This window comes from Phyllobates terribilis, unplaced genomic scaffold (assembly GCF_046119375.1).
Source record: "Phyllobates terribilis strain yellow unplaced genomic scaffold, ASM4611937v1 Scaffold_4__5_contigs__length_816908805, whole genome shotgun sequence".
Classification (NCBI taxonomy): domain Eukaryota; kingdom Metazoa; phylum Chordata; class Amphibia; order Anura; family Dendrobatidae; genus Phyllobates; species Phyllobates terribilis.
In genome coordinates, this window is record NW_027362764.1 from 399,914,276 (window position 1) to 400,058,454 (window position 144,179).

Genomic DNA, 144,179 nt, shown 5'->3' on the forward strand with positions numbered 1-144,179 from the left:
ATGCCTTTTTGGTTAAGTTCCTTGAAGGGTCTAGTCTCCAAAATGGTGTCACATGTGGGGGGGGGGGGGTTTCACTGTTTAGCCAAATCAGGGGCTCTCCTAACGCAACATGGCGTCCACTGATTATACCAGCAAATTTTGAATTCAAAAAGTCAAATGGCGCTCCTTCCCTTCTGAACCCTACCGTGCGCCCAAACAGTGGTTTTCCCCCATATATTGGGTGTCAGCGTGCTCAGGAGAAATTGCACACTATATTTTGGGGTCCATTTTTATCTGTTACCCTTGTGAAAATAAAAAAAATTGGGTCTAAATTTAAATTTTTTGTGAAATAAAGTTAGATGTTAATTTTTTTTTCTTCCTCATCGCTTCAGTTCCTGTGAAGCACCTGAAGGGTTAATAAACTTCTTGAATGTGGTTTTGAGCACCTTGTGGGGTGCAGTTTTTAGAATGGTGTCACTTTGGGGTATTTTCTGTCATAAAGGCCCCTCAAAGTCATTTCAAATGTGATGTGTTCCCCAAAAAAATGGTTTTGTAAATTTTGTTGGAAAAATTAGAAGTCGCTGGTCAACTTTTAACCCTTATAACTTCCTAGCAAAAAAAAAAAAAATTTCAAAAATTGTGTTGATATAGTTAATAACATTTCCCACATGTCTATTTTGTGTGATATATCTCTCCGATTTAAGGGCATAAAAATTTTAAGTTTGAAAATTGCTAAATTTTCGCCAAATTTCCATTTTTTTTTTCACAAATAAACAAAAGTCATATTGAAGAAATTGTATCACTATCATGAAGTACAATAGGTCATGAAAAAAATCTCAGAATCAGTGGGATCCGCTGAAGTGTTCCAGAGTTAGGCTGTGTGCCCACTATGCGTTCAAGTGTTTTTGATGCGGAATTTCTGCAGCGTAAACGCTTGGTAATCCGTGCCCCCTGGTCCCCAATGAAAATCTGCATGTTCTGTGCCCATATTGCAGAAAAATCCGCAGCATGTCCATTATTTGTGTGTTTCTGCATGCGGATTTGAGGTCCCAATTGCATCTGAAAAATGCAAGTCAAATCCGCATGTAAAAACGCGTGTAAAATCCGCAAGTGTTTTTGACTGCCAAGAACATGCAGAAGTGCTGCAGAAATTTTCTGCTTCATTTCTGCATCGTGGGCACATAGCCTTATTACCTCATAAAGTGACAGTGGTCAGAATTAAAAAAATAAGGCCCAGTGATTAACCTACAAAGTGCTCAGTCCTTAATGGGTTAAGTGTTTTCCTCTGAAATGCGGCAGCGGTTCCGTCATACCTACCTGGCTGGGATCATACAGCGGATGCCCACGGATCTGGCAGATGGTATCCTCTATCAGGTTCACTTCAAGGTGCAAAATAATAAGACTATTAGGAATAACTACAGAATAAAGACTTTATTTGGACAGAACAGTAAATTATGTAAAACTTCTACACAAAACACTTCTGGTTTATTTCTTCCCATAGAGTTAATAAAGGTTTGTTACTAGGTCACCCGAAATGAGGCCACTAAGGAAAAAATATAGGAGTATTGCCAAAAAAAGTCACACTACAGGAGTGGGAAGACCAGCCTGACATAAAGCAAAGCTGTCTGTGACCCCGGGAAGGGATAGTTACCCCAGAGGGTCGGCGGAGCGGGTGACTGCAGCTCCCCTGCACAGCCACCACCGGAGCCATGGACAACACACGCGGCCTCTCCTGACAACCACATCAGCTGTTCTCCCCTTTTCCAACCTTTGACATCTGAAAGTTGTCACCTCTCTGCTTCTACGGGCACCTGCCCACAACTGTACCAGCTACACGGCGACACTGGGTGGAGCACGAAGCGGCCTTATGTACGGCAGAGGGTGCTGAGGTAACAGCACCGTCCAGCACGGCGGCACTGTCACTGAGCACAAGCCGCGCCTCTACCCACAAACCCGCGCCAAAACCGATCACGTGGGGCAAGGTGCGGGCGTGGAGGTGACGCAGCCGTTGCTCCTCAGCGGCTATTGGCTGCGCGCGGCAGGGAAGTGTTTTGCTGAAAGACTCACTACTTCCGGGACATGCCGAACTCCCTGCGACACCGCGGCGCAACATGGTTCTGTATCGGCTGAAGCGGTACAGCTGGCTGGTGAGTGTGTGCAGCGGTCACTACCTGCCCCTCCTGCACAGGCGGTGGTCTCTGCTGGGCGCCCACTCTGTGCCGTCACCACGTTGTGCTGTTGTTTACACTGTGCGGGGCAGACACTCCCAGTGTTTCTAGTGGCTGCAATCATCTGCTGTCCGATCGCGTGCTGCTGTGTGGGGCGAGGGGCTATGGTACTAATGGGCTCAGTGCTGCTGTGTGGGGCGAGGGGCTATGGTACTGATGGGGCTCAGTGCTGCTGTGTGGGGCGGGGGGCTATGGTACTGATGGGGCTCAGTGCTGCTGTGTGGGGCGGGGGGCTATGGTACTGATGGGGCTCAGTGCTGCTGTGTGGGGCGAGGGGCTATGGTACTGATGGGGCTCAGTGCTGCTGTGTGGGGCGAGGGGCTATGGTACTGATGGGGCTCAGTGCTGCTGTGTGGGGCGAGGGGCTATGGTACTGATGGGGCTCAGTGCTGCTGTGTGGGGCGGGGGGCTATGGTACTGATGGGGCTCAGTGCTGCTGTGTGGGGTGAGGGGCTATGGTACTGATGGGGCTCAGTGCTGCTGTGTGGGGCGGGGGGGCTATGGTACTGATGGGGCTCAGTGCTGCTGTGTGGGGTGAGGGGCTATGGTACTGATGGGGCTCAGTGCTGCTGTGTGGGGCGAGGGGCTATGGTACTGATGGGGCTCAGTGCTGCTGTGTGGGGCGGGGGGCTATGGTACTGATGGGGCTCAGTGCTGCTGTGTGGGGCGAGGGGCTATGGTACTAATGGGCTCAGTGCTGCTGTGTGGGGCGAGGGGCTATGGTACTGATGGGGCTCAGTGCTGCTGTGTGGGGCGGGGGGCTATGGTACTGATGGGGCTCAGTGCTGCTGTGTGGGGCGGGGGGCTATGGTACTGATGGGGCTCAGTGCTGCTGTGTGGGGCGGGGGGCTATGGTACTGATGGGGCTCTGCTGCTGTGTGGGGCGAGGGGCTATGGTACTGATGGGGCTCAGTGCTGCTGTGTGGGGCGGGGGGCTATGGTACTGATGGGGCTCAGTGCTGCTGTGTGGGGCGGGGGGCTATGGTACTGATGGGGCTCAGTGCTGCTGTGTGGGGCGAGGGGCTATGGTACTGATGGGGCTCAGTGCTGCTGTATGGGGCGAGGGGCTATGGTACTGATGGGGCTCAGTGCTGCTGTGTGGGGCGGGGGGCTATGGTACTGATGGGGCTCAGTGCTGCTGTGTGGGGCGGGGGGCTATGGTACTGATGGGGCTCAGTGCTGCTGTGTGGGGCGGGGGGCTATGGTACTGATGGGGCTCAGTGCTGCTGTGTGGGGCGGGGGGCTATGGTACTGATGGGGCTCAGTGCTGCTGTGTGGGGCGGGGGGCTATGGTACTGATGGGGCTCAGTGCTGCTGTGTGGGGCGGGGGGCTATGGTACTGATGGGGCTCAGTGCTGCTGTGTGGGGCGGGGGGCTATGGTACTGATGGGGCTCAGTGCTGCTGTGTGGGGCGGGGGGCTATGGTACTGATGGGGCTCAGTGCTGCTGTGTGGGGCGGGGGGCTATGGTACTGATGGGGCTCAGTGCTGCTGTGTGGGGCGAGGGGCTATGGTACTGATGGGGCTCAGTGCTGCTGTGTGGGGCGGGGGGCTATGGTACTGATGGGGCTCAGTGCTGCTGTGTGGGGCGGGGGGCTATGGTACTGATGGGGCTCAGTGCTGCTGTGTGGGGCGGGGGGCTATGGTACTGATGGGGCTCAGTGCTGCTGTGTGGGGCGGGGGGCTATGGTACTGATGGGGCTCAGTGCTGCTGTGTGGGGCGGGGGGCTATGGTACTGATGGGGCTCAGTGCTGCTGTGTGGGGCGGGGGGCTATGGTACTGATGGGGCTCGGTGCTGCTGTGTGGGTCTTGGGGGCTATGGTACTGATGGGGCTTGGTACTGGTGTGTGTGGCGGGGGGCTATGCTACTGATGGGGCTCAGTGCTGCTGTGTGGGGCGGGGGGCTATGGTACTGATGAGGCTCAGTGCTGCTGTGTGACAGCAGGGGACAGTGATGAGGGCAGCGTTCAGCACCCGGCGCTTGGGAACAGTTCTAACTGTACCGTTGATTCCCAGGTGCCGGTACGTGTGCTCTTGATGCGGCACACGGTTGCCAAACGTATGGGACACTGATATCTCCGGTACTGCTTTTTCTTGTACCGGAAATATCAGGACGTGTGAAACCGGCCTTACTCTGGACTCTGTCTGGCTTCTGTTTAGCGGTGTCCTTTTTTTCAGAGGTTCACAAAACTATGGACGGCGGCACTTTTATGCACGCCTAATAAAGACGGACACCGTGGGATCACAAGCCAGACTGTGTCCACGGTGCCTCCATTTGCCTCATTACAGGGAATCTTCCGCCGGGTGTTTCGTCTGAATCACTTATTTCAGAGATTGACACGGAAAGCACAGAATAGATGTGAGCTGAGCCATACTGTGATCTTTGGGAGGCAGAATGCACAAATCAGCAGCAGGTGAAGAATTGGTTTTATTTATTTTTTTACGCTGTTCCTCATGCGGTATAAGTGATCAGACGACTTTATTCTTCGGGTCAGTGTGATTACAGCGATACCAGATTTATATCGGGTTTTTATGATTGACAGCTGTCACACACTAAAAGACACTTTTTTTTTGAAAAATCTAGTTTTTGCATCGCCATATTTTGAAGGCTAGAATTTTTCCATATTTTTCTGACAGTCATGTGACGGCTTGTATTTTGCGGGATGAGTTGACGTTTTTATTGGTACCATTTCGGGCACATGACATTGATCGCTTTCTATTCCAACTTTTGGGAGGCAGAATGAACAAAAAACAACAATTCAGGAATTGTTTTTTTTTTATGCTGTTCTGCGTGTGGTAAAATTGATAAGTTAGCTTTATTCTTCGGGTCAGTATGTTTACAGCGATGCCATATTTCTATAATTTTTTTATGTTTTGGCGCTTTTACACAATAAAAACTACTTTTATAGAAAATATAATTTATTTTTGCATCCCTTTATTCTGAGAGCTCTAACTTTATTTTTATGCCGATGGAACTGTGTGGCGGCTTGTTTTTTTCGGAACAAGATGACGTTTTCAGCGGTACCATTTTTATTTACATGCGTATTTTTGATTGCGTTTTATTCTACTTTTTTTTTCAGCGGTATGATGATAAAGCACAAATTTTTAGGCTGAGTGCCCACGTTGCGGAACTGAAGCATATTTTTTACTCTTCTCCCTGGCGGGAAAATCGCATGCGGATTTTACATGCGGTTTTCCCGCCAGGTAGAAGCGTTTGTGAGGCGTCTTTGCAGCGTCTTTGCATTCATTTCCGCATGCGGGTTATCAGGCACTTCTCAAAGTGATTTTAGCATCACTTGGAAAAGTGCTTGACAACTTGTTCACACTATATAAATCCATGCAACCGGCATATATAGTGTGACCAAGTAATAGTTAAAAAAAAAAAATCAGAATGGTAAAAAATAAAAAAATAAAGTTTATACTCACTTTCCGATGCATTCTCTGCCCCGTCCGGAGTCTTGAGCGGCTCACGCTGTTGTGTGCCGGACCTGCGGTGACGTCATTGAGTCATGTGATGGGTCACATGACTCAATGACGTGGCAGATCCTTCACACAACAGCGCGACGGCGGGAAGACATCAGAAGATAAGTATAAACTTTATTTTTTCTTTTTTTTTTTACAGGTTCTTTGGTACCCAGGTCTGGATGAGAGTCTCCTCTCCTCCAGACTTGGGTACCATCCGCACATTGATTCCGCTGCGCTTCCGCAAAATTAATGAACATGCTGTGGATTTTTGACCGCAGCTTATACACTGCGGAAAAATCCGCAGCATGGGCATTGACATTGCGGAATGCCATTGGGGACCATGGGGTGCGGATATACATGCGTTTTACAAGCGTTTACGCTGCTGAAATTCCGCAGCATATACGCTTGTAATACGCAACGTGGGCACGCAGCCTGATTTATCTTTTTACCGTGTTCACTAAAGGGGTTAACTAGTGGGACAGTTTTATAGGTCAGGTCGTTCTGGACGCGGTGATATCAAATATGTGTACTTTTTTTTTTTTCTTCATAATATTTACTTATGGGAGATATGTATACATAGACTATATGAGCAATTACATGTATTTGGGAAAGACTATGTAGAAGGAAGGATGAGAAAAGACAATATGCAGGTTAATTCAAACTGAGAATGATTGAAAGGGAGACAAAATAAGTAGAGAGGGTAACAAAAGAAGGAAGGGGGGGGGGGGGGAGTCGGTTTCTCATCCTGAAATCTTATTTTTATTTTTCACGATGACCGGTCAGAACTGTAGAGAACCATAGTAAAATAATCCAATAGGTATGGTTTGTTTTAATATTATGAATGTTAAATAATGAAGACTAATGTGGTAGTCCCTAGTCCACCAGGTGGTCAATTCCGAAGGTTCTCTGACCGCAATCCATGGCACCCAGGTGTTATATATCTTGTCTGAGTTCCTGGTACTTTGGTCTATTAATTGTTCCATTCTGAGAATGTTGTTAAGTTCGGATACAAATTCAGGGCGAGAAGGGGAGTTTGGCTATGTGCCCATGATGCAGAAATTCTCAGGATTTTTCTTGAGCGTTTCTGCATCTCCCTGGCAGAAAAAACGCATGCAGATTGTACATGCGGATTGTACATGTGTTTTTCCTGCCAGGGACAAGCGGAAGTGAAGCGTTCTTCACATGCATTTCGCATGCGGGTTGTCAAGCGCTTTCCAAGTTATTTTAGCATCACTTGGAAAGTGCTTGACAACTTGGTTACTATATAAATCCATGCAAACGGCCCCCGGTGTCCTTATCTTGGCTTGCCAGCAGCTTGCGGTAGATTAAAGGACCTGCCGACGTCAACGGTCGCATGACCCTTCACATGACCAAATGACGTCACCGCAGGTCCTTTAATCTACCGCGAGCTGCCGGCAAACCGAGAGAAGGACACCGGGGGCCATCAGAAGGTAAGTATAATATTTATTTTTTATTTTATTCCTTTTTTTTTTTTTTTTACACGGTCTATGGTACACGGGTCCGGAGGAGAGTCTCCTCTTCTCCAAACCAGTGTACCATCCGCACATTGAAACGCCTGTTATCCGCATGTACAGATCCAGTGATGTGGATTCCATGCGTTCCAATGCAAGTCAATGGCGGCGAAAACGCCTCGCTTCCGCAAAATAATTGGTAGTGCTGCAGATTTTTCTGCAATGATAATCCGCAGCGGAAATTTCCACAGCATGTGCACAGCACATGTGGATTATCATTGGGGAACATGGATGGCAGACCTTCTACCAAGCGTTTTTTAAGTGTTTCTGCAGCGGAATTGCCTCTGCAGAAACGCTTAAAAAACGCATAGTGGGCACACAGCCTTAGTCTGTTTCCAGTAACAGGGGATTCGATTCCTGATAGGATTACGGAGACATTTTCTCACTGCTTTCTTAAATCTGGAGATGGAAATGTCACATAAAGATAGTAAGGCTAATTCCATAGTGGGTTGAATCTTATATAGAGACAACTTGTTATATAGATCAAATATTGCCAACCATAGACTTTTGATTGGTGGGCATGACCACCATGTGTGAGTACGAACCCCTTTCCTCCCAACATCTCCAACAAGTGTTTGGAGTTGTAGGAAACATAGAATGAATAGTGGAGGGACTTCTGTACCACTGTGATAGTACTAGCTTGTAGCTTCTCTCTTGAGACACTGAGCAGAGCGAGGATCTGAATATGAATAGGAGAATTTTAGAGCGGTCCTCGGGTGAAAGGGGTTTTCCCAATTCGTTCTCCCATTTTGAAAAGCATAAAGGGGGTTCATGCGAAGTCATTTGACTCTCCTGGTATGTCTTGTATAATAGTGAGATGGTATGGTCTGGCAGGCTCCTCATCAGGCACTGAGATTCAAAAGAGGTGAGTGGCCTAAAAATATTGGCATGTTTGGATATTGTGTTGATAAAACTTTTGAGTTGTTCATAGAAGAGAACCATGTACCTACTGGGGGTTCGATTCCAGAGAATATATCTTGTAATGTTTTCCTTTTGGAACGATCTATGTAGTCATAAGTAATAGGATATTTGTTTTTATGTTTGTTAAGAAAGATTGTTCTATTTATACCTGCAGGGAAGGCTGGGTTGTTGGAAATTGGTGTTAATGGACCTGGTATAGATGACATGTGAAGTGCTCTGTTGCCAAATCTAATAAACAGGACCTGATTCCTAGTGAGAAAGAGGAGTGTACCACTATGATCGTCTGCATTTCTTACTGACCACAAAGTCGCCAGAGGGTTATAAAGAGTGAGAGCCACTTCCAAGTCAACCCATTTTTTGCTATTTTTATGATGAAATAGGTCTAGAGTACAGGTTCCTAGCGAGGCATAATTATAGAGAGAAATCTGGAAGACCCAACCCCCTCAACTCGTTTAGATCTGCTTAATAGAAAATAAGATGTAAGTGGGCGTTTGTTGGACCAAATTAATCTTATTGCCTTTTTGAGTCTGGAGAAAAAGGATGCTTTAAGAAAGAGGGGATTGTTTGGAAGAAATATAAGAGGTGCGGTAAAAGGTCCATTTTAATTGCATTAATCCTTCCAAGCTAAGATGGTTGTAATTTATTCCATTTCTCCAGATCAAGTTCTGTCTTGTGTAAAGCAGTCTTAAAGTTGGCATCATATAATTGTGATGTTTTTGCGGTTAATTTTATGCCTAAGTAAGTGAGGAAGTCAGAGCGCCATTTAAACGGAAAAGAGGAGCACAACTGGGATGCCAAAGTTGGTTGTAGCGTTATATTCATTATCTCAGATTTATGAGAGTTTATCTTGAAGTTACTTAGGGAGCCGAATTTGTGCAATTCCGATATAATATTGGGTAAGCTAGCAATGGGGGATGTGACATACAAGAGTATGTCACCTGCGAAGAGCACTAATTTGTGTTCCTCTGACTGGATCCTCACTCCCTTTATCAATGGATAGTTGCGTATTGCAACTGCTAAATGTTCCATAGTTAGCACATACAGTAAAGGCGACAAGGGACAGCCCTGTCTTGTGCCATTACGAATACGGAACGGGCATGAGAGGGATCCATTCACTTTAAACTGGGCGGTTGGGGGGGGGGGGGCCATAAAGCGCCGCAATTCTCCTCAGCATGTTTTCTCTTAGTCCAATGCCTTCGAGCGTCTGGAACATGAATTACCAATGTACCCTGTCAAACGCTTTTTCATCGTCAATTGACAGGACCCACATGGGGTCACCCTTTCTTTCCGCCTTGTCTATCAATGATATAGTTCTTATGGTGTTATCCCTTGCTTCGCGTCAGGGTATAAAGCCTACCTGGTCCTGGTTTATCAAATTCGGCAGGAGGCACCCCATTCTCCTCTATATCATTTTTTGCGTAAATTTTGATATTTATTAGGGAAATGGGGCAGTAATTGCTACACAAAGATGTCTTTTCCTGGCTTGGGGATTACAGTTATGTCAGCAATTAAAGCTTGTGGCGGGAAGGAGCCTCCTAATTAGTCAGAGAACTGTTTGTAAAAACCGGCAGTGTAGCCATCTGGACCGGGACTCTTTCCTAGCTTTAATTCTTTAACTACTGAGGTGACCTCCTCTAGGGTAAAATCTTTTTCCTGGTCTGTTAATGTTTCCTCAGACACTACAGGTAATTTGTTTAGTTGTAAATATGATTTGATTTTATCTTGGAGTGAATGTGTGGGAAGATCTTTAAAGTGTCCAGCTATGTTATATAGAGATTGGTAATAATCGTTAAATCCTAAAAGTATGTCTTTGGTGCTATGGACCTTCTTCCCCTTGGTGTTTTTTATAAATGGAATAAAGGTATGTGGGTTACGTGGATGTAAGGCTTTCGCCAATAATTTGCCACTTTTGTTACCTAGTTGATAGAAACTGCTTCTGACATGCTCTCTCAAGCAACGTGTTTTCTGGTCTAAGATAGTGAGTAGTTTTTGTCTGGTGGTGGATAGTTGCGCTAATATGAGTGGTGACATGTCTTGTTTATGTTTCATCTCAAGTTTCTTTTTTTAAGGCGTCTGCCCTGTGATATGAAAACCCCTCTTAGAACACTTTTCAGAGCCTCCCATTTAATTGAAGGAGATTTACTGTCCACATCATGATCCGCCATGAAGTTTTCAATGGTTTACTTCACCTCTGAATTATAGATAGGATCCTGTAATAAATTTTTGTTTAAGTGCCACGCGAAGCTGGATTTCGTATGTGAATCCAGTTGTATCGAGAAGTAGATAGGTGCATGATCGGACCACAATATGGACCCCACCTCCGCCTCCACTCGGGAGTCCAAGAGACTATGTGAGATTAAAAAGTAAACAATTCTGCTGTATGTCGAATGTACCTGTGAATAAAAGCTATAGTCTTTCGTGTTGGGATGAAGAGCCCTTCAGACATCCACCAATCTCAGACCATGCATCTTTCTTTACCTGGTGTATAGAGGATGAAGGGTATGAGGACTTACCAGAGGAGACCTCTATTGTGGGATTCATTGGGTGGTTGAAATCACTTCCAAGTATTATCAGAGAGGAACCTGCAAACGCTTCAAGAAGTTTCTTGCATTCTGATCCAAATTTCTGCTGACCCTGGTTTGGGAAGTATACATTAGCAATAATAAATTTACGTGACATCCATTCTATTCGCAAGAAGATGTATCTCCCTGCTCTGTCTATAACAGAATCAAGGACTTCTGGCATGAAAGATTTATGAAAAGCAATTGAGACTCCTTTAGGTTTGGAGTTAGAATTTGAGCTATGGAACCATCTAGGATGATAGTATGACAAACAGTTCGGAATTGCCCCAGTCTTGAAGTGTGTCTCTTGAAGCATTAGTATAGACACACATTGTTTATGATTCGAGTATATGACCTGTTTCCTTTTTTATGGGATGTTTAGCCCCTTGACATTAAAGGAGCAAAATTTTATTATCTATATTGTTAGTGGTGTTCTAAAATTTGATTATATGGATGTGATAACCAAACCCAGGAAGAGATCAAATAGGAATTTGATTGAATGAGAGATAAGGAACATAGATGAGGGAGAAAAAAAAGGGAAGATGAGAGAGAGAGAGAATATAGGAAAGTGTGGCTTGTGAACACCAAGTGTTATGAGCCATGATGCAATAGTTTGGTAGTATTCACTACCTTTTGCACCAGGGAGGGTGAGAGAAAGCCGAGGACGAGTCGTCGTTCCCAATCTGCTCCCCCACAACCTAGATAACATAAATCTGAAGTAAACTCAAAATAACGGTCATCTTAGCTTGACTATAAACATTTCAACTAACATTTCAAAATGGAATCTTAGAAAGTGTCACGTTAAGAAAAACATTGGTAAGATAGTATCTAAAAGATATTTTGACATACAGTACAGACAAAAAGTTTGGACACACCTCATTTAAAGATTTTTCTGTATTTTCATTACTATGAAAATTGTACATTCACACTGAAGGCATCAAAACTGAATTAACACAAGTGGAGTTATATACTTTACAAAAAAGTGTGAAACAACTGAAAATATGTCTTATATTCTAGGTTCTTCAAAGTAGCCACCTTTTGCTGTGATGACTGCTTTGCACACTCTTGGCATTCTCTTGATGAGCTTCAAGAGGTAGTCACCGGAAATGGTCTTCCAACAATCATGAAGGAGTTACCAGCGATGCTTAGCACTTGTTGGCCCTTTTGCCTTCACTCTGCGGTCCAGCTCACCCCAAACCATCTCGATTGGGTTCAGGTCTGGTGACTGAAGGCCAGGTCATCTGGTGTAGCACCCCATCACTCTCCTCCTTGGTCAAATAGCCCTTACACAGCCTGAAGGTGTGTTTGGGGTCATTGTCCTGTTGAAAAATAAATGATGGTCCAACTAAATGCAAATCGGATGGAATAGCATGCCACTGCAAGATGTTGTTGTAGCCATGCTGGTTCAGTATGCCTTCAATTTTGAATAAATCCCCAACAATGTCACCAGTAAAGCACCCCCACACCATCACACCTCCTCCTCCATGCTTCACGGTGGGAACCAGCATGTAGAGTCCATCCGTTCACCTTTTCTGCGTCACACAAAGACACGGTGGTTGGAACCAAAGATCTCAAATTTGGACTCATCACTGGTCTAATGTCCATTCCTTGTGTTCTTTAGCCCAAACAAGTCTCTTCTGCTTGTTGCCTGTCCTTAGCAGTGGTTTCCTATCAGCTAATTTACCATGAATGCCTGCTGCACAAAGTCTCCTCTTAACAGTTGTTGAAGAGATGTGTCTGCTGCTAGAACTCTGTGTGGCATTGACCTGGTCTCTAATCTGAGCTGCTGTTAATGTGCGATTTCTGAGGCTGGTGACTCGGATAAACTTATCCTCAGAAGCAGAGGTGACTCTTGGTCTTCCTTTCCTGGGGCGGTCCTCATGTGAGCCAGTTTCTTTGTAGCGCTTGATGGTTTTTGCAACTGCACTTGGGGACACTTTCAAAGTTTGCCCAATTTTTCAGACTGACTGACCTTCATTTCTTAAAGTAATGATGGCCACTCGTTTTTCTTTACTTAGCTGCTTTTTTCTTGCCTAATACAAATTCTAACAGTCTATTTAGTAGGACTATCAGCTGTGTATCCACCAGACTTCTGCACAAAACAACTGATGGTCCCAACCCCATTTATAAGGCAAGAAATCCCACTTATTAAACCTGACAGGGCACACCTGTGAAGTGAAAACCATTTCCGGTGACTACCTCTTGAAGCTCATCAAGAGAATGCCAAGAGTGTGCAAAGCAGTCATCAAAGCAAAAGGTGGCTACTTTGAAGAACCTAGAATATAAGACATATTTTCAGTTGTTTCACACTTTTTTGTTAAGTATATAATTCCACATGTGTTAATTCATAATTTTGATGCCTTCAGTGTGAATGTACAATTTTCATAGTCATGAAAATACGGAAATTTCTTTAAATGAGAAGGTGTGTCCAAACTTTTGGTCTGTACTGTATATAGACTCTTATTTTTAGTATATAAACAGATAAGTGTTTAGACTTAACTGGCGCTATGTAAACTCCACATAGCAACACATGAGCATTCCTTAAAAAAGAAAATACAGATATGAGATTACAAAAGAAGGTATATCTCCTCAGGTGACATTGGAGGGGGATCCATGCCTGTTTTGCTTTTTGGTGTGTTGGACATTCTGCCACCTTGGAGGGATATCTGGAAGTTGGGGAATCTGCGGCCATTCAGGAGGGTGAATTAGTGGCAGTTCAAAATTTCCCAGAAAGTTTGCCAAATCGCCGAGATTGCGGAATACTGTTGTTTTCCCTCCTTTAAAGGCAATCAGTTGGAATGGGAATCCCCATTTGTATGCAATGTCTTTTTCTTTAAGAAGCGATAATAAAGGTCTTAACGCTCTTCTAAGCTGTAGTATGCGTCTGGATAAATCCGAGAGCAGCATCATCTGGGATCCAGAGAAATTATAGAGCCTTTTTGTCTTGCTGCAAACATAATGGCTTTATAGTAATGGACTCTACATATAACATCTCTGGGACATGACTCTGATGATGGTTTGGGGCCCAGGGTTCTGTGGATGCGGTCATATTCGATTGACCTAGCTTCTTCATCGCCTAATATGTCCAGGAACAGTTTTTGTACTGTGAGATCTAGTTCAGATGGGCTTATGGATTCTGGAAGACCGCGTATTCTGATGTTTAGTCTGTTGCGATTTTCTAAATCTTCCATTCCTGTAGCTATTTTCTCCAGTTTCAAAGTATGACTAGTAATGATGTCTCTGAGTTTGTAGCTCTTGTAGTATATCCTCCGGGGTCTTCTCCACCTCCTCTACCCGTGAAGTGAATTCTGTCTTTAGGGTATGAAGTTCTTTTTTGTATGAGTTCTCTAGTCTGTGGGCTAATTCTTCTAAGTCTTTTTTGGTAGGTAAAGCTTTAACCAGTTCAGGACCGCCCACTGTACATAAACTTCGGCGCTGCCTGGGCTCTGTGCAGCGCCGACGTTTAAAAACGGTGGGTGGTCCCGCAGCGCTCAGGACCCCCAGGGTCCTGCTAGCGCTGCGGTACCGGTTCAGAGCGATAGCTCTGACATGTGGCATCATGGGGACCTGATTGGATCAGGTCCCCATGATGTTAACCTGTTCCTATCTTCTAGATGCCGCGATCCATAGCGATCGCGGCATTTAAAAGATAGGGACAGCCGGTGGTCGGCGATCGGGACCCCCCACATACCTGTCAGCGGCGGGGATCCCGGTGCTGTGACCTCTGACATCATCGAGACCTGATTGGCTCAGGTCTCGATGATGTCAGCGTCACACCAGCCAATCAGAGAGATCACCAGGGAAGTTTGTTTTAGCAATAAACTTTCCCGGGCGATCTGCCTGATAAATGCAGTTTCTCCTCCGATCTCAGTGAGAGAGCAGAGGAGAAACAGTGTGACAAGAGCTGTCAGCCTTGCCACTGAAAGTTAAAAAAAAAAAAATAAAATAAAAAAGAAAGTAAGAGTTAGGGTTCGTGAGTCTGTCAGATCAGTCAGTCAGTCAGTCCTGTCAGATCAGTCAGTCAGTCCTGTCAGATCAGTCAGTCGGTCCTGTCAGATCAGTCAGTCGGTCCTGTCAGATCAGTCAGTCGGTCCTGTCAGATCAGTCCGGTCCGTTCAGTCCAGTCAAAAAATATAAAAATAAAATGGCCCGTCAGACTTATACCGCAGAGGAGGTGTATGCCCTGCTGTGTTCTGACACTGATGACAGCGCAATCTCAGATGGAGATATGGATTTTGAGGGCTTTAGTAGCGGCGACACTGAGAGCCCAGAAATGAGCAGTGATTCTGTTCCATCCTCAAGCCCAAGGACCAGTACAGCAATAGGGGCAAATAGCGCTACTGGAGAAACGTCTCCAAATCAGGGAACACTGCCCAGTACAAGCGCTGTCCCTGCTACTAGTGAATTGGCGCACGCCAGTGTACAAGGGGCGTTGCCACATGATCTAGCATTTCCCAGATGGGAGGCTTCAGATTCGGCTGCTCCATTCAGCCCTGATTTCAACGCCATTCCTGGTATAAATGTGGAGGTGGAAGATTTTGGACCAATTCATTTTTTTAATTTGTTTTTTACAGACAGCTTGCTAGAGCATATTGTCGTGCAAACAAATTTATACGCATCCCAATTCATAAGCCAGAATCCCCGATCTTACTATGCTAGGGCAAATTTATGGACACCAACTAATGTCCCAGAAATAAAAAATTTTAGGACTTACATTTGCCATGGGGCTTGTTAAAAAACCGAGCATTCGATCCTACTGGTCCAACCACCCTGTTCAAGCCACCCCTATGTTTTCAGTCATTCTGCCAAGGACCCGTTATGAAATGCTCATGCGGTTTTGGCATTTTAACGACAATAGTCAATGCCTACCCAGAAATGCCCCAGAACATGACAGGTTATATAAAATTAGACCCATCATTGAAAATTTGTCAGAAAAATTCTTAAGCTTCTACACCCCAACACAAAATATTTCTATAGACGAGTCCCTTGTAAAATTCAAAGGAAGACTGCACCTCAAGCAATTTATCCCATCTAAAAGGGCAAGGTTTGGAATAAAGCTCTATAAAATGTGCGAAAGTTCAACCGGATACACATCCGCTTTTCGCATATATGAGGGGAAAGATAGCCAACTAAACCCACCAGGATGCCCTACTTATCTGGGGACATCTGGAAAAATTGTTTGGGAGCTGATAAGTCCATTTTTTCAAAAAGGCTACAATCTATATGTGGACAATTATTACACCAGCATACCCCTATTTAAAAGTCTGGTTGAACACAACATCGAGGCTTGTGGGACCATCCGTAAAAACCGTCAGGGGTTTCCACAACCATTGGTCAACCAAAAGTTTCAAAAGGGGCAGTCAGGGGCTGTACGCAACGGAGAGCTGCTTGCCCTGAAATATAGGGATAAGAGGGATATTTTTGTCCTCAGCTCGATCCACACAGATGCCACAAGGGCCACTGTAGAACTAGGATCCACCACTCCGAAGCAAAAACCTGTGTCAGTCATTGACTACAACAAACACATGGGGGGTGTGGACCTTGCAGACCAGGTTCTACAGCCATACCAGGTATCAAGAAAGTCCTATACCTGGTATAAAAAGTTGGTTATTTATTTGTTTCAGGTGGCCACATACAATTCTTTTGTGTTGTACAAAAAAGCAGGAAATTCAGATCCTTTTCTTGATTATCAAGAAAAGGTAATTGAAAATCTTGTCTTTCAAAGTGTTAGCCCCACTCATCCATTAGAATCTGAGGATGTGAAAAGACTCACTGAGCGACATTTTATTGCACTTATTCCAGCAACGGAAACGAGAAGGAACCCCCAGAAAAGATGTCGTGTATGTACTAAGAGAGGAATGAGGCGTGATACCCGCTACTATTGCCCACAATGCCCATCATTGCCAGCCTTATGCGTCACTGACTGCTTTAAAATCTTCCACACAGAACCACGTTTTTAAACTGTAAAAATGTATCCCAATTTGTCATTCAAACATTTGGTTCATTTAGTGAATGACACATTCGAGTAGAGCTCACTTTTCCAGGGGGGGTTCTCCAGAATCTAAACCTTCCATTGCGTGCTTGTTTCTGGAAATCATCCATTGAGTTAAATGGTCACTAAACCCATAGATGAATTCCCAGAGGGGTTTCATTTCCAAAATGGGGTCACTTCAGGGGGGATTCTTTAGCTCTGGTACTCTGAAAAGTGCCAGAACAGCATAATCCCCCCTGAAGTGACCCCATTATAGAAATGACACCTCTGTGGGAATTCATCTATTGGTTTAGTGACCATTTACCTATCTACTTATTTTCCCACCACTAGATTAATTTATACAGAGGAGTAGATTGTAAAATTCGGTCACTTGTTGTGGGTTTCCTCTGTTTAGGCACCTCAGGGGCTCTCCAAATGCAACATGGCGTCCGCTATCCATTCCAGTCAAATTTCCATTCCAAAAGTCAAATGGCGCTCCTTACCTTCCAAGCCATGCCGTGCGCCAAAACAGTGGCTTTGCACCACATATGGGGTATCAGCGTGCTCAGGAGAAATTGCACAACACATTTTGGGGTCCATTTTTTCTGGCTGCCCTTGTGAAAATTAAAAATTTGAGGCTAAAGTAGCAGTTTTGTGTTAAAAATGTGTTTTTTTATTTTCACACTTCAACATTATAAAATTCTGTGAAGCCCCTGGGGGTTCAAGGTGCTCACCACACATCTAGATAAGTTCCTTGAGGGGTCTAGTTTCCAAAATGGGGTCACTTGTTGGGAGTTTCCTCTGTTTAGGCACCTCAGGGGCTCTCCAAATGCAACATGGCGTCCACTATCCATTCCAGTCAAATTTCCATTCCAAAAGTCAAATGGCGCTCCTTACCTCCCAAGCCATGCCGTGCGCCCAAACAGTGGCTTTGCACCACATATGGGGTATCAGCGTGCTCAGGAGAAATTGCACAACACATTTTGGGGTCCATTTTTTCTGGCTGCCCTTGTGAAAATTAAAAATTTGAGGTTAAAGTAGCAGTTTTGTGAAAAAAAGTTAAATGTTCATTGTTTTCTTCCACATTCCAAAAATTCCTGTGAAGCACCTGAAGGGTTAATAAACTTCTTGAATGTGGTTTTGAGCACCTTGAGGGGTGCAGTTTTTAGAATAGTATCACTTTTGGGTATTTTCTGTCATAAAGGCTGCTCAAAGTCACTTCAAATAAGATGTGGTCCCTAAAAAAATGTTTTTGTAAATTTTGTTGTAAAAATGAGAAATCGCTGGTCAACTTTTAACCCTTATAGCTTCCTAACAAAAAAAAATTTTGGTTCCAAAATTGTGCTGATGTGAAGTAGACATGTGGGCAATGTTATTTATTAACTATTTTATGTGACATGTCTCTCTGATAAAAGGGCATGAAAATTCAAAGTTTGAAAATTGCAAAATTTTCAAAATTTTCGCCAAATTTCCGACTTTTTCACAATCAAACGCAAGTGATATCAAAGAAATTTTACCACTATCATGAAGTACAATATGTCACAAAAAAACAATCTCAGAATCAGGGGGATCCGTTGAAGCGTTCCAGAGTAATTACCTCATAAAGTGACAGTGGTCAGAATTGAAAAAATTGGCCCGGTCACGAAGGCAAAAACAGGCTCTGGCGCGAAGTGGTTAATATACTTGCTAAGTTAATTTATATTCATGTCGTCTGCAACTTTGTTGTCCCCTTCACAATCATCCGTTAATTTTAGAGGGGAGCAGTGAGAAGTCAGTAATCCCGTGATGATGAGCTTTGTTTCTGTGTCTTGGATGTCATTTTAGATCTCGTATTTCTGTTTTGGGTGTTTGAGCTCAAATAGCGGTCCATGTCATCAGGAATGCACTCTGGGTCTGTGATCTGCTTAGCCTTCTGGGTTTGCCCATATGAGCCATTGGTCTTTTTAATTGCTTATAAACGATTGTGGGGGAGCATGTAGGACTGAGCAACTATTCCATTTGCTCTACTCCTCCATCAATAAGCGCCCCCCCCCCCCCTCGATTTAGGTTTTTTTTGGTCTCTGTTAGGGACGTGGCCAGTGACCGTGCAGGGTCTAGGTAAACTGTTCTCCTTCTTTTAGGGATTACAGTAGATTCTTTTATCTCTCTTCTTTTCAGTTATATTAACTGTCTGTTTACTGTGTGATGTAAAAGTTCTTTGTTCAGCAGTGAAGAGTGGAGGGGGGGGGGTCTTTGGTAAATCAGGTGTTTTAGATCAAGTTGTAAATGCTGACTGTATTCTTTTTATAATGTCTTTTTGTTTTGATTTGTTTTATTTACTCTTGATTTATTTGTGGGTGTATGTATAAAGAAATATCTAAGCCCCTGCTGTTTCTTCTTCATCCCAAGATGGCGATTTTGGCCAGATTGGTGCTCCCCCACTCACCGGACCCTGTCCGCTCCGCTCCTGGGTCTCTTCTTGGGTCTCGTCTGTCTGCGCCACCTCCTCAGCCCTTCTCCCCTTCGGCGGTGAGAGGGGACTGGAGCAGTGATGGTGCCCGCTCTCCACCTTTTATTTATTTTTTTTATAAATATCTTTACAGCTTTTTTTTTTTTTTACTTCGTCCCACTATGTGACTTTCACTTTCTGCAGTCTGCTATACCTCATAACTGTCAGTGCTGCAGACACAAGTTAGTTTGATCATGCGCAGTGCATGATCAAACTAACTTGCTGGTGACTGTGGTCATGACATCGCGGGGTCTCTGATCCAAGAACTGAGGGGCTTCTGTCCCTCTGCTCGCTCACTAAATGCGGCGATCGCAGCATTTAGGGGGTTAAAGTGTTGGGAGCAATGCAAGCACCTCTCCTGGCTCCGAGTGCCGGGTGTCAGCTGTCAGAATCAGCTGACACGTGGAGGCTGGGTTAAGTTCCCACAATAAGCTTATGGTGAGTTTTTGATGTTGCAGATTCTCTGCACCATTACTGCACCCATTAAGTAAAATAGGTTATTTATATTTTTTCGAAAATATGCAGCGTACCAAAACCCACCAAAAGCTCATTGTGGGAATGTAGCCTTACACATACATGTAACACTTTCTAGTGATGTCTGTTTTTTTTCTTATATATATTAGCACTCTGACCCATAGAGTAGAATGGATTTATTCACACATCCATGAAAATCACGACGAATCTGACAAGGAGATCTGTGTGATTCAGAGCATGTCCTATTCTGATCGTATTTTGCAGATCAGATTCGGCCATTAAAGTCTATGGGGATCCGTATAAAATGGATGAAATACAGAAGACATGGTACTCTCTACTTCAGTGTTCCTCCCAAGTTTAATCTGCTTTTAACTTATCAATTGCTAAGAATCAATGGATAAAGAAAGTTCAGATATTCTGCCTGTTTTAGTGGGAAAAAAATAAATGGATGAGACCAGAGGAAGAAAAACCAGTCTGTTTCTGTTGGATGCTAACACTCACATGGGTTTGTGAATACAGCCTTAGGGCTCTTTCACACATCTGTTTTTCCAGTACATGTGGTGACAGTTTTCACATGTACTGGAGACACTGACACACGTAGACCCATTCAAATGAATGGGTCTGTGCATATGTCTGTGTGTTTCCACGGACCGTGTGTCCATGGGCACAACATGCTGACATGTCAGTTTTTTTTCGGATGAACGGTCCGCAAAATGTCCCACACAGATGACATCCGTGTGACACGTACCGGCGCCTGGGAATCAGCGGTACACTTAGTGCTGTTCCCAAGTGCAGGGTGCTGAACACTACACTCATCATGGTTCCCTGCCGGCGCTGCGATCAGCACCAGCAGGGACAATGGTGAGGGTAGTAGTGTCTTCTCACGCAGTTTCTCTGTGTAAACATAAGAATAAAATAATAAAATCCTTATACTCCAGATATGTTCCCCTCTGCCCCTCTTTAATCCTCTGACCGCTGACGCCGGGGAGAATGAGCCACCCCGGAGCTGCGCTCAGTGAGTGATTGGTCACAGCTCCTGAGCTCAGCTCCGGGGCCCGATCGCTAGAGTGGCTCATTCTCCCCCGCGTTAGTGGTCAGAGGATTACAGTGGGGTACACTTAGGACCGGTGAGTATATGGTTTTTATTATTTTATTCTTATTTTACACAGAGCCACTGCAGGAGCAGACTACTACTACCCTCATAATTGCCCCTGCTGGTGCTGATCGCAGCGCTGTCAAGAACCATGATGAGGGCAGTGTTCAGCACCCGATGCTTGGGAACAGCGCTAACTGTAATGCTGATTCCCAGGCGCTGATGCGTGTGATCCTGATGCGCCACACGTGTGACACACACGGAACACATATCTCGTACCGTTTTTGCCGGTACTGGAAATATAATATACTTATACTTATTGAGACATGGGCTGGAAGATCCATTTGTAAAAGAATTCTATTTCTAATTAAACACTTCTGGAGGATATTTCTTTTTTTCTTTTGCGGTTCTCTTATTCTTCATAGAGATGTATGAGTAAATTGCACACAGGGCATTACCAGTTAGTGTATCACTGCAGCTATCTGTGCAAGGACACATCCTTTTGACTATGGAATTTTAAGATCCTCCCTTTCAAATTTAGTAAATGGCAACCATAAGCACAAGTAAATTGCTCGCACAACCAGATGTAACGAAAAATTATCACAAAATTGTATTGGATCACTACAAAATACCTTGAAAAACGCATTACCTTTGTGCATTTTAAAATTGCTTTTTGAAGTGAAAAACTCCAGTCATATAAGCCCCACATAATAACAATATGCAGAGAACATGCCCCAGTGAGTGAAATACCAGGTTAGGCTATGTTCTCCCATTGCGTTTTTGCTGCTTTTTTTTTCTGCAGGCTAAACCTGATCTCTTGGCAGTAAAGAAGCTGCTTACAAAAAACAGTTTTTGCTGCGTTTTTCTGGTCTCTTGTGCTTGCTGATAAAGTTTAGTGCCCAAGAAAACATGATGTAACTTCCTTGGGTTTCTGCACCAAAAACGCTGCAAAAGCTGATACCTGATTTTTTGCACTTACTCATTGCTTTCTATGCTTTCATTGCAAAAAAATGCAGCAGTTTTCCAATTCAATCAGGACAAAAAAAACAGTGTGCATGAGATTTCTGAAATCTCATAGCCTTTGCTGGTACTGTAAAATGCAGCTTAAAATTTGGGTGCAAAAACGCAACGTGTGAACATAGCCTAGGGGCTCATTCAGATGTCAGGTGTTTTTTTTCATGCAAACTATGCCGTGTTTTTCATGGATAGCAGTCGTTCCTTTGACAGTCTTTAGGGTAGTTCATATGTCCGACTTCTTTGTTAAACTGTGAGGTCTACTAAAAAATGCACAAAGACTTGTCTGATATAAGGCCACGTTCACACGTTGAGCTTTTGGTCAGTATTTTACATCAGTATTTGTAAGCTAAAACCAGGAGTGGAACAATCGGAGGAAAAGTATAATACAGGGTGGGCCATTTATATGGATACACCTAAATTAAATGGGAATGGTTGGTGATATCAACTTCCTGTTTGTGGCCCATTAGTATATGGGAGGGGGGAAACTTTTCCAGATGGGTGGTGACCATGGTGGCCATGGACAGGTTACTGGGTGGGGCTGGCGAAGACCCAGCGGTCATGGTCCACATTGGCACCAATGACAAAGTGAGTGGTAGATGGAGGGTCCTTAAAAATGATTTCAGGGATCTAGGTAGGAAGCTTAGGGCAAGGACCTCCAAGGTAGTTTTCTCAGAAATACTACCAATCCCGCGAGCCACACAGGAGCGTCAACGGGAGGTTAGGGAGGTGAATAAGTGGCTAAAGAGTTGGTGCAAGGCAGAAGGGTTTGGGTTCATGGAGAACTGGGCCGACTTCGCTGTCGGCTACAGGCTCTACCGTAGGGACGGGCTGCACCTCAATGGGGAGGGTGCAGCGGTGCTGGGGAAGAAGATGGCTAATAGGTTGGAGGAGTTTTTAAACTAGAGACGGGGGGGGGGGGGGAACCAAGGAAATAGGTGGGATGTGAGGCAAGCAAGGGGGAAGGGGAGAAGTGAATATAATGAGGGTGGAGAGGGGGGTGGGGATAGTACAGTTAGATCGTTAGAGAAGAATAGGATGCTAAATAACCCCAAAGTTTTATCTTGCATGCTGACCAACGCAAGAAGCCTGACCAATAAGGCGGATGAGCTGCAGGCGCTTATATCGGAGGAGAGGTATGACATCGTAGGTATAACAGAGACTTGGCTAGACGATAGCTACGACTGGGCGGTAAATTTAACAGATTATAGTTTATTTAGAAGGGACCGGAAACAGGGGAAGGGCGGAGGAGTCTGCTTATATGTAAAGTCACGTCTAAAACCCAGACTAAGGGAAGATATAGAAGAGGGGGTCGAGTCCATGTGGGTAGAGATAGAGGGGGCAAAAAATAATAAAATATTACTGGGGGTCTGCTATAAGCCACCCAATATAACAGAGGAGAATGAGAAACTGCTATTAGGACAAATGGACAAAGTAGCAAAACATAATGAGGTGATTGTAATGGGGGACTTCAACTACCCGGATATTGACTGGGAAACAGAAACCTGTAGATCGCAGAAAGGAAAAATGTTCTTGACAAATATCAAGGATAATTATCTCTCCCAACTAGTGCAGGAACCAACGAGAGGGAAGGCAGTGTTGGGCTTAATATTGACTAATAGGCCTGATAGAATAACTGAGGTACAGATAGGGGGGCACCTAGGTAATAGCGATCATAATATTATCAATTTCAAAATGCCCTTCAGTAGGGTTATCAATAAGGGAACAGCTAAAACATTAAACTTTAGGAGGGCGAAGTTTGATCAGCTGAAAGAAAACCTTCTTCTTATAGACTGGGACAAAGTTCTTAATCAAGGAAATACGAATAGTAAATGGGAAACCTTCAAAAGAATTCTGAATACTCAGTGCGAGAGGTATATACCGTATGGGAATAAAAGGGCCAGAAATAAGAGGAAACCAATATGGTTGAACAAGAACGTAAAAGGGGCGTTAAATAGCAAAAAAGAGGCATTCAAGAGATTAAAACAGGAAAACAGTAAGGAGGCACTAATGTGTTACAAGGAAAAAATGAGAACCTGCAAAAAACAAATAAAAATAGCAAAGGAGGAAACAGAGAGACGTATTGCTAGGGAAAGTAGATCAAATCCCAAACTGTTCTTTACGTATATAAATAGTAAAAGGATTAAATCGAATAATATTGGACCGATAAAAAGTGATGAAGGCAAAATCATAGAGAAAGATGAGGATAAAGCTAATCTATTAAATAAATTTTTTTCGTCAACTTTCACAAAGGAAAAAGAACTAACAGGCGAAATGAGAAGTGACAAGCTTAATCCTCCACTAAGTATGACAAATCTAACCCAAGCTGGGGTACAGAAACGCCTTAGTAACATTAAAATAAACAAATCACCAGGACCTGATGGCATACACCCACGGGTACTAAGGGAACTAAGTAATGTGATAGACAGACCGTTATATCTTATATTTAAGGACTCCGTTGAGACTGGGTCTGTACCACTTGATTGGCGACAGGCGAATGTAGTGCCAATATTCAAAAAGGGAGCAAAAAGTAACACCGGAAACTATCGGCCGGTGAGTCTGACGTCCATTGTGGGCAAAATTTTTGAAGGCTTTATTAATGAGGCAATCATGGAGCATCTTGACGCTAATAATCTATTAACCCCGAACCAACATGGATTCATGAGGAATCGCTCCTGCCAAACAAACCTGATTGACTTCTACGAGGAGGTTAGCTCTCGAGTAGATCAGGGGGAACCAGTAGATGTCGTGTATCTCGACTTCTCAAATGCGTTCGATAGCGTGCCACATAATAGGTTGGTATACAAAATGAGAATGATGGGGCTGGGGGAAAATGTCTGCAAGTGGGTAGCTAACTGGCTAAAGGATAGAAGGCAGAGGGTGGTTATAAATGGAATATACTCAGATTGGGTAAGCGTCACTAGTGGGGTACCACAGGGGTCTGTACTAGGCCCAATGTTATTTAATATCTTTATTAACGACATAGTCAACGGGATAAATAGTAAAATATCAATATTTGCAGATGACACAAAGTTATGTAAAACAATTAATACAAAAGAGGACAGTGCAGACCTACAGAGGGATTTGGATAAGCTGGGTAGGTGGAGCATTAAATGGCAAATGAGGTTTAACGAGGAGAAATGTAAGGTCATACATATGGGAAGGAAAAATGGAAGTCACCAGTACTCACTGAATGGGAAATCATTGGGGAATTCAGAGATGGAGAAGGACTTGGGCATCTTGATTGATAGCAAACTAAATTGGAGTGCCCAAAGTCAGGCCGCTGCTGTAAGGGCAAACAGGGTAATGGGATGTATCAGAAGAGGTATAGCTGCAAAGGATGAGAACATTGTTCTTCCACTGTACAAAGCACTGGTCAGACCACACTTGGAATACTGTGCTCAGTTATGGGCCCCAATATATAGAAAGGATATAAATGAGCTTGAAAAGGTACAAAGGAGGGCAACAAAATTAATAAGGGGAATGGAGGGACTGCAATACCCAGAGAGGTTGGCAAAACTAGGACTATTCAGCCTGGAAAAGAGAAGGTTGAGGGGGGACATAATAAATGTGTACAAATATGTTAGGGGACAGTATAGAGACCTTGCCCGGGATTTGTTCAAAAGGAGGGATATTACGGTAACAAGAGGGCATTCACTAAGACTGGAAGAGAAAAGGTTTCAGCACCAGCATAGGAAGGGGTTCTTTACGGTAAGAGCAGTGAGAATATGGAATTCACTGAGTGAGGAGACGGTAATGTCGGATTCACTAAACCAGTTCAAGCGGGGACTGGATGCTTTTCTAGATACCAGGCAGATTTCAGCATATACTTAAAAATAGAATAAAATAGTAGGTTGATACAGGGATTTATTCTGACTGCTGGTTTCAGAGTCGGGAGGGAATTTTTCCTCAGGTGAAGATTGGCTAAATCATTTGGGGTTTTTGCCCTCCTCTGGATCAACTTTAGCAATTACAGAACTAACAGGTCGAACTTAATGGACGCAAGTCTTTATTCGGCTTTACTAACTATGTAACTATGTAATTTTGAAGTCGACCATTTTGAATCCAACTTTATTTTTTTCAATGGGAAGAGGGTCATGTGACACATCAAACTTATTGAGAATTTCATAAGAAAAACAATGGTGTGCTTGGTTTTAACGTAACTTTATTCTTTCATGAGTTTTTTACAAGTTTATGACCACTTATAAAATGTGTTCAAAGTGCTGCCCATTGTGTTGTATTGTCAATGCAACCCTCTTCTCCCACTCTTGACACACTGATAATAACACCACAGAAGAAATGCTAGCACAGGCTTCCAGTATCCGTTGTTTCAGATGCTGCACAACAGTTTAAGATGGCACTGGTCTCTGCTGTTACAGGCAAATGAGCCTCCTGAGCCCACTACATACTTGCATACATGGGGTTACAATTTCTTTGTACTATCTAGGATTATTTCTTGCAGTAATAAATGGAAAAGGGTAATTTTTTTTCCTTTTGTATCCATTCCCCAACATGTAATAAAGGAGATTTTTAGCCATGGAATGAGTTCCACAGCTTTTTCCTTTTTAACTTGAAATGCAGCTGAAATCAGTGTGATTGCTCCTAACCGCGCAGGATTGCTGTTATTGCCCCTAATACTGCTCAGCGTATGACAGCAAGGTTCAGCCGCAATATAAAAATCATGCCTGGCAAGTTTGCCACAGTCATTTCAGCCACAAGATGTGACCACAGTTGTAGTAGTAGATGACTTACATCTAACACTTGGGTGTGTTTTTCAGATATAATCTCTGTATTCTCCACGGATCTTGGTGGTCTGTTATCCTCATCATGATGCCCGGAGAGACCCACTCAAAAACGGCTGGCATTGCTTCAGAGGCAGCAGGGTCCTGTCAGAACTGTACAACTTTGCAACAGGTATCTCATACTTATCCAGTGCTCGTCAGTATTATTTTCTGGAAAGGGTAACAGGTTTGGGCCTTTACGCCCATGGCAAAATTATTTCTTTTTTTTTTAATGAACGCCTATGACACACTTACTGATTAAAATGGCGCAGATATTATTTATTTTTTGCAGCTCTGATTTAAGGGATATTCCTATTTTAGTAAGTATTGGTGTATTGCTGACACTGTACATCCCATTTTCTCTCTTTTCTTCACGTATATAAAATTGCCATCAACTTCTCGTACTACCTCGTAGAAGAGTGTGCTCTTCTATACTCTGAGACAACACCCCTGAAGATTTATCCACAATCCGCAATGATTAATTTAGCACTTATGACCATCTTGTACCTTTCCCTGCTCGCCACTTGCATTCAATTCCGGCTGCGTCTGCCTATCCAGACACTACAAATGCAAAAGAGAGCACTTCAGATTAGGGGTGAACAAATTACCATATACTCCTGGCCTATACTAAGCCCCCCAGCATTGGCAAAGAGAGATGTCTGTCGGAGACCTGCATTAAACCAGAGGAGGAGTCCTGAGGAAATAATTTGCATATTCCCACTGCATTTTGGGTTAAGTGACGAGTCTCCGCGAGCTCAAAGAACACTGGATTTTGGCCGTTGGAGCTGAAAGGAGGACATCGGTAAACCGCGCGCCGGAATTTTGGAGCATTTTTCACTGTTTTCATAACACATTAACAATAAGAACATGGAAGAGTCCAGGAGCCATTTGGTGAGCTGCATATCCTGCTACATGTTCACAGACATGCCAGTGGAAAAGCCAAACTTCACATGCCAGAAATGCAAGCTTGTGTCCCTGTTGGAGGAAAAGTTGCGAAATCTAGAAGAGAGGTTAACTACCTTGAAAATCATTAAGGAAGGTGAAGAGTTCTTAGACAGAGCAGAATTATCTCATGATACAGAAAGAGAAGAAATTCGAACTGCACCTGACGAAACAGAGGAATGGAAGCATGTGACCCACAGAAGCAGGAGGATCGAGAGGCAGTCAGCACCCATACTGCTCAGGAACCAGTACCAGGCTCTCACGCAGGAGAACCACGAAGAAATACAAGATAAGACTTTGCCCACAATGAATAACCTTGTAAACCCTCAGAATCCTCCTGGATGGAGAAAGAAAAAACGGAGAGTGGTGGTCATGGGGGATTCCCTGTTGAGAGGAACAGAGGCCGCTATCTGCAGACCAGACATAACCTCAAGAGAAATGTGCTGTCTTCCAGGTGCAAAAATTAAAGATGTGTCTGACAGGATATCAAGACTCTTCAGACCTACAGATCACTACCCATTCCTGCTAATACATGTCGGGACAAATGACACCGCAAGAAAGGACCTGGAAATCATCTGCAGTGACTTTGAAAACTTAGGCAAGAAAGTGAAAGAATTGGGAGCGCAGGTGGTCTTCTCATCCATCCTCCCAGTGGATGGCCATGGAACAATGAGGTGCGATAAGATTTTACAGGTGAACAACTGGCTACATCGATGGTGCCGTCAACAAGGATTTGGATTTCTGGATCACGGAATGAATTACCTATATGATGGACTACTTGCTAGAGATGGGGTGCACCTTACGAAGACTGGAAAATGTGTATTTGGAAGTCGCCTTGCTACACTCATCAGGAGAGCTTTAAACTAGAACAATGTGGGATGGGAAGCAAAAGGCTAGAAAAATCTATACAGCTGACAAATACTATTGGGATCTCTGCTATTGGAAGTGGAAAGGAAGAACAAAGACAAAAAAATCTAAATAATAAAAATATGGGAGGAAGAGAAACCAATCACAAACGAAAATGGTTTTATACAAATGCACAAAGCACGGGCAACCAACAAGGATAATTGGAACTACTAACGCAGGAAAAGAAATATTATGTCATTGGAATCACTGAAACTTGGTGGGACGATACACATGATTGGAATACAAGGCTAAAAGGATACAACTTATTTGCAAGAAACAGACTTGATAAACGAGGAGGAGGTGTCGCTTTGTATGTTAGAAAATTTTATATCTGCACAGAGATTGAAGCAGAGAATGGGAGTTCTGTGGAAACTGGGTAAGAATACAAGAAGAGAACAGAAAGAACACCATTGTAGGCATTTACTACAGGCCACCTGGGCAAGCTGAAGATATGGATGAACTCTTTATGTATCAAATGACAAAGTTCTCCAAAAAATATGACGTAGTGGTCATGGGAGATTTCAACTATCCAGACATTTGCTGGGAATCTCTCTCAAATAAAACTAACAGGTCAAGCAAATTCTTATCCTCTCTTGCTGATAACTTTATCTTCCAAAAGGTAGGGGAGAAAACAATGGGATCTGCTACTTTGGATCTAATCCTTATAAACAAGGAGGAAATGGTTGAGGAGGTAAAAGTGGCTGGGACCCTAGGAGGCAGCGATCATGCTATTATAGAATTTTGGATAACTAGAGGAGGAAGACATGTGAAGACTCAAACTTCAAGGTTAGATTTCAGAAAGGCAGATTTTAAGCAACTCAGAAAGAGAATAATAGGGATCCAATGGTTGGATGTCCTTAAGGACAAAAATGTCCAGGAAGGATGGGAAATTTTTAAAAATGAGATTCTCAAAGCACAATCGTTAGCAATCCCGAAAAGTAGGAAGAATGGGAAGCATTTAAGGAAACAGGATGGATGAGCACAGAACTTAAACACATGCTAAAAAGAAAGAAAGAAATGTTTATCAAATGGAAAGAGGGAGGCATATCTAAAGATTATAATGCAGTCTGCAGAACCTGCAGGGCATGTATCAGGTTAGCTAAAGCTGACAATGAATTAAGGCTTGCAAGAGATGTCAAAAGCAATAAAAAAAGGATTTTGGGGGTATGTCAAAAGTCAAAGATGCTATAGGATTTTTACAGGATGAAAATGGTGAAATGGTAAGAAAGGATGTTGAGAAGGCCGAACTTTTTAATTCCTATTTTGCATCAGTTTTCTCTCAGAAAGAAAATGTAATATCAACTGATCTTCACTGTCCTATTAAAGGAATAGAGGAATCCAGGTGATCTGTAAACAGACTGTGAGGGAATATTTAGCTAACATAAATGAGTTCAAGTCTCCAGGTCCAGATGAATTACACCCCAGAGTACTAGAGTACTGAAGGAGATCGTAGAAGAAATTTTAGAGCCACTCTCCATAATCTTTGAAAATTCTTGGAGAACAGAAGACTGGAGAAGAGCAAATGTTGTTCCTATCTTCAAAAAGGGGAAGAAGGTGGACCCAGGGAACTATAGGCCGGTGACAACATATAAACCTATAAAGATACCACTTTGAAAAGTGAGATCAGTCCCAAATTTCATAATAAACCCAAGAGCAAAGAATTCCCAAATCTATATAACTCAATAGATAATAATATATCTTCATTATTAAGAGCAAGCAGGAATTCAAAAAAACTGTGGGGTCAGTTTTATGAAAAAGTATTACATTTTATTCGATATAATATAAATATACAGCACAAAAGATAATGTAAAAAGGTTTGAAATGAGAAGATACTGTGACAACACTATGGAGAGGATGATGGAATATCTACCATAGTGAAAGAAATAGAGAAACACACTGGGTCCCCAATCATATAAACAAGGTATCCTAATAGTTATATTGGACCAAGGAATACACTGGAATATTATTATTATTAGTTGGATATATGTCCCCAATCTGTCAGAAAATAAGTGCAGCCCGATCCTGTCCTGTCCTATCTCTAATATGTCCCAATTAATGACTAAGAGAATCTGAAAGGAAGCTCACTCTGCTCCATCTATTATCATGACACAAGGTAATTCCTATCCTTTCAGATGCTCAAAAAAAGAGTTGTAAAAAAAAACACAAAAAATAAACTACAATTATTTGAATGTAAGCAAAGTGTTTTTTTTTTTTAGACGTTTCAAAGCTTGCTCTTCACATGTGTTGAGCTGCAGGGTCTAAATATTGCAGGTCCAACTAGAACTCCTTGCGGGATGGACAGGGTGCATATGTTACAGGACATGAAGCGGGACTGTTAATGGGACTACCTGCAACAGCAACATTGCATAAATGGATATCGGATATGATAAAATAGATATTCAGCACGTTTAGTGAAGTTTTCAATGAGAACCAAAAGGTCACTAACGGTACCCAATATATAGACACTGCATGGAACTGGTTTAGGGTTTACGAAGGCCAGCCCGAAAATTAATCCAGCCAAAGTCAAATAGTAGTCCTTTCTAGCCCTCCAGTGTACTCAATTAGCTTCTTATTTCCACATTTATGGCATCCATGTATCAGAGAGAACCTGCTTAACAACTTATCACGTGTGTGTCTCTGGTGGTACAAGCTGGGCAATGAATTGACATATGTTCCTAAACAGTGTCCCTTCTCTAGGGCTACTAGTATTATTTCATCTCCGAGCCTCTACGACTGTGGGCTCATGCTGTATAAATCACCAATAGTTTCCAAAACTATTTCAATTGTATGGGGTTTCCTCTCTTCTGGTAGCTCAGGAGTTAGCCATGTATTTCTACTTTCCCTTGGAAACAATGCCTGTCCTTTCTGTGTTCCATATTGACCATGGAGTGTGCTATTGCAGCTTACCTACATTGAAGCCATTGTCACTCAGCTGCAATACCACACACAACCTACCGACAGGTGTGGAGCTCTTATATTATACTTGACATCTCATTTGCATTTAGTAGTTTTAATTTGTAATTTGGCAAAATTCAGTTGAAACTTAACAATGTTAATCCGCTTACAAGTTATGGTAGAAATGCATGGGGCTGTGATTTCATAATTCTCACCATGATTGTACATCTGTTTTCATCTATTTTAACTCTTCTAATTACAGAGTCTGAATGAGTGTGTTGCAGCTTTGATTGGACTGAAGCAAAAAATCATAGACTCTGAGTAAGTGTATTAACTGCATTCACGAATGTGTATTTGTTGTCTCATACCCTTTTGTTGGCTTAATATGCCAGTAAATTACTCCAGTCTAGTACAGGAGATGACCAGCTATTTGTTCCAAATTTCATAAAATCGCATAACTCATTTGTCTCCTTTTACCTGACAGTCTGCGAATAAATTTAGGTTAGGCTTGGTTCACACTAACATTTACTATTTAATTTGATGATCTGATTTTTTTTCTGTAGAAAAATACGCAAAAACTGATGAAAAGCCTCAATGGCAAACAGATATTTACATGTAAATCTATGCAGAAAAAAATAAACAAATTAAAACACAGATTACAGCGCACTTTTCATGAGCACAAAAGCGCTGCTAGATGAACGCATATCTGTTTAAAAAAAAATTATTTCTACCACTCATTGACTTTAATAAGGTTAATAACTGATAGGTTACATTCCATTTTTCTACTTCTAAAACAGAGGAGAAAATTAAATATAGAATGCTAGTGTGAAGCCCGCTTTAGGCCAAGTTCCCAAAATGGGTTTTTGGTGAGTTTTTTTGGTTCTGCGTAAACAAACGAAGCGTCTTACAGTTTGAGAAAAGTGAATGGGATTTTTAGAAATCTGTGATGTTTTGTTTTTTTTGTCATGCAGCATAAACTGATCTTCAGTTCGTGTTTGATATCCTCACAATGCCAACTTCTCTTGTGGGTATGCTGAGTTTTATGTACGGATTTTCCCCATAGAATTACATTAAATCCGCAAATGCATTTTAAGTGTGTTTCTGCAGCGGTGAAGCACTGAAAACACATGTAACCCGCATATGACTGCATCAAATACCAGGAAGAATCACAAGCAAAGCAGGTCAATTTAAAACACGACATTAAAAACACACTGAAAAAAATGCAATTGACCTAATTTTCTAATGGTGCAGAAAATCTGCAGCATCAAAAACTCCCCAAATAATCATGGGAATGTAGCCTTAATAATGTGAAATGTAAAATGTACAGTAATTCGCAGCTTTAAAAGCATAAACTTGGGTCAATACAGGTCCGTAGTCCATGAAAAATGCGTCTTGTTCATTGATGACCATTTTACTCAGCAAATGCACAATCCTGATCTAAACACAGCATTAACTGTATCAGAATTTAAGTTTCAGTGGAATGAGATTGTTGTATTTTTGCCTTCAATAATAACGTTTTATCTGTTTTCCAGCCAGCTACTGGCCGAATACCAGCAGAAGTGTGATGATATCCTTTCTTCTCATATATATTTGTTGTACCTAATGTTGCTGATTATAGAAAAGCCTTATATGATAGCACTACATGTATATTGTTAACTTCTTTCAGGGATGCCCACTATATACAGTACAGACCAAAAGTTTGGACACACCTCATTTAAAGATTTTTCTGTATTTTCATGACTATAAAAATTGTACATTCACACTGAAGGCATCAAAACTATGAATTAACACATGTGGAATTATATACTTAACAAAAAAGTGTGAAACAACTGAAAATATGTCTTATATTCTAGGTTCTTCAAAGTAGCCACCTTTTGCTTTGATGACTGCTTTGCACACTCTTGCCATTCTCTTGATGAACTTCAAGAGGTAGTCGCCAGGAATGGTCTTCCAACAATCTTGAAGGAGTTCCTAGAGATGCTTAGCACTTGTTGGCCCTTTTGCCTTCACTCTGCGGTCCAGCTCACCCCAAACCATCTCGATTGGGTTCAGGTCTGGTGACTGTGGAGGCCAGGTCATCTGGCGTAGCACCCCATCACTCTCCGTCTTGGTCAAATAGCCCTTACACAGCCCGGAGGTGTGTTTGGGGTCATTGTCCTGTTGACAAATAAATGATCGTCCAACTAAACGCAAACCGGATGAAATAGCATGCCGCTGCAAGATGCTGTGGTAGCCATGCTGGTTCAGTATGCCTTCAATTTTGAATAAATCCCCAACAGTGTCACCAGCAAAGCACCCCCACACCATCACACCTCCTCCTCCATGCTTCACGGTGGGAACCAGGCATGTAGAGTCCATCCGTTCACCTTTTCTGCATCGCACAAAGACACGGTGGTTGGAACCAAAGATCTCAAATTTGGACTCGTCATACCAAAGCACAGATTTCCACTGGTCTGATGTCCATTCCTTGTGTTCTTTAGCCAAACAAGTCTCTTCTGCTTGTTGCCTGTCCTTAGCAGTGGTTTCCTAGCAGCTATTTTACCATGAAGGCCAGCTGCACAAAGTCTCCTCTTAACAGTTTTTGAAGAGATGTGTCTGCTGCTAGAACTCTGTGTGGCATTGACCTGGTCTATAATCTGAGCTGCTGTTAACCTGTGATTTCTGAGGCTGGTGACTCGGATAAACTTATCCTCAGAAGCAGATGTGACTCTTGGTCTTCCTTTCCTGGGGTGGTCCTCATGTGATCCAGTTTCTTTGTAGCGCTTGATGGTTTTTGCAACTGCACTTGGGGACACTTTCAAAGTTTTCCCAATTTTTCGGACTGACTGATCTTCATTTCTTAAAGTAATGATGGCCACTCGTTTTTCTTTACTTAGCTGCTTTTTTCTTGCCATAATACAAAATCTAACAGTCTATTCAGTAGGACTATCAGCTATGTATCCACCAGACTTCTGCACAACACAACTGATGGTCCCAACCCCATTTATAAGCCAAGAAATCCCACTTATTAAACCTGACAGGGCACACCTGTGAAGTGAAAACCATTTCCGGTGACTACCTCTTGAAGCTCATCAAGAGAATGCCAAGAGTGTGCAAAGCAGTCATCAAAGCAAAAGGTGGCTACTTTGAAGAACCTAGAATATGACATATTTTCAGTTGTTTCACACTTTTTTGTTAAGTATATAATTCCACATGTGTTAATTCATAGTTTTGATGCCTTCAGTGTGAATGTACAATTTTCATAGTCATGAAAATACAGAAAAATCTTTAAATGAGAAGGTGTGTCCAAACTTTTGGTCTGTACTGTATACTTTTGGAAAAAAAATATTCATCAGTGTAAGCGCTCATGCAGACGTCCGTGAAGCTCTGTCCGAGCACGAACCACAATGCACACACAATCCATGGGTCTCCTAACCCGAGCTCCTAAGCGTCATAGGCATATATGAGGCTGTCATGTTCGGATCAGGAGACCCACAAACAGTCCATGGATTGCGGTCAATGTTTGGACAAAGCTTCACAGATTTCTGCATGGGCCCTTGTTGAGGGCTGAAATTCAAATCTGTTGCCTTTCCGTTATACTTCTTATTAGGCCGATCTGCTCCCCTGTGAATCTGAATCAGATGTTCTGTAGCAGTATCTAAGTGATGTAATATAACTCACATCTGTTGTCAAATAGAACACATCATCGTGGTTTCCCCTTATATGTAAAAGCATCTGAGGAAACAGGCCTCGAACCATTAGTGAACCTTAAAGGGGTATTCCCATGTCCAAGATCCTTTCCCAATATGTAGCAGGTGTAATAATACATATTGGAGCATATACCTTGAATTAGAAATGTAGTATAGTTTTTCTGATTCTCTTTGCCTCTTTCCTCATATACAGGCATTACAGAATCTTAGGTATCCATGGTTACGTCCACTGATATAGTGACAGCTAGTTGCTACTGGTTGTAACCATGGATACCTAAGGTTCTGTATTGCCTGCACATGAGGAAAGAGACAGAGCGAATCAGAAAAACGATACTACATTTCTAATTGAAGGTATATGCTAATATTATTACACCTACTACATATTGGATAGGATCTTGGACATGGAAATACACCTTAATTAGTGTAATGTACCACCCGGTTATTTTATACAAGTTCACCTGACGTTTCATCTAGTGAGACGAGCTATTGGAGATGAGGATCTGTTCATCATTTTGGAAATTTGAAAACACTGCTAGGTCAAAAGACTTAACAAAAAATGTCTGTGCATTCTTGATTAGAAGTCCATAGCTGCTGTAACTACTTACTTAAATCCAGCTGCAAGAGAGAAGAGTGTGTGAAAACTCAGGAGCACTACTGACTAATAGAAGAATTCTACCGCATATAATAGAAGAAATATACAGCCGCACCATGATTGAACATGAAGGGGGAATTAATCCAGACTAGCATTTCCGACACCAGACTTGATCATTATCCTGTTGGAGTTAGAGGCTCCAAATTCATTGAGAGGTGCCCGCATTTGATGAAAATCTAGTGCATCTATACACTGTGCACCCTAATCAGAAGTGTACTAGCTGGAGTAGATCACTGCTATATTTTCCGTCACTTTCTGGCATATATTATAGTGAATCAAACAGGGTGCGTGGCCAACTGGCTCCGCACATGATCACTAGAATTTAATGTCAGAAAGCTTATCATTTTAAGTAGAAAAGTATTAGGTCAGCGCAGAAACAACAAAAGTAAAAACATTTATTCACCAGTTTTCTGACGTAAAAGAAATGGTGAATGTCCCCTGTAGAGTGCGAAGTAAAGCCGTGTTCTTGTTACTTGACATCCATCGACCGCGTCCAGTAAAAAATACACCACAAAGATGTAACAGCATGTTGTACTTATGTTGCTTTCCCTTTGTAGATTTAAACTATTTTATGCCTTGTTGATTTGGTGCTATGTTATTTTTAAATATCTGTCTTAGTGGTTTCCTTAGCTAGAGTATACATCTTCAATATGCTGAAAGGTAATCACTTTTCTTTATTTACTTGCAAAATATGTGGAATCCATCGTGTATACTACTATTTCCAATAAGAACAAAACTGTACCTCTTCCTTTCTTTTGAGACTATGGGGCCGATTTCATCAAAGCTTTTACACTACAAAAGTGGTGTAAAAGCTTTGAAAAGTCAATTTTTTTTGCACAATGTGGAGTTGAGCAAGAATGTTGTGACTTTTGCCATTTTCATGCTACTTTGGATCATCTATGCCAAAATGAGAGGAGCCAGGGAGGGAACGTGGCTATGCCTCCCATTGAATCCATCAAATCTGGCACAGTGCACTGGGGCACACACACTAACTAGAGGCATCAAAATCATTAATGAATTTGGCGCTGTGTACTCTATGAAGACTAGCATAGTGTGAGCATATGCTATGCCAGTATTGATGAATTGGCCCCTATATCTATTAAAAAAATGCACAATAATTTTAGCTATAAAATAAAGTGTTTAACAACTGTCATGTGCAAGTGCAGCAGTTCCTGCCCCAAGTACTATAGCTCCTTGAACATTTATTCATTATTTGTTTATCATAATTAGAGGGGTTGGCCAGTGAAATAAGTAATCACCTATCCATAGATTAGGTGATCAGTTATTGAGCACTGGGTGTCTGACCACTGGAACTCCCACCGATTGGCAGGTGGGGCACTTTTATCCTCCCTAGAAAGGAGATGTAGTATGCATGATTGACCTCAGCTCCATTCATTCCCTGAGTGGCCACCAAGTGATGCGATGTGCTTCTTCCGGATGCGCCATAGAGAATAAATTATTCAGCGGTCTCTCATGCACTGCCGCTCCATTTACACAGGGATAAAAGTGCCCCATTCTTCCAATCAATGGGGGGTTTCGTCTTTCAGACCCCCACCGATAAATGTTATCACCTATCAGATCAATAAGTGATGACCAGAAGTACTAAAAACAATTATGTCTAGGATCAAGAGTGTCAGCACTCAAAAAAGGAGGGGTGCTATGAAGGAAGCAGATACTGTTCAGATGAATATGACCTTCAGCACTCGTAAAGATACAAAAATTGATGCATAAAGTGAAAATTTTTATTCACAGCCGACAAAAAAGTAAACAGATCAAATCCAACGTTTCGGCATATTATTGCCTGTGTCAAGGTTATCTGTATCAATACATAACAGAAGGTATAATGACACAGTCTGAAAAAACAAAAAATGCTTGTATATAATTACATACATATGTGTATAAGCGCATATACAATCTAACATAGACGGTCATAAAATACATCCATAAAAAATCAAATAGAAAAAAGAAACATTCGCGGGTGTGAATAAAAATTTTCACTTTATGCATCAATTTTTGTATCTTTATGAGTGCTGAAGTTTATATTTAACTAAAAACAATTGTTTTGTCTGCCATTTAGTTTCTAACATTCCATCATGTGTAATTTTAAACTGAAAGCTGACTATTGTCATGGTGACTTACAGTATTTTATCCATAGATTCATGGATTGCTTCAATTTCTCTCCCTTGGTTTGCTGTCACATTTTTTTTTTCAATTTACAAATTTGATAAATGTACATGGTTGTAAACTTATATAATATTTTAGGGAGAATGGAACCCTTAGATGTCAACTGGAGCAAATGTTGCAGAAAGTATCTCCCCAGGAACACCACGAAGAACAACTAATATCTCTGAAAGCTGAACTGGAAGAGAAGACCGTATGTAATGTTCTACTGTCATTTACTCTATCTAACCTTATTACATCTACTTGACGTATATATCTGTCATGAACACTTGTCACTTTGTGCTCCATGACTGATATACACATCCTGCTGATTGCACAACTTCTGTACTGGCTCCTGTAACTGTAAGGCTATGTGCCCACGTAGCAGATTTGATGCAGAGCGTTTTTGCGTCTCTCTGGCAGAAAAAAACGCATGCAGATTTACATGCTTTTTTTCTGCCGGAGAGAAGTGTTTTTTCAGTGTTTCCGCATGCGTTTTTTCAAGCACTTTTCTAAGCGATTTTGAGCATCACTTGGAAAAGTGCTTGACAAGTTGATCACACAATATAAATCCATGCAACCGGCATGGATTTATAATGTGTGAACAACTTAGATGCTTTAAATGCAGCATCTATAGTAAAAAAAAAAGAATTAAAACGTTAAAAATAAAAAAAAAAAAACAGCCCTGTATATTCACCTCTCCGATGGTCTCCAGTCTGCTCCCGGCCGCGTCCTCTCTCTCCTTGCCGTCCCGCAGTGTACCATCAGGACCTGCGGTGACGTCATTTAGTCAGCTGATGGTCACGCGACCATCACCTGACCGCCGACTTCAGCGATCGCTTGACCATCAGGTGACTAAATGACGTCACCGCAGGTCCTGACAGTACACTGCGGGACGCCAAGGCGAGAGGACGTGGCCGGGAGCAGACTGTAGGAGACCGGAGAGCAGACCGGGGGCTGCCGGAGAGGTGAATATACAGGTTTTGTTTATTTTTAACTTTTTTATTTCTTTTTTTCACCGCGTGGTAGCCGGGATGAAGAGGAGTTGTAGTCTCCTCTTCATCCCGGGTACCACACGCACCGCGATTACGCTGCAAATTCGCGGCCATTGAATTTAATTGAAACGCAGCAAATCCACATATACCTGCGGGTTTGCTGCGTTTCAATATTCCTCAATGGCTGCGAATTTGCAGCGTAATCGCGGTAGAAATGGTCATGCTGCGTTTTGCAACGCCATGCGAATTCGGCGCGCAAATTAGCGCATCATGTGCACAGTACATCCGAATTCACATTGCTTTGCATGGCAGACTGTTTTACAAGCGTTTTCACGGCCGTAAAAACGCCGCAAAAACGCTACGTGGGCACATAGCCTTAGGATTGACGTTCTCACCTATCCTAGTAGTTTAACCCTTTCATATGCTGTGTCAGCTTCACATGAGGCGTTTGACGGAGAGAAATAACTCCCTCTGTCAGCCCATCAGCACCCCTGCAGAGGGATCGAGGAGTGCTGCTTTATTGGTCTGGCAACCAAAGGCTTGCTAAAGGCCTTAGGCTGTAGTGTATAGCACCCAGATCCCACTAGGCGCGGGGCCTGATATGTTAGCTGCCCTTCAAGCACTGATGGAATACTGTAATACACAGCACTACAAAATGCTAAAGTAGTAGTGTGTATTACTAAAAGAATCATAAGATCACACGTTCAAATCCCCTGATGTTAATATTGAAAAAAATATATGTTCAGGAAAAAGAAAACTAAAACTACCCTGCAGTTTTCCAGTAATAAATGGTTTAATCTGGGGACAAAATAAATGTAGCTTAAAAACATCACATTTTTTATTACCCAGTCTGTAAAGACATGTACTATAGCATCATTTATTCTCCAACACCGCAAAAAAAAGAAAATGAAAAAAAAAACTCTTGAATTTCTGTTATTGTTACCCCCCCCTTAAAATAAATAGTGATCACATATTTGTACATAGCATTTATTGGTACCATTATGACAAGCCCTCATAATTTAGCAGATGTCCCCCTCCCCCTCCCTCCCTGCAATGTTGTGGTTTTAATGCACCCATACTCTGCTTGTTAACGTTTGTGGAGATGGTATTGCAATTTCTGTACAGCAGCCAGGCACCTTTTCTAACATCAATTAATCTGCAGATTAAATCTATATTTGGAGGTTAATAGTGTTATCTGACATGATAGGTTTCCTGTAAGTTTCTGTTTTTATGGGAAAATTAATTATATATATATTATGTGGTTCTTTTTTAGAGACTAGTAAAACATAAACAGTATATAATTATCTCTACCTAGCTGGATATTAAACAGTGTTTAAATAAAACAAAAAAAAAGTATTAAAGCCTTTTGGCTAACCTTTTTATAGGGCTGGAAGTTGTGTGCCACTCTTCTAAAGATGTCAAGGTTATCCCAAGCTGTTGTCAGAGAGATAAAAATATGATTCTATGTATGATTCCCATAAGGACGTTAATGCAGTTTTTCAGATTCCTGAAATGAAAGATCTGTTTTATCTATTCTGATATTTTATATGTGCACTATGACAAAATTCTTCATGTTGTGATTTTCTATTGCAGTCTAGTCTCAAGATCTACCAGCAAACTCAAATGGAGTACATGAAAGTGAAGGAAGAGTGTGAGAAGATTGATGTTGCGTATGTATATCTCACTGTTTAGTGTGTCGACACAGTAATGTAGGCCGAGAAGAAGAAAGATGGATAGAACAATGTAATGCATGGCATGTAAAAAATAGACTTTCGTTACCCCAGGAAAAGTAAATGACTATTGGGTACACTGGTCCTTGCATGTAGAGATGAAAAAGATAAAAGTTTTTTTTATTTTTTTATTATCAATTGAAAGGAGTGAAGGGCTTGGAAAGACTTATTTGAACACTTTTCTTGATTCTTTTTTGTAAGATTGAAGGGGTAGGCAGACACAACACATGCGGGGATTGCATGTTTGTAAGGCTATCCCCGCATGTGTTGCGTCTGTCTTCTGCCGGAAAACATGCAGTCGCAGGAAGGCAAACACATTAGACGAGCACGCCGTAGATACTCGAAGACCGATCATGTTCAGTCAAGTTGTTATCCGAGCACGTTCGCTCAACACTAATTAGCAGCATGATTCATAGGTCATGTATGGTCAAAGGAGAGGAATTCATGAAGTGACAGTGCACACTAACCTAGTGTAAAAGAATGGCAGCAAAAGGACTCCGCAGAATCCCACTGCTGCCACCAATGTGAAGAAATGGCAGCAGAGAGACCCCGCTGAATCCCTCTGATGCCACCAATGTGATGAAATGGCAGCAGAGAGACCCCGCAGAATCCCACCACTGCCACAACTTGTGATGAATCCACACCCCGCCTGACGTCACTATTACGTCAGACGGATCACATGATACAGATCTGCCCTTTGCACCAACGTGACGTTCCGCAACCCCTCGAGGACGCGTAAGGTCAGATTGGTACAGTTCTACAAAGACACCCCCTGTCCACACGGGTACAGGAAGGCACCAGCGAGGTGAGAAGAGGTGGCCCACTCAGTCACTGACGTGGCGCCACATTCGCTCACACCCCTGACAGGCTGAGAGGCTCCTTCACTAGCTCCAGTGAAGCAGAACCTTGTCGGCTTGGGAGAGCTGCCACCAGTGTCTATTAGGTATAATGGGATTTATTGGGCTAGAAACCATCCCAGTAGCGTGTTCGTTGTGCAGCTAAAACTCCCAAAAACTAAAATGGGCTATACCTCCTTAATGGACGGTTCTAGGGAGCCGGTTCTGGTGTCATCGGATGCAGCCGGGCCCCTGCTACACGTGGATACCAAGCACAGGGGCCCTAGGGGCTCCCGTAAGGTTGTGCCGTGTATCTCCCTTTCCCTACGCGCTGGACTTTGATGAAAGCTAGGGTGCAATTCCTCATTCTTTTGGGATCTCAAAAATCTAGGTTATGAATACCTGGGACATATAGTATTCCCATGACTCTGTGTTGAATTATAATATCTGACACAAAGGACCGCATGGCTTGGGGTCCGCAGGGGGTCGTCCTATGCAGCTCACAGCTGCTGTGAGGTATGTCACTCTTTGCCTCTCGGCCCCCTCCCTTGCAGGAGTGTCAAATTACACTGTACATTGAAGCTGTAACTAATCCCCCGCCAAACAGGGCACAATGTGTGACATGGGATTATCTTGAATATTCTTCACACCTAGACAAAACGTATAAAAGCCACGTTTTAACATAGTTAATAAAATGGTGGATTAGCATCCTAATGCTCAGGCTACTATGCGTTATGATCAGAAAAATGAATTGCAGAGATTTTTTTTGGGAGGAGTGTAAAATAAAGAGCTCCCTGGAAACACTAAGCTACGTGGTTCTTGGATCTCTCATTCACTTCTTTTGTGGGAGTTGCTCAAACAGCATAGTACAGCAGCTTTTTGTAGTTTTTAACTATTTTTTTCCATCACAACAACCACAAGTAGTAGTGATCCGCGTCAGAGAAATGTTCATGTCCCAGAGACTATCCTGTTGTCATAAATGGCTTGGAGGTGAATACTTCTTAAAGGGCTAGGTTAATGGTGTCTCAGGGTCTTGCCATATGCTTTCATAAGTAAAGCCCACCCAATACAAGTAATTTTTCTATGCCTGGCATTATCAGCTGCCTTTTAACTTAACTATGTGAACTTTCTATAGGAAAAAGAAACTGGAAGCAAAGTTAAAGAAAATGGAAGGTAAAGTAACCTTTTTAATTTATAGGATGTAATGCGGTCTGTAAAAAGTGTGTGTGGATAGATAGGGAGATATTATATTATATTAGATGCAAATATATATTGGATATAGATATCTATCTGATAGATCTATCTATCTGTGTGTGTATATGTGGGATTTGCATACTTCCGGCCACATTCTAGACTTGTCCTTCCTCGCTGAATTCAGTTGTATAAGGCAAGGCCACGCACGTCTAGCCGACATGTCACCACATGTATCCAAATTGCTGCAGATTTGATGAAACCCAAACCTGGACAACATCATTAATGTTTATTCTCTATCACCAAAACATTAGTAGTTGTGTTTTTTTTCTCTTATCCTTCATTGTTTTGAGTCATAAAAATAGCAGCAAACATAGTTAAAATAGAAAAAATACACAGTATTAACCTCTTAGATCCCACACTGCTCAAACGGTACATACTGATGGTCCCCTGCTGGAATATGCTTACATGCTGATTGCATTGAAAATCCCCAGCCTCATTAATGATTGGCAGCAGGGCTCAGATGTATATAAAAGCTTCATACTTACAGCTGTTGTTGGCACTGTTCTGAATTATCACAAGAAGTGCAGCACACTACACTGATTCGATACATGTTAAACATTTTTTATGTTTATTATACATCATACAGTACTAAATTCTTTACAACCCTTAATAACATTGTTATTCAACCAGTAATTTGTGTATGCTATCTATTGGGGCAAGGCATTCTATAGTTTGTCTGCTCTAACTGTAAAGAACCTTTTTTCCATATTGATGTCTACATCACTTTCCCCACACACGCAATTAATTAATTAACTTTTTACAGTTTCTGGTTAGAATATTACCTCTAAGTTGTCCTTTTTTCCAACCTAAACAAACTTGGAGTTTTCACACCTTCTACTAAATATAATATAGTCGCCCTCATTTGATCACTCTACAGCTTTTTATACTTTTGAATACCTAATCCCATGTTTAAGTGGTCTTACAAAAGGGACAATATTGCATTGATATCACTGTTTTAAATTGTTCTTTATATACATCTTGAAATCTAATTTGCTTCTGAAGCAGCTTCTTGACATTGAGAATTGCTTCAGTGCTTACTATGTATGTGGAATACCCAAAATATTATTCTCCTATTACTGATTTTATTCCAATTAAAAGTAATGTCATCATGTTTTTATCACCTATTCTAAGAACATTAGGCTGTGTGCCCACAATGCGTTTTTTAAGCGGCAATTCCGCTACAGAAACAATTAAAAAACGCTTGGTAGAAGGCCTGCTGTGTTCCCCAATGATAATCCGCATGTGCTGTGCACATGCTGCGGAAATTTCCGCTGCTGATTATCATTGCGGAAAAAAACGCAGCACTACCAATTATTTTGCGGTAGTGCTGCATTTTCGCCGCCATTGACTTGCATTGGATTACGCATCACTGCATCTGTACATGCGGAATCCACGTGTTTCAATGTGCGGATGGTACCCGGTTGTAGAGAAGAGGAGACTCTCCTCCGGACCCGGGTACCATAGTACCTGTAAAAAAAAAAAAAAAAGAATAAAATAAAAAGTAAATATGATACTTACCTTCTGATGGCCCCCTGTGCGCTTGTCCTCCCTTTCCGGCAGATCTCAGTGTACCGCAAGCTGCCGGCAAGCCAGGACGGATCGAATCAAGACACCGGGGGCCATCGGAAGTGAAGTATATATTTATTTTTTATTTTTTACCATTCTTTCGGTTACAGTATATAAATCCATGCCGGTTGCATGGATTTATATAGTGTGACCAAGTTGTCAAGCACTTTCCAAGTGATGCTAAAATCGCCTGGAAAGCGCTTGTCAACCCGCATGTGGAAATGCATGTGAAGAACGCTTCACTTCCGCATGTCCCTGGCAGGAAAACGCATGTACAGTCCGCATGTACAATCCACATGTACAATCCGCATGTACAATCCGCATGCGTTTTTTCTGCCAGGGAGATGCAGAAACACTCAGGAAAAAATCCGTAGCATTTCTGCATCGTGGGCACATACCCTTATAATGCAAAGATAGAGACCCTGATTCCAGTGGTGTCACTTACTGGGCAGCTTGCTGTAATTTTGATAAATCTGCTGATAAAAACAATGTTTTTATCACTAGGCCACTAGTAAAGCTGCTGCCAGGCAGTCCTCCATATTCGTGAACTCTGTATAACCCCACAGCCACCACTGATTGTGCTTTGGCAGCTTGCTGTGCACTTTGACAGCTTTCTGCCTATCAGTGGTGTGAGCGGGGTTATACAGAGATCAGCATTCAGACAACTGCAGCAGAGAAATCAGGTATATTATCAAACCTGCAGCAAACAGCCCAGTAAGTGACACATCGCTGGAATCGGTGTCTCTGCCCCCACATTGTCCTGCTCTCAGAGAGTGTAGCAAAAATCTGTTTTTTCCTTCAGTGAATAAGTAATAATGTTACTGCCCAAAGGTGCATTACTTTACATTGATCAACATTAAAATGTAACTGCCTTGCTGCCAGCCATCTGTCTTTATACAATAGTTTAAACAAGCATCTTACAAAGCTTTGCATCATTAGCAAAATTGGATACTTTACTTTTAAGACTGATTCTTGTGGTACCTGCACTACTGATTTTTCGATGTTATGAGCATGTACCGTTTACAGTTGTTGACCACAATGCATACATTGTCCCACAGATTATGCTGTAAGGTAGAGTCCAGTAATGTATACATACATTATTGCAATTGGTATCGGCTCTGTTATTATAATTGCACAAGGCTCCGTTTAGACATGCTAACTCACTGCGTTGATTCAGTTTTCTTCCCTTAGTGGCAATCTTGTGCTGCAGACATTTGTATAAGTGTTCTTTGTATTAATCAGAGTTGAACACCCATTTATAATAGGAATATTGAGTGAATACTATAAACTGAACCAAAAAAAATACACTAATTTGTCATCTTAGTTTCAAAAGACCTTTATTAACGTTTTAACATTGTTTTTAACATTAAAACATCAACATAAAGGAAAGTCAAAATGTTAAGCCCGAGTAATGGGGACTTGTAATGAAGGAGGGGGGAGGTAAAAACGTAAGAGAAAAGGGAAAAAAAAGGGAAGGGTATAAAATATATTGGTGTGCATCCAGTGCATCTTATTTTAGAAATCCAATTCAAAAAGTAGTAGTAACATGTAATACATTGGGTATATTATGATACACTAGATACGAACTTCTGAGACCTAGAGGTCCTTTAATGTAGCACAACGGGCAATCTTTTAACATTATAGTTTACAGGTTAGGGTGATAAGACAGAACATGATTTAGCATAGGAGCAGAATGAAGGTCTATCTACTGGACCCAAATGCTATAGAAGAGCTCAAAGGTGTCTCATCTAGTAGCTTTAATACTCTCGTATAACAGCAGTGTGTCAATTTTTTCTTTTAACCGAATTAATGGATTAAACTGACTTGTTCCATCTTAAGGCTATATGGATCCGTGCAGCCATAGTGATAAAGTTAAGTTAACACCTTACTGACCGCCAGTATGACTTAAAATTGACCTGTGCGATAAGAGACTAGCATCCTCTGACTGGTCACAATCCAGCAGCTATCAGCTGTACACTACAGTGTTAGAGAATATGTACATGGCGAAATAATGGCTATATTAGAAGGCAGTAGACCAATTAACCACAAAAGTCCTGAAATTCAATATGGAGTTAGGAAAGATGTTTCTAGGTTTATCCGTCTAGGTGTACCTATTTGGAAAAAATCAGATAGTTGAGCTAATTTTGCTGCCCTAAAATACAAGGCGAAATTAGGGAGTGAAATTCCCCCTTTCCGCCTATGAAGGAACATTGTCCGTTGTGAAATTCGAGGTCGTTTGTCTTGCCATATAAATCTCAATTGTTGAGTGGATGTCGGCAAATATCTTATTAGGAATCATTCTAGGTAAAGATCTGAATAAGTATAGAAAACATGGTAAAGTGTCCATCTTTATAGAATGCATACGTCCTAGTCAAGATAGGAATAGAGTAGACCATTTAGTGAAATCACTCTTAAATTTTTGGATTCGCTCCTTAACCCCTTTCCTGACATGGGGCGTACTAATATGTATCTGTGCCCTGGGCCTTTTGGGCCAGATACTTATTAGTACACACTGGCGATTTAGCCCACACACCAGCTGTGCGAGCGTGATCACCGCCGGGCGTCAGCTGATTCTCGCCGCTGACACCCGGTGCTATGTGCTTGGAGCAGTCCTGCAACGCTCCCAGCACATTAACGCCCGAAATGCTGCGATCAAAGTCCGTCCGCTGTCACTGCCGGGTCCCAGTGGTGGTCATGATGACATCCTGGTCACCATGCAGCAGGAAGTTACTTTGATCATGCGCAGTGCACAATCAAAGTAACTTCTGACTGTGCAGCGCTGTCAGGCTGTATAGCATAGAGATGCTGCTGCATTCCTGTGCTATACAGGCGATCAGACTACAAAAAGTCAAAGTCTCATAGTGGGACAAAGTGTAAAAGTTCAAAAAGTGTCAGAAAGTGGAAAAAAAAATATGTAAAAATATAAAAAAATTAAACACATAATCCCCCAAAAAATAAAACATATTGTACCCATAAATAAATATTCTGAAAAAAAAACAAACAATAAAAGTACACATATTTGGTATCGGCGCGTCCGGAACGACCTGACCTATAAAACTTTCCCACTAGTTAACCCTTTTAGTCAACACGGGGAAAAAAATCAAAAAATAAAAAACGAAGCAAAAAACGATGCTTTATCCTCATACCGCCAAGCAAAAAATGGAATAAAACGCGATCAAAAAGACGAACATAAATAAAAAATGGTACCACTGAAAACGTCATCTTTCCCGCATAAAACAAGCCGCCATACAGCTACATCAGCCGAAAAATAAAAGTTATAGCTCTCAGAATAAAGTGATGCAAAAAAAAAATATTTTTTCTATAAAATTGCTTTTATTATGCAAAAGCACCAAAACATAAAAAAACTATATAAATGTGGTACTGCTGTAAACGTACTGACCCAAAGAATAAAGATGCCTTATCAATTTTACCACACGCAGAACGGCATAAAAAAAAGCCCATAAAGCAATTCCTGAATTGTTGTTTTTTGTTTATTCTGCCTCCCAAAAATCAGAATAGAAAGTGATCAAAAGATGTCACGTGCCTGAAAATGGTGCCAATAAAAACGTCAACTTGTCCCGCAAAAAACAAGCCGTCACATGACTGTCGGCTGAAATATGGAAAAATTATAGCTCTCAAAATATGGCAATTCAAAAACTAGTCTTTGCTAAAAAAAAATAAATAAATAAATAAAAAGTGTCTTTTAGTGTGTGACAGCTGTCAATCATAAACCTTGTATATGAATCTGGCATCGCTGTAATCGCACCAACCCGAAGAATAAAGTCCTCTAATCACTTATACCGCACGAGGAAAGGCGTGAAAAAATAAACGCTAGGGTCGGGGTTGTGTTGGGGTTGGTATTTTTTGAAAAGTAAAGAAAAAAAAATGATGACGATATGGCAACTAATGCTGAGCGCAAGTGCACGCTACTTGAGTTTGCATCGGGTGCTCTGGTATGCACCGAGTATTGCGGGTGCTCAAGTGACATGCTTGAGTCTACGCCCCATATGTTTCGCGGCTGTTATACAGTAAAAAAAAAACTTGCGGGGATTGCCTGCCATGCTCAAGCGATCCCTGCATGTTTTTTTTTTTTTTTTGGGGGGTGTCTACAGGGCTGTGGAGTCGGAGTCGGTGCCCATTTTGGTGGAGTCGGTATAAAATGGACCGACTCCTAAAATATATAATAAATTGGGTACAGTAGTTCAATGCAGTTTGTGGGGAATATTTTTTCATAAGAATTTGGGAAAGTTATGAAATGTCCTATAAAGACTTTTAGCTGAGATGAATCTGTGCTACAGTAAATTTATCACGTAAACATGAGGCATGTATGAGGGAGTCGGTGTCATAGAAATTGATGAGTCGGAGGTTTGTCGCAGCCCTGGGTGTCTAATAACCGTGATAAATGCGGGGCAGGGACTCGAGCATCCTCGGTACATGGTGCATACCTGAGTACCCGATGCTAACTCAAGTAGCGAGCACTTGCGCTCAAGACTAATGACAACTTATTCAATATGATGACCTAATGTTATCAAATTCTGTGTCGTTTCTCTGAGTTCAAAATGTTCACTATACAACTTGATAAAATCCTTGAGGGGTGTTGTTTCCAAAATGGGGTCACTTATGGGGGGTTTCCACTGTTTAGGTGCATCAGGGGCTCCCCAAACACGACATGGCGTCCGCTCTCGATTCCAGACAGTTTTGCGTTCAAAAAGTCACACCGTGCTCCTTCCCTTCTGAGCCCTGCCGAGTGCCCAGACAGTGTATTTTCCCCACATATGGGGGTACCTGCATACTCAGGAGAAATTGCACAACAGTTTTGTGGTTCATTTTCTCCTCTTACCCTTGTGAAAATAAAAAATTTGGGGCTGAAAGATCATTTTTGTGGAAAAAGTTTGATCCCATTTGTCACGGCTCTACGTTATAAACTTCTGTGAAGCACCTGGGGGTTCAGGGTGTTCACCACACATCTAGATAAGTTCCTTGAGGGGTCTAGTTTCCAAAATGGTGTTAGTTGTGGGCGGTTTCCACTGTTCAGGCACATTAGGGGCTCCCCAACCGCGACACGGCGTCCGCTATTTATTCAAGCAAATTTTACATTCAAAAAGTCAAATGGCACTCCTTCCCTTCCGAACCCTGTCATGCGCCCAAACAGTGCTTTTCTCCCAAGTATGGGGTATCTGCTTACTCAGGAGAAATTGCACAACAATTTGCATGGTGCAATTTCTCCTGTTACCCTTATGAAAATGCAAAATTGGGGGTTGAAACACAATTTTGTGGGAAAATGTGAAAATTTTATTTTTACGGCTCAATGTTGTAAACTTCTGTGAAGCACCTGGGGGTTCAAGGTGCTCACCACATATCTAGATAAGTTCCCTGAGGGGTCTAGTTTCCAAAATAGTGTCACTTTTGGGGAGTTTCCACTCTTTAGGCACATCGGGGGCTCCCCAAACGCAACATGGCGTCTGCTATTTATTCAAGCAAATTTTACATTCAAAAAGTCAAATGGCACTCCTTCCCTTCCGAACCCTGTCATGCGCCCAAACAGTGCTTTTCTCCCAAGTATGGGGTATCTGCTTACTCAGGAGAAATTGCACAACAATTTGCATGGTGCAATTTCTCCTGTTACCCTTATGAAAATGCAAAATTGGGGGTTGAAACACAATTTTGTGGGAAAATGTGAAAATTTTATTTTTACGGCTCAATGTTGTAAACTTCTGTGAAGCACCTGGGGGTTCAAGGTGCTCACCACATATCTAGATAAGTTCCCTGAGGGGTCTAGTTTCCAAAATAGTGTCACTTTTGGGGAGTTTCCACTCTTTAGGCACATCAGGGGCTCCCCAAACGCAACATGGCGTCTGCTAATTATTCAAGCAAATTTTACATTCAAAATGTCAAATGGCGCTCCTTCCCTTCCAAACCCTGTCGTGTGCCCAAACAGTGTTTTTTCCCCACATATGGGGTATCTGCGTGCTCAGGAGAAATTGCACAACAAATTTTAGGGTCCATTTTTTCCTGTTACCATTGCGAAAATAAAAAAAATTGGGTCTAAAGTAACATTTTTGTGAAAAAAAATAAATGTTCATTTTTTTTTCTTCCACATTCCAAAAATTCCTGTGAAGCACCTGAAGGGTTAATAAACTTCTTGAATGTGGTTTTGAGCACCTTGAGGGGTGCAGTTTTTAGAATGGTGTCACTTTTGGATATTTTCTGTCATATAGGCCCCTCAAAGTCACTTAAAATGTGATGTGGTCCCTAAAAAAAGGTTTTGTAAATTTTGTTGGAAAAATGAGAAATCGCTGGTCAACTTTTAACCCTTATAACTTCCTAACAAAAAAAAAAATTAGTTCCAAAATTGTTCTGATGTAAAGTAGACATGTGGGAAATGTTATTTATTAACTATTTTGTGTGACATATCTCTCTGATTTAAGGGCATAAAAATTTAAATTTTGAAAATTGACAAAGTTTCAAAATTTTTGCCAAGTTTCTGATTTTTTTTCACAAGTAAACTCAAGTGATATCGAAGAAATTTTACCACTATCATGAAGTACTATATGTCACGAAAAACAATCTTAGAATCAGTGGGATCAGTTGAAGGGTTCCAGAGTTTTACCTCCATAAAGTGACAGTGGTCAGAATTGTAAAAATTGGCCTGGTCATTAGCGTGCAAACCACCTTCGGGGATAAAGGGGTTAAAGAACTTTATTACTGAGGTTATTTCTTCATCAGTTATGTAATTTGTCATCTTATTCTATTTTAGAGGCCGCTGCAAAACATGATAAAGATTATAAGCAACTAAAAATGGAAAAAAGAGTTATTGGAAAGGAACTAAAGAATATACAGGTAAGTGTAGCTTGCTTTCGGCATTAGTTTACTGGTTTTGAAGTCTGGTGTATACACAACTTTTGTTAAATGCCATTTTTAATGTTGTGTTCACAGAAAAAAGTTGATGAATTCCAAAGTCAGAAGAGCAAGAAAGGTAGGGCTTACTAAACTTGTGTCTATAAAAAAAGAAAATCGAAAGAAAAATCTTACTACTTTTGCAAATTCTTCCCTTGCTCTTTTTTTTTTTTTCTTAGTGGTCATGAAAAATGCACAGACTCAAGTTGCAAGAGAGAAGCCTTATGTGAAGATAGACAAAGGTATGTAATTGATCAAAAAAGAGCCGGCTATATAATGTGAAATTGTGTCTAAATTTCAGACTGACGCCAAATGGATTACTATTCCTGTAATGTATTTGCTAGTTCTGTATATGCAAACCCTCTGCTTTCATCCCGCACTAATTAGTCATTGATGTAGAATTGTTGCTATATGTGTCAAATGAACAAATATTTATTACTTGGAACAGTGACACTCTCCATTTCATTATCTGAAGTCTTCTCTCGGGTCACACAGTAATTTGTTGTGCTCTGGTGTTTTTCAAACAGAAAAATATGTACATTAATCTAAGCATTTTGATGGTATTTTTCCTCAATTGTGTTTAGCATGCTCTGACAGTGGGGTCGATTTTCTGATTTTACTCTGTAGATTTCACAAAAACTTTGGTATAAAGCTTGTAAAGGGTTGCTTGGCATACTGCATACAACCTAAAATTGGAAGGAAAAGTAAGATTTTTAGTATCTTAAAATCCTTTTTGTTCTGTTTCTAGAGAAAATTAAGTATTTACTGGAGGAAATCTGGGGATGTATAGAGTCTTCAGCAGAAAATGGTGATTGTAATCTTCTGATGCTTGGTAAGGAATAAAAACTGCCTTTATAAACAACAACTAATACTAAGGGAATTACAGTTTTTATGGCTTCAATACTTCTATATGAATTGAAGCATAGTTGCAAATGGTCTTAACTTAAAATATATCCTTTTTGTAAGGGATGGAAGGAATGGCGTAATTCATGACTGCTGGATCAGGCTCTATAATGGCTTTGTTGTCTATTTGAATGCCTTCATTTGGCTGTGGATAAAAGGAGTCTTTCAGCACGAAATACCTGTTCTATCCAAGCACAGTCACTTAGTGCACCCTTGGTGTATCCAATCAGTTACGTGCAACTTTTTACCTACTTATTTTCCAACTGTCACCCCCCCCCTTCTCTTTTAATGCCAGATCTGTCAATAAAGGAAGAAGGGCCAGGAGATGGCTACACAGCAAGTGGGTTGGATAGTGAAGCGAGCTGTTAAACCAAGGGTGCACAGAGCGCCTGTGCTTTGTTTGAACAGTCTTTTTCTTTTACTGATAAACTGCTTTTAACCTCCACTCAGTCAGGTTTTTGCTGGAAAACTGCAGAATCTGCTATACTTCAGCTTTATTCAATATATGCTAATATATTATAGAGTCTTAGTGCAATTGTGACCTGTAAGTTTTATTAAAACTTCTTACTTTTTATGTAAAATGCTTTTATACATATATTATTTTTTCTCTTCTAAAGGAAATTTAAACAACTATCAACTGACAGTACCTAAAATAAAGATCAGAGAAAGTAAGTGTATATTTAGCTGTGTGGATGTAATGGTGCCATATTCCCCCTGTTGCTGTCTTCATTATTTATCTAGTTTTCATGGGTACAAAAAAAAAATATTCGTCAAACTGTTAAGGACCGTCTGTGGTGACACCGTGGAGATCACACAGTATCCCACCGCTGCCGCTAATTTGTCAGGATTTCCTCAGGGATCCGTGTTCACACGAACCCGACTACTCACTACTTATCTATCGGCAAGCGAGCTGAAAGCGTATGGCATCACACCTCCGGATTCCAATGCAAGGAATATGTGTATACACCCCAGTACAGTTACTGCCAGCTTCACGATAGCCCAATTAATATTATTCGCTGCCACCACCAGCCGAGTTTGAACTAGAATACAGGCCTGGCCGGACGCCTGCTTTCTGGTAGCATATATGGCTTCGGGGGAGGGAACGATTACAGGACAAAAAAAACAGAACTATTAAATTTTATATTTAATCCAAAAGGGAGGCAGTGTTCTGAAAAATATACAAGGGTTTCCAAAGGGAACATTTACAGTACAGAGTATACAGTTACACGAATAAAATAGGATTAAAGAAGAAACTTACTATAAGATCGCTGAGACGATTCAGTATAGGTGGAGGGGATGCACTCCAGATTTGACCGATATTGAACGTGATCCTTTGCTATAATAAATATATACTCCCGGCAATGAATACTACTTCCCCTTCGACTGCGTCCTTAATGCCGAAGGGGAGACCGGCCCACACACCCCCTGGGATGACATCACATGGGCTGGGTTCTAGCCTTCATATTTTTATTATAATATCTGGCTTTTGCGATAACTTTTATCGCCGGTTGGTCGCAGAAGTTCGAAAGTGGTACCATATTTTCAATTATGATTTTACCCTTCTTTAGAGACCACACACAATATAGTTGCGATCTGTTATTTTGGTACTGCTGCGCCACAGCTCCACGGAGGGGCTTACTGCTACGGGAAAGTAAGCATATTGCTTCTTAGCTGACCTTGTCACTAAAAATATGGGCCCCATTATTATCGGACGTATGTAACTTTAGTTATTCCATATTTCGTGTCAGCTCCAGCCCGTCTGCAGACCTCTGTTAAATTCCCTTTGACGTCCTGGGATTACAACCTTCTCAGCTAGATGTAAATTTGTCACAAGCCTGTGTTAATTGGGTTTGGTAGCACCTTTTGGGCTAGCATTTGCTTAGAAGGCACTTCTGATGTGTGCATTAATTTGCATAGACGCCACTGGCCAAGTGTCAGATCTTCTCTTTTGTCAATTACTATAGGGGAGGAGGGAAGAGGGGTCTGGGAGAGAGACTTCTTAATATCTTCTTAATATTTTTCTGACACAAACTATGTCTGTGTTTATTGCCTTAACTCAAGCATTTGTGGCTCATTCAGATGTCAGTAATTTTCTCGTATGAAAGTTAATCCAAGTTTCATCAGTGTTTTCAAATAGTTCAAGAGATTGGTCAGTGTTTCAGTCTTTACCATCAGTGTTTGGACTTAAAAAAAAAAAAAAAGCTAATGGAGATTTTTCAAGCTTCTCCTATCAAACAGTCTGAAAAACTGATGGCATATGTGTACTGTCCGATTTTTATCATGGACCCACAGACTTACATTGGCGAGTTTGATTAGACACTCGGATCAATATCAGACAAGTTTCCATTCTTTTGTGCAGACCTTTCAGTCCGAGGAAAGAATCAGACATGAACTACCTAATACACTTTTATAGGTATGACTGCTATCTGTGAAAAACACGGATACCATTCGTACAAGGAAAACTGGTATGTGAATGAGCTCTTAGCCGTGAGCAGTGTTATTGTTCAGATGTTCTGCCTTTGGATGGAAACATTAGTGTTTCCATTAACTGTAACTGAATCTGTACAAGAAAGTTGAATTACTGTTATACACTTTACACAAACCGGGAAAACCCATTAGAAGCGAATTGTTATTAATTTTAACCCCTTAACCGTCGCTGAATTTCCTTTAACAGTGGTCATTAGGGGACTTACTCCTCAGCGTTGCTTTTTTATGGCACCCCAATAGCAGAAGTGCCACAGGTTTTCCATGTATATGACAGCTGATACCCTGCTGTATCAATTCCCGCTTCAGGGCTGTTTAACCCCTAGTTTCTGCTGTCAGTCATGACGGCGGTATATAGATGGTTAAGCCGCACAGTGAATGGCTTAAAAAAATAAGTAAATGGAATTGTTTGGTATTTTTTAGTTATCTGAAAAATCTGAATAAAAATCGATTAAAAAATGTTGTGTACTCAAAAATAGTACCAATAAAAACTTCAACTCGTCCCACAAAAAATAAGCTCTTTTAAAAGCGCTATTAGCCAAAAACTATAAAAGTTATAGCCCTCATAATATGATAACAAAAAACTATTTTTTAGGGGATGTGCATAAATTAAGTATTTTGCTCCATTTATATATGCAATTATATTGTACTTGTCAATTGGTGTCCAAGTACCCAGTAGAGTGGGGTGTATTGCCCCGAATATATAAATCACAGAAACAGATCACCATGTACACTTTCGTAGTTGCAAGATAACCGAGAAGCACAAACTGGGCACAATTTATGGGCACTAAGATGGCATATCTGCAATTTTCCAGAAAAAAAGATGCATGGAGTAGATTTTGCAGAGTGGAAACACCTGCGGGGCCAAAATACTCACTGCACCCATAAATGAATTAATTGAGAGGTGTAATTACCAAAATGTGCTCCATGTTGGCGGGTTTATCTGCTTTCTGGGACCCTATGGCTTTTGCAAATGCCAAATTGCACTCCTTTCTTCAAAGCGCTGCTGTGTGGTCACACGGTAATTTCCAATGACATCTGGGTTATCTCTGCAATTGGGGGTAGGGAAAGTTTTCTGGTCCATGTTCACTCATTACCCTTGTGAAAATGAAAAATTTGCAGCCAGTATAATATTTTAGTGATGTATTTGTTTTATTTCTACTTCCCAAGTTATAAAATTCTGTGAAGCATTTGTGATTTCAAAATACTTCATATACCCCTAATTGAATTCCTTGAGTAGTGACGTTTCCAAAATGGTTTTAGTTGAACGTTTTTTTTGTTGTTTTTGCTCATCTGGCACCTCAAGAGCTCTGCAAATAGCGCCCACAAGCTACTCCAACAAAATCTGCGTTCTTAAAGCCAAGTAGAGTTCCTTCCCATCCGATCCTTGCCTTGTTCTCAAACCGTAGTGTACAACCTCATATTGCCAGTCAGTAAAAATTGTTGGTGTCTATTTTTTTCCTATACCCGTGTGAATTAAAAATTTGAGGCTAAAGCAACATTTTTACTTTTCATACAGAGAAAAGCCTTATATTTTTTATTTTTACCGTCCAAATTTCTTAAATTCTGTGGTGCATCTGAAGTTAAATGTTTACCACACACCTAGATGTACATTGCAGGGTTTAGTTTCCTAAATGGTTCACTGAGGGGTTTACTTCATTTTTGCTCCTCAGAGACTTTCAAATGCAAAATGGTGTCATAATTTGTGTTCCAAAACACACAAATAGCACTCTTTCCTTTCCGATACCCCAATTGTTGTCACATGGCAGGGATCTCATTTATTCGAAATTGATTAACAAATTATGGGGTCCATTTTCTCCTATTATCTTGTGAAAATGACACATTTTGGGCTAAAACAACATTCTGTAAATGGTCTTCACACCCCTAGATCAATTCCACGAGGTGTCTAGTTTTCAAAATGGGGTTACTTGTGGGTATTTCCTGATGATTTGGCAGTTTTGGGCCTCCGCAAATGGGACATGGTGTTCGCAGTCTATTCCAGCCATACTTATACTCCAAAAATCAAATGGTTCTCCTACCCTTCCCAGCGCTGCCATACGCCCAAACAGCAGTTTTTGACCACACTTGGGATATTGCCATGTTTAAGAAATTGCATAATTGTGGAATTTATTTTCTCCTATTACTCCGTGTGAAAATGAAAAATTGTATTGCTAAAGCAACATTTTTATCTTGAAAAAATTTAATTTTTTTTAATGGGCAGCCCGGTGGCTCAGTGGTTGGCACTGGCTCCTTGCAGCTCTGGGGTCCTGGTTCAAAGTCCACCAAGGTCAACATCTGCAATCTGCAAGGAGTTTGTAGGTTCTCCCCTTGTTGGCGTGGGTTTCCTCCCACACTCCAAAGACAAACTGATTAGGGAACTTAGATTGTGAGCCCCAATGGGGACAGTGATGATGACATATGTAAAGCACTGTGGTATATGATGATGCAATATAAGCATGATAAGTAAATATATGAATAAATGTCACTTATAATTCCTGTATAGCACGTTAAATTTTGAGGGGTGCAGTTTTTAAAATGCTATCACTTTTTTGGGTTTTTTTCAATATATAGGCCTCTCAGTCTCTTCAAAACGGAATAGGTCTGTTAAAAATAGTATTTGTAAATTTCCTTGAGGCTATGTGCCCACGATGCAGAAATGCTCAGGATTTTTTCCTGAGCGTTTCTGCATCTCCCTGGCAGAAAAAACGCATGCGGATTGTACATGCGGATTGTACATGCGTTTTTCTGCCAGGGACATGTGGAAATGGAGCGGTTACCCACTGACATTTCCACATGTTGATTGACAAGCGCTTTCCAAGCGATTAGCATCACTTGGAAAGTGCTTGTGACAACTAGGTCACACTATATAAATCCATGCAAACAGCATGGATTTATATAGTGTGACCCGAGAGAGTGGTAAAAATAAATGTATACTTACCCTCCGGTGGCCCCCGGTGTCCCTGCTCACTCCGTTCTCCCTTGCCGGCAACAGTGAATTGAAAGACCCGTCACATGACTCTGACGTCAGCGCAGGTCCTTCAACTCACTGCGAAGTGCCGAGAACCAAGCAGAAGCGGTGCGCGGGCCGACACAAGGTAAGTATACATTTATTTTTTATTTTATTCTTTTTTTACAGATTTTTTAATGGTACTTGGGTGTGGAGGAGACTCTCCTCTCATCTACACCTGGGTACCATCCGCACATTAGAACGCTTGAATTACGCATCTACATATACAGTGATGCGTAATCTATGCGGTCTAATGCAAGTCAATGGCGGCGAAGACGCAGCACTTCCGCAAAATAATTGGTAGTGCTGCGTTTTTTTCCGCAATGATAATCCGCAGCGGAAATTTCCGCAGCATGTGCACAGCACATGCGGATTATCATTGGGGAACATTGCTGCCCTTCTACCATGCATTTTTAATGCGTTTCCGCAGCTGCAAAAACGCGGCGGAAACGCATTAAAAATGCATCGTGTGCACACAGCCTGAAACGTGAAAAATTGGTGCTGAGTTTTAACCCTTCCGACATCCTAACGAAATAAAAGGACATTTGAAAATTTATGCTGATGTAATGTAGATATGTGAAATTTTATTTATTAAAAATGAGAATCTGTCACTAGGTTTTTGCTACCCAATCTGACAGGAGCATGATGTAGGGGCAGAGACCCTTTTTCAAATGATGTCACTTACTGGGCTGAATGCTGTCATTTTCATAAAATCACAGCATTATTTGCTGCAGATCTACCAATTCTCTTGATGCTTCGCTCTGTATAAGTCTGCTTATACCTCTGATTGTCAGATTTCTTTGTATTCTATTCATAGTCAGAAAGCTGCCAATCCGTGGCGAGGACAGAGTTATACAGAGCTAATGAACATAGTGCACTGTATGGCAGCAGGTTTACTAGTCCTCTAGTGATTTTATCAAAACTAAGCTAAGCAGACCAGTAACTGAACACATCAGTGAAATCCGGGTCCCTGCCCGTACAGTATGCTGCACTTAGATTAGGTAGCAAACACTTACTGACAGATTCCGATTAACTATTTTGTGTTGTATCCCCTCTGGGCTAAGGATACAAGCACTCATAGTTTGAAATTTGCTAATTTTTCAAAACTGCTCTCAAATTTCAGATACTTGAATTAAAAAATAAAAAGAGAGAAACCTGTTGACCTAAATTTGCCACTAACATAAAATGCAATGTACCACAAAAAATAATCTCAAAATCCTTGATATATGTTGAAGCCTTCCAAAGTTATCACATAAGGTGACACTGGCCAAATCTGAAAAATGGCTCCCTAAGAAACGGGATAATTGAATTTGCTTTAATTGTTTTCATTGCAGACAAAAGAGGAAGAAAAAATAGTTCTGAGTGCAAGCCGCCTACTAGACACAACAGTTTTGAAATCAGTCGGACATGTAACCCTCTCGCAGAACTAGATACAATGCAAGAAGCCATAAACTTGTCTGAGCCAAATAATTCACCTTTGGCTGAATCCACTGTGATAGAATTCAGTGAAGTCAATGTTTGTAATATGGATGAAACTCTTAATGTCTTTGACTCCAATGATCTTAACGACAGTAGCTCTGTAAATTGTCATTTTGAAAGTGATACGGATGATATATCTGAAGTACAGCATTGGGCTAAACCTCTCCCAAATCTTCTATCGCCTATACAGTGTTCCCCGTTAACAATACAGGTAGGCTTGAATTATATTATTTTTAGTTTTTCGACATTTGCTTCTGTGAACTGGGGTTTAATTTCAGTAAACCGTTATATCTTAAAGTTCCACTGCAGTGTTTTCTTTTCAGTGCTGGAGTGGTGCCACTATTCTAAGTTCCTTGACCCTTATTATACTCATCAGCAACTGTCTTCTGCTCTTCCCGGTGCCGCTCCGGTCCTGATCTTGTGACCGCAACTTCTGATTGACTGAAATTCAGAGGGAACGGTCTCAAATTCTCAGTGAAAGTCTATAAGAGCCTCATTCGTTTTAAAACTGCTTGTCAAAAATATTTTTAAAATTACTCAGACTGATATAAAGAATCAGGAAGACAATGGGAAAAGAATCAATACTCTTACTATCTGCTATATACACTGCTCAAAAAAATAAAGGGAACACTTAAATAACACATCCTAGATCTGAATGAATGAAATATTCTCATTGAATACTTTGTTCTGTACAAAGTTGAATTTTCTGATAGCAAAATCACACAAAAATCATCAATGGAAATCAAATTTATTAACCAATGAAGGCCTGGATTTGGAGTCACCTCCAAAATTAAAGTGGAAAAACACACTACAGGCTGATCCAACTTTGATGTGATGTCCTTTAAACAAGTCAAAATGAGGCTCAGTATTGTGTGTGGCCTCCACGTGTCTGTATGACCTCCCTACAACGCCTGGGCATGCTCCTGATGAGGTTGCGGATGATCTCCTGTGGGATCTCCTCCCAGACCTGGACTAAAGCATCCGCCAACTCCTGGACAGTCTGTGGTGCAACGTGACGTTGGTGGATGGAGCGAGACATGATGTCCCAGATGTGCTCAATCGGATTCAGGTCTGGGGAACGGGCGGGCCAGTCCATAGCTTCAATGCCTTCATCTTGCAGGAACTGCTGACACACTCCAGCCACATGAGGTCTGGCATTGTCCTGCATTAGGAGGAACCCAGGGCCAACCGCACCAGCATATGGTCTCACAAGGGGTCTGAGGATCTCATCTCGGTACCTACTGGCAGTTAGGCTACCTCTGGCGAGCACATGGAGGGCTGTGCGGCCCTCCAAAGAAATGCCACCCCACACCATTACTGACCCACTGCCAAACCAATCATGCTGAAGGATGTTGCAGGCAACTGATCGCTCTCCACGGCGTCTCCAGACTCTGTCACTTCTGTCACATGTGCTCAGTGTGAACCTGCTTTCATCTGTGAAGAGCACAGAATAGACAATAGATGGAAATTATTGGCAATTATCAAGACACCCTCAATAAAGGAGTGGTTCTGCATGTGGGGACCACAGAACACATCTCAGTACCAATGCTTCTGGCTGATGTTTTGGTCACTTTTGAATTTTGGTTGTGCTTTCACACTCGTGGTAGCATGAGACGGACTCTACAACCCACAGAAGTTGCTCAGGTAGTGCAGCTCATCCAGGATGGCACATCAATGCGAGCCGTGGAAAGAAGGTTTGCTGTGTCTGTCAGTGTAGTGTCCAGAGTATGCAGGCGCTACCAGGAGACAGGCCAGTACACCAGAAGACGTGGAGGGGGCCGTAGGAGGGCAACAACCCAGCAGCAGGACCGCTACCTCCGCCTTTGTGCAAGGAGGAACAGGAGGAGCACTGCCAGAGCCCTGCAAAATGATCTCCAGCATGCTACAAATGTGCATGTGTCTGCACAAACGGTTAGAAACTGACTCCATGAGGGTGGTATGAGGGCCTGACGTCCACAGATGGGGGTTGTGCTCACAGCCCAACACCGTGCAGGACGCTTGCCATTTGCTACAGACCACCAGGATTGGCAAAGTCGCCACTGGCGCCCTGCGCTCTACACAGATGAAAGCAGGTTCACACTGAGCACATGGGACAGACGTGACAGAGTCTGGAGACACCGTGTAGAGCCATCTGCTGCCTGCAACATCCTTCAGCATTACCGGTTTGGCAGTGGGTCAGTAATGGTGTGGGGTGGCATTTCTTTGGAGGGCCGCACAGCCCTCCTTGTGCTCGCCAGAGGTAGCCTGACTGCCATTAGGTACCGAGATGAGATCCTCAGACCCCTTGTGAGACCATATGCTGGTGCAGTTGGCCCTGGGTTCCTTCTAATGCAGGACAATGCCAGACCTCCATGTGGCTGGAGTGTGTCAGCAATTCCTGCAAGATAAAGGCATTGAAGCTATGGACTGGCCCGCCCGTTCCCCAGACCAGAATCCGATTTGAGCACATCTGGGACATCATGTCTCGCTCCATCCATCCACGTTGCACCACAGACTGTCCAGGAGTTGGCGGATTCTTTAGTCCAGGTCTGGGAGGAGATCCCACAGGAGACCATCCGCAACCTCATCAGGAGCATGCCCAGGCGTTGTAGGGAGGTCATACAGGCACGTGGAGGCCACACACAATACTGAGCCTCATTTTGACTTGTTTTAAGGACATTACATCAAAGTTGGATCAGCCTGTAGTGTGTTTTTCCACTTTAATTTTGGGGATGACTCCAAATCCAGGCCTCCATTGGTTAATAAATTTGATTTTTGTGTGATTTTGCTGTCAGCACATTCAACTTTGTACAGAACAAAATATTCAATGAGAATATTTCATTCATTCAGATCTAGGATATGTTATTTGAGTTTTCCCTTTATTTTTTTGAGCAGTGTATATTTATATATAATATTTGAAACCAGAAGTTTACATACACTATATAAAAAGACACATATTCATGTTTTTCTCAATATCTGATATGAAATCAGGATAAACCTTTCCCGTTTTAGGTCAGTTAGGATTACCATAATTTTTAATATATGCCAAATGACAGAATAATGAGAGAGAATGTTTTAAGGCATTTTTATTACTTACTGCAAAGCCAAAAGTTTACATACATTTCATTAGTATTTGGGACCATTGCCCTTAAACTCTGACTTGGGTCAAACATTTGGGATATCCTTCCACAAGCTTCTCACAATAGTTGGTCGGAATTTGGGCCCATTCCTCCTGATAAAACTGGTGCAACTGATTCAGGTTTGTAGGTCGCCTTGCTCGCATCTGCCTCTTCAGCTTTGCCCATAAATAGGATTGAGATCAGCGCTTTGTGATGGCCACTCCAAAACATTGACTTTGTTATCCTTTTTCAAACAAACTACTAAATTTTTCAAATTTAAGCACAGAGACCATGATGGGGAGTGAAGTGGTAGGAAAGTTTAAGGAAGAGAAAATCAGGGTATTTTCCAACTTTGCTTTATTAAAGAACGACACAGGGAGAGGAAGGTCAGTGGGTCAAGGGGATAAGGATAATGGTAATATAGTATGAAAACATAGCAAATTAAATTAACTTATCTTAATTGTAACCTTATATAAGTATGATTAGTGGTTTATCTTCACAACTCTCAAATCTAAAGTAATTTTGTAATAATCAGAGGATCAACATAACAGTTTCAAGATGTAGAAATGTAAACCGTAGCACAGCCGGTAAGGTGCTCCAGTAGGGTCCAACACCAGTAGATATATCTCAGCCGAGGACTTTGCCTCATTCTTCAAGCTGAAGATTGATACCTCAGACAAAGCTTTTGCCTAAAGTCCCCACAGCCCCTTCTCATATCTAGTCAATCCTCCTCCTCCAAAACCTGCTTTTCCGCCATTACAGAAGATCAATTTTCCTCCTTACTCTCCAAGTCTCACCTCACCACCTGTGAACTTGACCCTATCCCATCTCGCCTCATCCCTAAACTTACTACAGTCTTCATCCCAACTCTAACCCACCTCTTCAACCTGTCTCTAACGACTTGTGTCTTCCTCTCATGCTTCAAATGTGCCTCAATCACATCCATCCTCAAAAAACCCTCCCTTGACCCATCCTCTCTGCCTAGCTATCACCCTATATCACTTCTCCTCTATGCCTCAAAACTACTGGAACAACACGTCCATTTTGAACTGTCCTCCCACCTCTCCTCCTGCTCTCTTTGACCGCTTACAATCTGGCTTCCGAACGCACCATTCTACTAAAACTGCCCTGACTAAAGTCACCAACGACTTACTAACTGCCAAATCCAAGCGACACTATTCTGTCCTTCTCCTGTCATCTGTCTTCGACACAGTGGACCATTCCCTCTTATTACCGATTCTCTTATCTCTTGGCATCAAAGACTCGGCCCTTTCTTGGATCTCCTCATACTTAACAGACAGGACCTTCAGTGTTTCTCACTCACACACCACCTCCTTACCTCGCCCCCTATCTGTCGGTGTCCCACAAAGTTGAGTCCTAGGACCTCTGCCCTTCTCAATCTACACCCTCAGCCTGGGACAGCTCATAGAGTCCCACGGCTTTCAGTGTCATCTCTATGCTGACGACACACAGATTTACCTCTCTGGACCTGATATTACCTCCTTACTAACTAGAATCCTACAATGTTTGTCCGCTATCTCATCCTTCTTCTCTGCTAGATTTCTAAAACTTAACATGGATTAAACTGAATTCATCATCTTTCCCCCATCTCACTCAGCCCCCCATCCATCAAACTCAATGGCTGTCCGCTTTCCCCAGTCCCACAAGCTCGCTGCCTTGGGGTATCCCTGGACTTTAACCTCTCTTTCAAACCACATATCCAAGCCCTTTCCATTTCCTGCCGACTCCAACTCAAAAGTATCACCCAGATCTGCACATTCATCAGCAAAAACTGTGCAAAAACATTAGTGCATGCCCTCATCATCTCCCGCCTCGACTACTGCAACCTCCTGCTCTGTGGCCTCCCTTCCAACACTCTCGCACCCCTCCAATCTATCCTAAACTCTGCTGCCTGACTAATCCACCTGTCCCCCCACTATTCCCCGGCCTCTCCTCTCAGTCAATCCCTTCACTGGCTCCCTATTTCCCAGAGACTCCAGTTCTAAACCCTAACTATGGCATACAAAGACATCCACAACCTGTCTCCTCCATACATCTGTGACCTAGTCTCCCGGTACATACCCACACGCAACCTACGATCCTCGCAAGATCTCCTTCCCTACTCCCCTCTTATCTCCTCTTCCCACAATCGCATACAAGATTTCTCTCGTGCTTTCCCCCCTACTCTGGAACTCTCTACCCCAACATATCAGACTCTCGCCTACCGTGGAAACCTTCAAAAGGAACCTGAAGTCCCACCTCTTCCGACAAGCCTACAACCTGCAGTAACCATCGCTCCACCACACCGCTGCACGACCAGCTCTACCTTCACCTACTGTATCCTCACCCATCTCTTGTAGACTGTGAGCCCTCGCGGGCAGGCTTCTCTCTCCTTCTGTACCAGTTTGCCATTGCGTTTTTGTTCAAGATTTTTGTTATTGTTTTTGCTTTGTATACCCCTTTTTTCACTTGTAAAGCGCCATGGAATAAATGTCGCTATAATAAATAATAAGTAAAACTGGGCACTCAGAAGGGATGAATTTCATAAATTTTAATAGCAGCTTATACACAACAAAATGGTAGATATTTCGGTTGAAAACGACCTTCCTCAGTATGTGCTGTGATGCAGAATAACAAACACTACAGATATTAGATCAAATACAAATAATAAAAAATAACATAGAACAAAATATACCAAAAGTCTACTTTATATAGGGAAGAGAGGACAACATGTACAAGGAGTTTGTATGTTCTCACCGTGTTTGCGTGGGTTTCCTCCTGTTATGTTCTGCTACCAGAGCTAAGGAAAGAGAGGAAATCTGTCCCTACGATAGAACTCAGCTGAATCCCTACGATGTAACAGGGAACCTGATCCTGCGATCAGACCTGCTAAAGTCCTAAGCTAGTCTGTACGGAGACCTATAGATGTGGGGAAGGAATCCCTACAAGTACTAAGGACTGGGAGGAAAATGGGACACCTCCTAACAGAAATAGTAGCAGACAGACAAACAAACAAAATATATAGAACACTGAGGTCCGTAGACCAAGCAAACTAACAGAGTTAGATACAGAGCACAGGCTAGCTAGAAAGTAGTTATACAATGAAGTCCAGCAAAGCCAGAAGGGCGGAGCAGGATTAAATAGGCCAACAAGGTCATGAGACCAGCAAAGGAAAAAAAACCTAAGAGCAAGGTTCTAACACCTCCCACACTCCAAAGACATACTGATAGGGAACTTAGATTGTGAGCCCCAATGGGGACAGTGCCCATAATGTCTGTAAATTGCTGTGGAATTAATGGCGCTATATAACTGAGTAAAATAAATAACGCATTGAAATCTGTCAGCATTAGGAAACTCAAATAGAAAAGGTAGAGGCTGGAACTACCAGACTGCGTGAGGGGATTTCAGTGCATGATCTTCCCTATATTATTTAGACTTTTGGTATATTTTTTTCTATGTCTTTATATTATTTGTATTTGATCTAATATCTGTAGTATTCGTTATTTTGTATCACAGTACATACTGAGGAAGGTCTATTTCGACCGAAACCATTTTGTTGTGTTTAAACTGCTATTAAAATTGATGAAGTTCATCCCTTCTGAGTGCCCAGTTTTACTTCATGTAAAATTTATCCAAGGCTTCCATCTTTTATAATACTGTTCATAATGATTATTCAAGATAAGATAGCATGACTTCTTTCATACAAGTTATACAAAGTTATCTATAACATCATTAATAGCAGGGATAGATGTTTCTTTCCATAATGTCGCTATAGCTTTTTTAGCAACCAAAAAAATATGAATGATTATTGGTTTGTAAATCGGATTAATGTCATCTAGGTCTAGAGAAAGTAAAGTCATGTGAGGTAACAAGATTATATTCTGCTGAGTATTCTGGTTAACTAATTTAGAAATTTCTCTCCAAAACTGGTGTAATTTTGGGCAACCCCAAAACATGTGTAATAGGTCTCCTTTAAGGCCACAACCCTTCTAACAATTTTTATGGGAAGGCTTTGGCCAGTTTTGAGTGGGTAAAATACCACCTTGAAATAATCTTATAAAAGGACTCCTGCAGGGACGCACATATATTAGATGAGTGTGTTGATTTGAGAGACAATTGCCATTGCTCTGGAGTAAAAGGTGATCATGAAGGAGAATTTTTCAAATTCTTGATTTAAAAAATCATAAATATTTCTTGATTTCCATCTTTCTTATCCTCAAGCCACTTTGTTACCATTTTGGCAGTGTGCTTCAGGTCATTGTCCACTTGGAAGACCCATTTCTGCCCAAGCTTTAACTTCCTGGCTGATGTCTTGAGATGTTGCTTTAGTATTGCCACATAATCTTCTTTTCTCATGATGCCATCTATTTTATGAAGTGCACCAGTCCCTTCTGCAGCTAAACAACCCCACAACATGATGCTGCCACCCCGTGTTTCACAGTTGGGATGGTGTTCTTAGGCTTTCAAGCTTCTCCCTTTTTCCTCCAAACGTAACGATGGTCATTATGCCCAAAAAGGTCAATTTTAGTTTCATCAGACCACAGGGTATGTCTCCAAAAATTAAGGTCTTTGTTCCTGTGTGCATTTGCAAACATTAATCTGGCATTTTTATGTTTCTTTTGGAGTAATGGCTTCTTCCTGGCTGAGTGGCCTTTCAGGCTATGTTGATACAGTACTCGTTTCACTGTGGATATTGGCACAACCTTACCAGCTTCCGCCATAATCTTCAAAAGGTCATTTGCTTTTGTTCTTGGGTTGATATGCGCATGTCGGACCAAACCACGTTCATCTCTGGGACACAGAACTTGTCTCCTTTCTGAGCGGTATGATGGCTGGACATTCCCATCTTGTTTGTACTTGCATATAATTCTTTGTACAGATGAACGAGGCACCTTCAGGTATCTTGAAATTGTAGCCAAGGATGAGCCAGACTTGTGCAAGTCCACAATTCTCTTTCTGAAATCTTGGCTGATTTCTTTAGACTTTCCCATGATGTGACACAAAGAAGTAGTGTGTTTCAGGTGTGCATTAAAATACATCCACAGGTGTGTCTCTAATTAACTCAGACTGTCAGAAGCTTCCAAAGACATGACATCATCATAGGGGCAGTCCAGAATTGTTTAAAGGCATAGTAATCTTGGTGTATGTAAACATTTGACTTTAAATCTCTCTCTCTCTCTTTCTTTCTCTTTCTCTCTCTCTCTCATTATGGTAATCCTAATTGACCTAACACAGTAGAGTTTTATTCTGATTTCAGATCAGATATTGAGAAAAACATACATATGTGTCTTTTTATATGTATGTACTTTTTATACTTTATATGTACTTTTTATATGTATGTAAACTTCTGGTTTCAACTGTACATACACTTATATTTCTTTGAAAGAGCGTATTCCCTTTCAGAAAATCCCGGTCACTGGATGCAATTTGTTTTTAAGTCATACTTAATGTGATGTCCCCACCACTGAGTCTCTGCTGCTGGGACAGATATATGCTGAAGAGCTGACCTCACATTGATAGCACGACAGTCACTGAGATCACTGGCTCTGCCCATGTACATAGTGTTGTGCTTAGAGTGGCTGAGCTCTGCAACCAATATGAGATGCCAAGAGCAGGGGCTGACACTCAGCCTGTGACTTTCCCTACATTGGAATTCAGTAAGATATGATAGTCTTCTATTCTGAATGCACTATTTTTTTATTAAAATATAAAAAATATATTGAAGAAACCTTTTAAATATTTTTATTTTTTTCGTTACAGAATGTATTTGGAGAATTCTCAGACACAAGTGATGCAGAGAGCACTAGTGAAGTGGATCAGATCAGTGTTGCTTCTTCACAAAACATGGAAAATATACTTAATAGGACTGATAAAAGCAGTACTTTGAACGAAGAGGTTGATCACCCTTTGTTAGCTCCAGTTAATTTTACAGTTAAGAGCAAAGCGAGTTCTAATGACTGTCCAGACCTAACCATGGAGGTAGAAATAAGCAAGCTTGACCTTGCCCAGAATATTCAATTATTACCTTTGCAAGAGACACAGCCAGTGATTGAAAATCCCATCCATATGGAATGTGAAGAAAGATCTAATCCTCTTGAAAACAGCACATCATGCTTAAAAGAAGCTCTGACCAACACTTCAAAGAGTTCTGAACCCAAATTTAAAAACGATGAGTTTTGTAAAGGATCCTCAGCTGAACCTGAAACTATAGCTATGTCTCTGGATGCAGATAATGTGAATAAAGAGGCTTTGTGTCACATGGAAAGAGAGATAATGCCATTCGATAATGGAGCTTACAATTCTGCAGTGAGCAGTGGTCCTTCAGTAAATTTAACAAAGCCAGATGGCACTGTAGGTAAAATTAAGTTTGATAACCTAAATGATGATAATGATGACTCATTTAGATGCTTGAATGCTAGCAAAAGTCACATAATTGAAGATCCACTTGTCCATCACGAGATAAACACAGACGCGGATATGTCCATGCCGGTGGGAAAGTCTGTTGTTACAATTGTAAACTGTGACCAAAAAACTGTGGTACGGATGCAGTCTGAAAATTGTTCAGAAAATGACAATTCAAGCTCTTCAACGGATTTGCATATTAAACCAAATATTTCAGATGATAGCAGCCCATTTGCGAAGGATGCTAACTGGCAAAAATATTATAATAATTCTGTAGGTCTTGATTTGTCTAAATGTGGTGAAAAGAATTTAGACAAAAAATTAAACTTTATACCTACTGTTAATCTGAATAAATGCCCTGAAGAACCTTGTACTTTAAGGACTGAAAAAACAAACTCAGATTCTGTTTCAAAGCAGCCATTGGAAAGTAGCCAACAAAGTGATCCATTGAAGCAAACATCTCCTACGCTTAGTAGCCATAATCGGCTGTCAACCGTTTCAAATGGAGCACAAGAAATAGATTGTGAAAATATCAAGGAGTCTTCAATATATCAGAAATCTGGAGACATGGATATAAACCATGAAACTCCTCATGATGCAAATGTTACAGTCAAACAAAATATGGCAATATCATTGAACAAATGTGATTCCATTACTGTTACCGCCTTGGAGTCACAGTGTAAAACTGTAGAGAAGAAAGATGATGATCTGGAAAATGGCTCATGTCCAAAAGAAAAGGTATTGGAACATAAACCTGAGAAACAAAATTTTTGTGATCTTGGGGTGGACAAAATGGTCAGTACATCTAAAAGTCATACTGATGATGATCGATCTGAAAGAAATTCACCACAAACTGTTGATCACCCTTCCACTGCAGGTTACTCAAATGTGCCCCAGGCTTCATCATTGCACCAAGAATCTGACATACAGCTGCAGTCCTCACTCGTAGACACTTGTGATAAAGACTCTGTCTATTTTCCAAACCTGGGAAATAGTGAAAATCGATCATCTTCGCCTACAACTCTACATCCGAGCGAGAAGTGCTCTCCATGTATTGATATGGACAGCCCTAGTCATCAAAATTCGAAACTCCCTTCTGCTGTCAGTTTCAGTCATGTTAACATAACAGAAGATCCTGAACATAAAAATGACAGAAACATAATTAAAACCCAATTTGAAGAAGTAAGTCGCAGTATAAAATCAAGCCTCGACTTGAATTCCACCATTCCAGAACAGAAAAACCCAATTGTTTGTCCACTTTCTAAAACTGGCCTTGTTCCTGTAAAAGTCAAATCGCAACCTAAAATTTTGCCTGTTCTTCCACTGGAAGAGTTCCAGCACTTTCATTTATTTTCAAAATCAACGGACTCTCTTGAAAAATTAGAAAAAAATACTGTTGACTTATGTGATAGCTATCTAGATAGTAGTGAAAGTGAGTATGAGTTTCCCGTTCGTAAGGTGAACTTTACACGGCCAACCTTTAACAATCCAATTGTTCAAAATGAATCATTTACAATGGCATCTGATGTCACTAAAACTTATGATGAACAACATAAACCACCTACATTAGCCCAGAATGAAGGACACAGTGCTACAGTAGTTAAACATCTGAATGGATCTGATGAGTCTAAAGTGGAGAATGACGTGTTCAGAGAACCTGAACATTCAGTCCTGCGCTCTCTAAATACAGAATCGAAGAGTGGTGCGAATAGTGACGGAAATGTAGAATGTTCCCCAGATGAAAAATCTAAGATTATTACTTCTAGGCAGGATCCAGTAACACTGAATGAGGTTTCTGGTCATATTCAATTTCATGATGCTGGAAAAAACACTAGAAATAATGCTGAAACTGGAGGCCGAAGAATTCTTCCTGGTAAAAATCTAATTTGGAATTTCAGTAGACCTGATGACAAATTCCGACCGAAGACCAATTTTGGGAAAGTATCTGCCAATTTGGAAAGTTCAGTCGTTAGAGGTGGTGCAGGTACTGAAAAAGCAAAAGAACATGATCCTTCCAACAAACTCAAATCGTCCAACTTTCAAGCTGCAAGAAAAGAAATTCCTCCAAATAAGCAATCTCAAGGGAGTACAGTATTATTGAACGCACAGATAGGGCAAACTATTTTAGCAAATGCTGACACCTCTACCAACAGGGGTCGTTCACCAGAAACCATTATTAATGAATTAAGATCTGAAATGGGTCCACCACTCCCTCCCCTCCTTGGTCCATTGTTGTCAACTCCCCCAAGAAGCATGCGTACTCTCTCACCCATTATGTCGTCTTCAAGTCGTTCTTCCTTGCCATCTCCCCTTGAGGAGTTGGTTTCTCCTTTACCTGGAGCACCATTTCCACCTTTAATGTCACCGCTAAGTGATGAACGTAAACGAAAGTCTCCTCTATTTAATACTCCATCTCCTGCTGAGAAAGCAAACCGTAGAATACTGTCTTCTCCTTTGCAGTTCTGTGCTGCCACTCCAAAACATGCTGTTCCTGTGCCAGGAAGATTGCCTCTTTATGCAAATGGAACCTCTGCATGTAATGTTCAAGAAAATTCTGTGAAAATTCTTGATACCATGTACCCAGAATTGTCTGCACGGGCCAGGACTTTAAACATATTAAAAGGTAATGTTCAGTTGAATAGAGGTTTGCCTAGAGATGGGCATAACATGCCTGTTAGCAAGATCACGGGTTTTAAGTCCATTACATCTACTTCAACAGTATTCATAAAAACCGGGAGCAATTCAAAACCAAGCAACAAAGAGAAACTGAATACTTTAGAAACACAAAGCTGCACTTCTGTAAATAAGAGAGCGATAGAGTCTTTCCAGATGCCTAAAAGTGCCAAAAGACTAAGGCTAGATAGCGAATCTCCAGTTGTTGAAAGTGTCAAAGACTGTTTCACAATGCCTGGAGAGAAAGCTGATGAATCTTGTCAAAACTTTAGTTACTGTGAGCCCATTCATGATATTGGGAAAGACAGTAGTGTTGATGAAGACATTATAAATAATGCTCTTAAAAAAATAGAAGAATTGTGTTTTGACCTTCTGCCTGTAATAAGAAGCCATGTTCACGTTGGGACGGTTCCCAGTGTTCCGGTAATGAGAAATGAGGAGAAAGAAGTGATTTACGAATTCAGCAACTTAAAAAAGGTAAGTCTTGCAACTGTGTCATGCAGGGACAGACTGGGTCTGAAATTCAGCACCGGCATTGCAAAGCACACAGGCCCATGCTGTCGCCTCCCCAGATTGGGGTCTCTTACTAATATTACCCTGCCTGGAGGAAATCAAGATTTACTAGAAGACCTATAGTTCCAATAATACCGCTATAAGATTTAACAAAAATACCACAATAATAAAATTGCAATATAATAGACAAGTACCACCCGTCCATACCAGCATTTACAGTAGTGATATCCCCATACCGATCATTAACCAAAACCCTTGTACTAGGACTGATACTGTCACCATACACTGGCAATATAATAGTAATATCTGTTTTACACCAGTACTCTGAGTACCGTATGTGGGTATACTGCATAGGTTCTCACAAATGTCATTCTGCACAATGCCTTGACCACTTCTTCCATCCATAACTCGTTCTTGCAAAATGAAACCTAGCGATATCTTTGGCTTATTGCTTTTCCAGCACCACCTCACATTCCCCACCTTTACAAAACTATGTAGTGCTATGACCAGTGCCCTAAACTGTAATAATGTCTCCTCTGTGCACTGTACAGTAATAGTAGCTTCTCTCTGCGCCCCACACAATAGTAGTGCAATCTCTCTTCCCCTACACCGTAAAGATGCTCCCTTTTGCCTCCTTCGTTATACAGCACCCTATAAAAGTAATGTCCCCATGTGCCTCATGTAATAATAATCCCCCTTGACCCCTTATAATATTAATAACCACATTACTCCTTATAATACAAACACCCCTGTGCTTTCTTAAAACAATAATAATGCTTCTTATGCTTCCCCTGTAATAACTACCCCCCCCCAGTGTGTCTCCTTATAATGATTACCCCTAGTGCCTCTTTATTGTAATAATGACTCTGAGCAGGGGTGCACAGAGCAAAAATCACGACACATAGCATTGTTATCCTTTCCCAATATGTAGTAGGTTTAATAATATTAGCAAGTACCTCCAATTAGAAATGTAGTATCTTTCTTCTGATTTGTCTGTCACTTACCCCATGTGCAGGGCATTACAGTAGTTTATGTATCCATCGTTATGACCACTAACAACTATCACTATATGAGTGGTTGTAACCATGGATACCTAAGTTACTGTAGTGCCCTGCACATGTGGTAAGCAACATAGCGAATCAGAAGAATGGTACCATGTTTCTAATTTGATGTATTTGCTAATTTTATTATTACACATACTACATATTGAGATAGGATCTTGGAGATGGGAAGGCCCCTTTTAAGATCCTAATTTTGATAATGTGTCCGAGTTAACACTTTGTATCTGCTTTTTTTTAATCTGTATTGTGTTTTCTTATTAACAGTAATGTTTCTGATTATTTTTTATTTATTTATTAGGATTTAGCTGACTCCTTTTTACATGTTCTTTTAAAAAAAATTAACACCGGAAAGAAGTCATTGAAACGTGCATATCTTCAGGCTCTATGCAGAGTATATGTGGGTTTGTGTCGTCAGCTTGGAGACATTGAAAGAGCACGAATTCTTTGCTATAGCATAATTAAAGAAGGTAGGTTCTATTTTATAACTTGTAAATTGTGGTGGTGTTGTGTTGCTTGCTATAAATCTATTTCTTCACTAGAAAGTGGTTGGGAGCTTGCCTTTCTGAGGCAGTTGACAGCTTTTCTATTTTGCAGCCTATATGGCACTTAGTGGAAAGAGACAGCCACAGTGTCACTGAGTCTTTTGGACCCACAGTTCACATGATCGGCAGTTGCCCCCCATAATAACAGACTCCGATCATCTCGGCTAGTAACTAATTTCACCACAAGGGCTGATTTTGTTATTTATTTGGGACTTGTATCTTTAGTTGAATATTGGAAAAATGATAGTGTGTGTGTGTGTATAATTTGTTCTAAACTTATATGGGATGAAGTGTAGTGTTTAGTACGAAAAAAAAAATATTATATTGTTTACATTTACTTAGGTGGAAAAATTATACATGACTTATTTTTAATGTTTATTTGTAAATGTAATGTATTTTTTTTCTACTGCTAGTTAACTTAAACATTGGATTGTACAATACAGTAATGGCATGGCAGGGCTGCTTATAATTATTAGGCTAAGTGCACATGATGCAGAAATGCTGGATATTTTTTCCGCTTCTCCCTGGCAGGAAAAACGCTTGCGGATTTTACATGCATTTTTCCTGCCAGGTAGAAGCGTTTGTCAAGCGTTTTTGCATGTGGGTTATCAAGCGCTTTTCCAAGCGATTTTAGCATCACTTGGAAAAGTGCTTGACAACTTGGTCACACTATATAAATCCATGCAATCAGCATGGATTTATATAGCGTGACCAAGTAATAGTTAAGAAAAAAGAATAAGAATGGTAAAAAATAAAGATTATACTCGCCTTCCGATGGCCCCCGGTGTTTTCTCCGCTGCGTCCGGTCTGTTGTATCGGTCGCGGTGGTGTTTAAGGACCTGCGGTGACGTCATTGAGTCATGTGACAGGTCACGCGCCGACGTCAGCGGTCGCGTGACCTGTCACATGACTAAATGACGTCATGGCAGGTCCTTCACACCACCGCGACCCATACAACAGACCAGACGCTTCGCTGAGGAGGCCGGGAGCCATCGGAAGGTAAATATAATCTTTATTTTAAATTATTTTTTTAACAGGTTCTATGGTACCTGGGTCTGGAGGAGAGTCTCCTCTTCTCCAGACCCGGGTACCATCCACATATTGAACCGTGTGATATCCGCATGTGCAGATGCAGTGATGTGGATGTCACGAGGTCCAATGCAAGTCAAAGGTGGCGATAACGCTGCCTGTCCGCAAAATTAATGGACATGCTGCTTATTTTTCCGCAATGATCCACAGCGGAAATTTCCGCCGCATGTGCACAGCACATGCGGATTATCATTGGGGACCATGGGGCGCATATTGCCAAGCGATTTTTCGTTGCGGAAATCCCGCCGCAAAAATGCATAGTGGGCACCCAGCCTTAGGGTGACAGACTAGGGGCCTTCATAAAGTCTTTGGCTTCTGTGACAGTCCATTGACAATCCACAATCTTTGTGGGGTGACAAAGGGAATACCCTTCCTTTGTTTAACTGCATAAATGCTGCAGTTTCTATTGATCACAGTATCTAAGGTGTTAAACAAGGGTTGAGGTCAGCATCTCTGATTGAGAAGTCGACCCCTGCTGTGTAATATGTAGCTTCTGAGCCAGCAGCATACCATTCCCATTACCTTAGTTTTTTCCTCTCTACATTCTAGCAGCCATATCTTTGATTTTTTTCAGTGACGTGTTGTATAAAGTCTTTTCATGCAGAAGAAACATTATTTTTCAGCAATGTTTGTGGGTACTTAAAAATTACTGTGTAATTCATGACAATACTTTTTTTGATGCCACTATAGAAAAGTTATTTTTGTTCTCCTGTTTTTTGTTTTTTTTTGTGCTGCTTACATTTTACAATAACCAGCTAATTTTTTCAGGTTTTTACAGTGGTATAGCTAGCCAACATGGGTGGGGTTTTTTTTTCATTATGTAATAAAATGTATTTTATTGGGAGCTTTTGTTACCAGCCTCTGTCCTGTCATTAGTATCAGGGTTGATCTGTCTGCTTGGGCCTAGCAGCTCCTCTGTACCTAGCAGACCCCACATGTTGCAGATTATTCTATTCTCTACATGGCGTTCATTCTTTTTTCCCTTTCTATTTTAGATTTTCCAGATCCCGATAAACTGCTCCTATTTATTATTAGTTCATGGAGTGATATATTGTCCCTGCACGGAGTGGTCAGTAAAGCAATTCAGGCAGTCCTTAAAATCTTGGCAAAAGAAGATGTTTGTTCTTGTCTGAGTGCTTACCTGAATTGGGAAAAGGTAATTAAAAGGGTTTTCCAACACCTGAATGCAATTTTCATTTTTATTTGTAAGTAATTCTGTGGTGGATTGTAATGAAAAAGGCCTCCACAATGTGTATTTTTGTTATTCTACCTTCGCCAGCTCCAGTTTCTTGGTACCTGCTCCTTTTTCAGTTCAGGCAGCTTCCTGGGCTGTTTTCTAACTGCACTCCTCATGCCCACAGCCAGTGCCGCCCTGCCTATGCTCCTGTACTCCTCTGTGCCCCCTACTCTGCCAGGATTCTGCTCTTGCACTGCTCCACGTAGCCACTACTTCAGTGCTGGAATATCACTGTGGTACCTCTCCTATCCTCGAGTACTGTAGTACTGTTCATCACACCTGTCCAATGTGCACGGTCTCCAAGTTGCTATATTTCACCTGTCTGTTTCTTAGAAAGCGTACTTTCCCCAGCTTCAACCTTTACATCTCTTCTATTCTCCCCTCAGTATGATTTTCCTGATATATACAGTACAGACCAAAAGTTTGGACACACCTTCTCATTTAAAGATTTTTCTGTATTTTCATGACTATGAAAATTGTACATTCACACTGTAGGCATCAAAACTATGAATTAACACATGTGGAATTATATACTTAACAAAAAAGTGTGAAACAACTGAAAATATGTCTTATATTCTAGGGTCTTCAAAGTAGCCACCTTTTGCTTTGATGACTGCTTTGCACACTCTTGGCATTCTCTTGATGAGCTTCAAGAGGTAGTCACCGGAAATGGTTTTCCAGCAATCTTGAACCTGAACCCAATCGAGATGGTTTGGGGTGAGCTGGACCGCAGAGTGAAGGCAAAAGGGCCAACAAGTGCTAAGCATCTCTGGGAACTCCTTCAAGATTGTTGGAAGACCATTTCCGGTGACTACCTTTTGAAGCTCATCAAGAGAATGCCAAGAGTGTGCAAAGCAGTCATCAAAGCAAAAGGTGGCTACTTTGAAGAACCTAGAATATAAGACCTATTTTCAGTTGTTTCACACTTTTTTGTTAAGTATATAATTCCACATGTGTTAATTCATAGTTTTGATGCCTTCAGTGTGAATGTACAATTTTCACAGTCATGAAAATACAGAAAAATCTTTAAATGAGGTGTGTCCAAACTTTTGGTCTGTACATACATACATACATACATACATACATACATACATACATACATACATACATACATACATACATACATACATACATACATACACACACACTCACTCTCACTCTCACTCACTCACTCACTCACTCACTCACTCTCACTCTCACTCACTCACTCACTCACTCACTCACTCACTCACTCTCTCACTCTCTCACTCTCTCACTCACTCTCACTCTCTCACTCACTCACACACTCACACACTCTCACTCTTGTTCGTACCCCTCGTTTAATAAAAGAAAAACCTACAATGGTCACATAAATAACTTGAATCTGACAAAAGTAGTAACAAATTAAAAATCTTTGAAATGAAAATATATATATATATAATATACAGTGGGGAAAAAAGTATTTAGTCAGCCTCCAATTATGCAAGTTCTCCCACTTATAAAGATGAGAGAGGCCTGTAATTGACATCATAGTTAGACCTCAGCTATGAGATACAAAATGAGAAAACAAATCCTGAAAAATCACATTGTCTGATTTGGAAAGGAATTCTTTTTAAGTGGGAGAACTTGCACAATTGGTGGCTAACTAAATATTTTTTTCCCCCACTGTGTGTGTGTGTGATTGTATATATGTGTATGTGTATATATATATATATATATATATATATATATATATATATATATATATATATATATATATATATATATATATATATATATATATATATATATATATATATATATATATATAATATTATGCATTTATATTTAGACACACTCATATCTGAGAAATATTCCCAGTTATATCAAGTAAAATAAATTTACAATTTCACTTTTTGTACATCTAGATGGGTATAAAAAGATAACTTTTTTTTTTGTGTATCCATATGGATATACTGTATGTCTATGGGATGTTTAAATGGATGACTCAAATACAAGACATAAATGCTCACATATATACAAAAGATTTCCATGTTGGAGCATACTCCATAATACAATCGCTATATTTATAATTCTACTGCGTGGAAGAGGGAATACGTGCTGGCTTCCTTGGTGGCGCCTCTTCTGGTTTGCAGGCCTGATGCTACATCACATTCGTCACGCCGCAATGATGACATTGCTCCAGGCTATATATAAAAATTTTGGCAGACTTCTGTACCTGCTTTGCACTTGTGTCCCCAGATCTGGTTAGTATCACAAATAGTTACAATGGGACATTTTGCACTATAAATACAGTTGGTAAGGTGAGACTGAAATGGCTGTGCATTCTTAACACTTTCTTTGACTTGGATATATCTCATACATCTTTTCAGGGAGGCACATTGGTCTTGTTTTAAATCTCGCAATCTTGTTTTTAAAACAAGACTATCTTGAGATGGGTGTCAACAGTACATCAAGCCAAATGCAAGTGTTAGCTTGTCTACTTTAAACAATTATGTAAGGCATACAGGAACACTCATTTTACAGCTATCTAATTCCTGTGTTGTATAGAATGTTACCTTTCCAGCTTCTGACACTGCAAAGGTGGCCAGTAACCTAGACAATGAACAGTAAACTATAAAATTAAAAATCCCTCCATTCCTGAACAGAGAATTTTTCATAAAGCTGTAAATTTCAAGGTTACTTGTCTTTACAAGCATTTTACAATTTTACGCATTTAACAACATAACACAATCCCTTTTTCATTCATTTTGTCAAACAATTTGAACATTGCGTAGAAGACGCATTGTCAGCCATTAAAAGGTCAAGAAAGGACGATCGTAAAAACTGGAAGTCCCGCAACTTGTTTTTTTTTTGTTTTTTTGCAGTGTCCACCTATGAACACAAGCGTCCTTCTGAGCAGTGTTCTTATGGCAATTCAGCTTTATCCTGATGTCAAATTTAATCAGAGTGAGAAGTATGGAGAGGATTTGACAGACAGTGTCTGGGAATATGTGTTCACTGTTGATCTTTTGTGCAGCTACCATAAATGGCTTTGGACCCATGAAAATGTAATAAGGTACAAAAGCTTCTCTCTCTCATAATACTGTTTCATGGCTTGTATGCACAGGATGAATTAAAGAAGTTGTCCTCTACTCGGACAACCTTTTCTCATACCCCACGCTTGGCCCCGATAAAATAAAAAATGCTTATTCTCGCCTCCCGTGCCGACGCTGTTCCAGCAGTGTTGGCACTCACGTTCCCGGGGCTCTCGTGCGGTTATGACACGAGAGCCCTGCGCCTGATCAGCACTGGCGTTACTATCCCCACCTTAATACGAATTGAACATGAAGAGGAATTCAGGGCTGTGGCTGCTCTTTCACTCTTTTATTAGGGTCAAACATTTAGATCAAAAAGGGGTTGTCCTAGTAGTGGACAACCCATTTACATATTGGTGCTTGAAGGCTGTTTAGGGATAAGAACTTTCTCAAGGCAGAGTATATGTTGGTGTGTATAAACTCACTTTTCCTTGTATCACTGGTATCTATTAGCCTTTTTTCAATGAAACCTAATGTAAAGAATATAGCTTCTGAAGAAAGATTCATCTTGCGTATCAGAAAGGTTTATAAATTAAATTTAATAAGCCCCAAAACTGTTAATCTAAATTAACTATTGGTTGGGTTACGTTATCCTGTGGTTGAGGCTGGAGGCCCATGCTACCGGGTCACTTATTTGACAGTTCATGATGTCCGTCCTTCAATCTCTATTAGCACAGTGACCACTGCACACATGCTGACTGTTATGCCAGTGATTTCTTAAATTGAGAAGAGTGCTGTGATGCCAGTCTTCTGAGCTGTCGCTCAGCATAACAGTTCAAGCCAAAAGCTGCACAGCAGAGATGAAGAAAATTAAAAAGGCCTAATTTTTAGTATATATTATTAATTGGTAAGTCACTTTCCATGTCAGTGATTTGGGCATTTGCAAATTTGGTAATTGTAAAGTAGTTAAAGGGCTTGTCCCACAAAATAAGCTCATTTTAACCTATTCGCGACATATGACGTAACTGAACGTCATTATCGGGAAGGGGTTCCCACATTTTGACGTACAGTTGCGGCATGACTATCAGCTGTGCCTGCACAGTCGCCACCAGGAGCTCAGCTTAAGTGATAGCCGAGCTCCGGCTGTCACAGCCAGAGGCGGCGCCCACACTGTCCCAGGCTATTCAATCCACTAAATGCTGAAATCCGTAGGAATCACAGCATTTAGAAGGAGAGGGAGGGGGATCACTCTCCCAACTGATCGGCACCACCGCAACGTAATTGCAAGCTGCCAATGGCAGTCATGTCAACCGGAGGTCAAGTGATGACCACTGGGTCTGCCAGCTACGGTGGCCTGTTAGACCATGCCTGAAGTATGTCTAAAAGGCATTTTGTCAGTGTAACTACGACCGCTATAATGAATTGCAATACATGCGTTACAACAGTTCTCAAAGTAGTAAAAGTTGACGTCCTATAGAGGAACGACATTTAAAAAAAAAAAGTTAATGTGAAGGCACTGGGTCTTCCGTGGGCGTTAACGCCACTCAGACAACACAGGGTGAGGTTGAAACAGCGTGGCAATACTTTATTGAACCACAAAGCGGACAATAAACACACAGAACAGTCCCAGCAAGTACCCAAGATGGTACAACATTACACAGTCTCACCCTTCCGCCCACCTGGGATAGAACAGCTGCGACTTTGGGACTTCCAGGGCCAACTACCTCAACCAGTGGCCTCCCGCTTCTGGCGGGCCCCCACAGAGAGAAGATAGCAGCAAGCTTAGGAAATTAGCAGTCCATCGAGGTACAAGGCCAGGAGACCCGAGAGTCCCCATCCTGGCCGCTCCGAGAGTTTCCATGTGGCCAGATGACCGTCTGGTCCCTATCTGGCTTCTCTGAATGTCTCCATGGGTTCCAGGTGACTGGTGGGTCCCTCCTGGCAACCCCAAACAACATATCCATGGGGTCAGGTGACTTCATCGTCCCAACCTGGTCTCCCCAAAAGTATCTATGGTTCCTCTGATGGTTAAGATCTGTATCTTTCCAGTCAGGGCCGATACCCTTAGTCCGGAATCATGTAGAATCCAAATCTGTGTCTTTGTATGGAGCCGCCATGCAATCCATCTACTTTCCTCAAGGATGTCTCTCATTCTCTTTGTAAAGTCTTTCTGACTCTCTGTCCAAGTCTGACTGCTACAGAAGCACATGTCCCTTAAAAATAGTTACAGTTGTCTGTGCAAGTACACATTCACAGGTAAAGGGGTTAGGGAGGGCATTACTCACAGGACTCAGCAACCATTGTTTGAGCTAATCTATTGACATAGTTGGTATCACAGGGGCTATTGTAAATGAACTTTCAGCTGACTTAGTATAATATGTAATTAGCTTAGTAACAAACAACATTGTTCACCTAGCCAAGAGGAGACAGCAATCAGGGTTGTACAAATATCGGTCTGTCCTTTAAAAATACACAAACGTATACAAGTTAATTTAAACACAAAAGTGTATTTCTCTTGGAGTAACAAATCTAATCGTCTGGCTAATTAAGATTATAGGCTGTATCGTCACAGTCAATTTTTTAATAAAAATGTAGCACACTAACAAAAAATCGTCCAAAAAATATTATGCCAATAAATACGCATATTTATGTGAAATCAAAATTAAATGAAAAAAGTACACATTTGGTATCGCCCCGTCCATAACAACCTGATTTATTAAACTGTCTCATTATTTAACCCTTTCAGTTAACATTGTAAAAAAAAGTCTCAAATAGTTTTTTTTATAGAACTATTATTACAACTATCATTGTGTAAAAGCAACAAAACATAAAAAAATATAAATGTGGTATTTGCACTGTAATTGTACTGACCTGAAGAATAAAGTTGTATTATCACTTTTACCACACAGTGAACAGCATAAAAAAAGAGAAACTATTACTAAATTGTTTTGGTTTTTTTTGCTAATTTTGCAAAAATTAGAATAGAAAGTGATCAAAAATATTGTGCCAAAAAATGGTACCAATGAAAGGTCCAATTCATCCCACAAAAAACAAGCCTTCACGTGACTTTGTCAGCGGAAAAATAGAAAAACTATAGCTCTCAAAATATGGTGATGCAAGAATTACTTTTTTTTTGTGATTGTAGCCAACATAAAAAAAATCTATATAAAGTGGGAAAATAAGTATTTGATACACTGCCAGTTTTGCAAGTTTTCCCACCTACAAAGAATGTTGAGGTATGTAATTTTTATTGTAGGTACACTTCAACTGTGAGAGACAGAAATCCAGAAAATCACATTTGTATGATTTTTAAATAATTAAATTACATTTTATTGCATGAAATAAGGGATGGGCTACAGCAGTGGTCCCCAACCTTTTTTGCACCAGGGACCGGCTTGAAGCAAGATCATTTTTCCATGGCCCAGCAAGGAGGGGGTGGGGTGGGCGGGGCTTTGGTCATATGGGGGCGGGGTAATGGAGGGATTTGGAGTTTAGTGCATACTTATCATATAGTGTAGACCAGGTCCCCACCAGGAGCTATGCCAGGAGCCCCACATAATGTGCTGTGCCAGGAGCCGCATCACTGAGGCCCCATCACGCCCTGCAGCAGGACAGGGCAGCTGTCCTGACAGCTGCTGTTCAGCTGCATTTACGTCATCCCAGGGGCGGACACAGACTGTAGTGGGCCCCTGTGCAAGAAATTTTTGGGGGCCCCCCCGCCCTTCATAAGGCAACAAAGTTATGTAAACATAACCCCCCCATGTGCATCGCTCACCCCCGTGCATCTCTCATCCCCCTCCGTGCATCTCTCATCCCCCTCCGTGCATCTCTCATCCCCCTCCGTGCATCTCTCATCCCCCTCCGTGCATCTCTCATCCCCCTCCGTGCATCTCTCATCCCCCCCGTGCATCTCTCACCCCCCCGTGCATCTCTCATCTCTCCCCTCCCCCCATGTGCATCTCTCATCTCTCCCCTCCCCCCCATGTGCATCTCTCATCTCTCCCCTCCCCCCATGTGCATCTCTCATCTCTCCCCTCCCCCCATGTGCATCTCTCATCTCTCCCCTCCCCCCATGTGCATCTCTCATCTCTCCCCTCCCCCCCATGTGCATCTCTCATCTCTCCCCTCCCCCCCATGTGGATCTCTCATCTCTCCCCTCCCCCCCATGTGGATCTCTCATCTCTCCCCTCCCCCATGTGCATCTCTCATCTCTCCCCTCCCCCCCCATGTGCATCTCTCATCTCTCCCCTCCCCCCCCATGTGCATCTCTCATCTCTCCCCTCCCCCCCCCATGTGGATCTCTCATCTCTCCCCTCCCCCATGTGCATCTCTCATCTCTCCCCTCCCCCATGTGCATCTCTCATCTCTCCCCTCCCCCCCATGTGGATCTCTCATCTCTCCCCTCCCCCATGTGCATCTCTCATCTCTCCCCTCCCCCCCATGTGGATCTCTCATCTCTCCCCTCCCCCATGTGCATCTCTCATCTCTCCCCTCCCCCCATGTGCATCTCCCATTCCCCCCACTCCTAGTTAATTGTATTTAAAAAAAAATAAAACTTGTTATACTTACCCCCATGCGATCCCTGCAGAATCCTGGCGCTCGTCCAAATCGCTGACACCAGGTTCTCCTGACTTCCGGCCATGTGACGGCGCCGTCACATGACCGGAAGTCAGGGGAATCATGAAGGTGCTGCCGCAGCAGCGCAGCGCTAAGATGTTCCGGACCCGGCGCTTAGCATGCGGCCGGGGGCCCCATGAGGAGAGAGACGCACAAGAGGGGGGCTCCGAGGGGGCTCCTACCGGCCGGGCCCCATACTGGAGTCAGGGCAGTCATGCCCTGATGGCGGCCCTGCTGGAGGCTGGAGGGGCCCCCTCTCCCCGCGGACCGGCTGAAAAACCCCAACGGCCCGGTCCTGGTCCGCGGACCGGCGGTTGGGGACCTCTGGGCTACAGGACAAAAGGCAAGCAGTTTGATGAGAAGGCAACAACTCTTGGTGCAATTATTAGAAAATGGAAGAAACACAAGATGACTGTCAATCTTCCTCAATCTGGGGCTCCATACAAACTCTCGCCTCGTGGGGTAAGCATTATTCAGAGAGAGATCAGGAATCAGCCCAGAACTACACAGGAGGACCTGGTCAATGACCTGAAAAGAGCTGGGACCACAGTCTCAAACATTACCGTTAGTCACACACTACACCGTCATAGATTAAAATCCTGCAGGGCACGCAAGGTCCCCCCTGTCCAGACACGTTTGAGTTTCGCCAATGACCATCTAGATGATCCACAGGAGGTATGGGAGAAGGTCATGGGATCAGATGAGACCAAAATAGAACTTTTTGCTATCCACTCCACTCAGTGTTTGGAGGAAGAAGGAGAAGTTCAACCGCAAGAACACCATCCCAACCGTGAAGCATGGTGGGGGAAACATACTTTGGAGGGGTGCTTTTCTGCAAAGGGGACAGGACAACTGCACCATATTAAAGGGAGGATGGATGGGGTCAAGTATCGTGAGATCTTGGCTAACAACCTCTTTCCTTCAGTAAGCACATTGAAGATGGGTCGTGGCTGGGTCTTCCAACATGACAGTGCCCTGAAACACACAGCTAGGGCAACAAAGGAGTGGCTCCATAAGAAGCATTTCAAGGTTTTGGAGTGACATAGCCAGTCTCCAGACCTGAACCCAATAGAAAATCTTTGGAGGGAGCTGAAACTCAGATGCCCAGTGACAGCCGCAAAACCTGAAAGATCTGGAGAAGATCTGTATGAAGGAGTAGATTGGCAATCACCGCATGTTTTTTTTTTTTGGGTGTCTAACAGCCACAAAACATTCAGGGTGGGGGCTTGAGCATCCGTGAGATTCGGTGCATACCCGAGCACCCAATGCAAACTCGAGTAGCGAACACTTGGCACTCAACACGAATGACGGCATATGCAATATGATGACCTAATGTTATCAAATTCTGTGTAGTACCTTTGGATTCAAAATCCTCACTATACCCCTGGATAAAATCTTTGAGGGGTGTATTTTCTAAAATGGGGTCAGTTGTGGGGGGTTTCTGCTGGTTGGGTGCCTTAGGGGCTTTACAAGTGAGAAATTTGGGGCTAAATCAAGATTTTGGAGGTAACATTTTTTTTATTTTTTTATTCATTCCCCTTTGCTTTTAATTCCTGTGTTGCAACTGAAGGGTTAAAAAAATTTCCCGACAACTGTTTAACAATGTTTGAAGGGTGCGTTTTTTAAAATGGTATCACTTTTGGAAAGTTTCCAATATATAGGCCCCTCAGAATCCACTCTCCCAGTGGGTCATGGCACCCACAAACCATAAGGCTGTGTGCCCACTATGCGTTTTTTAAGCATTTCCGCAGCGGCAATTCCGCCACATAAACACTTAAAAAACACTTGGTAGAAGGTCTGCAATGTTCCCCCAATGATAATCCACATGTGCTGTGCACATGCTGCGGATTATCATTGCGGAAAAATCCGCAGCACTACCAATTATTTTGCGTAAGCGCTGCGTTTTTGCCCCATTGACCTGCATTGAATCTCTTAATATCCGCATGTGACTACATGTGCACATGCAGATATTAAGCGATTCAATGTGCTTATGGTACCCGGGTCTGGAGAAGAGGAGACTCTCATCCAGACCCGGGTACCTGTAAAAAAAAAAACAAAAAAACATTATACTCACCTTCTGATGGCCTGTGGTCTTCTATCCGGTACGTCTTGGGTCCCCGGTGGCTCGCGATGGTGTAAAAGAACCTTCCATGACGTCATTCAGTCATGTGACGTCGGCGGCCGTGTGACCTGTCACATGACTAAATGACGTCATGGAAGGTCCTTCTACACCACCGCGGGCCACTGAGGAGACCAGAGGCCATCGGAAAGTGAGTATAATGGTTTTTTTTTTTTTTTCTTTTTTTACCATTTTTATTCTCTTTTTTAACTAACTTGGTCCCACTATATAAAATCCTTGCCGGTTGCATGGATTTACATAGTGTGACCAAGTTGTCAAGCACTTTTCCAAGTGATGCTAAAATCGCTTGGAAAGCGCTTGACAACCCACATGCCAAATCGCATGTGCAAAACGTGTGACAAACGCTTGTCCCTGGCTGAAAAACGCATGTAAAATCCGCATGCGTTTTTTCTGCCAGGGAGATGCAGAAACGCTCAAGAAAATTCCGGAGCATTTCTGCATCGTGGGCATATAACCTAACAGTGAAATCTGCACTAAATTATGGTGCTCCTTCCCTTCTGAGTTTTGCACGGTGCCTCAAAAGTAGTTTCCGATTTACAGGGTTTTGGCGAAATTGCACAACGTGAGAGGTCCATTTTTTCCTATTATCCCTTATAAAAATTTGGTGCTTAAACAGCATTTTAGCGTTAAAAATATTATTTTTTTTCTTCACCGCCCAATGGTATAAATTTCTGTGAGGTACATCTGTCAACATGCTAACTACAACCCTAGATTAATTCATTGAGTGTAGTTTGTAAAAATGACATCACTTATGGGGGGGTTTCTGCTGTTCTGACACCTCAGGCGCTCTGCCAGTGTGACATGGCACCCTCAAACCATTCCATCAAAATATGAACTCCAATATGGCGCTTCTTCCCTTCTGAGCTTTGCACTGTGCCTCAAAAGTAGTTTTTGACCACAAATGGGGTATCTGTGTACTCAAGAGAAATTGCACAACAAATTGTAAGGTCCATTTTGCTCCATTACCCTTGTGAAAATCAAAATTTGGGGCAAAACCAACATTTTTGTGGGAAAATAATTTTTTTCATCTTTACAGTTCAACATTATAAACTTTTGTGAAGCACCTGTGGGTTCAAGGTGCTCGCCATACATTTAGATACATGAGGGGGAGGGGTCTAGTTTTCAAAATGATGTCACTTCTGGGGGGATTTCACTGTTTAGGCACATCAGAGGCTCTCTAAGCGCAACATGGCGTCTGCTAATGATTACAGCAAATTTTGCATTCAAAAAGTCAAATGGCGCTTCTTCCCTTCCAATCCCTGCCTTATACCTAAACAGTAGTTTTTCCCCACGTATGTGGTATCAGCATACTCAGGAGAAATTGCACAATTTTTGTTCCATTTCTCCTGTTACATTTTTGTGGGAAAAATGTTTTTTTTTCTTTTTTGTTTTTTTTCTAGGCTCTACATTCTAAACTTCTATGAAGCACCTAGGGGTTCAAGATGCTCACCACAAATCTTGATAATTTTTTTGAGGGGTCTAGTTTGCAAAATGGTGTAATTTGTGGGGGATTTCCACAGTTTAGGCACATAAGGGGCTCTCCAAATGAGACATGGCGTCCGCTAATTATTCCAGCAAATTTTGCATCCAAAAAGTCAAATGGCGCTCCTTCCCTTCCAAGCCATGCCATGCACTAAAACAGTAAAACAGTTCTCTTCCACATATTGGGTATCCGCAAACTCAGGAGAAATTGCTCAACAAATTTTGGGGTTCATTTTCTCCTGTTACCCTTGTGAAAGTAAAAACATTTGGGGCTAAAGTAAAATTTTTGTGAAAAAAAAAAAAAGTAAAACTGAAGGTTTTAATAAACTTCTTGAATGTGGTTTTGAGGACTTTGAGGGTTGCAGTATTTAGAATTGTGTCACTTTTGGGGTATTTTCTCTCATGTAGGCCCCCCAAAGTCACTTCAAATGTGATGTGGTCCCTAAAAAAAAAAAATTGGAAAAAATGAGAAATTGATGAAAAAAAATTATGCTGATGTAAAGCACATATATGAGAAATGTTGTTTGTTAATTATTTTGTGTTATATAACTGTTGTATAACACAGATGTGTTATATCTGATTTAAGGACATAAATATACGCAAATCATATCAACCAAAATTTACCACTAACATGAAGTACAATATGTCATGGAAAAAAGTCTCCGATTCACTAGGATCCGTTGAAGGGTTCCGGAGTTACTACCTCATAAAGTGACACTGGTCAGATTTCAAAAATTTGGCCTGGTCAGAAAAGTCAAAATTGGCTCCTTCACTAAGGGGTTAATGCATTGGACCCCCACTTGCTCCTATTGTAAAAAAAAATTGTATTTTACATTTTCCATTTATTTTGGAAACTTATCATTAGTGCATTTTCACATATGGAAGTACTGGTATGGCTGTATATAGATAGCGTCTTGTCCCCCAATGAGAAGGTTACCTTTTTTATCTATTTAAGATCTGATGAGGCAGTAATGAGTCATATGACAATTAAATGCACTGGGGGGTTTTCCATTGCGCTTGACAGAAGCTGTAGAAGTGCATTGACACTCCTCACACATCCCCTTGCCCATGCCATCCTGATTTGTATATGGCTACTTCACTAGTTTTTTTAACCAGTGCCCAGACCAGTGTTTCCCAACTCCTCAAGGCTCACCAGCATGTCATGTTTTCAGGATTTCCTTAGTATTGCACAGGTGATGGAATTATTGCTCATGCAATACTAAGGAAATCCTGAAAACATGACCTGTTGGTGAGCCTTAAGGACTGGAGTTGGGAAACACTGGTCTAGACAGTCATACTACTGTTTTTATATATAAAAATGTGCTGACTGGTTTTCTTTAAATATCTATGAACGTTTTGGCTACTTATATTCAGTTTCTGCAGATATATGTATTTTTTATGACCTCATGACTCCTAACATCAGATTTTCAGTGTGAGAGGTGTAACAATGTTTAGCGTGCCTAAATCAGAACTAAATGTAATGTCTTTAATCTGTGCTGTTTCTTAGTAAAGAACTTTGGCCGATATTGGATAAGTGGGTGAAACGGAAGAAGGGCAACTTGACTATTCAATTTGTCCCAGACATTATTATCGCTACTGTGCTTCGTCTTGTTGGTAAGTCTTCGTAGATAGTCATTAAAAAAATGGTCTGTCTTTCTGCTGTGGCCTTTAGAAAACATGTATTGTTTTAACTTGCAAACCAAGTGAGTGGAATTGTACTTCATTATTAAACATTCTTTTTATGTTTTCTTGTTTTTTGTTTTTTTACCTTTTTTTGAGTGAACACCAACAGAATTATATCAGATTAAATATAATGGGGATGAGGATCAAAAGCACAAAAGGGATATACATCCCACCCAGTTTTTCCCCATCTTATAAAGTGATAGCACATTCTTAGAATATGCCATTGCTTTGATTGCTGTTGCTCTCATTTTTGGGGCCTACACCGATCCTGAGAATGAAGGGGACCCAGTGTTGATGTTTGAGTTGATGATTACTGGACTATGGATATCATGCAAAAAGCTATTCCAAAGATATAAATAATATATACTGGCTAGAGATAAACAAATCATATCTCCCCATTAGATTAACATAGACAAAAACTATGTAGTGGATCTCCACTCACAAAACCTAAACTTGGAAAAATTCCAAAATCCACTAACAAATGAAAAAGTAACAATCTTTATTGATAAATAGTATTAAAAATACATCGTCAAATAATCACAGAAATCCTCAGGATCATTTGAAAGAGGGAAAGGATGAAACAGACAAAAAAAATCAGCACAAAGGGACACATGTAGTAGTTCTATATAAGAATTATCAGTTCCCATTGGTAAGATTACCTATAATAAGGAGATGAATGATGTCATAAACATATAACATTATAGTTCAAATATGATCTAGTGACAGTGGTCACATAGATCAGTAACGTATTAGAGCAGAGCATCTAAATGATGAAAAATGTTCAAGCCTTCGAAAAGGGCAGTGACCAGAAGTTGCTCCTATCAAGATGAAAAAACTTACCCATAAGGATTGTCACTGAGTATGGTCCCGTGCCGAATATAACGCCCCGACGTGCGTTTCGCACACTGGATGCTTTCTCAAGGGGAGTGTGATGGACCACTGTCACTAGATCATATTTGAACTATAATGTTCATGACCTCATTCATCTCCTTATTATAGGTAATCTTACCAATGGGAAATGATAATAATTCTTATATAGAACTACTACATGTGTCCCTTTGTGCTGATTTTTTTTGTCTGTTTCATCCTTTCCCTCTTTCAAATGATCCTGAGGATTTCTGTGATTATTTGACTATGTATTTTTAATACTATTTATCAATAAAGATTGTTACTATGGATATCATGTAGCTTACCTTCTACTCTCCTATCTTTTCTTGTCAACTGTTACTTTTCACTTAAGGCTATGTGCCCACGATGCAGAAATGCTGCGGATTTTTTCTTGAGCGTTTCTGCATCTCCCTGGCTGAAAAAACGCATGCGAATTGTACATGCGTTTTTCCTGCCAGGGACATGCAGAAGTGAAGCTTTCTTCACTTGCTTTCCGCATGCGGGTTGACAAGCGCTTTTCCAAGCGATTTTAGCATCACTTGGAAAGTGCTTGTCAACTTGGTCACACTATATAAATCCATGCAAACAGCATGGATTTATATAGTGTGACCGTAAAGAATGGTAAAAATTAAAAAAAAAAAAATCTATACTTACCTTCTGATGGCCGCCGGAGTCTTGCTTCGCTCCGTCCTGGCTTGCTTTTCCTTTTTTTACAGGTTCTATGGTACCCGGGTCCGGAGGAGAGTCTCCTGTCCTCCACACCCGGGTACCATCCGCACATTGAAACACATGTAATCCGCATGTACAGATCCAGTGATGCGGATTACATGCGTTCCAATTCAAGTCAGTGGCGGTGAAAACGCAGCGCTTCCGTAAAATAATTGGTAGTGCTGCTTTTTTTTCCGCAATGATAATCCGCAGCGGAAATTTCCGCAGCATGTGCACAGCACATGTGAATTATCATTGGGGAACATGGCAGGCCTTCTACCAAGCGTTTTTTAAGCTTTTCTGCAGCGTTTTTGCCGCTGCGGAAACGCTTAAAAAACGCATCGTGAGCACCCAGCCTAAAGTTTATGGTTTTCAGAGGTCCTTCTTTGTGTTTTTTTTCCTTTTTAACCCCCAGAATTTCATTGTACACTCAAGTACATTGTGTGCACTTGCCATTTATCAGTAGGAGCCAAAGACTTTCCTTTTTGGGTTTTCAGAAATGTGGACAAGGGTGTAATAAAATCTTTTAAGATACTGGTGATAAAATGTGTTTAAATGGTTGTCCAATAGTAAACACCTCTTGTTTTACCAACTCCACAGTCCATCTTAATGTGATTGCATCATAATATTCTTCTGTATTCCTTAGTAGTCACTGATTGGCTGTAGCCTTTACTGCTTATGCTGAAGGAGATCAGTGGCAGCTAATCGATTGCAGCAGTCACGTGACATAAGTGTTACGTGACCGCCAGGGGACACAGCCCTACAATTTGTGAACGGCCCCAGTCCAGGAGGCAAGAATACCGGGTTTTTTTTATTTACGTTGTCCACTGCTGGACAACCCATTCTTAACTGCTCGCACTTCATCTTAATCTATTCATGCTGGCAAGCTTAGCACACTAGTTTTCATTTTTTCTTCTCTTCCCAAAGATAATTCCTACAAAAGCATTTGTAGTAACTTAACAGAGTTTTTCAGTAGAACAACCTTTTGGAAAATCTGTTTTGATTCCTTGTAAGACCAATTAAAAAACTAATATTGGACACATCCCACCCAATTATATTGCAGTCCGCATCATTTAGTATACCTTTTGCATGGTTTCATTTGCATCAGTTTATTTGAATTTTCATTTATTTTTAAGGACGTTTGTGTCAGATGGGTTTGAAAGACGGATTTACAACTGCTGTTAAGAACATCACGTCTGTTATTATTACATTCATCCAGCACGCACATGAAGAAGGTAAGCTTGTAGATGTGTCTTAAGGAGCCATGGATCATATCTCAATCCTAACTCAGAGGGATGTTTTTTAAGCTTGCGTGTAGTCCGTCTGCACAACGGTACCCTTCACGTACAACACATGGACCAATTGTATCCAGAGCACAAGTACTATTATAGTGCAGGTAGTGAGAAGGCTGGTCCTACAGATGCTGACAATTCAAACCAGCACACAGAGCCAGTCACTTCTGTATTTTGTGAACATGATTAGTCCATATTTTTTATATGGCCATCTGAACCCATCCTTAACCCCTTTCTGACGTATGACCTAGTAGTATGTCTTGGTGACCTGGGCCGATAGGACCAATGACGTACTATTAGGTCATATGGCAATCGCGCCCGCACACAAGCGGTGCAGGGCGATCGCCGCCGGGTGTCAGCTGACACCCGGTACTATGTGCAGGGAGCGGTCCCGCACGGCTCCCGGCACCTTAACCCCCTCAATGCTGCGATCGAAGTCGATTGCAGCATTGTGGTGGCAAGGGGAGGTGATCGGAATACTCACCTCCTCTTCCGGCCTCCAGCGCTGTCTGCCGCGGCTTCCCGGATGTTGCCACGATGACCCGATGTTGTCATGACAACATCCGGGTCACCAGACAGCAGGAAGATTCTTTGGTCATACGCAGTGCATGACCAAACTATCTTCTCCCTGTGCAGCACTGACAGCCTGTATAGCACAGGAATGGTGCTGCATTCCTGTGCTATACAGGCGATCAGAAAAAAAAAAGTGAAAGTCCCAGAGTGGGACACAGAATAAAAGTCCAAAAAGTGTTAAAAAATGAAAAACAAAAATTGTAAAAATATTTAAAAAAAGTAATAATAATCCACCAAAAATAAAAATATAATGTACCCATCAATAAATATTATTATGAAAAAAAAAAAAAACCTATAAAAGTACACCTATTTGGTATCGCCGCATCCGGAACGACCTGACCTATAAAACTGTCCCACTAGTTAACCCCTTTAGTGAACACGGTAATAAATAAAAAACAAAGCAAAAAACAATGCTTTATCATCATACCGCCAAGCAAAAAATGAAATAACACACGATTAAAAAGACGAATATAAATAAAAATGGTACCGCTGAAAACGTCATCTTGTCCCGCAAAAAACAAGCTGCCATACAGCTCCATCAGCCGAAAAATAAAAAAGTTATAGCTCTCAGAATAAAGCGATGCAAAAAAATATTTTTTTTCTATAAAATAGCTTTTATTGTGTAAAAGCGCCAAAACATAGAAAAGCAATATAGATGTGGTACCGCTGTAAACGTACTGACCCGAAGAATAACGCTGCCTTATCAATTTTGCCACACGCGGAACAGCATAAAAAAAAAAAAAAGCATAAAAAAAAATTCTGGAATTGCTGTTTTTTGTTTATTGTGCCTCCCAAAAATCTGAATAGAAAGCAATTAAAAAATATCAAGTGCCTGAAAATGGCATCAATAAAAACGTCAACTCATCCCGCAAAAAACAAGCTGTCACATGACTGTAGGCCAAAATATGGAAAAATTATAGCTCTCTAAATATGGCGATGCAATAACTAGATTTTGCAAAAAAAAAGCGTCTTTTAGTATGTGACAGCTGTCAATCATAAAAACCCGATATGATTCTGGTATCGCTGTAATCGCACCGACCCGAAGAATAAAGTCGGCTAATCACTTATACCGCACGAGGAACGCCGTAAAAAATAAACGCTAGGGTTGTGATGGGGTTGGGATTTTTTGCAAAAGTAAAAAAAAAAAATGACAATATGGCGACTAGTGTTGAGCGCAAGTGCCCGCTACTTGAGTTTGCATAGGGTGCTCAGGAATGCACTGAGTATTGCGGGTGCTCAAGTGACATGCTTGAGTCTCTGTCCCATATGCTTCGTGGCCAAAAAAACTCGCAGGGATTGCCTGCCGTGCACGAGTGATCCCCGCATGGTTTTTTTGGGGCGTCTAATAACCATGAAACATGCTAGCGGGGACTCGAGCATGTCACTCGAGCACCCACGATCCATGGTGCATACCTGAGTACCCGATGCTAACTCAAGTAGCGAGCACTTGCGCTCAAGACTAATGACAACTTATTCAATATGATGACCTAATGTTATCAAATTCTGTGTCGTACCTCTGGATTCAAAATGTTCACTATACCCCTTGATAAAATCCTTGAGGGGTGTAGTTTCCAAAATGGGGTCACTTGTGGGGGGGTTTCCACTGTTCAGGCACATCAGGGGCTCTCCAAACGCGACATGGCGTCCGCTCTCAATTCCGGCCAATTTTGCGTTCAAAAAGTCACACAATGCTCCTTCCCTTCTGAACTCTGCCGTGTGCCCAAACACTGTATTTTCCTCACATATGTGGTATTGGCGTACTCAGGAGAAATTGCACAACATTGTTTGGGGTCCATTTTCTCCTCTTACCCTTGTGAAAATAAAAAAAATTGTGGCTAAAACATTATTTTTGTGGAAAAAGTTTGATTTTTTTTTATTTTCACGGGTGCACACCACGCATCTCGAGAAGTTCCCTGAGGAGTATAGTTTCCAAAATGGTGTCAGTTGTGGGGTTTTTCCACTGTTTAGGCACATCAGGGGCACATCCGCTAAGTATTCAAGTAAATTTTACATTCAAAAAGTCAAATGGCGCTCCTTCCCTTCCGAACCCTGCCGTGCGCCCAAACAGTGGTTTTCCCCCACATATGGGGTATCTGCTTACTCAGGAGAAATTGCACAACAAACTGCATGGTGCAATTTCTTCTGTTACCCTTATGAAAATGCAAAATTGGGGGCTGAAAAACATTTTTGTGGAAAAAATGTGAAAATGTTATTTTTACGGCTCAATGTTCTAAACTTCTGTGAAGCACCTGGGGGTTCAAGGTGCACACCCTACATCTAGATAAGTTCCCTGAGGGGTCTAGTTTCCAAAATGATGTCACTTGTGGGGGATTTCCACTGTTTAGGCACATCAGGGGCTCCCCAAATGCAACATGACGTCCGCTAATTATTCAAGCAAATTTTACATTCAAAAAGTCAAATGACGCTCCTTCTCTTCCGAGCTCTGCCGTGCGCTCAAACAGTGTTTTTTCCCCACGTATGGGGTATCTGCGTGCTCAGGGGAAATTGCACAACAAATTTTGGGGTCCATTTTTTCCTGTTACCCCTGCGAAAATAAAAAAAAAATTGGGTCTAAAGTAACATTTTTGTGAAAAAAGTTAAATGTTCATTTTTTTCTTCCACATTCCAAAAATTCCTGTGAAGCACCTGAAGGGTTAATAAAGTTCTTGAATGTGGTTTTCAGCACTTTGAGGGGTGCAGTTTTTAGAATGGTGTCACTTTTGGGTATTTTCTGTCATAAAGACTCCTCAAAGTGACTTCAAATGTGATGTGGTCCCTAAAAAAAATTGTTCTGTAAATTTTGTTTTAAAAATGCGAAATCTCCCTAATAAAAAAAAATTTTGGTTCCAAAATTGTGCTGATATAAAGTAGACATGTGGGAAATGTTATTTATTTACTATTTTGTGTGACATCTCTCTGATTTAAGGGCATAAAAATTCAAATTTTGAAAATTGAAAAATTTCCTAAATTTTCGCCAAATTTCCATTTTTTTCACAAATAAACGCAAGTGATATCGAAGAAATGTAACCACTATCATGCAGTACAATATGTCACGAAAAAACAATCTCAGAGTCAGCAGGATCTGTTGAAGCGTTCCAGAGTAATTGCCTCATAAAGTGACAGTGGTCAGAATTGTAAAAATTGGCCCGGTCATTAACGTTCAAACCACCCTTGGGGGTAAAGGGGTTAAAGATGACCTTTCTGTTGATTTTTTTTAATTCAACAGACTACCTTCTCCAATTGCACCTTTTCCATTGGTTCTGGAACAGTTTTTCTTTGGTGTGTCCCTTCATTACAAAGTTATGGCCCCTTTAATTCCTCCACCCCTCAGTAGAGCAGAATATGCAAAACTTTCCCTTTTGTCCAACTGAGCTTGTATCACAGAACTTCTCTGTGGACAGTTGTTTTTCTTTCTCTATAACAGAAATTATGTGGTATACTCCCAATTAGTTGAAGGGATAATTTGCATCTTTATTTACAGGGGGCATAACTTTTGAATGGATAGGCGTAGAAAAAGAAAGTATTCAGACCCCTTTTAAATTTTTCACTCTTTGTTTTATTGCTGCCATTTGGTAAATTCTAAAAAGTTTATTTTTTTCTCATTGAAGTACACTCTGCACCCCATCTTGACTGAAAAAAAAATGTAAAAATTTTTTCAAATTTATTAAAAAAGAAACATTGAAATATCACATGGTCATAAGTATCGGACACTCATATTTAAGTCACATGCTGTCCATTTCCTTGTGAGCCTCCTTGCGATGGTTCTACTCCTTCATTGGAGTCCAGCTGTGTTTAATTAAACTGATAGGACCTGATTTGGAAAGGCACACACATGTCTATATAAGACCTCACAGCTCACAGTGCATGTCAGACCAAATGAGAATCATGAGCTCTAAGGAACTGCCCAAGGAGCTCAGAGACAGAATTGTGGCAAGGCACAGATCTGGCCAAGGTTATAAAAGAATTTCTGCATTACTCAAGGTTCCTAAGAGCACAGTGGCCTCTATAATCCTTAAATGGAAGAAGTTTGGGACCACCAGAAGTCTTCCTAGACCTTGTCGTCCAGCCAAACTGAGCAATCGTGGGAGAAGAGCCTTGGTGAGAGAGGTAAAGAAGAACCCCAAGATCACTGTGGCTGAGCTCCAGAGATGCAATAGGGAGAAAGTTCCACAAAGTCAACTATCACTGCAGCCCTCCACAAGTCGGGCCTTTGTGACAGAGTGGCCCAACAGAAGCCTCTTCTCAGTGCAAGACATATGAAAGCCCATATAGAGTATGCTCAAAAACACATGAAGGACTCCCAGACTATGAGAAATAAGATTCTCTGGTCTGATGAGACGAAGATGGAACTTTTTGGTGATAATTCTAAGCGGTATGTGTGGAGAAAGCCAGGCACTGCTGATCACCTGACCAATACAATCCCAACAGTGAAACTTGGTGGCAGCATCATGCTATGAGGGTGTTTTTCAGCTGCAGTGACAGGATGACTGGTTACTATTGAAGGAAACATGAATGCTGCCAAGTACAGAAATTTCCTGGATGAAAACCTCTTCCAGCGTGCTCAGGACTTCAGACTTGTTTTGTTGGAAGGTGAACCTTCGGCCAAGGACCCTTAGCACACAGCTAAAATAACAAATGATTGGCTTCAGAACAACTCTGTGACCATTCTTGACTGGCCCGGCCAAAGTCCTGACCTAAACCCAATTGAGCATCTCTGGAGAGACCTGAAAATGGCTGTCCACCAAAGTTCACCATCCAACCTGATGGAACTGGAGAGGATCTGCAAGGAAGAATGGCAGAGGATCCCCAAATCCAGGTGTGAAAAACTTGTAGAATCATTCCCAAGAAGACTCATGGCTGTACTAGCTCAAAAGGGTGCTTCTACTCAATACTGAGCAAAGGGTCTGAATACTTATGACCATGGGATATTTCAGTTTTTCTTTTTTAATAAATTTGCAAAAATTTCTGCGTCTGTTTTTTTTTAGTCAAGATGGGGTGCAGAGTGTACTTTAATGAGAAAAAAAAATTAACTTTTTAGAATTTACCAAATGGCTGCAATGAAACAAAGAGTGAAAAATTGAAAGGGGTCTGAATACTTTCCGTACTCACTGTAGGTCCTCACTTTAAATTAAATATAGTTAAAGGTCCTCTTTAAAGGGACTGTCATCACAGAATGACTGTTCAAACAAAGTACAGGTACTCGGTGTGATGTGTGCACCGTGGTGGGGCCAAACATTTACACTACCGTTAAAAAGTTTGGAGTCATTTAGAAATGTCATTATTTTTGAAAGAAAAGCACATTTTTTTTTCAATGAAGCTAACATTAAATGAATCAGAAATACACTCTATACATTGATAATGTGGTAAATGACTATTCTAGCTGCAAACGTCTTGTTTTTATTGCAATATCTACATAGGTGTATAGAGGCCCATTTTCAACAACCACCACTCCAGTGTTTTAATGGTACATTGTGTTTGCTAACTGTAAAAGAAGGCTAATGGATGTTTAGAAAACCCTTGCACAAGTATGTTAGCCCAGCTGAAAACGGTTTGGCTGATTTGAGAAGCTATAAAATTGACCTTCCTTTTGAGCTAGTTGAGAATCTGGAGCATTACGTTTGTTTGTTCTATGAAACTCTCAAAATGACCAGAAAAAGAGAACTTTCATGTGAAACTCGACAGTCTATTCTTGTTCTTAGAAATGAAGGCTATTCCATGCGAGAAATTGCCAAGAAACTGCAGATTTCCTACAAGGGTGTGTGCTACTCCCTTCAGAGGAGAGCACAAACAGGCTCTAACCAGAGTAGAAAGAGAAGTGGGAGGCCCCGCTGCACAACTGAGCAACAAGACAAGTACATTAGAGTCTCTAGTTTGAGAAATCGACTCCTCACAGCTCCTCAACTGGCAGCTTCATTAAACAGTACACGCGAAACGCCAGTGTCAACGTCTACAGTGAAGAGGCGACTCCGGGATGTTGGCCTTCAGGGCAAAGTGGCAAAGAAAAAGCCATATCTGAGACTGGCTAATAAAAGGAAAAGATTAATATGGGCAAAATAACACAGACATTGGACAGAGGAAGATCGGAAAAAAGTTTTATGGACAGATGAATCCAAGTTTGAGGTGTTTGAATTACACAGAAGAACATTTGTGAGACGCAGAACAACTGAAAAGATGCTGTAAGAGTGCCTGACGCCATCTGTCAAGCATGGTGGAGGTAATGTGATGGTCTGGGGTTGCTTTGGTGCTGGTAAAGTGGGAGATGAGATTTGTATAAGGTAAATGGGATTTTAAATAAGGAAGGCTATCACTCCATTTTGCAACGCCATGCCATACCCTGCGGACAGCGCTTGATTGGAGCCAATTTCATCCTACAACAGGACAATGAACCACAGCACACCTCCAAATTATGCATGAACTATTTAGGGAAGAAGCAGGCAGCTGGTATTCTATCTGTAATGGAGTGACCAGCGCAGTCACCAGATCTCAACCCCATTGAGCTGTTGTGGGAGCAGCTTGACCGTATGGAACGCAAAAAGTGCCCATCAAGCCAATCCAACTTGTGGGAGGGGCTTCAGGAAGCATGGGGTGAAATTTCTCAATATTACCTCAGCAAATTAACAGCTAGAATGCCAAAGGTCTGCAATGCTGGAATTGCTGCAAAGGGAGCATTCTTTGACGAAAGCAAAGTTTGAAGGAGAAAATTATTCTTTCAAATAAAAATCATTATTTCTAACCTTGTCAATGTCTGGACTATATTTTCTAATCATTTTGCAACTCATTTGATAAATAAAAGTTTGAGTTTTCATGGAAAACACAAAATTGTCTGGGTGACCCCAAACTTTGAACGGTAGTGTAAGTGCACCTTCCCTTCAGCTTGTTTTCCCTCTATCTCTACTCCCTCTTTTCTTTGATAGTTCTGGCTTCATACAGCCCAGAGAAGGGGGAGATGGACTGGAAACAAGCAGGTAGGAAGGTGCACTTAAATGACTTGCCGCGCCTTGATGCACTGAGCGGCTGGGTTTGAAAGGTCACTGTGTGCGAAGTCCCTTTAAGCCAGTATAATCAGAAGGCAAATTAAAGGGAACAGGCAGCATCCAGGATTTGAGGATGAGAGACCACAAGCTGTAAGTGCAGATCCTGCTCACTGTACGTGCGACTTACTTACAGAACAATTCAACAATAAATTTCTGTAAAACATGAACCCAGATTTCTAAAATAAAAGTATGAATGTAATTCGCTTTACACTAGATGGCATTAGTTTGGGTTAGAAAATCCTGAGCATTCCTGAGATTTGTCATCTTGCTTAACCATTTAAAATGAGTGATGTAGCTACAGATTATGCTAAATGTAATATGTGATAAATATACAATATATTTACAGAATGTGGCTTAATCTTAATTTGCTTACTGCACATACTTGTTACTTAAAATTCGGAAAGCCTGTAAATGCCACTAGTGAACGAACGGCATATGGTTTAGTCTCCTAAGTCTTCCCCTAATGATGTCTGTGTAGCTTTTTTTCATTTAACACTCATTATGCGGAAGATTTAAAGCGCTGTGTCAAAATTAAATCTAAAATCTTGTTGATGACCTGTAGTCATGAGCTTTATGAACAAATCAGAAGTGAGAAAGCTTGTTTATATATTGATTTTTGATTTTCCCATTATTAAACATACCATAATTTCAGAATGCACATTTATTTATTCATTGTGTTTTTTGATTGGTATTTTGGCTTCCGCATGGTGTAATATACATGTACGGCAGACAGCAAGTACTTCCTATGTGTTATGGACATGTCTGGCATGGTCTTGTTTCCTGACACCGCTGACATTTTAATACAAGTGCTTGGATCAGAGAAATCCAAGTCCAGCAGTGGGTTGTTAAGCAGAGTAATAATTGCCACTAGATCTGCCATTTTAGTAAAATTTTACGTTTTCAAGTACAAAGTCCCTAAATGGATTAAACTGTACCATGGACAGAAAATTAAAAAGTTGTTAATAGGTTATTATTAATCGCATTGTTTCCATTCTTTCTTGGTATTTGAAGCTCCACTATTTGTATGCAGGCCTAATATTTACTGAAAACTCCCATCATGCCTCATTACAGGTGTACCGTGGGGTGTCCAGTTGGCGTCGGTCTATATGCTGTGTGACACTGCTCCATGTGACCCTGCTCTCATCCTCCAGACTCTCCAAGCATGGAAAGAAACTGCGAAGAACGTCATCCCGCCAGCTGTAATGAGCAGTATGCAAGAGATTGCATCATTGTGTGTCCAGGATAAATAAGTCTTTTTTAATGTCACCTAGATGTTGAAGGATCTATTCCCAAGAATCCTGAGCACTGTAGGACAGAAGTGCCTTTTTCTGATTCTTTTTATCAGTTTGCACTTTGATATTTAAGGATATAAAGCCATTTTTTGTTTGTAAAGTTGTCTTTTGTTACACAACGAAGCACAGAGTTCACAGTGAGATTGTAAATGTGTAAATTATACCTGGTTTGTAAAGGTTTTGTACAATAAATATAGCTAAAATTTTTATATAGAACTGCTAAAATGAACAGAGTCCAACGTAGGTGACCAACCGTGGTATATGTTCCTACATGTAGCCAAATTTTATTTTTTTTTAACAACGCTAATGTGTGATAATATTTCTCCCTTCTAATGTGCTTGTTTCCATTATAAGTTTCTACAGATTCCCTTTGTTAACGGCTTATTAGTAGTCCGGAACCAGCAATTGTAACAAGTGACGCCGATAGAACATTTCCCACTTACTGATGCCGATAGAACATTTCCCACTTACTAATGCCGATAGAACATTTCCCACTTACTGATGCCTGTGCTGCTTTTGCTATGTAAGATGGGTGACTTACCTGCTCTATGTACTGTCTGAGCATAAATGTGCTGCTTGCATGTTGGTTGCGCCTGCACATGACAGTTTAAAAATAGGCTCCCTATGGTATTGCGATATATGCTGGATAACAGCTTAGTAGTATCTTCCATCCAACGAGACGGCATTAACCTTTCCTGTTTTCTTGTAAGGTTGCAGTGTACTGTACACAGTAATGGACAAGTAGAAAAAGTGCCTGCTTTCTAGTCGTGGATGGCAGACTATACGACAGGATCCTTCATCATGCTATAATTTAATGCAAGTTATGTGCTTGGATCTTTCTTGGACAAGGTTCTTCATTATATGCAATTAAGCGCTGACACATAATAAATAAATCTTTATTAGATTTTAAGACATTGGTTATAACACAGAAGAAGCAGTCCTACACTGCGCCTTATTTTGTTTCTCCAGTACAGCAAAAGTAACATTAAATGACAATTGGTTGTGCCGGCCCACCTGACCTTTATCCCTTGAAAATCCTTTATTATGAGGGCTATCATTTAGGCGATCTGTTGCACATCATCGACATGTGAAGTTTAACTCAGTTGGGTTTGTGAGCAAATAATAATCAATTTGAGTACTATAATCTTATTCCATATTTTCATTAGTGTCTGAAATATATATGAAGATAAAAGTTAGAAGAATTCTGGAATTTATTGGACCTGACAGTAGCAGAGTTCTATAATGTAAAACTTTCCACCTCCTGGTATCGGACAAGAAAAGCTGGGATGACCTGCAGCTGTATGCTGCCTGTTTGTTACTTTTCTGCTCCTGCTGCTTTGTCTGAACTTTAACTTCAATAACATTATAAACTTTTACAATGTAACTTTTTTTGCTTCTTTCTTGACTCCTCAGTTATGCCTGATGCAGTATTTGCGTAGTTTCTACGCTTGGCTGTTTGTCTTTTTTTCTCTTTCGCTATACTTGCAAAAGAAGTAATAACTAACATTTGAATGTTAATGATGACAGTTTTATGTTTGTTTTATTATACTTTGTTAACTAGGTTAGGTGAATGGCAGATTTTTCCTTGTGGCACCAGTTACTATTGATTTGTGTAAAAGAAAGACGGGAAAGAATGAAAAATCTATATACATGTACACATGCACTATATGTACATATATATAGACATATATGTCTGTGTAACAGACACATTTATGTACATACAGCAGGTGAAATAAGTATTCTGCATGTCACCATTTTTCTAAGTAGATATATTTCTAAAGGTACTATTGACATGAAATTCTCACCAGATGTCCGTAACAACCTAAGCAAACCACACAGGGAAAGAAATCAAACCATTGATGTCCAAAAATTAAGTTGTGTCTAATGATGACAAATTACAAATAAAAAGAGAAAAGTATTTAACATGTCATGGCCGAAAGTGTTGGCACCCTTGAAATTGGTCCAGAAAATTTAGTATTTCTCCTAGAAAATTATTGCAAACACACGTTTATTTCCTTTGTGTATATTATAGCAAAACAAAAAAAGCAGAGGAAAAAATAAGCAAATTGGACATAATTTCACACACAACCCCAAAAATGGGCCGGTCAAAATTGTTGGCACTTAATAAAATTGCAGGTAAGCAACTTTGTTTCAAGCATGTGCTGCTCGTTCAAACTCACCTGTGGCAAGTAATAGATGTGACCATTATGAACAATCGCACCTGAAACCTAATAAAAAGAGAAGTTGACTCAATCAATCTTTGCATTGTGTGTCTGTGTGTGCCACACTGAGCATGGCGAACAGAAAGAGGAGAAGAGAACTGAGGACTTGAGAACCAAAATTGTTGAAAATAGTTGAAAATAACAACAAGCTTTAGGGTTACAAGTCCATCTCCAAAGATGTTCCTTTGTCCACAGTGCGCAACATAATCAAGACGTTCACAACCAGTGACACTTTAGCTAATCTCCCTGGACATGGACAGCAGAGAAAAATTGATTAAAAGGTTGCAACGCAGGCTAGTCCAGATGGTGGATAAGCAGCTCCTATCAGGTTCCAAAGAAATGCAAGCTATTCTGCAGGGTTCATCAGTGTCAGCGTGAATTATCGTGTCGACATTTGAATGAAATGAAACACTATGGCAGGAGACCCAGGAGGACCCCACTCCTGACAGAGACCTAAAGCTAGACTGCAGTTTTCCAAAATGTATGTGAGTAAGCCAAAATCTTTCTGGGAAAGCTTCTTGTGGACAGATGAGACCAACATAGAGCTTTTTGGTAAAGCACATCATTCTGTTTAATGAAAACAGAATGAGGCCTACAAAGAAAATAACACTGAACCTCCACCATATTTGACTGTAGGTACTAATATGTTTTGGGGTTGTCTTGCTGCCTCTGGCACTGGGTGCCTTGACTGTGTGCAACGCATCAAGAAATCTGAAGATTACCAAAGGATTTTGGATCGCAATTTAGCCCCCAGTTTCAGAAAGCTGGGTTTGCGTCCTAGGTCATGGGTCTTCTAGATGAATAATGACCCCACACATATTTCAAGAAGCACCCAGAAATGGATGGAAACAAAGCGCTTCAGAGTTCTGAAGTGGCCAGCAATGAGTCCTGATCTAACTCCAATTGAACACCTGTGGAGAAATCTTAAGATTTCTGTTGGGAGAAGGCATCCTTCAAATATGAGACCTTCAGCAGTTTGCAAAAGAATACAGTATGTTCAAAATTCCAGTTGAGAGATGCAAGAAGTTTGATTGTTATAGGAAGCAATTGATTGCAGATATTTATTCCAAAAGGTGTGCAACCAAATATTAAGTTGGGGGTGCCAACAATTTTGTCCTGCTTGTTTCTGGGGTTTTGTGTGAAATTATGTCCAATTTGCCATTTTGCTCTGTTTTTTTGTTTTGTGTTCCAATACACACAAGAAATACACGTGTATAACAAAACGTGTAATTGCAATAATTTTCTGGAACAATTTTAAGGGTGCCAACACTTTCGGCTATGACTGTTTTTTTCCTGTGGGAGGAGGAATGTTAAAAGAAGCCTAAATAACCATGATATTTCTTGCTCAATACATATTTAATTTGCGTATGAGTGCACCCTTGTGTTAATTTTGTTTGACGTAATGTTGGAATAGAAAATGGAAAATATTGTGAAAAGTAACAGGATCATAATATGCTTTTGTCACATGGTATTGTTGCATACTTAATTCTGTGAAAAGTCCAAGGCACACATGCAAATTTGATGATAATCTCAATTATTTGACTTAAAATTGCCCAGTCAAAAATAAAAATATAAAAGACTATTTATAGGCAAGGTATATAACATCACCAAAAATTCCCAAACCAATATAGCCAAAAAGAAGCATAAAGCAAAACCCGAACACTTGGAAATATGCGGCTTCTTTATAAGGGGCTAAAAACATCTCTATTATGAATCCTTAAAATATTTATGCAAAGATAACAACACAAGTGCACCAGACCAGAGACCCACCTATCTGTCATATTATATGTAATTGACCCCATATGGAATATACAGTGCACCACACATTATATTATCCAGATGTACCCACTTTTTCTTCCCTGCACCTGTATCCCTCATTTGTGCTGACTTTTTTGTGATATTATCTTTGCATAATTAATTATTTTTATAGATTCATAATAAAAATGTTTTTAGCCCCTTATAAAGAAGCCTCATATTTCTAGGTGTTCAAGTTATAGAACTTGCAAATGGCGTTGCTGAATACATTTGTGTCTTCTCCAGTACCAAGTTTAGGATCTTCACTTCCATTATGTGCTTGACACAGGACAAAGTTTTGTGAGACCAGAGCTATGTGGAGGCCAGCTGATCTCTACTTTTGGTAGCTGAGCCATTTGAATAACCAGTAAGTCAGCCCCCTTCACAGACGGCGGTGGTCTCATGCTGAATCGTTAAGAGAAGTGGATCTGCTTAACCAGAAAAGGAACAGATACTCTGGCATAATTCAATTACAATAGTAAGAGATATACAGTACAGACCAAAAGTTTGGACACACCTTCTCATTTAAAGATTTTTCTGTATTTTCATGACTATGAAAATTGTACATTCACACTGAAGGCATCAAAATTATGCATTAACACGTGGAATTATATACTTAACAAAAAAGTGTGAAACAACTGAAAATAAGTCTTATATTCTAGGTTCTTCAAACTAGCCACCTTTTGCTTTTATGACTGCTTTGCCCACTCTTGGCATTCTCTTGATGAGCTTCAAGAGGTAGTCACCAGAAATGGTCTTCCAACAATCTTGAAGGAGTTCCCAGAGATACTTAGCACTTGTTGGCCCTTTTGCCTTCACTCTGCGGTGCAGCTCACCACAAACCATCTCGATTGGGTTCAGGTCTGGTGACTGTGGAGGCCAGGTCATCTGGCATAGCACCCCATCACACTCCTTCTTGGTCAAATAGCCCTTACACAGCCCGGAGGTGTGTTTGGGGTCATTGTTGAAAAATAAATGATGGTCCAACTAAACGCAAACCAGATGGAATAGCATGCTGCTGCAAGATGCTGTGGTAGCCATGCTGGTTCAGTATGCCTTCAATTTTTAATAAATCCCCAACCGTGTCACCAGCAAAGCACCCCCACACCATCACACCTCCTCCTCCATGCTTCACGGTGGGAACCAGGCATGTAGAGTCCATCCGTTCACCTTTTCTGCGTCGCACAAAGACACGGTGGTTGGAACCAAAGATCTCAAATTTGGACTCATCAGACCAAAGCACAGATTTCCACTGGTCTAATGTCCATTCCTTGTGTTCTTTAGCCCAAACAAGTCTCTTCTGCTTGTTGCCTGTCCTTAGCAGTGGTTTCCTAGCTGCTATTTTACCATGAAAGCCTGCTGCACAAAGTCTCCTCTTAACAGTTGTTGAAGATATGTGTCTGCTGCTAGAACTCTGTGTGGCATTGACCTGGTCTCTAATCTGAGCTGCTGTTAACCTGCGATTTCTGAGGCTGGTGACTCGGATAAACTTATCCTCAGAAGCAGAGGTGACTCTTGGTCTTCATTTCCTGTGGCGGTCCTCATGTGAGCCAGTTTCTTTGTAGCGCTTGATGGTTTTTGCAACTGCACTTGGGGACACTTTCAAAGTTTGCCCAATTTTTCGCACTATCTGACCTTCATTTCTTAAAGTAATGATGGCCACTCGTTTTTCTTTACTTACCTGCTTTTTTCTTGCCATAATACAAATTCTAACAGTCTATTCAGTAGGACTATCCGCTGTGTATCCACCAGACTTCTGCACAACACAACTGATGGTCCCAACCCCATTTATAAGGCAAGAAATCCCACTTATTAAACCTGACAGGGCACACCTGTGAAGTGAAAACCATTTCCGGTGACTACCTCTTAAAGCTCATCAAGAGAATGCCAAGAGTGTGCAAAGCACTCATCAAAGCAAAAGGTGGCTACTTTGAAGAACCTAGAATATAAGACATATTTTCAGTTGTTTCACACTTTTTTGTTAAGTATATAATTCCATATGTGTTAATTCATAGTTTTGATGCCTTCAGTGTGAATGTACAATTTTCATAGTCATGAAAATGCAGAAAAATCTTTAGGTGTGTCCAAAGTTTTGGTCTGTACTGTAACTTTGAAGCTTCCTTTGTGTTCTTCTGTCTTGATAACCCCTTTAAACTTGACAAGTTTAATTAAATGTGGTGTTCACATTGTTTACAATTTTTATTCAGTGTTATCAAAAAGTTTGTATAGTGTTATAAAAAATGTGTATCTCCATGGCAGTCTGTAGTCTGATCCTGTAGTTTGTGTTATCATCCCTTCTTTCTATCCCTTCTGTTAGTATATAAGTAAGCATGAAAAAGCGAGTAACATAATTCACAAGGTTTATGCAGTCTACGACTATGAAGACTCCATTTTTGCTAGTTTTCTTCTTTTTTTTTTTCTAAATATGCAAAGTTTGGTGTACACTTTAGGTGCATTGGAGCAAAATAATGGGTGCAAAATATGCACAGACTTGAACATTTTTCTTAGCTGTTAAATGGGTTCAAAGGTGCAGTTACCAAATCAGTTACCTGTAAGAATTACTGATATGATCAGGAGGATGATGGTGTTATCTTTAATGTTTGTAAGATTGTTTTGCCTGTAAAGGCAGCATCTAAGATAATGTCTGTTCTCAACTAGATTTTAAAATATTTGTTAATGTCCAAGGGATGAAGCTGGCAAAAGAATGGTCCTGTTCAAGTACTCTGACTACACATGCTTAAAGAGGTTTTACAGTTTCAAAAACACCTGTGCCCCCCCCAATCCTTCCTTCCCAAAGAGGGTTCAGTGCTGAGTCTCTTGGGCTTCTCCTGGGTCTTGGTGACTGCAGACAATCAGTGAGCTCAGTGGCAAGTCCGTAATTGGCTACAGCTTTCCCGACGTGACTTAAAGGAGTATTCCCATCTCCATGATCCTATCCCAGTATGTAGTAGGTGTAATACTAATAATATTAGCAACTACCTCCAATTAGAAAAGTAGTATAGTTTTTCTGATTCACTATATCTCTTTCCTCATGTGCAGGCATTGCTGGACCTTAGGTATCCATGGTTACGACCACTAGCAAATGGCTAACTGTCACTATCTCAGTGGTCGTAACCATGGATACATAAGGTCCTGCAATGCCTGTACAAGAGGAAAGAGATATAGCGAATAAGAAAAAACTATACCCTTTAAGCATTGCTTATAATAACAGACAGCAGGAGAAGCAACAGAGAGACTCAGTGATGTACACAGGGAGGGTGAGTAAAGAACAGTTTGTTTTTTAAACAAACTGCAAAAAAAATCCTTTGTTTTACAAAAAAAACTTTACTAGTTTTCTTTGGCTCCAGCGATGAGTGTCTGCCATTGCTACTAGTGTTTATTATTGTCTGCAGCACTCACATCACGTCTACAACACTGCAGCTAATCACTGGGATTGGCAGCTCTGCCCAAGTAGACAGTAATAGCAATTGGGCTCACTGGCTGCAGCTCAGTCAGTGACACTAGCACTGAAGGCACCAGAAATGGCTCTTGGCTGAACAGAAAGAGGGTGAGTAAAAGAAGCAAACTATGGCTGGGGATGGGTTTTCTGAAAATGAAAAAACAGCTAAAAATGAAATATATACCTTTTTATCTCACATATTTACACCTATAATTATAAGTGATTGGTTTTCAACTAAGATATTCTTAGGTTTGCATTGGTTCATTGTACCATTCTTATACTGTGTTTTACTGTTGTACGGTTTAACAAACGTTCACTGAGATACATGAGGACACTCTGTGAATGACTGTTTATAGTGTAGGTTTGTAAATTGATTCACATTTGATGTTATTCCTCTTAAGGAATTGTAATTCCTGTACATAAACTGTATTATAAGAACATGTTTCCACTTTCTTGGTTTCGATTTAGTATGCATCTGAGATGCTTTATAATAAAATTGTAATTTCAAGTAAGCAATTGTATGAAAGTTATTAGTAGGTTAAAATAACTTTAAATTACAGAAATAAATCTTTGTTCTCATCGTGATGAAGTTATTCAAGAAAAACCCACCACCAACAGGTAAGATAAACAATAGCTATAACCAAATAACCAAATCTAGCAAACAAATACTTTAAACTCTCTTGTAAATCATAGCTTGTGCTTTAAACTTTAAATGACCAGGGAAGTTTTCACTTATCCATGTGATTTCTCCACACCTTTTTCCAAGAGCTATAACTTTTTTTTTTTTTTTCACCATCAACATGGTCTTATGAGGGTTTGTGTTTTGTGGGACAAGTTGCAGTTTTGAGTGAAACCACAAGTTACCATATACAATGTTCTGTAATGCAATAAAATAATTCAAAGTGCAGTAATATTGATAAATATATAGATACAGTAGTGTTCAAAATAGCAGTGTGTTCAAAAACATGAGTTAAGCACAAAATCTTGATAGTTTTTATTTCCATTCATTGGGAACATTGCACACTGTATTCTAATTCCAAAACCTGAAGAGAAATGTATATAATTTTAACTACTTTACAGAAAATAACCAAAAAATAAACATTGGGCTGTTCTAAAGAATAGCAGTGTTTTGCATTTGTCTTTACAAACTCACAATATGTACTCTTCTTTTGAGGATTTAGCATTCCTGTGAATCACTAAAATATTTAGTTGTATAGCCACACTTCTTTAGAACTGCTTCACATCTATGTTGCTTAGAGTCAACCAACTTCGGGCACCTGTCAACTGTTAAAACAGTCCAGGATGCTTTGACTACATCCCACAAATTTTTGCCATTTGTTGGCTTTGCCTCAGAAACTGCATTTTTTATGTCAGCCCACAAGTGTTCTATTGGATTAAGGTCCGGGTATTGGGCTGGCCACTCCATAACCTAAATTTTGTTGGACTGGAACCAAGATTTTTGCTTGTTTACCGGTGTGTTTAGGGTTGTTGTCTAGAGATGAGCGTTGTTCTACTCGAACTGTTCGCCAATCTCAAATTCGAGCTGTTTTGGGCGGTGTTCGAGCCGTTCGGCGAACACGAACAATTTGAGAAAAATTCGGCTGTTCGAGGTTATGTTCGATAACTGTTCGTGCACCAAAATCATAACTGGATTTTTTCTCAGTAATGATGAAAATTAATGTTAATACGCAGTTTGAGTGTACAGCGGGGTGGGGGGAGGGGCAGGGGATGGATCTCTGCAGGAACAATGAAGATCTCCATTTTTTTTTCTCTTTCCCGCATTTACAGTGGGGAGGTGCAATCTGTCAGCCTATCAGCAGCGCACACACGGAGCGAAGTGCTTTTTTTCACACAAGCAAGGGCATGTGTCATTGGCAGTGTATGTCACATGTCCTTGCCCTATAAGACCAAGCCATTTTCCCCGTCGCCACCATTTTCTCACTACTGCAGCTGCGTGTTAGACGGCACCGCTGTTGCTGTGTGCGCTATACCTTGTTAATTTCAAGCCAATTTTCGCACAAATATACAGATAGCTTGGGAGTAGGGAATAGTTGTGATTGCAGTCCTTTTAAGGACTAGGTTACAGCATTTCCTACGACTTTTATCAGGGAGGTCTGTGCTCTTAAATAGATCGGTTGTGGGAGTAAAGACTAATTGTAATTGCAGTCCTTTTCAGGACTAGGTTACATGAGTTCCTATCAGTTTTTGCCAGGCAGGTCTGTGCCAGTGCTGTGCAAGTTTTTTTCACAGCATTTGGCTGAATCTAGCAAAGCTAATCCTTTTTGGCCTATTGCAGAGTGTGTTAGTCAGTGGAGTAGCCTATCTGTGTTGCAAGATATACCACCTGTGTATAGAATACCAATTTTTTTACTGCACCTAGTGAAGTAAAATCTTTTGGGCATAGCATCATTCTATTAGTCCATCTATACTGACCTCCATCAGGTTGCAAATTAAAACTAATTTTTATCTGCATCTACAGTACCTCTGAAAAAATATTTGGGCTTCTAGCAGTGTGTGGGACTTGTTCTATTAGTCCATCTATACTGACCTCCATCAGGTTGCAAACTGAATATATTTTTTTCTGCATCTACCTCTGAAAAAATATTGGGCTTCTAGCTGTGTGTGGGTCTTGTTCTATTAATCCATCTATACTGACCTCCATCAGGTTGCAAACTGAATATATTTTTTTCTGCATCTACCTCTGAAAAAATATTTGGCCTTCTAGTAGTGTGTCGGACTTTCTCTATTAGTCCATCTATACTGACCTCCATCAGGTTGCAAATTAAAAGTAATTTTTATCTGCATCTACAGTACCTCTGAAAAAATATTTGGGCTTCTAGCAGTGTGTGGGACTTGTTCTATTAGTCCATCTATACTGACCTCCATCAGGTTGCAAACTGAATATATTTTTTTCTGCATCTACCTCTGAAAAAATATTGGGCTTCTAGCTGTGTGTGGGTCTTGTTCTATTAATCCATCTATACTGACCTCCATCAGGTTGCAAACTGAATATATTTTTTTCTGCATCTACCTCTGAAAAAATATTTGGCCTTCTAGTAGTGTGTCGGACTTTCTCTATTAGTCCATCTATACTGACCTCCATCAGGTTGCAAACTGAATATAATTTTTTTCTGCATCTAGCTCTGAAAAAATATTTGGCCTTCTAGTAGTGTGTCGGACTTTCTCTATTAGTCCATCTATACTGACCTCCATCAGGTTGCAAATTAAAAATAATTTTTATCTGCATCTACAGTACCTCTGAAAAAATATTTGGGCTTCTAGCTGTGTGCGGGACTTGTTGTATTAGTCCATCTATACTGACCTCCATCAGGTTGCAAACTGAATATATTTTTTTCTGCATCTACCTCTGAAAAAATATTTGGCCTTCTAGTAGTGTCGGACTTTCTCTATTAGTCCATCTATACTGACCTCCATCAGGTTGCAAATTAAAACTAATTTTTATCTGCATCTACAGTACCTCTGAAAAAATATTTGGGCTTCTAGCAGTGTGTGGGACTTGTTCTATTAGTCCATCTATACTGACCTCCATCAGGTTGCAAACTGAATATATTTTTTTCTGCATCTACCTCTGAAAATATTGGGCTTCTAGCTGTGTGTGGGTCTTGTTCTATTAATCCATCTATACTGACCTCCATCAGGTTGCAAACTGAATATATTTTTTTCTGCATCTACCTCTGAAAAAATATTTGGCCTTCTAGTAGTGTGTCGGACTTTCTCTATTAGTCCATCTATACTGACCTCCATCAGGTTGCAAATTCAAAATAATTTTTTTCTGCATCTAACCCAGCCAATAGTTTTGGCCTAATACCACAGTTTGGCCACTCAGCTCTGCTCGGTTACCATCCATTGTTTTTTTGTGCAAACAACTCCAGAGTTGTGAATTAGTTAACCACCAAAATGAGTGGAAAAAGGCCTGCTGCTGGTGGAAAGGGGAATAGGCGTGTTGGGAAGGGGAAAAAAGGTTGTGTCCGTGGGGTAGGTGTTAAAGCAACAGTAACATCTGCAGAAGAAAGACCATCTTCCAGCCAAACTAAAATGTCTACTTCTTTTAGCGGACAATGTGATAAGATCCCTTTCTTACGGCCACGCCAATCGCTACAAATTCCAGATGAGGCACAAAAACAGCAGGTGCTTCAACGGATATCAAGTGCTCCTTTAAGTGGGCTCTCCTCCACATCAACTTCAACATCACAAATACTCCAGTCCTCAAAGGTGTCACCCAAATCGCACTTGCTTCCTCACAGCTCCCAAATCTCCAGCTGCCCGTCTGAGTATGAGGTAGAACAGATGGTTGAGTCTGCAGAGCTGTTTACTCATACTATAGCCTGGGAATCAGAGGTCAACTCCAGCGCTTCTGTGAATCCAGACGAGGAAATGATCTGCACTGATGCCCAGAATCTTTGAGTCGGATCCAGGACCAGACGCAGAAGGTTCTGACCATAATGTAGACCCTCATTCCCAAACTGTAACTCCTGTTGGTGGAGACAATGAGGAAGACGATGATAAGACTCAAATACCTGATTGGAGCGACAGCTTTAGTTTTTTGTCAGGGCAGGAACAGGTTGGCTCTGAGGACGACGGGTGTGATAACGCACAGGGTGATGATGATGAGGTCGGAGATCCCACTTACTGTCAACCCACAGTCAGCCAAGAGATGAGGTCAGCAGAGGAGGTGGAGGAAGATGCTAGTGACGACGAGGTCAGGTTGCGCCTTCCTGGACAGAGACGTAGTACTGGAAGCACGTCAACAACTGCATCCTCAAACACAACTCTGCCTCTCACCACAAGTCGTGGTGGCTCTTCAGGTCGCATGGGTGCTAAGCCTTGCATAGCCTGGGCATTTTTTCAGATCGATAAAGATGACCCAACTCGTGTTATCTGTAACATTTGTCAGCAAAAGCTAAGTAGAGGCCAAAAAATACATAGTTTGAGTACTTCATGCATGAACCGGCACATGGACATGAAGCATAAGTTGCAGTGGGAAGCTCAGTGTGCTACAATGCGGCCTAGCCGGCCGGGCCAACCACCGTCTGCCATATCTTGTGCATCCGCGGCCTCTTCATCCTCTGTGACTGGGGGGACAGCAGTCACACCTGTTTTGGGGCGCAGACCTGCCACCACTTTACCCGCAACAGCCAGCGTGATTGGCAGGTCATCATTTTCTTTGGAGGTGGTAACACCAGCTGGTGTTGAGCGCTGTCCGACATCGATAGCACCACCTTCGGATGAAGGCAACCTAACATGTCCGCCTGCATCTTCCTCACAGACCGGCAGTTTGCCGGGGACACCCTCATCAACCCCGTCTAAGCACAATAGCCAGCCCTCGTTCCCTCAGATGTGGACAAGTAAAAGACCATTTCCTCCTAGCCATGAAAAAGCTAAGAGGTTGAATTTCACCATCTGCAAGCTCTTGGCTACAGAAATGCTGCCTTTCCGCCTGGTGGACACAGAGGATTTTCGAGACCTTATGTCCGTCGCAGTGCCCCAGTACCAGATGCCCAGTCGGCACTACTTCTCAAAGAAAGGTGTGCCTGCGCTCCACCAGCATGTCGCACACAACATCACCGCTTCTTTGAGAAACTCTGTGTGTGACAGGGTGCATTTCACCACAGACACTTGGACGAGTAGGCATGGACAGGGGCGTTACATGTCGCTGACTGGGCACTGGGTAACTATGGTGACAGCAGGACAAGGGGCTGCTGTCCAAGTCTTGCCGTCCCCACGAGTTGTGTGTCAATCCTCTTTATGTCAAAGTTCCTCCACTGCTTCTGCCTCCTCAACCTCCTCTCGGTCTTCCACCTGCACCCAAAGCCTGTCTGGTCATGCCACAAGCTTTCTAACTGCGCAGAAGGGATCCTGCACACCTCCTTACTATGCTGGCAGTAGGGCTCAACGTCATCAGGCGGTTTTTACATTGAAATGTCTGGGAAATGTGAGTCACACAGCTGAGGAGTTGTGGTCAGCTCTGGAGAACCAATTTCATGAATGGTTGTCTCCACTGGACCTGAAACCAGGGAAGGCCGTGTGCGACAATGCTGCAAACCTGGGTGCGGCCCTTCGCCGGGGCAATGTCACACACGTGCCTTGTATGGCTCACGTGTTGAACCTGGTTGTCCAGCAATTTTTAGCCCACTATCCCAGACTAGATGGCCTTCTGCAGAGGGCACGGTCACTGTGTGCTCACTTCCGCCGTTCGCATCCCGCAGCTCAGCGACTTACATCTCTACAGAAGTCGTTGGGCCTGCCACTTCACCGGCTAAAATGCGATGTGCCTACCCGGTGGAATTCAACTCTGCACATGTTGCAGCGACTGTGGCAGCACCGACAAGCCCTGGTGCAATACGTTCTGACGTATAGCCTGGGCCAACGAGATTCAGAGGTGGGGCAAATCACGCTGGAGGAGTGGTCTCAGATCAGGGACCTATGCACCCTTCTGCACAGTTTTGAAATGGCGACGAAGATGTTTAGTACTGACGATGCCATTATCAGCATGACTATTCCGGTGATTTACATGCTGGAGCACATGTTAAACAGAATTCGGAGTCAGGTGGTGGCACAAGAGGAGGTGGAGGAAGTAGAGGAGGAGGAGTTGTATGCGGAAGGGCTAACATCTGCAAGGTCCAGAAGGTCGGCAGCACCAAGGCGGCAGGCATGTGAGGGTGGGGGAGATGGTTTTACCAGGGCGCATGGTAGCAGCCAAACTAGTGAGGAAGGTGCAGGAGCCCAGGAAGAAGTGGAGGACGAACTGATGGAAGACTCATCAGATGAGGGAGACCTTGATCACATTTCTGTTGTGCGAGGTTGGGGGGAGAGGACAGAGGAAGGAAGCATGATTGTTACCTCGCCACCAACACAACAGGGACTTGGTGCTCCTGGATGCGCAACACACATGAGTGCCTTCTTGCTGCACTACCTGCAACATGACCCTCGAATTGTGAGAATTAGAAATAATCCTGACTACTGGGTTGCCACACTGTTAGATCCCTGGTACAAAAGTAAATTTGCAGAAATTATTCCTGCCATAGAAAGGGATGCACGCATGCAGGAGTATCAGCAGAGACTGTTGCAGAATCTTACATGTGCTTTTCCACAAAATACCAGTGGTGCACGTAGTGAATCTCACAGTTCCAACTTGCCAACCGTGGGACCGTCAAGTGTTCAGCACTCAAACCGTAACAGAACCACAGTATCTGCTGGTAACATCAATTTTGTGGAATCATTTCACCACTTTTTTAGCCCATCCTTTGCAAGGCCACAGGAAACAAGAAGTCTGACACATAGTCAACGCCTAGAGACGATGGTACAGGAGTATCTCCAAGTAAACATTGAAGCCACGACTGTGTCACTGGACCCTTGCTCTTTTTGGGCTTCCAATCTGGATAAATGGCCGGAGCTAGCCACTTACGCCTTGGAGATCTTGTCATGCCCCGCAGCCAGCGTTCTGTCTGAACGTGTGTTCAGCGCTGCTGGTGGTGTGCTGACAGATAAGCGCACGCGGCTCTCCACTGATAATGTAGACAGACTCACGTTCATAAAGATGAACAAATCATGGATCCGAAACGACTTTTCTACCCCTGTGTCATCCTGGGGAGAGTAAAAGCTTGATGATTGGTTAAAATCACCCTACCAACCGTTTTAAGCTTTCAAATTACTAATCATGTTTATCTGTATCTTGACTGGAAAATAATTTGGGCTTTGTAGCAGTGTGCAGCACTGATCCTATTAGGCCATCTATAATAAGCTTCACCAGATTTAAAATTAAAAATAATTTTTAGCTGCATCTAGCCCGGAAAATAATTTTGGGGCTCCGAGATGCGCAAGACACATAAGTGCCTTCTTGCTGCACTACCTGCAGCATGACCCTCATATTGTCAGAATTCGAAGTAATCATGACTACTGGGTTGCCACACTCTTAGATCCCCCAAACTTTTCGATCAACCTTTTCATTTTAATAAAGACCAAAAAAATGGTCATTTTTGAAATTATAAGCATTAGCAGGTTGTTAGAAACTGAAATCAAACAGTTTTCAACTCAAAACTTTATTCTAGGTGATGTTACATTTTCACATAGGACCCCTTGTTCGAAAGGAGCTTCTGAACTCTCTCGTCCATTGAATTTGTCAGGTTTTGGATGGTTTCTGCTTCAATTGTTTTGCATGAGGACAGAATACCCTCCCAGAGCTGTTGCTTAGATGTGAACTGCCTCCCGCCATCATAGACACTCCTTTTAATGATGCTCCAAAGGTTCTGAATGGGGTAGAGGTCAGGGGAGCATGGGGGTCACACCATAAGTTTGTCCCCTTTTATGCCCATATCAGCCAGAGATGCAGATGTTTTATGTGCAGCATGAGATGGTGCATTATCATGCAGAAAAATGATCTTGCTGTGAAATACACGGTTCTTCTTCTTGAACCATGGCAGGAAGTGCTGTTTGAGAAAATCCACATACATTATGGAGTTCATCTTTAGCGCCTTCAGGGATCCTAAAGGGGCTGACAATCTCTCTCCCCATGATTCCAGCCCAAAACATTACTCCACCTCCTCCTTGTTGGCGCTGTAGCCGTGTTTGCGTGGGGTGTCCATCAACCAGCCATCCTCCACTCCATCCATCTGGACCATCGAGCGCTGCACGGCACTCATCCGTGAACAAAACAGTTTTGAAATCAGTCTTCATGTAATGTTTGGCCCACTGGAGCCGTTTCTGCTTGTGTGAAGTGGATAGAGGAGGTCGACAGGATGGCGTATGCACAGCTGCAAACCTCTGAAGGACCCTGCATCTTGTTGTTCGGGGGACGTTGGAGGCACAAGCAGCTTCAAAAACTTGTCTGCTGCTATGACAAGGCTTATTTGCCGCTGCTCTTTCAACCTGACGTAATTGCCTGTAGGAAAGAGTCCTCAATTTGCCCTTATCAGCACGCACACGTGTGTACTGTGAATCAGCTACATACTTCTTGATTGCCAAGACACTTCATCCTGATCATCGCACAATGTTGATTGTAGTCATGCCTTGACCTAAACACTCCACAATTTGTTGCTTCTCAGCAGCCGACACATCCTTTTTCTTTCCCATTTTGGCAGAAAATGTAGGCTGCTTAATAATGTGAGAGAGCCTTCTTAAGTAGTCTTGCCTTTCATTGGACACACCTGCCAAACTAATTAGCACAGATGTCTGCAATTGCTTACAGTGATATAAAGAGCCCTGACACACATCACCATCAATGAGTTTAACTGACAAACAAACAAATTCTTCCCTTATCACTCCTAAACACTTTTTGCATAATAATTTGGAACGCGGTGTACATGTGCTTTTCCACAAAACACCAGCGGTTCACGTAGTGAATCTTACAGTTCTAACTTGCCAACCGTGGTCTGTATGGAATTGTTCAATAAAGGGCCCAAAATTAAGATAACACAGATGGGAGAGGTCTCTATGAATAGGAATTCCTAAGTATTTGATACCCTGTGAGGGCCAGGCAAAGGGAAAGTTGGACTGGATGGAATCCTATATGGATTTGGGGAGGGAGACATCGAGGGCCTCAGACTTCGCTGCATTGATTTTAAAATTTTACCATGTAACAAAGTGATCTATTTCAGCCATAACAGCAGGGATGGATATATGTGATTGAGTGATATATACTAGGACATCATCAGCAAATAGAGAGCACTTGTACTCGGTGCCTCCCACCTCAATCCACCTAATATTGGGGTTATGGCGAATTGATGAGAGCAGGTGCTCCGTCACTAGGATGTATAAGAGAGGGGACAGAGGACATCCCTGCCTTGTCCCATTGGTGATTGTGAAAGGTGATGAAAATGTTCTGACGCACCCCCTGGGCCTTGGGACACCCGGAGCCGGACCCTTTTTGGTGGATGCTGGTGGTTGTAGTCTTCGTGGCGGCGACCCGGTTCCGTGGCTCAGGGCGGTCAAACCAGTGGCGGAACTATTTATGTGGTTTTGATGTTTAAATGTCCGACTACGCCACCCGTGGATTGCGGTCAGAGTGAACCGCCGCTACAGGGCAGACCGCTGAGGCTGGTGTTGTGGGTGCAGCAGAGCGTAGCATAACTCCCCACGGGAGGAGTATAGCCTCAGGGCAGTGTATGCGGAGGATGGGGGTGATGGTGCAGGGCAGCAGCAGTAACGACACGGAGTCAGTGATGCAGTCCAGGGCCTTTACTCACAGTTCTTATTATCCAGACCACGTCTGCAGGTAACGGCTGCCCACGTCGTACTGTGCTCACCAGGTGAGGGGCTCAGACAACTCCCAGATAACTTTGGAGCACTTCACAGGACCCCCTTTGTGTGTCCTTTGTCTGGCCTTTCTTACCAACACTTCTGTCCGGCTGCCTCGGGCCTCCTCTTGGTAAACTTGGCGCCAGTTTCCCTGACCCTATGTGGTGCCTTCCTAGCGGGTGTAGCGAGGGGCTGCGCCACATAAAATGTCAGAGCCTCCGGTTTCTAGCTGAGGGTCGTTTCCTGCCTCCACTAGTTCGGGGACCGGTCTCCCCCTTTGGCCTGACCCCTCCACGCAGGTGGATTCGGGCGTGCGGTGGCGACTCGCCCGTCCGCACCCCTGGGATCCCTTCATTCCTCGTTCCTGGAGCCTTCTCCGCTCCTCTTCCTTCCTTCTCCCTCTTCCAGGCCTGGGCCTCTGTTACTAGGCCCGCCTCCGGAGCAGAGCTCATGCAGAGCCCCTGCTCCCTGCCACTTCTGCTCAGACTTCTCTGCACTGAACTAAGATGGTGCCCACCTTTTTATACTCCCTTCTCAATGCACCCAGGAACTGCTTCCTCCCTGCTCCTGCACTACAGGGTTCCCCTTCCTCAGTGTTCCCTCCCCCCACTCCAGCCAGGGACAGGGACTGTCGTGCCCATCTCAGGGGCATATTGGTCGCCCTGCCCCACGGCAATGTGGTGTAATGCATGCAGGTGTCAGGTCCTGATCCACACTCCATCCTTACCTGAGAGTGAGATATCACACCTCTGGGTGAGGTGCAATACGTCTGTAGCAATCGAGCCCTCAGGGTGCTACAGTTCCATTTATCTTCAGCCTAGGTGACGTATTGCGATACAGGGCCGTGATTTTGGCTATAAAAGGGTCCCCTAGACCCCTACCCCAAGCTTTTTAAGAGAATCATATATGGCGTGCCAGGAGACTCTATGGAATGCTTTCTCAGCATCCAACGAGAGTATCTAATTACAAATTTTTAACTGCATCTAGCCCAGGAAATACTTTGTGCCTAGTAGCAGTGTCTGCTAGTCAGCGGATTATCCCGGCTGTTAAGCAAGCTACACCACCTGTAGTTTAGACACTTAATTTTTTCAAAGGAAATGCTTCGGGACCATGGGATACTCAATGAAGAGCATCAGGAGGCACCCCAAGGCATAGGGGCTGGGACTGGCAGTAGGATGCCTTGCGGTGGACAGCCGAGCTCGATCCTTATAAAAGCTTTTTAACTGCAGCAGCTTTAGTGGACGCTACTGGAGCTGGAATTACGCGGCTGCTGGCATGAGACTTGCCCTCCAATAGATCCTTGTAAATGGATTTAAAGTGTATTCATTCAAATTAGAGAGACAATTTAAATTAAAAAGCTTAGAGCTGCCTCCACCACAGGGGGGCTCGCTCGACCCACCAGCGGACAGGCACCAGTATTGGGAGAGGGGTCTGGCCATCAGGGTTCACCGCAGCTCTGGCACAAACCCGGCGACACGGAGGTGGCACGGGCAGGAGCGGACTGGCCGTGTCGGCTTCTCACTTTTTGGATTTTAGAAGGGCATGACATGCCTATATCTGTGTCTCCCCCTCCTTTTACTCCTCCACCTCTTTTCTTTTCGCATGACTATATGTACTTGTCACTTTTCCATGTGTTAGTTGTGTCTTCTGAGCAGTTTGTCAGCTTTTGGACACCTTTGAAGGTGTTTTCTATGTGTTTCTATGTGTTTTTGTTTGCCTGCCATTGGTTTTAACGGTGTTCGAAGGTGTTCGACGAACAGTTCGGCGAACACACGGGTGTTCGACGAACCGAACTGAACTCGAACACTACGGGGGTGGCTCAACACTATTGTTGTCTTGTTGAAATGCTCATTTCAGCAGCAGAAGGGAAGGAAGGGAGACACAGATCCATTACTAGTGGGTAGGCGGAGCCCCACAGGATAGTTCACCTCAGATTTCAAAAAAAGTGACGATCGGCCCCTCTACTTAGGCTCCTCCTACTCCCATGTTCTCCAGTCTGAAATTTTAGGTCGCAGAGGATAGTCGCTGCTTTTGCAGCTCCTCAGAAGTTTTTTTTTATTTTTGCCAAAGGAGACCTGGACCCCCCCGTGGTCTAGAGGTCTCAGGGGGTCTCAGCGCTGCTGGGACCCCCACCCCTCCCCTGGCGGATCTGTGTACCCCCTAAGGCGGTCCCCACAGAACCCTGCAGGCCCCGTGGGATACAGGGCGCTTCCTGGTGGAGACGCAAACCGCGCCTGTGGGGTCCCTGTGCGCTCCCCCGTGGGGGAAGCTAAGGGCCACGGCGCCACACATCCCTGGGGGTCCCTGTGGCGCTCAGCTGGGTAAGTGCTCTGTGTGAGTGCCTTAGCGGCTGCTGCGGCAGCCGCTCTTTACATGTGTTAATGTAAATGGTGACTGCCTGTTTCCCTTATTGCAGGTCACCGCTGCAAGCAAAGCAGGGAGCTGCACAGTTAGTGAGGTAAGCCTCTGCCACCTCTGTGGGTGCTGAGGTGGCCTGGGGATGCGGCACTGCTGGCTGCTTCCAGAGAGCAGCAGCGCAGTTGTATATGGGGCAGTGTGCGAGCGCCCACTCTCCTCCTGCTCTCTGCACGGTGGCGGGGGGCGTGGCTTCGCGCCTTCTCTGCTGCCTGTCAGAGAGCTCAGGCAAGAAGCGCTCAGAAAGCGCGCGCTGGAGCTGTCCCAGCCCCCCTTCCTCTTCCTGGTAATGCTACACCATTACCTCCTGCAGCTGAGTGTGTGATTCACCGAACTCCCACTGACAACTCAGGGGGCGTGACACTCTGAGACACCCTGCTCTCAACAAATCCAGCCGGTGAGTCATTTCGGCTTTTCAAGGCAGAAAATTTCTTTTCTCTCACCATTTACAGCTTAGAACGCCTTCTGCTGACCTTCTAAGGCAGACAGAGGTGATATATCTAGTGCTGTTATCTCTTTACAGAGGCTCTGGGACCCGCACACCTCTGTCCTTTTAAGGCTAAGGGGTAGTGCGTGGTCAGCAGCATTAACCCCTGCTGAGGTTAACTTTTGCTGCAGGAACCTGGGGTAGCCCTCTCTGTGTAAAGAGGAGCTTTAACCCTTCAGTGCCTGGAATTGCTTTGTGTATAGACTGTGGTAGAGTCACCTCCTCAGTTACTGTACCCAGTTTAAGGGGTTATTACCGTCTTACCCGCAACACTCACAACTGTGTGGGGGCATGTCGGATCAGGGACCAGGGGTCGCAGACCCCTTTTTTCCCTGTCCGCTCCAGGATCGGTCACATGTATCTGATACGCCGGGGTCTTCTTTGACGTCTGGTTTGACACTGGTCGGGGGCTCTCACTCGCTCCATTGACTGTCTCTCTGACCTCCTGGGTCTTTGGGTATCAGCTAAGTCCCAACCGACGTCACGAAGCAAGAAACGCCACAGGCCTGTGGTCTGTCGCGTATATGAACCATCAGGGCGGGACGAGGAGTTCCAGACTCATGATGGAGGTTTCTCAGATCCTCTGTTGGGCCGAGTCCAGGGTTCCGGCCATCTCTGCGATTTATATCCCAGGTGTGCTGAATATCTCGGCGGTCTTCCTCAGTCGCGAGCAGGTGGATACGGGGGAATGGAGTCTCCATCCGGAGGTGTTGGCACTGCTGTGCTCCCGGTGGGGGACTCCTCAGGTGGACTTGATGGCATCCAGGCTGAACGCCAGGGTTCCGACTTTCATGTCCAGGTACAGGGACCCGGAGGCTGTGGCGGTAGATGCTCTAGTGGCCCCGTGGGACCAGTTCGAGCTGATCTATGTGTTTCTGCCAGTATCCTTACTTCCCTTGGTGTTTCGGCGGATCAAACTCGAACGAGTACCGGCAATTTTGGTAGTGCCGGATTGGCCACGGAGGACGTGGTATTCGACGCTGGTGTCGCTTCTGGCGGCGCCTCAGTTTCTACTGCCTCTTCGCCCGGACCTGTTAATCCAAGGGCCCATTCGTCATCCGGACCTGAAGTCACTTCCTTTGACGGCGTGGCACTTGAGACCGAGATCTTGAACCGTCATGGTTTTTCGTCCGAGGTTATTTCTATCTTGCGGGCGGCCAGAGGTCCAGCTACGACTAGGATTTATCACAGAACTTGGGAGTCTTTTTATTCTTGGTGTTCTGGATCGTCAAGGAACCCGAGGGTTTTTTCCATCCCCATCTTCTTGGCTTTTCTGCAATATGGTTTGGCCAAGGGTCTAGCAGTTGGTATCTTGCGAGGTCAGGTATCTGCTCTATCCGCACTTTTTCGAAGGGCTATTGCTTCACGTAGGGACGTGCGTTCTTTTTTTCGTGGGGTTGCTCGTCAGTTTCCGCCTCGGAGGGCGGTTGTGGCTCCTTGGCTTAATCTAGTCCTGGAAGCTCTTCAGCATGGGCCTTTTGAGCCTATGGATTCAGCTACGCTTTACTTGCTTTCTTGGAAGGTGGCCTTCCTGGTAGCGGTCACCTCTTTGAGAAGGGTTTCGGAGTTGGCGGCACTGTCTTGCTCGCCACCTTTTCTGGAATTTCTTCCGGATCGTGTGGTGCTTCGTACCCGTGGAGATTTTTTACCTAAAGTGGTGTCGCATTTCCACGTCAATCAGGACATCATGTTACCTTCTCTCTGTCCGAAGCCGAAGAGTCCAAAGGAGCAGGCCTTGCACTCGTTGGATTTGGTGCGGGCATTGAAGTTATTTCTTACGATCACGCAAGGTTTTCGGAAGTCGGACTGTCTTTTTGTGATTCCTGCTGGTCGTCGACGTGGTCAGCGTGCTTCCAAGGACACTATAGCTCAGTGGATATGTTCGGCTATCCTGGAAGCGTACCGGCTCAAGGGCGAGCCTTGTCCGGTTAAAGTTCGAGCTCTTTCCACGAGGGCTGTTGGTTCGTCGTGGGCTTTTCGTCAGGGGGCCTCGGCAGAGCAGCTCTGCCGGGCGGCTACCTGGCGCTCCGTTCACACCTTTACTGAATTTTATAAAGTGGACATGAGTGCTTCCGCCGATGCGGCCTTGGGACGCAGGGTCCTGCAGGCGGCGGTGGTTTAAGTTACCTCTTTATTTTATTTTTTGTTCGGCGCAGGTTGCGCACTTACCTAAGTTGTTGGGGTGTTGGAGATTCTGCCACTATTTCCCACCCTAGAGTTTTGGACTGCTTTGGGACGTCCCACTAGTAATGGATCTGTGTCTCCCTTCCTTCCCTTCTGCTGCTGAAAGACGGATTTTGGTAAGAACTTACCTGTAAAATCTTTTTCAGCGAAGGAAGGAAGGGAGACACAGAACCCTCCCATGGCAGAAGTATATTTTTGTTTCTAGATGCGGCGCGACCCTTTCCTGATGGCGGTCATCTGGTCTGGGGTTGGCGCACTACAGCTCTTTTCCAGCATCGCCAGCTCATCACAGTTGTCAGGTCCAGTGAGTTGTACCTAGGACTGTGTGTTTTTTCTTGCTGTTATTTGCATAACCTGTTTTCTCACATTTCTGAATTTTTCAGAAGGGGGTTGTACTGTTCTACTGGTGTTGTCTGCTCTTCCTTAGCTTGTGTACGGACTGGAGAACATGGGAGTAGGAGGAGCTCAAGTAGAGGGGCCGGTCGTCACTTTTTTTTAAATCTGAGGTGAACTATCCTGTGGGGCTCCGCCTACCCACTAGTAATGGATCTGTGTCTCCCTTCCTTCGCTGAAAAGGATTTTACAGGTAAGTTCTTACCAAAATCCGTCTTTCAAGGGCATATCCTCTTCAACGTAAGGCAGCATGACCTCTTCAAGTATTTTAATATATGCAAACTGGTCCATGATCCCTGGTATGGGGTAAATAGGTCCGGCATCAAGAATAATATGCCCATATCATGATGCTTGCACCACCATGCTTCACTGTCTTCAGAGTGTACTGTGGCTTGAATTCAGAGTTTGGGGGTCGTCTGACGAACTGTCTGTGGCCCTTGGACCCAAAAAGAACAAATTTTTACATTCATCAGTCCACAAAATGTTTCTCCATTTCTCTTTAGGCCAGTTGATGTGTTCTTTGGCAAATTGTATCCACTTCAGTACATGTGGGGGGTTTTTAACAGTGGGACTTTGCGGGGACTTCTTGCTAAGAGATTAGCTTCACACAGGTGTCTTCTGAGGCTATTTGCACACTGTGTGTTTTTGGTGCGTTTTCGCAGCTGTTTTTCCGCTCGGAAAAGGGCCAAAAACGCTAGGTAATCTGTGTGCCAGCTAATGCAGTGAAAATTCTGAAGTGCTGTGCACATGATCAGGAATTTTCCTGTCCAGATTGTCATTACGTTTAAATCTGCAGCATGTCAATTCTTTGTGCGTTTATGTATCGTTCTTCACACATTGACTTTAATTTTCAGTCAAATCCGCAGCAAAAACACAAGTATAAAAGTATTTGCGTATTTTCTGCGGATGTTTGCCCCGTATTTGATTTACTCAATTCAAGTCAATGAGTCAAAAACGCGGCAAAAGCACACAAAGAATTGTCCGGGGGAGACTACTACTCCCATCATTTGACGGCTGCTCCCGCTGACAATAGCGGGAGCAGGTGCGGCGGAGGGGAAAGTAGTCTCCTCAGCCGGCTTCTGTGCGCTGTGTTAAAAAAATAAAGATAAAATAAACACACTGTATTCACCTGTCCGCCGTACCTCACATGTCCCACGGTAATCCGAGCACCCAGCAGCACTCTATACACTGACGGGAGCGCGATCGCTCCCGGCCGTGTATAACGCTGAATTGCCGGTACTGAGATCATTTGAGTTCAAACAGCTGAAGATCACCTGAGAGCTCCGGTGCCCCCATTTATGGCATCGGTGATGTGTGAGAATTTTCCCACGCAACACTGATGTAGTAAGTGAGGTCACCAGAGCTCTCAGCTGATTGAACTCGTGACCTCACTCCTGCAACACAGCGCTTTACACTGACAGGAGTGATTACACTCCTGTCAGTGTATACAGTGCTGTCTTCTGTAACAGTCCCATCAGTGATTGCTGATGTGGCTGCTGTAGAATTGACCCAGATTGTCATGGGACATGTTTCTCTTATTTTTGGTTTCTTACAGGAGATGAGCGCTTCGGGAATTAAGCATTTTGGGAGTATACAGTTTGGGAGTATACAGTATTTTTTTATTGTTAAATAAATGATTAAAACCGTGTGGAATTTTATTTAAATAAACACACGGCCAGATTAAAGTATTTTATTTCAAAAACCTTACTAGGAGGTTAGTAATGGGGGTGTCTTATAGACTCCCTCTATTACTAACCTGGGCTTCATGTCAGCCGCCAATACAAAGCTGACATGAACCCCAACCCTATTACCCCACTTGCCACCGCACTAGGGAAAGTGGGAAGAGCGAAGGCTAATCGCCAGATTTGGTGCATTTTATGTATGTGCCAGTTCTGGGGCTGCTGAGAGATATTATTAGCCTCAGATGGGGCCAGGATCCATGGCCCCTTTTTTGGGTATTTAATATCAGCCCTCAGCTGTCTGTTTAGCTTTTGCTGCGTCCAAAACGCTGTGTTCTGTTGAACGTAGGTGTGAAGATATTCAAGGTAATCCCCTGTCGATCACTGTGCACTAGAAGGCGGATTTTACAGAGCTCTACATATGCAAATTTGACACTGCAACTTGCAAAGGAGGGGGCTGAGAAGCAAAGAATGAGATCCTTCACAGCAGCAAGCTACACAGGATGTCCCTTTCCCCGACGCCATGTGCTTCTTTGTTCAAAAAACAATGCAACAGCAAGTTATGGGAAAATGATTCATCTCAGTGATACACAAAATAAATTGTTGGAAACCTGAGAGGATGGGGAATGTAACCCTAGTTTTAAACATAGTCTTGCACGTAAGGAAAAGAAGATACCCAACATAGCCTTGCAGGGGCCCCTAGGATCCCGATGTTTGATATCCATGTGCAGCAGGGGCCCAGCTGGGTCTAATGACACCAGGATCGGCTCCCTAGCACCGTCCAGTAAGGACATATGGCCCATTTTAGTTTTGGGAGCTCTTAGCTGGGAAAGAACGGGTGGAGACTTGGGCTCTACCAGGGGGCAGTAGGGGGAGTGACCCAGAGAGTTTGAAGGTATCTGTAGCTGGAGCCTAGTGTCTTTCCCTGGGGAGGTCGGGAAGTCAAGTTGTGTGAGGAAAGTCCTGCAACAACAAAGAAGGCCCACAAACCTGCCATGTGGCAGCCCTTCCCCCGAAAGCCGGATCATCAATCTAAACCTGGAACTGACGTGTAATAATTGCTTTGTCTTTTGTACCCATGCTTTTGTGCTTGCAACTCTGACCATTGTGTATGTATAACGCTTATGTATAGTGTATTGTTTAGTGCACCCTTACGGCTATTAAATATATAATTTAACCTTGGGTTCTTTTATCTCGACCCACGAACATGCTACCGGGTTGGTTTCTAGCCCGATATAAGTCCGTTATATCAAATAGAAACTGGTGACATCTCTCCCAGGCCGACCAGGCTCTGCTTTACTGGGGCTAGTGAACGGAGCCTGTCAGGGTTGTGGACTAGGTGTGGTGCCACGTCAGTCCTTGGTGCCTTCCTATACCCATGTGGACAGGGGGTGTCTGTGCAGAATGGTACCAATCTGACCTTATGCATCCTCGAGGGGGGTGTGGAGCAGAGGGCAGGTCCATACCACGTGCTCCATCTGACGTAATTGTGACGTCAGGCGGGTGGTGGGGTGTGGATCCATCACAAGTGGTGTCAACAGTGACATTCTGCGGGGTCTCCCTGTTGCCGTTTCATCACAGTAGGTAAATCCGCATGTGTTCACTGAACCATGCAGATTTACCACATTCAATACATTTTAGTGGTCAAATTTCTGTTGTGGAGACTAGCGACTCGACAAGTGAATTTGACATGCTGCGGTCCTGAAAGACGCCTCGCATGTCAGTGTCTGCGGGTGATCTGCAGCCTCAGATGCGTGCATAGTGGACATGGGAGTTCTAGAAATCCCATCCACTATGCTGAACATCTGGCCGCAGCAGGTTTGATACTGCATAAACACACCTTCAAACCGCAGCATTTTCTGATCATGGGCACATACCCAAACTCACCTGCCGCATTTCAATTTCTGTAGCGGACACCTAGTCTCTGCTGCAGATTTTGACCAATTGAAATGTCATTACATGCAGTGGATCCGCATGTACTGACAACAAAAGTGCGGCATTAGAACACAGCATTTTGGATGCAACTAAAATACGCTGAGTCCAAAGCACTGACAGTTGCTGATCTTGGGGATGTAGCGGCTAACCAAATACCTGTGAGCTGTTGTTAATAGCCAGGGAACATGTTTGCCTAATGGCACCTTCCTAAGCTAAAAATAGCAGCTCTCACTTGCCCCAGAAATTACATGACTGGGAATGCTAATGGAAGTAAGGTTTATGGGATTAGCTGACACCAAGCCCTTTGCCACCTCTTCATTAGTGATGAGCGAGCATACTCGCAAGTACTCAGTACTCACCCCAGCATCTCAGTACTCGAGCTGCTCGGAGCTCCCTGAATACTTGCGAGATGCTCGGGGGGATGGTCGGGTCCCCGCCCTGCATGTTTGGCGCTCTTTAGAGCGCCAGTCAACATGCAGGGATTGCCTGCCACTCATTGTAATGCCTCAGCCATGGTGGTTGTGGCATTACAGTGATTGGCTGGCCGCACAGCATCATCAGGTCTATATCAGACCTGGCGCCGCTGTGCTCGTCACAGTCACTCCGGAATAAGGCAAAGTAGGGAGAGTTGCTGCTGCATCAGGGACAGATTAGCTTGTGTGTTAGGTAGTGGGAGAAAAACCGTACATTACACACATCCATCTTAACAGTCATTTTGAGGACTAACTAATCCATCTGCAGAGATAACAGGAAGGCAGGGTATATAGGCAGGCACTGTATATAGCAGAATGCAGTGCATAAAGCACAAGAGGCTCCATTCCAATTCTGCCTTCTGCTGCTGTTAGATATTTCTATACAAAGGACCAGGTCTCAGGGGCCAGGAATACTTTTTTTGGATCTTAATCCTCATGATTTGCTTAAAAAGCAATCCGGAGAACACCGTTTTTCTGCGCCATTTGCTTGTTGGCACTGCAGAATACAGCCAGGTCCTTTCCATATTACAGCGCTAGAAATCCAGCTATTTAAAACTGTGTTTTCTCCGTCACACGGATCACATAAAAGTTCGCGTGGAAGATACTGTCCTCCATTTAAAATGGGCAAGGCACGTGGCAAGGGATGGGGAACTGGACGTGATGGTGCATGCTGAGCCCGAGGACAAGCTGAAATTGTGCCACAACAAACACCCACATCTTCTCGCCCGACCTTTCTGTCCCAATTCCTAGGGGACCGCAGCACACCACTTTTGAGCCCAGAGCAGTGTCAAAAGGTTGTTTGTTGGATAGCGGACAATGCTTCCAGTCACTTAACCACCACCACCCTGTCTTCCACACGGTCAAGTCTCAGTAGCCGAGAGTCTGGACCGCATATTCCTCACCCTGATCCTCCTTCCTCCCACCATGCCGAGTGCCCAGAGACAACTGATCCCACACTTGGACACTCTGAAGAGCTGTTCACTTTTCCATTTATAGATTCGGGCCTCTCGCTTGGTCCACTTGAAGCGGGGCAAGAGGAGATTGCATGTAGCGATGCCCAAATATTTGAGCAGCCACGGTCACACGAAGGCGATGGTGGGAAAACGTCACAAGAAGTGGACGATGATGAGACACAATTGCCAGAAAGTCAGGAGGAGGACCAGGGTGCGGAAGTGGAAGACGAGGTGGTGGATGATATAGTAACTGACTCAACCTGGCCGGAGGACATGCAGAGCAAGAACAGCAGCACACAGGGGAAGGGAGGCAGAGCACCCCAACAGGCAGGAAGAAGCAGTGTGGTGGCCGCAGACAGAAGGCAGGCAACCATTCCTCGTAACACCAACATGAAGGAAGTTGCCAGTACAATTGTTAGGTCTTCCCGAGTCTGGTTGTTTTTTAAAGACTGCCGCTAACCCCAAAAAGGCCATTTGCACCACCTGCCAGGCTAGCATCAGCAGGGGTGGCAAAACGACCAGCCTAACCACCACCAGCATGATCAGGCACATGGCAGCAATGCACCCGACTTTGTGGGCCGATCCCCAGGGTCCAGGAACAGTGTCTGTGGGTGGCACCATTGCTTCTTCCGCTGTTGTGCATGCAAGCCAATCCCCCTGTCCATGGCGCATGTGAAGATGCCTCCTGCCCTCCACCTGTCATTGCACACTCTCAGCATCAGGAAGCACATCCTTGTCCCAGTGCAGCGTTCAATTGTCCATATTCCACAAATATGCAGCCAACGCCCCACAGACCACACTTCTAAATTCTCACATTTCACAACTGCTTGCGCTCGAAATGTTGCCTTTTAGGCTTGTGGAGACGGAAGCATTCCGCAACCTGATGGCGGCCGTCCCTCTGTAGTCGGTCCCCAGCCGCCACTATTTCTCCCGGTGTGCCGTCCACGAATTACACAAGCACGTGTCCCAAAACATTAGCCGTGCCCTCAACAACGCAGCTACCAGGAAAGTCCACCTAACCACGGACACGTGGACAAGTGCTTGTGGGCAGGGACTGTAAATCTCGCTGACGGCACACTGGGTTAACATAGTGGAAGCCGGGACCCAGTCGGACCTTGGGACTGAACACGTCCTCCCGACGCCAAGGATTGCGGGCCCTAGGCAATCAGGGTTGCCCCCACAGTCTACAGCTCCTGCACCTCAGCCGCCTTCTCTTCAGCCTCCATCTCCGAAGTGACCACATCAGTCAGAAGCTGGAAGCACTGCCTCGGCCAAGCGGCAACAGGCTGTGCTGAAGCTAATATGATTAGGTGACAAACCGCACAATGCTAAAGAGCTGTGGACAGCTCTGAAAGAGCAGGCAGATCTGTGGCTCACACCGCTGAACCTACAGCCAGGTATGGTCGTGTGTGACAATGGCCGGAAACTGGTGGCGGCTCTGAGGTGAGCTCACACACGTACCATGCCTGGCCCATGTGCTTAACCTCGTGGTTCAGCGGTTTCTCAAATCCTACCCGAAGCTGCCGGATCTGCTTGTTAAAGTACGCCACCTGTGTACCCATTTTAGAAAGTCACCTACAGCTTCTGCCACCCTTGCCATGTTTCAGCAGCGTTTGCAGCTTCCGGCTCACAGATTGGTGTGTGATGTCCCCACGCGTTGGAACTCTACACTGCAGATGTTGGGAAGGATTTGTGAGCAGAAGAGGGCAGTTGTTGAGTACCAGCATCAACAAGGCCGTCGGTATTCAGTTCAGACTCCACACACAAGACCTCAGGAGTGGACATGGATGTCAGATATGTGTACCATCCTCCAAAACTTTGAGGACTCCACCAAGATAGTGAGCGGCGATGATGCCATAATTGGCGTCACCATCCCGCTTCTCTGTCTTCTGAAACGCTCTCTGCTCACAATCAAAGAGGATGCATTCCAGGCGGAGCACGATGAGATGGAGCAAGGAACCATACAGGGTGATTATACACATCCCAGCCTCATCTCATCCTAACGTGGATTGGGTGACAATGAGGAAGAGGAGGAAGGACAGGAGCTAGTTTCATCCGCTACGTCTGTTCAGCGTGGATGGCCAGAGGACAGAGAGGAGGAGGAGAGCATGGTCAGTCATCCTCTTGGTGAGGAATCGGAAGTCTTGCCTGTTAGTAGTCTGGCACGCATGGCTGAATTTATTCTGCCTTTCCCATGACCCTCGCATTCTCAAAATTTTGGGTGACAGTCATTACTGGTTGGTGACACTTCTAGACCCACGCTACAAGGAGAACTTTATATCTCTTATTCATGAGGCGGATAGGTCTACAAAAATGGAGCTGTACCAGAAGGCCCTTGTTGCGGAACTATTAAAAAAAATTCCCATCTGAAAACGCTGGCGGCAGAGGGCACACTTTGGTGGACAACCAAGGAGTACAGGCGAGAGAGACACAACTTCAATCCAGCAGAGGCAGGGGAACATTGTCAAAGTTCTGGGAGAGTTTTCTCAGCCCCTCCCATCGCACAGGTCTTGAGGCGTGGGGTACTCTCACAAGGAGTGCAAAGTTTGGGAAGATGCTGAGGGAGTACCTTGCCAACTTTACCAACGTCCTCCGTGATTCCGCTGTGCCTTATAATTATTGGATATCCAAGCTGGATACGTGGAATGAACTGGCTCTCTATGCCTTGGAGGTCCTGGCCTGCCCTGCCGCCAGCGTTTTATCCGAGCTGGTTTTTAGTGCCGTTGGTGGAATTATAACTGATAAGCGCATCCGCCTGTCAACTGAAAATGCTGACAGGCTGACTCTTATAAAAATTAACAAGGGCTGGATTGGGCCAGACTTCTCAACACCACCAAATGATTGCAGCGTAACATAAACTCAAATCCAGTGTCTTTTCTTGGGAGGTGTATTCCCATGCACCTTTTCACACCCAGACGTGGGTATACGCTTCCTGATTTTAGCTATTTGCTCTTGTCGTCCTCCTTATCCTCATCCTCCACCACCATATCACCAGGGTGACCGTGGTCCGTGATGCAACACCGACATAATTTTTTTAAAGGGTGTTTATGATGCCCGTGAAAAAAAAATTTATACAGTATGTTCATGTATACCCTCAGGGGTAAATGTTTGTCAACCCATACACTTAGTGCATGGGCATTACAAGTATAGGAGGCCCGCTCCTTTCTAATGGGACCATTTTTTTATGAAGCCCTCCTCCACGTCTCTTCCAAGGGGCATTGAAGTGCCTCCAAATTTTTGGCAGCCCTTGCATTCACTGCATAGGCCAACACTATGGGAGACTCTCCTTTCTAATGGGAATTTGTCGTTACTGTGGCCCTGCTCTGTGTCTTTAAATTCTTAGTGGGGTTTTTCCTAAAATTGGTCAGCCGCTGGACTCCCTGCATACCCTATAACTGTATAGCAGACCCTCTCCTTTCTAATGGGAACATGTCGTACTTGTTACTGTGACCCTGCTCTGTGTCTTTAAATTCTTAGTGGGGTTTTTCCTAAAATTGGTCAGCCGTTGGACTCACTGCATACCCTATAACTGTATAGCAGACTCTCTACTTTCTAAATGGAATTTGTTGTTACTGTGGCCCTTCTCTGTGTCTTTAAATTCTTAATGGGGTTTTTCCTAAATTTTGGCAGCCCTTGCAGTCACAGCATGGGCATTACCACTATAGGAGACCTGCTCCTTTATAATGGGAACATTTTTTTACTGAGACCCTCCTCTATGTCTCTTCAAAGGGCTATTGGGTTGCGTCCAAATTTTTGGCAGCCCTTGCAGTCACTGGATACACAATAACCGTATAGGAGACCCACTTGTTAATAATGGGAACAACAAAGCATAGCCGGCTGATGGCTCTCTAACAATAGCGAGGGCCTACTGCTGGCCTTTTAAGAATAGTAAGGGCCGTCTGATGTCCCTATAAAAATAGGCTTTATGACTTTCAGAGTTCCTCCATCATAAATAAAACAGGATGTGTCTGATGATGTTTCACACACCACATTGCCAGATAAGGTTATAAAATGTTAAAATGACATTTCCCGGTGAATGCATTTGTCTTAAAAAAATAACGTAAAAAAACAAAACAATAGTATCTTTCTTTAGTATAAAAAACAGTGTCCCCAATTTAACCTCAATGTAATCACATTGTTCAGCTCCTGCACCTCCTCCATCTCCGAAATGACCACATCAGTCACAAGCTGACAGCACTGCAGCACTGCCTTGGCCAACCGGCAACAGGCTGTGCTGAAGATAACAACATGCTTAATGCTTAATTGACAAACTGCCCAGCGCTGCAGAGTTGTTGAAAGCTGTAACACAGCAGCCTGATGTAACATACCTGGCGGCGTCCTTGCATAGTGGTCCATCTCCCACTGTGCAAGAGCGCGCACTTGATCTCCAGTCCAGACTGCCACTCTGGCTTCTTTCCATGTTGTCTGCTTTGCTTTGCTCTTGCTGTTTAAGGCGACGCCCGCTGAACTTCCTGATTCTTGTAGCTGCTGCAGACACACCTCTAATGCATCCTCAGCCTATTGCTGTCTGTCACCTGGTATTTAAACCAGCTCCTTCTTGGAATCCATGCCTGAGCATCTTGTTCTGTCAGTTGGCTTCTGGTCGCTGACATGCCAGATCCTGTCTGTTTGCTGCCTTACGGTATCAGTTCCCGTGTCTGAACTGTGTCCTGTCTGTGCACTCTAGCCAGCTGTCTCTCTGCCTTCCTGGAGTCTGTATTTCCAGGCCTGTCTGAACACGCTCCTAGCCTGTTCGTCTTGCCCTCTGGGGGCCGCATACCCAGACTCGCTCCTGTATTTGTTGCAGTACAGTTCCTGTCTGAACTGTCTCCTAGTTTCTTACCTGTTTTGTCTTTATGTCCGTTTGCTCCCTTTTTCTGCAGTGTCTGAACCAGCACTTGGCTTTACCTAGGCTCGTTCTTGCATTTTGTTGCCGTAACTGTTCCTTTCTGAACTGTCTCCTAATTTCTTACCTGTTTTGTCTTTATGTTCGTTTGCTCCCTTTTTCTGCAGTGTCTGAACCTGCACCTAACTCCTTCTCGTTGTCACTGTACTTCCGTTTGTGAGTTGGAGTCCTCTCGCTACTTCTTTGCAAGTATCTAGTGTGTATCTGGTTCTGCCTTTCTTTCTGTTCTGTGTGAACAGAGCCCTGTCCCCTTTGCTTTGTCTTTGTTTACCTCTCGGCTATTTATCTCAGCCTTGTCCACCGCATCTGCGGTTTCGCTCTGCTCAGCCTTGTCCACCGCGTCTGCGGTTTCGCTCTGCTCAGCCTTGTCCACCGCGTCTGCGGTTTCGCTCTGCTCAGCCTTGTCCACCGCGTCTGCGGTTTCACTCTGCTCAGCCTTGTCCACCGCGTCTGCGGTTTCGCTCTGCTCAGCCTTGTCCACCGCGTCTGCGGTTTCGCTCTGCTCAGCCTTGTCCACCGCGTCTGCGGTTTCGCTCTGCTCAACCTTGTCCACCGCGTCTGCGGTTTCGCTCTGCTCAGCCTTGTCTACCGCGTCTGCGGTTTCTCTCTGCTCAGCCTTGTCTACCGCGTCTGCGGTTTCGCTCTGCTCAGCCTTGTCTACCGCACCTGCGGTTTCGCTCTGCTCAGCCTTGTCTACCGCACCTGCGGTTTCGCTTTACTCTGTTTACCACATCTGCGGCTCTGAACTCGTCTCCCAGTCTGTACTGGACCCTACCCAGCCTGCGCTCTAGTCTGCCTGTTCCTGTATTCCCCGATGTGGGTCAACAGCCGTGTCCGGAGTCTGACCTGGAGTAGACCCTGGTCCCTCTGCTCGGTTCCTCCCTGGTGCACTGGCGTCGTATGCCGTCGTGCGACCTTGGTCGGATCGGGCAGATACTTAGTTACGCCCCTCCAGGCACTCTCCGGTTCATGGCACAGTGGAACCACTAAACACGCACACGCCAGTCAGTCCGGGCGTGTGCATTACACCTGACCTGTGGCTCTCACCGCTGAACATACAACCAGGCATGGTCATGTGTGACAATGGGCGGAACCTGGTGACGGAGAAATGACAGCCGAAGTAGATTCGGTTTCCCTCTATGCCAGTCCTTTCCCCGAGCTAAATACAACTCTCAGCAAAACAAGCTGTGGACTGGCTCCGTACCGTCCCTGGCCACATTCACCTGTCCACGTGTTTGTGGGTAGGTGGTGCTTCCCAGTAAGTGCACTGGGGAGGGCATGGGTAATGTTGTGGGACCCGTGCTTGTGGAAGGCGGAGACGATACCAGGAAAAATAATGGCAGCTGGGGACCGAGTATGGATACCCGGTCGCCGCCACCATAAGATTGTGGACAGCTTCCGTCTCAATAAGCTTAAAAGGCCATATTTCAAGTGCAAGCAGCTGTCAAAAAATTGGCAGTATAGTATTGTAGCCTGTGTGTGGCTGGCTTGCTGCATACTTGCGCTTGCATTCCAAGGAATGGGGTAGGGACAACAAAACGCTGCACTGGGACAAGGACATGGACGGTGATTGTTGCAAGTCTGCAATGACAGGTGCATGGCGGGAGGCATCTTCACATGCGCCAAGGATCACTTATGATGGGCACACTTTTAGGCAGTGACCTGGGAATCAGAAATGCTTCCAGAGGTCATCCCCATGCTGTTCCCATGTCTTTTCAGCACTGTATGCATCTGTCTGATGATGTGTCACACACCACATGGCCAGATAAGGTTGTAAAATGTTAAAATGATATTTCCTGGTGAATGCATTTGTCTTTGTTGAAAGCAATGCAAAAGTGCAAAAAACGCATCAAAAAAGCTACGTGTGAACATGGCCCAAGATGTGGAGGAGTATTTTTGGTTTTGGTTATTTATTTTGCCTTATATAGAAGTCATTACCCTGGAAAGTATGTTCCTTAATATATTTCCCAGGAAAATCCATTTTGGTTTTGTTTTTGTATGTTTTATTGTGAATCCGTAAAAGTGGCGTAATACCTCTGACAACGTTGTTGACAGCAGTGACCTGGGAGTCAGAAATGGTTCCAGGGGTCTTCCCCATGTTGTTCCCATGTCATTTGAGCACTGTTCCCATCGATTTGGGCAATTTTTAGGCCCTCTGCAGACCGCCGAGGGGAGCCGCCTGAAAAATGCTCGAGTTTCCCATAGACTTACATTGGGCTCGTTGCTCGGGTCGAGCACCCGAATATTCCAATTTGCTCGACCCGAGCAATGAGTACCCGAGCATTTTAGTGCTCGCTCATCACTAATCATAACCCAATATACCCAGAAATGTAGACTATTAAAGTGAATTGTAAAAAAAAAAAAACATTGTTGATTCCTACACGAAGATAAAATTGTGGGCGATCTTATTCCACCTCAACCAAGTTTTGTGTTTAGAAAAGCAAGGAATTTAACTAGTAGAAACCCATACACATTAAGACATAAAAATCAAATGCAGAATAATGGTTTCTTTCCCTGTAAAAAGTTCATAATGTGCAAATCAATTGAAAATCATAATTCATCATAGACTTTTGGAACCTCAGAAGAAACATTCACGATCAAAACCTATATAACTTGTCATACTAAGGGTGTCATATATTGCATTAAATGTCCTTGCGAGAAACGATACGTAGGAAGGAAAAAAACGTGAATTAAGAGTCTGAATAAAAGAACATGTGCATAATATTAGTTTGCAGGACATCCATTATCCCACCATTACAATGTAGCACACAATTGGAAATTAAAGGCAAGCTCTTTTTGGGGAATAGAAAAACATTGGAGAGGAGGAAACTATGTACATCAGATGTCTAAAGCAGAGAGCAGATGGATATTTATATTAAATACACGAATGCCAGCAGGTCTGAATAGCAAAATAGAGTTGTTTGGAGAATAGAGACAATTAATTACCATTAATCATTTGGACCAATGTGCAATAACACATACCTATGTAAGAATTATGGAGTGTAATCCCTGATGAAGGAGGGCGTTATCTGTGAAACGTGTAGCATAATCAGCACTCTTTTTGCCTCAGGAACAGCCCGTAGCCAGTGACGTCACGTGTGCTCTGGGCAGCGGTTTTTCGAACAGTGTTTTGACAAGTGTGACGGGCCGGAACACTGCTAACACTGTTCACAGCACAGCACCGATCCAAAGTGAAGATTCACTCAACCAAGCATCGACCGCATCAAATAGATTGTCATTCATCAAATCAGACCTTCACACTACCAACACAAAGACGACTCATTCCCAGAGGTAGGGGTTCACATCTGTTATCCATGACATATGTCTCCATAGCTCTCACCAACAGATTGCAGGTGCATTTAGTGCATATCTACTTTTTCCTTTTGTTAAAAAATACTAATTATTCCGGAAAACTGGAAAAACAACGTTAATGAATCAGGGATATATTAACCAAAGATGTAGAAGAGTGTGCACAGATGTAACTGGACTGCAGCACAAACTCAACTCTGCTACATCTGCGCACACTCAGATTTTACAGTATTGTGGATTCACCCAGAGATGATACAATGTGGTGTCATCTGGTGTCCTCGGATGCACATTCAGCTGAAGTGTATTGTGGTCTCACAGGCCTACAATACACGCTGCCAGCCAATCAGAGGCCAGCAGCCAACGTCGGCGCGCACATGACTGGCGATGCATGGTAGTGACATCCTGCGCTCCCTTCGCTTGCACACTAAAGTCAGCTGCCAGCTTCAGAAGTGGACACCGTGCAGCGAGGGAGCGGAGGGAAGGTGAGTAGAATCATTTCTTTTTTTCGATGCAGTAAAGAACAGCGGCAGAATGGGTGACATATACCAGGATGAAGGATATATATAGCAAGATGGGGGACATACAGTATATACCAGGATGGGGTCCAGAATGAGGGACATGTATATCATGATGGGGTCCAGGATAAGGGATATATATATACCAGAATGGGAAACATATTTACCAGGATGGAGGATATCCAGTGTGTGTGTGTATATGTATATATATGTGTGTGTGTATATATGTGTATATATATATATATATATATATATATATACATACATACCAAGATAGAGCCCAGGATAAGGCATATATATAGGAGGATGGGGCAAGGATGAGAGACAGATATATCAGGATGGGGGACATATATCCTAGGATGGATCCAGGAAGGAGGACATATATACCAGGAAGGAGCCCAAGATGGGCTACATTACTACATAATGGGGTAGGGGGTGCAACTCGTATGTCCTTAAAGGATTTAGAACACAAGGGCCCATACATCTGACCAACATGTAGGGGGGGGGGGGCAGGTGCAAATTTTGCATCGGGGCCCATTGGACTCTAGTTACGTGACTGCCTTTTGACATATATAGGACTGTAAGAAAACCCTGTATTTCATTGAACAGAATAAACAGTTGAGGTCTTGAGATTCCTGTTCTACCTGCAGCCTTTTCTGTTTGTTTCCTAATCTTAGAACATCAAGAGAAGTCTCAGGCATTAGAGGTATTCCCATCTCCAAGATCCTAACCCAATATGTAGTAGATGTAATAATAATAATATTAGTAAACGGCTCCAATTAGAAATGCAGTATAGTTTTTCTGATTCGCTATGTCGCTTACCCCATGTGCAGGGCATTGCAGTAGCTTGGGTATCCATGGTTACGATCACCATATAGTGATAGTTGTTAGTGGTCATAACCATGGATTCTTAAGCTATTGCAATGCCTTGCACATGGGGTAAGGTGGGGTAAGCAACATAACAAATCAGAAAACTATACTACATTTCTAATTGGAGCTATTTACTAGTACTACTACATACATTGCTGGGATAGGATCTTGGAGATGGGAATACCCCTTTAATGATCTGTAAGCTGTGCTGCTGGATACAAATAATTTGACCAATAAAATATTGATAAGTATTTATAAAAAACATATAAAAGTCAATGTGATTCTTGATTTGTACCAACCCCTACCTCAGGAAAAAAAATCATTATGTTAAACTGCAATCATATAGTTGTAAATACAAAAAAAGGGCACCAGATTAAAGGTATCGCCCAGTGGGAGTGTGCAATTTATTGTATGACATCGAAAGAAGAAATAAATCTATGAATATCATACAAATCACTAAAAACGTACACTAAAAGAAATTTAAAATGGTGCTACAATCGTAATAGCTAATAGAATTAAAAATCAATGGGAAATAATTTTTTTAAACTCGTAAAGGTACATTAAGTGTTAATGTAGAATCTCCAGAAATGTATTCCTAGTATTATTGATGTTTGTGGGGGACCAAAAGTAACAGTGAAACCTCATAGGTAGATAAAGGCTGCATGCCAGCAAGCGGTATTCAAAGTAAAACTTTTATTCTTTCTGCACACTTTTAAAACATGGAGCCAGGAAAGCGGGGTTCATTTAGGACGACAGCCGTTTGACACCGGGCTGGTGCTTCAACAGGTCCAAATAGTATAGTTTCACAGAATATCTCTGTTTCGGGCTGAGCACCTGCTGATTGCGATCCCTGGCCACCTGTGGACTGACGCTCACTGAACTGCATACAGGTATGCGATCCGAATAGTGCTGGTTTCCTTTGCTTCTCTCTACTCACCTGCCAAAAGTAACAGTGTTGAGGGTATAATTCATAAGGATGGACAATTTGACAGTTATAGTTTGTAAGAGCAGAGAGTGTGGAGGTTATCTATAATATAACGGGAGATGTGTCCGTCTGTCCGAAGCCTCTGACGCGTCCCCTGGGCCGCGGGGTACTCGGTAGCCAGGCCAGTCCTGTATTGGGGTAGTCACGGTAGCAGTGACCCAGTCCGTGGCCCAGGATGGTCAAATAAAGAACAGTCAATCGGGGAAATAAAGATTTGGGGATAATGTTCGTGACGCCACCCATGGTATGCGGCTATATGGGGCCGCCGCTACGGTGCCGTTCCACTGGGGCTGATGGTGACGCAGCAAAGATAGTTCAGCTCTCCATGGGCAGAGCTAAGCTCCAGGGCAGTATATGGTGATTTGGAAAGGTAGATGCTGTCAGCACGGACAGTGCAGTGCAGTGCTGAGGGCGCAGATAATGACCAGACAACACAAGAATGGCGGTTACCTCTACCTTTACTTGAGGTTTGATGGTGCAGACCGGGGCACTGGTAATAGCTGGTGATGGAGAACCGGGCGCCCTTGAAGCAATTTGGGGATCCACCTCGCCAGGTGCAGTTGTAGGCCTTCCCTCTGCGCTATCTTCTTTGGCCCTGCTGCTTAAAGCTATGCTACTGCCCTTGTTCCTGAACAATCATTAAATCCTCACCCGTATGGCAGGCAGCTCGAGCCCTTTTCAGGTGTCGCTCCTTCGTGGCGGCGCCGGGCCCTAGTATGCTACTGAGCCGCCGGGCGTTTGGTGGGTCCAGGAGACCTGCAGTCTCCTGCCCTCTGGATTTAGCTGTTGGGACTTTAGTACCCGAACAACCACGGACTCCTGTTTCTTGCGCTTTTCTCTGGGGAGAGCTTGGTCACAGCTCCCTTCCCCAGGTTCTCCTTGTCGCTCTCCTGTCTCCAACTGACTTTTTTAAACCCCGCCTCCAGGCTCCAGTTTGAAGGGGAAGTGACTCGCCCCCTTGGCCGTGGGGCACTCGGAACCGGGCGATAGGGAGACGACGGGGGTAGTAGTGGCGACCCGGTCCCGTGGCTCAGGGTGGTCAGACCAGTGGCAGTCTTTTAGATGTTTTAGATAATGTCCGACTACGCCACCCGTGGATTGCAGTTATTAGGAACCGCCGCTGCAGGACAGACCGCTGGGGCCGATGTATGCAGCTGGGATGGTGTGACTCCCCACGGGAAGAGTGCGGCCCCAGGGCAGAGTAGTGGATGGTAGGAGTGATGGTGGTGAGAGTCCCAGTACCGGTAATGCCGGAGGAGCGAAAAAGCACACAGACAACGTACTGCAGTCCAGGGTCTTTACTCACGGTTAATATCCAAGTCACTTCTGCAGGGAATGACTGCCCGAGCCGTGCTGCGTCCACCAGGTGAGGGGCTCGGTCAACTCCCAGACAGCTCAGGAGTATGGCTCAAGACCCCCTTTTGTCCTTTCTCTGGCCTGCCTCACCAGTGACCCACTTTTGTCCAGCTGCCGCGGACTTGTGCGGTTAAACGTGGGCCCCGTCCTCCACTGTCCTATATGGTGCCTTCCTAGCAGGTTTGATGCGGTGCTGCACCAATAAATGGTCACAGCCTCTGGTCCTTGGCTGAGGGTTGTTTCTCCTCCACCAACTTGGGATCCGGTACCCTTAATCTGCCTGACCCTTCACCCTAGATTCTCGTGGGTTCTTAGGGTCCCTTCCACCTTCTTGTTCCTGAGCCCTTCTGTTTCTTCCTCCCTTTCTTTGCTGTTCCTTTCTGTTTCTGTTCCTTTCTGTTCTTGTTCCTTTCTGTTCCTGTTCCTTTCTGTTCCTGGCCCTCTCCTCAGGCATGCCTCACGGAGCTGGGCCCAGACTGAGCCACAGCTCCCTGTCAGCCCTCTCTGGCCAAACTCCTCTCTCTCCTCCTCCTGCTTGAACTGACCCAGAACTAAGATGGTGCCCAACTTTTATACCTCCCTCTAGAAACATGAGCCCAGGTGACCAGCAACCAATGGGCTCCTACCTACGCTCAGGAACCAACCCCTATCTGCCCCTACAGCACTGGGTGTTCCACCCCCCCTCCCCACTCCAGACAGGGACATAGTCGGTCGTGCCTGCACTTCTGTCTAGTGGGAGCACCATTGAGCTGTCCCTCGGAAATGGGGTGTGTGTGCTGTATGCAGCTAACTGAGTCCTGGTCCATACTCCATCCTTACCCAGGAGTGGAATACCACACCTCTGGCAGAGGTGCAATACCCCTGTAGCGGCCGAACCCTCGGGGCGCTACATTCCCCCCTGGTAAACCACAGCACGTCCTCGGGCTGGAAAAGAGCAAAAACAGTTAATTACAGGACATGCAAAACTTTTTCAATAACTTTTTACATCAGAAACGGACGACATTGTTCAATTCCCTTTATGGGAAACACTTTTCTTTGTCATTGTTAATACTACCGGAACTCTTTTATCATATAAAACATCATATAAAACATTTGCATTATCACCTAGCAGCATATAAAACTTTCTCATGTAAAACATTTTCAAATACGGCATATTCTTGTATCCTGGCCGCGGTGCAACTTGCGACCAGATGTTCTTTCTTCTTAAAGGTGCAACAGTCCAGTAAACTTGTCTTGAGGTAGACGTTGCGGTTTTTATATAAAACCAGTAGGGGGCGCTTTAGGAAGCGCAACTATATACAAGGGATTGGCCGTTCCCAGTCCTCGGCCGGTTGAAAAGGGGGAATGGCTGCTCACAGTCCTCAGCCTGTTAAAGGGAAGAGGGATGGCTGTTCTCAGTCCTCAGCCAGGTTACTTAGGGGATAGGGCAACAGTCACACAGTCCTATATCAGTCCCAACGGGGACCACACTTTATTCTGGAAACAGTCCCAAACAGTTCCTTTGTACCCAGACGGGTAACTATTTACACTGGTATGCTACTGTTTACTGGTAGCGATACCCTCCAGCCGCTCCTTGCTCCTCATAATCTTCAGGCCCATCCGGGCCCTCTTGGTACTCAGAGTCCGAGTAGTGCTGTTCTTCCTCCTCTACTACTCTGTGGACGTGGAGGGCGTACCATCCCTTCACGCCTTGGTGCCGGGTGTAAGACACCACATCCCCTGGAAATAGGTCCCGCCCTCGATGACCTTCCGGCAGGTGACTCTCCACATCCCTCCTCATCACGAACACGTCGCTGATGGTCTCGGATGAAACCCCAGCCGCGCTCCATCTGGAACTTCACAACAGTTCCTGTGACTCGGGGACTGCGGGCCGTTCGGGGATCTCGCCGAGCCTTCATTTTCTGCTCCGCGCTCCGGACCTGCAGCTTCTCTTGTTTCACGCGCCGCTCTCGCTGCTCCCTCTCAAACATCTCCAGGTGTTGGCGGCAGGCCTCCCGCCGTTCGGCTGCGTCTGCCTGCGTTTCCTTTGTGAACCCCATTAGGTCCTTCCCAGTGGGGTCCCATTCAAACTGGGCGTCCTCCAACGGCAGCTGGGGGGTTTCCTGAGGTGCCGGAGCAGGGATGAGGGGCTCAGATGGTATTCCAACCTCCGCGGGCGGGCTCCTCCGAAAGCGGGGGTTGACATACTCGGGGGGCCAGATGAAAGGAAGCACATCCGGACTGGTATGTTGGGCGAAGAGATCTGCGCCCAGTGGTGGTACTGCAGAGGCAGGGGGCGCGAGCGGGTTGGCGGCGCCCGGGGGCACGTGGCCTTGCGACCAGGCCCACGCTGGTCGTTTCCTAGTTGCTCCCAGGGGTGGTACAGCGGGTGCAGGGGGTTCCGTCGGGGCAGCGGCGCCCGGGGGCGCTAGGCCTTGCGGCCGGGCCTGCGATGGTGGTTTGCTGAGCACGCCCAGGGTCAGAGGGCACGGCGTGGGGCGGAGCTCACTGGCAGCGTCAACGGCCTGGGGGCCGGTTGATGGCGGTGGAGGCACGGTGTCGACGGCGGATCCAGGTGCGTTGGGCTCCGCAAAAGGGTGCAGGGGCGGTCGGCGGCCCCAGGGTTCGGGGTAGGGGCGTCTCCGTTACTTGCCTCTGCTGTCGCGGCCTCCTCTGCAGCGGCGTCTTCAGCCTCCGCTCTGTCTTCACTGCCCTCGGTGTGCTGCTGGACGTCGACGGCGCCTCCTGCTGCAGGGTCACAGCCCGCCGAGCCACTTCTTCTTTCCACCCGGCTATCACGTCCTGCTGCGCCCGGACCATCCTCCGGTCCAGGTCCTCCAGTGCCGCCTGCGCATACTCGGGGTCCTCCTTGGGGAGATGGGCTAGCAGCTCTGTGAGGCTGCATGGTGGTGTGGCTTGCAGCAGGCCCCTTGCTAAAGTGCTGGAGCTGGTTCCTTTCTCCATCTCCGGGTGCGGCCTGGCCAGACTGATCCAGACCACCCCCTGCCCTGCAGTTTTCTTCTCTTTCCGCCCCCATGAGGGGTGGTCCTGGGGCATTCTGCTGATAATCACTCTCAGGGGCAGCCCCCCCACGTTGACGGACATTTTCTACAGCCGTGCTCATGGTTGTTGGGGGCGGGCTTCCTCTTTGGCGCCATTCTGGGACCCGGCCCACGATGGGAGGCGGCCTCCTGTGGTCTTTTGGCGCGCACATTATGGCGCTCGTTCTTCTGGGGCGGGCGCCATCTTTAGTACAATGAAACAGTCTCTGTTCAGGCGCGCAGTACCCGTTGTTAGCGGGCACGAAATCCTGCCGACTACGCCAAAGCTGACTCGCCCCCTGGGCCGTGGGGCACTCGGAACCGGGCGATAGGGAGGCGATGGGGGTAGTAGTGGCGACCCGGTCCCGTGGCTCAGGGTGGTCAGACCAGTGGCAGTCTTTTAGATGTTTTAAGAGATGTCCGACTACGCCACCCATGGATTGCGGTTATTAGGAACCGCCGCTGCAGGGCAGACCGCTGGGGCCGATGATGTACGCAGCTGGGATGGTGTGACTCCCCACGGGAAGAGTGCGGCCCCAGAGCAGTGTAGTGGATGGTGGGAGTGATGGTGGTGAGAGTCCCAATACCGGTAATGCCGGAGGAGCGAAAAAGCACACAGACAACATACTGCAGTCCAGGGTCTTTACTCACGGTTAATATCCAAGTCACTTCGGCAGGGAATGACTGCCCGAGCCGTGCTGCGTCCACCAGGTGAGGGGCTCGGTCAACTCCCAGACAGCTCAGGAGTATGGCTCAAGACCCCCTTTT

The 144,179-nt window shown here is 43.1% G+C and overlaps 1 protein-coding gene across 1 annotated transcript; it reads left to right on the forward strand.

The window, feature by feature from the left end:
• Window positions 1-1,984: 1,984 nt before the first annotated feature.
• Window positions 1,985-101,146, forward strand: ICE1 (interactor of little elongation complex ELL subunit 1). Its single transcript, XM_073678503.1, has 21 exons — window positions 1,985-2,126; window positions 26,505-26,640; window positions 31,513-31,571; window positions 32,783-32,817; window positions 36,233-36,251; window positions 37,854-37,965; window positions 40,340-40,416; window positions 42,448-42,485; window positions 50,890-50,972; window positions 51,069-51,108; window positions 51,209-51,271; window positions 51,778-51,861; window positions 52,550-52,600; window positions 58,758-59,113; window positions 67,761-71,552; window positions 72,948-73,116; window positions 75,276-75,436; window positions 78,364-78,554; window positions 88,260-88,366; window positions 91,168-91,266; window positions 100,002-101,146. The coding sequence occupies exons 2-21, from the start codon at window positions 26,554-26,556 to the stop codon at window positions 100,178-100,180; spliced, it is 5,802 nt and encodes a 1,933-aa protein (XP_073534604.1). The 5' UTR covers window positions 1,985-2,126; window positions 26,505-26,553; the 3' UTR covers window positions 100,181-101,146.
• Window positions 101,147-144,179: the final 43,033 nt, after the last annotated feature.

Coding starts and splice junctions, on each gene's coding strand:
- ICE1 (XM_073678503.1), top strand. CDS start 26,554: ATGATGCCCGGAGAGACCCACTCAAAAACGGCTGGCATTGCTTCAGAG. Junction 31,572..32,782: donor CAAAAAATCATAGACTCTGA/GTAAGTGTATTA, acceptor TCTGTTTTCCAG/CCAGCTACTGGCCGAATACC. Junction 42,486..50,889: donor AAAGTTAAAGAAAATGGAAG/GTAAAGTAACCT, acceptor ATTCTATTTTAG/AGGCCGCTGCAAAACATGAT.